This window comes from Myotis yumanensis, unplaced genomic scaffold, assembly GCF_028538775.1.
Source record: "Myotis yumanensis isolate MYYU_CA2020_CCGP unplaced genomic scaffold, mMyoYum1.0.hap1 SCAF_6, whole genome shotgun sequence".
NCBI classification, from domain to species: domain Eukaryota; kingdom Metazoa; phylum Chordata; class Mammalia; order Chiroptera; family Vespertilionidae; genus Myotis; species Myotis yumanensis.
In genome coordinates, this window is record NW_027223757.1 from 11232390 (window position 1) to 11376568 (window position 144179).

Consider the following 144179-nt stretch of genomic DNA (forward strand, 5'->3'; position numbering starts at 1 on the left):
TGGCTATTTAGCCTGAGCTACTAATTGGCTATGTGACGTGCCTGAAATCAAATTATGAGCTTAGTGTCATATCCACCACCCCCTCAAAAGTAAATCTAACAGACCTTCTATAATAATCTTTTCACTAAAAATAGATTTGGTTTCAGGCATTGAATTTTTATTTCTCAATCTCCAGACAATTGAAGCTGGCATTTATTTATTAGAAAACAACTGTGCTTTTATGGCATCCAGTTCACATTGATCACATTCACTTGATAGTGTACTTTCGCCCTCACTAGTAGCAATAGAGCTACAAGTTGATGGGAACACTCTTACTCTTCTCATCTGTAAATTTCAATAAACTCCATTAGGATAGTTAAATATATATTGTTATAAGAACATTAAGGTAACATAAAATCATTCCATATTCATATATCCTGAAAAAAAATTTCTGTTTCTCCATAGAATCTTTATGCACATTGATACAGAATTCTAATTAGAGTGCTCATAACATTTTATAATTTTTACTTTTTAGTTCATAAACCATATGTTGTGGCCTAATCTTATATTTATCTTTTTAAGTAGAATCTTAATATTTAGTCATAAAGATATATTATATTTTATTTTATTTCTCTGGTGGACACAGATTATTTATATTTATCTTTATGATTCATTGTCATTCTGTTTTAGAATAGTCTTTGTCTTTTTTTCTATTTTTAATTATATAAAACATGATTTTCATTGAGATAACACCAAATCAACAAATAGACTGGTTAAGAAATTATTTTTATTTAAATTTTATTCTGAAATAAAACTTGCATATTGTCATGAAAGTTCAAACAATTATGAAACATAGAAAGTGAATCTACTCAATTACTTACTCTTTTTTTTTGTTTTGTTTTGTTTTGTTGTGAATCCTCACCTGAGGATTTTTTTTTTTTTTTTTTTTTAGGGAGAGTGAAAAAGAGAGGGAAAGATAGAGAGAAACATTGATCTGAGAGAAACACATTGATTGGTTGCCTGATGCAGGAGCTTTGAACAGGGCCGGGCCTGAGGAGGAGCCTGCAAACGAGGTATGTGCCCTTGACTGGAATGGAACCTGGGACCCTTTGGTCCGCAGACTGACGCTCTATCCCCTGAGCCACACCGGCTAGGGCTCAGTCACATACTCTTGAGGGGGAACCAGTATCATCAGTTAGATAGTTCTTTACAGTCGATATATATATTATATTCTGCAACTGGTTTCTATCACTCACAATGAATGGAGGCTCTTTTAATATCTATTCATATAAACTGACCTCAGTTTTTCAAATGGTTGAACAGTTTCTTATTGATCATATATCCCATTGTATAGTGGATTCTTTATGGACATTTAAGGTGTTTGAGATTTTTAAAAAAATCTTAATTATTGTAAAGAGTGTTACAAAGAACATCCTGCAGAAAAAGATATCTCTGGGTAGTTGACATTTTATTTCTAAGGTCTAAATTCCTAGCATGGGAATTGGCTAAGTCAAAGACTGTTCCTTTAATTGTAATAGATATCAACAAATTGCCCCCCCCCCCCCCACCAAGTTGTTCTGAATTATGCTTTCATCTACAGTACATAATTCCTATTCCCCAACTGGTAAATTTAACAAATTTTGAAGGTCTGAAAATACAGTATCTGGTTCCCCCCCCCCCCGCCCCCTCCATATTTGGTTTTGATTGATTCACTGGAAAACAGGTTTATGATTCTCACCTGATAGTTTGGTTTGGATGCCTGTAAGATTATTAATAAATCTCTTTAAAAGTTTAAACATTTTAGGTCAAAGCATGAGAAGGTGTCCATATGCAACCCTGGCAAACTCTTCTCTTTCTGATTTTCAGTGTACATGAATTTATATGGTCTAGTAGTAAGTAAGGGTGTCTGAATTCATATCAACTCTGCCACCAGATAACTATATGACTTCAGGCATGACACATAATCTTACTGTCCCTTAGTTTCCTCCTGAGTAATAGTTACCTACCTCACAAGATTGTTGTGAAAACAAATAATAACAGTGATGAGGATAGTAATAATATTTTGAATGGTGATTTATAGCTTTCAAAGCACTTTAATGTGCATTATCTCTTTTGATCTTTATAAGAACCTTACATGGTAGACAGGGCAAGTATTTTTATCATCATTTTTTCACATAAGGAAACTGTGGCAGATTTAAGGCTTGGTAACAATAACAAGGACACACATAAGTGTTCCTGACAAGGAGCTTCAGGGGCGTACTGTGTGTGTACGGCATTTTTTCTTCCAACATTTCTAAGGATCCCTTTCTCTCTGCTTTCCCCACTCAAACTCCTGTATACAGTTACAGAGAAAATTTTATTACCAGAAGATAGAAATGTGTGTGTGATTTATCAACATATACACTACCTGAATACCGAGATTTATTAACCAGTCATTGCTTTTACGTACCAATTCACCCACCCACACCCAGTGAAAATAGGATAGTTCTCTTCTCCCCATCACCACTGAAAGCCTTGGAGGCACATGTAACTGGTAACTTCTGTTTTCTTAGCTTCACTAGAACTTCATTAAAAGCATGGATTTGGGCCTTGCTAAGCTCATTCTGGGTGAGTTGCACAGCAGGGGTAGGGTTAGCCTTAGCACAGCACACACGCTGTGTCTTAGAGAGCAGGAAAAGAACTCTCTTTCATGTGCTTAGTAAAGTGATTTGTTATTTTCTCCCTCAACTTTGAGGGTCAAGTAAGGTATATATATTTTTTGAGGTGGGGAGGAGTACTTAAAATGAAAGAAAGTAGACATCAACAGAAGAAGCATCAGCGAAAGTTCTAAAACTTGGTTTATACTTTAAAAAATATCTACTGATGCAATAAATTCCTTGACTTTTGTCTTGTTTCCCATGAACAGAAATCAAGAAATGTAAAATTTTAAAGTTTGTTATGAATAGAATGATTAATTTTTCTCTCTAGCTTGCACTATGTCAACAATAACTCTTTTGGAGTGTTATATTTTCCATAGAATCAGATTTACAGTACAATGTGTATTTCTCATTTGGTGATTAAACACATTCAGTAGTTTAACTACATTATCTAGCTTCCTTCCCAGAAAAGGTCCCTTTAAAAAATTTTTTTAAAAATTGATTTCAGAGAGGAAGGGAGAGGGAGAGAGAGATAGAAACATCAATGATGAGAGAGAATCATTGATCAGCTGCCTTCTGCACACCCCCGACTGGAAATCAAGACTGCAACCTGTGCCCTTGCCCGAAATTAAACCCAGGACCCTTCAGTCTGCAGGCTGACACTCTATCCACTGAGCCAAACCAGCTAGGGCAGAAAAGATTCCTTTTTTGTGTGTTCTTTTGGTTACTTTTATTTTCTTATTTCTTTAAAATATTTAGGTATAGCCTTTATAATGAAAAAGAGGAAACCCTTTATTCCAAAAAGAGTAAGAAGCTCATTTAACTTAGAGTTAATGGAATTTGGAACTTAATTTCTTGTGTTGACCAGCCTCAGTTCCTTTGGGAATAATTGTTGAAAGCTATGTAATTGTAGTAAAACTCACAACTCTTATGAAACAATATTTCCTTTATTGTTCTATTGGCACAACACTGCTGGGATTTCTGTGTTACGTGATCACACCCAAGAATCTGGAAGCTCTCCTACAGCTTTGCTCTAATGTCAATAGGAGAAACTGTTTTCATATCAACAGAGCAATGAGTCAGTGAAATCTCAGATTGCTCATTTTTTTAAGACACTCATGCACACCAGCATATTTTACACCTTAACAATTTTATGAGAGACTGTCACCATATTGTATGTGATTACGTTTAGGCTAAGTAGCAAACTAGGATTAACATCTTGTTTTGTTTTTTAACCTTCACTTCAAGCAAGACTGTGGAAGGTCTTGCTTAGCAAGGTAGGAGAATTTAACGTAAGTCTGAAGGCAATAGGAAGTTATTAAATTTTTCTGAATAGAAGAATGATAGTTTTGGAGCTAACTAGAGAAAGACTGGTCTGTGATTATATAGTCTTTGTATTGCAAGGGGAATCCTGGAGTCTGTAACTCATTTGGGATCTTTCCACAACAGAGGTATGAAGCCCTAAGAGCCTACATTAGTGATGATAATAATGGCAGCAGAGAGGAAAGAGCCTTTGAGAGAGCTGTTACTAAAGAAGAGTTAACTTTCACTGCACAAGGGTGAACACACTAGAATGTAAACTCATTGAGAGGAGAGAACTTGTCTGACTCTTATCATTTTCATATTTCCTACTCATAGAATTATGCCTGGTACATAGTAGACCCTTGATAAATATTAGTTGAGTGAATTAAAATAAAAACAAGTAAAGTGTAGTGGGTGCTGTGGCAGAGACAGAGAGGAAGGTTTGATTGTACCTGGTGGATTAGCTGGAGTGCTCCAGGAGCACGAGGGGTGGAGAGGACGTCAGAGCAGAGAGAAGAGGCAGGCTGTGAGATGTGAAACAGCGGGTATGGGTAGGGACAATCACCAGCACTTGGCCATTTCTCATGGGTAATGTACCAAGCAGGATGAGGTTGCTGGACTTGAAAGAGTCTAAACATCAGGATAAGGAGTTTGGACTTACTGCAGGTTTTAAAACAACTGGGTAACAAATAGAGGTTGTTATGTTATATAAAAACATCTAGTGGAAATGAGTGTAAGGTTTAGTGAGATCTCTATGTTTAGCATGAAACTTTGAGAGACTAGAGTCAAATTAGAAGGCTATTGCAACAACCTATGAAAGAGGTGATGCAGGACTAGACTAGAGAAGCAGTTAAAGGGATCGAGATCATGGGGAGGTTTTGAGAAAATGCAGGAGTTAAAAAATAAAAGTCAGATGATGAATGAAAAGTGTAGAAGGGTGAAGTAGGTAGTGGCATCAAGAATGGATAGGGCCCTAACCCAGCGGTTCTCAACCTGTGGGTCGCGATCCCTTTGGCGGTCGAATGACCCTTTCACAGGGGTTGCCTAAGACCATCCTGCATATCAGGTATTTACATTACGATTCATAACAGTTATGAAGCAGCAACGAAAATAATTTTATGGTTGGGTCACAACATGAGGAACTGTATTTAAGGGGCCAGAAGGTTGAGAACCACTGCGGGTTTGGCTCAGTGGATAGAGTGTCGGCCTGCAGACTGAAGGGTCCCAGGTTTGATTCTGGTCAAGGGCATGTACCTTGGTTGCGGGGACATCCCCAGTGGGGTGTGTGTAGGAGGCAGCTGATCGATGTTTCTCTCTAATCCATGTTTCTAACTCTCTATCCCTCTCCCTTCCTCTCTGTAAAAAATCAGTAAAATATATTTTAAAAAAAGAATGGATGGGATGAATCCCAGGGTTCCACCTAGTCCAAAGGTGGCACAACATGCTGAGAAATGAAAAAAAGGAGGAGGAATTGGGAGAAGAAAATAATGAATTAAGTATTAGACATGTTGACTTCAAAGTGTTAGAGGAACAAGCAGATGGGTTGGTTAGAGAGTAACCTGGACTATGTAGCTTTGGGAGGTGTTTGGGTCAAAGTTAAGACATGAAGTTGGCCCTGGTCATGGCTCAGTTGTTTGGACATCCTCTGGTGCACCAAAAGGTTGCTGTTTTGATTCCTGGTCAGGGCACATGCCTGGGTTGCAGGCTTGAGTCCCTGGTGGGGCATGCAGGAGGCAGCTGATCGATGTTTTGCTCTCACATTGATGTTTTCTCTCTGTGTCCCTCTCTGTCTTCTCTCTAAAAATCAAGAAAAATATTTTAATGATCTATCTTTAATAAATACATGATTTGGATAGTATTGTAGCCAGAGGTGTGTTGACACAAAAGAGATTTAGATTGAGACTGGAAGTCTGTGGAATACCTACATCTAAAAGTCAAGTAGAGGAAGACATACCAGCAACAAAGACCAAAACTAAATGGTGTGGGATGTCAGAGTAGGACCAAAAGAGCCTTTGCATCAGATTGAAGATTTTTACTATTTGAAAGCTTGAAAATATCATGGAAATGAAGACAAATTTTAAGAATGAGAAATTATACCACAAATGTTATTAAGATTCAAGGGCGGTGAATGCTTAAAAATGACCATTGAATTTGACAGGTAAAAAGTCACAGGTAACTTTTCTATGAACTATATCAGCAAAGTGATGTAACTAGGAGCCAGTTTTGAGTAGGTTCAGGACTAGCGGGTCACAACAAGGGCATTATCCTTTCAAACACTCAGTTGTGGAAAGGAGGGGGTAGCTAGAGAGAATATCAGCATTGAAGTCTTGTTATTTTGTGTTTAACTGTTTTATAAGAATGGGAGTGATGTGAACGTGACCTCCAAATCTTTATCACCAGCCCTGACCTATCCCCTGACCTCAGAGTCTTACATTCATATGAATGTTAGATACATTTTGAAATTATTCCAGTCACTACAAATTCAATATTTCATCTTCTACTCTTAACCAGTCTTCCGCCTGTATTCCATGTCACCCCTCAATAAACCAAACTAGAAGCCTATATGTTATCCTTCACCAACTACTTCAAGTGAACAGTCACCTCCTATACAGCTTGATTACATATACATATGTATTCTCCTTTCTATTCCTGGGATAGATCCTAAACCTCCCTCAGCTAGACTCCATTCTCTATCCTGCATCAGAGTGATCTTCCTGACATGGACCTTGGAACCTCTCATCTTTCTACCAGATACTTTTACGGCCACCTTCTACCCACATGGTGAAGACCTAAGCTCCTTATAGAAGAACTACAGTCTTTAGCATTCATTTGTGACCAAAATGACTGCATTTCCCTGAACATACCTTCTCAGCATCCTTTCTGCTGCTGCTCCCGCTTCCCCCCTTGACCTGGAACAGCTTTCTGTGCTTTTTGATTAGCAAACTCTTATTCATCTTTCAGGACTTCATCTATATGTTATATCCTTTATTTGGACTTCTTTGTAACCCTCCCATCATCTCCCAGGGTGGCTAAGTGCCATTTCACTAAACTGTTATAGGGCCCTACGCATATTACAATCACAGAATTCTCATACTGAATTGGAGATGTCTACATGTGACTGTCTTCTCCTGGATTTTGAGCTCTTTGGAGTCAGGAATGATGCCTTGATCTTCCTATTCCTTTGTATTTAGCATATCAGCTGGCACATGAAAACTGCTCAAATGCTTGTTCAACTGGACTGAGCAGGGGGGTGGGGTGAGGAGGTAAAGATGCTCAAGAGACAAGGAGAGAACCCTACAAAGAGGTTTGAAAGAACTGGTAGAGGATAGAATAAGGATGCTATATTACGGGCTAGTTTTGAACAGAAGAGATACCTTTAGCTATGTGCTTAAGGGGAAGGAGGTAAAGATGGAAGCAGATGGAAGTGGTAAGGAATAAAGTGAGTTGCAGGTTGAGGGATCTACTTTCTTTGTTAAACAGGTGGTTGGGAATGGGGATGGTGTTCAATCAAAACTTGGTGAAAATAGTGGCAGCGAAGAAATGCATAGAACACAGTTGCCCGGAAAGTAAAAGCGCATCTTAAATGCAAAGACCCTAGATACATTTTATTCTGGAACATGCAACCTCTAAGGATGCATTCATATGCTTGAAATTCGTTTTCGAGGCCGCGTTTTAGGTGCCCCTGTAACATTCTCGTTGCATATGTGCTCACATGCTTGCGTCTGGAGATCTTTGCTCTTGGGCCAGGCCGCAGGCTTGCCACCAGAGCTGGGGTTGGTGGCTGTGCTGTTGCTGTTGGTGGAGTCCAGTGAAACATGGCTCATGGCCAGGCTGCCTGCGCTGTGGGAAGAGTAACTATACACCGTCTGGAGAAAGGCAGATTTTGTGTTAGTCTCTTGCTTACAAAGAATAACATAGCATTTGGGGAAGAATGTGCAACACAGGATCCCATAGTTAGATATTAAAATAACGATAATCTCCACAGCTGGCAAATATTTGCCCGAGGTGGTGGCATACACGGGGATGAATGTGATCCACGCTATGAAGTAAATGAGCATGCCAAATGTGATGAATTTGGCTTCGTTGTAATTTTCAGGTAATTTCCTGCCTTTGAAGGCAAAGAGGAAGCAGATGAAGGCCAGGATGGCAATATAGCCCAGCATGGTGCCAAAGGCAAGGATGGACCCCTCCTCACATTCCAGGATAATGACTCTGGGCAAGGAGACGTTCCCTTCCACCGTAGGGGCTGCAAAGATTAGCCAGAGGGTGCAAATGGCCACCTGGATACCTGTGCACGTGAAGATGATGGGGATCGGTTTATAGAGGCACTTCAGGAAGTTCTGTAACTTGGGATCGAAGCTGAAGGCAAGCAGTATTTTCAGGGACTTGGTCAAAATGCAGGAGATGCAGAGAGCGAAGCTCACACCGAATAGCATCTGCCGTGTTTTACAGGTGAAGTCCTGTGGTTCTCCTACGAAAAAGCCGGTACTGGCAAAATTGAGGACATGACAGAGGAGGATCACGTAGCAGACCATTAATCCCCCAGATGATTTCACAACGGGGGTGTTCAGGTTTCTTGTAAATATTATGCCAACAGCCAGAACAAACACGATTCCCAGCAGGGAGAGTGCCAGGAGCAGGACAGCCAGGGCGTCATTCCAGCTGAGATACTCCACTTCCTTTTTGAAGCACGTGGTGCTCTTTACAGGGGCCCAGTGAGTTTCGTTATTGCATAAAAGGCAATGATCCATGTCTGAAAGACAGAGGAGGTTCGGTTACATTGCAAACATTCAAACGAGGTGATTGTCCAGCATTCTACAAATAGAATTCTTCTCAGCCATAGATTGGACTAGAAAATGGATATAGATAATGGTCACAATGGTTACTCATTAAAATAAAGCCTGCACCGAACCCAAAGAAAGTGAGAGAGGACAGATGAAGGCGAGGGAAAAGGAAGAAAGGAAGAAAAAAAAAAGGAAGAAAAAAAGCCAGCTAGGCTGTGGGGTTTTAGGAAATTATTATACTCAGGATAGATTTTAGTCTGTTGTGAACTTGCTATTATAGGTGCTGTTCAGGGGACTCTGTTGAGAATAAAAGATTTCGAATCAGACATATCCTCAAGTCCCTTTCTCTGTCACCTGTGAGTCCTGTAATATTGAACAAGCTCATTGAATTTTCCGAGCCTATTTGCAGTTCTCTTAAAAACTAAAAATCGACTGCGTCATTGGGGTGCTGCCTTCAGTGAGATTATAGATATGAGGTGCTTTGTGTGGAGCATATCAGGCTATAGACACTGTGGTGGGAGCTGCTATTGTCAAAGAGGCTGCAGTTCTTTCAGAAGCAGAGACAATATGGCTGGGTCACCCCAACGCCTCTGAAAGCGAGATAACACAAGATTGTAATCAATGACAGTTGATAAGAGTTAAAGTTTATTTTCCCTGGCGGGAAGGAAGGGGGTGTTAGTGGCATTGAGCCTCTCACTCGAAGTGATAAGGTTGGAAATGATTTATGCTGATTCTGACTGCAGGTGCAGCACTGATAGTTGATAGCATGGAGTTTCTGGGAGGGTGATTGCATTTGCTCCCCATTTCCACCCCCTAATGATGGGGTCCCGGCTACTTCTAAGAAGCCTTTCTATGAGCGTCCATCTGCTTCCACTCCACAGTGCCCACTCAGCGTTATACAGCACCTGTGCTCTCTTCCGCCTTCACCTCAAATAGAGACCTTGTGTTTCTATTTATAATCTACATTTTCAGCTTCCTCCTCTTACCAAATCCAATTTCCTTACAAATATCCTTTCTTCCCTGTCTTTCCTTTACCGTGGCTGCCAGTGTCTGCCATTTTATTCATTCAGCCAGCAGTTACCGGCCTTGCCTGTGTAAAGGGCTGCGCACTGGAGACGTCAAGAGGAACAGATGATATCCTTTCAGATTAGCCTACATCTTTGCTTTTCCTCCCAAGTTGTGCTCAGTCTTTTACACTTGTTCTTGGAAGCAACTTGCCCTGGTTAGCAAGAGACAACCCAGGTTGTATCCTGAAAGACTTTGTGCATCTTTATGAGAAATAAATGCTATGTACTCGCTTGGTGTTTTTATTTATCCCACTTGGCAAACAGTTGTAGATACTGTTTTGCCTGGAAACGCACTCCCCCCGCCCCCCCCCCCCCCCCCCCCGCCCCGCGTCCAATTACGTAATTATTTTTGTAAAACGATGACAGAACATGGATATTGGAATGTTTACATTGGGATGCTTCTCCTTGGAGCCAATAAGAAAAAGGAATAAGCATTCAGGGGCTATTCGGGCTCTGGGGTTCTCAGCTTTTATAGGACAAATAGGAATGCTGCTATAACAAGGGAATAGGATGCTTTTAAAGCAGGCTTGACTTATAATGTGCTTATAGCTCCTCTCAGGGTTCCGAAGGCTGCTGACCTCACTCCTGTTCTCTAATTTGTATATATTGCTCTGATGTTGTCAAATTGTTAACAGGTTTGGCAAATGATCAGTTAGTAGCATCTACTCTCTGTCAATAGTTCACCCCCTTGTCTCACAGAAGGTTCTTTTTCAGGCTTCACTGTTGCCTCGGGGTAAGAATAATGAGATCTTCCGGGTAAGCAAACCTCTGTATATACATCGATTTCTACCGTGCTTGGCTTAGTTAATTCAGCACTGGTAATTTATAGCTATTGTGCCCCAACTGCAAGTCGGCATGTCTGTGTGGGAGATACATGGATAAAAATGGACAGAGGACATGCACTGATTTAAAAATGCTGGAGAGGAAGCCAGTTGAGGGTTTGTCATCTTCCCTTGCATGTGAAGTTACTTTCACATCCTCACTAAGTATTAGTTGCATGTCTGCTGATATAATAGAGCAAATTCCATGATAAAATGAAATCTCACTGCTGTTTCATCTGGGAGAGAAGCATGAAATGCTTTTTTCCCCCCAAATGAAAGGATAATCCAAAATGGGTTTCATATAAACAAAATATCAGCCTAAGAGAAGTGGTCCAGGCATGTCACTGCCCAGGTTGCAGTGACTGGAATTACCCGTCTGGTTACTGTAGTGGTTTTCAGGGCAGTTCACACATTCATAGCAGCAGGTGTGCTGACTTCTGGTGGTTTTCTTCATTTGCCCAGGACTGCATTCCTTGGAGCATTTGGATTGAATTTGCTGCAAAATGAAAAGAAATCCCAAATAGGTTTTTAAAAAGATTTATTTTTACTAACTTGGACTTAATTTAAAGATACATTTACTAAATAGTATTTTGACACTTTTAAAAAATAGTGTCATCGGATTGTGTTGTCATTCACATTCTGGAGGAATGTGAATAAGTCTAAAAAAATAAGAAAATAGTGTAGATAGTAAAACTGACTTATGGGTCCTCCGGAGCAAACTTTTAATCTGAAGTCCCCACACTCCTGGAGGATGTTCGGCTACAACCACAGGACTCACCATGAGACAAGCCGGACATCATTCCCGGGATAACAGTGAAACCTTTCTTCCCAGCAGCATGGCCCTTTGTATCCCCGCACATAAGAGACAGCAGAGACATGATAGCTTGGGGATGTCAATAGATTTAGGGTTATCTGATGTCTTGGACTATGGGTTCTGCTGAGTTACCAGAAATGGTGATAGCCCAACTAGCCTGCATATTGACAAGAGGATCTTGAAATCTGACCTCACTGATCTCAGGTATTATTTGTTTTTGCTACCTCCATGAAATATTTATTTATGGGTGTTTCCATCAGAAAGGCAAACTGGTCTCTTTCTCTTTTATTTTTTATTAATCCTCACTGAAGGATATTTTTTCCATTGCTTATTTTAAGAGAGAGTGGAAGGAAAGGAGGGAGGGCAAGAACGAGAGAGAGGTGTGAGAGAAATACATCAATTGGTTGCCTCCTGGGGCCTAAGATAGAATCTGCAGCCCAGGTGCATGTCCTTGACTGGGAATTGACCCTTTGGTGCGTGGGCTGGTGCTCTAACCATTGAGCAGCTAGCTAGGGCAGATGGTTACATTTTAGGAAAGACAGAAAGAAAATAAGAAAGTGAACCACATTTTCTGAGAGAGAGAGAGAGAGAGAGAGAGAGAGAGAGAGAGAGAGGAATTGAGGGTGTGTACAAGGGACAAAAACAAAGTTGGCTATGGAATTTAAGGAAAGAAGTTGGGGACAATGAATAGGTTATAGGATCACTGGAGGCCCCGGTGGTGGGGTCAAGGACTTTTGCTGTCGAGGTACCAATTAATTTGAGTGCTACAAAGCAACCTACAACACAATTACCTTAAGATTCCTGAACTCATTTTTTGTTTCCTGGTCTGTGATGATAAAGACATCATTCTTCAAGTCATATTGTGCCATCTTGGTGATAGTCATGTGGCCATTGACTTCCTTCCAGAACACAACATCATATCCAGTATTCATATCCCCATGGGCATCAAAATGAAATGACTTTCCTTCATCCGTGAATGTCACATTTTTCAGTACATCTAGTAACTATAAAAAAGAAGAATAGAAACAAACATTAATAGAAATATTGTAAGTGTATCCATTATATCAATTTTAAAATTATAACACTGCCTTACAAGAAACATCATCTACAAATTATAAAAAAAGACATCTCGAATCAGTGAGTGTGGTAACTAGTTGCAAAGGTTCTTACCTATTAGACAGCAATTTGAGAACTCTAGCCTCATTTATACCAAAGTCTTGCTCTGTGAATTTGAGAAGCAAGTTAATGTTTATGGATGGTAACTTCTCTAGACCATAACATTGAAATCTGAACATATTCATTTTTTCACATTTCAGAATGGGTCCTCTGGGGCAGATGCCTGGACTCTAACTCTGGTTCTGTATCTAATTAGTGGTGTGATCTCAGCAATTACAATTTTTCCTAGGCCTCAGCTTCTCCATTTGTAAAATGAAGTAAATGAAACCTACCTTATAGGGTTTTTGGAAGGATTAAATATAATTATGAATGTAAAGAGTGCCCAATATCTGGCACAGATTAAGGGTTAATAAAGGCTACATTAATACCTATTATACCTGTCATTAATTAATGGGGACAATATGCAAACAAATAAAAATATTGAGTCTATCAACTAACAATGTCATCTGACATGCATATATTACTTGCTAATACTCAAATCTGTGATACCGTTTTACTTCATAACAACTTGGTGAAGCATGTTGAACAGGGATTATCTTCCTCTTTTCTTATACGAGGACCCCTAGCCAAGAGGCAATGGGACTTATCTGAGGACACACATCTTGACTTTCATTATATGGTCTTTCCATTGCACCTAATAATATATTAATTCAAAGTCTTCTCACTAGTTTTTTTCTCTCTGACTCGCAAGTAATCACTAATGTGCCATCTGTCACTATGAAAGGTAGCAAAAAGCATCTTTTCTTTCTGGAATCACAATTGGCCTGGGTCTTGGCCCAGTCTGAGTGGGTAATTCAAGCCAGTCGTCCTGCTCACCTCCCCAAAATGAAGGCTGAGGGGACCGAGCTACAAACCTGGGAGGTGGCCCAGTAACAGCAGCACCCTGCTCTTGGGCATGTGCTGAGTAGCATCCCTATCAGAGAAGTTTGGTTGATGGGTGCATGTAAGGGAACTGCTAATATCCACCCTAAGTCCATACTTTGTTAGTCACACGGGATATGTGAATCTTATTATCTCCAATGGTCTTCAACTCGGCTTCAGTGATTGAGTGCAGAGTACAGTGACTTCTAAATTCCATTTAATATATTAATATTAAATAATTTTTAACTTGAGGGGATAGAAATGCAATGAAAAATTACTTTTTTTTTTTAACCAGCTTCTACAGTGAATACCATGCAACTAGGACAGGAAATGTGTTACTGACAAATGAGGCAGCCTCATTGAGCTTGTGCTGCAGAGGAAGAACACTGGCATTGGGGGAGGAAAACAGGTTGCAGTTCTGGCTCCTCTGTTAACTTGATATATAATCACGGCTAAGTCAATAGCCTTTGTGAACATACCAGGCCTGCTCATGATCTAGGTCTATGATGCCCTGTGGCTTTTGTTAGGTGCAAAAGCTATGAAACGTGGCAAAAATTATTCTATTTGAATAGAATTATTCTTATTTTATTCCATCTCAGTTAATTGTTTATGAATGTTTCTTTCCTTCATTTTTTGGGTCAATCGAATATAAAAAAATCAAGTTGTATTTTAAGGTAAATATATTAGCTGTGACAGTCATTTCAATGACCAAATGTCACTTTAGTAAAATCTCTAAGTATATTGATTTTATTACACATCCCCACAGATTTGATAGTTCATGTAATGAATGTAAACTCATCAGTGTTACATTTAAATAGCAGGATATTCAATTTAACCTGGTGAAATTAACCAAAAAATCCTATTTTAGCAATTTTGTGGAAGAAAAAAATGGAGGGAACAAAAATAAAAGAATAAGTGAGGGCCTGCTGTCAAGATTCCCACCTCTGCCTGTATGTTGATTTTTTTTTTCAGTTCCTTCCTTAAGCAAAACACCTAAGCCCCAGTAACTCAGTTCTTTAGGGAGCATATCCTTTTCCACTCTTGTGTTTGAATGATAATTTCCACCTGTTTTTCCCTTGTATTTAATTAGGTTTTACAGGGTAAAGTTCTGACACATATACATTCTGTAAATAATGATAACATTGTACGATGTACATAAGTGCAATTCTGTGCTTGTTCTTACAGGAAACAGCATGGAGGCAAATAACACAGTGCTTTTCATTACTTGTTAAATATCACAGAACATTTGCCCTGCATTAAGGTACAGTTTGTACATTAACACTCCAATTATTAATCGATTAAATGCTTTTTTCCACCAATTATGTATTTATTTTTCATCTAGACTCTGAAATTCACTATAAATTGACACTACAAAATGTAGAGAATAGGATTTGCATATCCATTATTAGCTAATTCACCTCTGTATGCTAATCACCTGCCTTTGAGAACACAAGTCCAGGAGGCCACACCAGATAAGCTGGTGTAGTTGATGCTTTCCATTTCCCTAAGGGCCCTGATGTTTCACTCTATCTCCACAAGCAAGCTGTGCTTATGAAACAGGTATCTGTGTGAGTAAACTACAGAAGAGCAGAGGAAGCAGCCTAGTATCTCCAATACCCAACCTATGTTTTTTTCTTTTGTGAAGTTTTCTGTGGTGTAGCAAAAAGCCCACTGGACTAAAGTTGGGGCAGGTTCACTCCTACCTATGTGGGTAATCATGGGCCAGACCCTACTGCCGAGGTCCCCTCCATCTCTAAACTCTTGTGTCAGTCACCAGAAACGCTTCCTCTTGTCACTTCTTTCAGATGGAGTGGGAAGAATATGGGTCCTGTGGACCTACCCTAATATAAAAATTACAGATGATAAAATTTTAGTACAGTAGGCCCTAACATTTTATAGTTATTATTTTTGTTATCACTCCAAAATCACTCTTATTTGAACATGTCTCTTCAGATGTCTGGACTAATATCATACCGCCATTGCTACGTAGGATGTCTCATATAAGTTCTTCAAATTCAACATCTCCAAAATGCAATGCTAAATATGTCTTCCTCTGATCAGACCTCCACTCTTCTGTTTTTCCACCTCAACAAATGACACCAGTTGCTCAAATATTTGACTCATTTGTAGCAACTTCCATCTATCATCCTTTATATGCAGTTTCTCTCCAAATACTCTCTTCATTCTTCCCCTTAAATAACCATGTACAGGGTGGGACAAAAGTATGTTTATAGTTATGAGTATGCAAAACTAGAGTTGATGATTGTATTATTATTTATTAACTATTTTATTATTTCCATAACAACAACTGTAAACCTACTTTTGCCTCCCTGTACATGTTTCTCCATTCTCGGTGTCATACTGTAGCACAAGGCATCCCTATTTTAGCCTGGATGGCCACACTGGTCTTTTTCCCACCCCTAATGGCTTGATTGCATGCCTCACTAGAGAACTTTAGGGGGAAAATTGTCTTAGTTTCCATAGTATTTTTAGCACTAAGCACCATGTCTAGAACATTGAGATATCCAACCAATATTTGCTAAATAAATGTATTTATAAAAGTTTGATTATTAGACATTCCTCTCATTCCACATACATCACTTACCACCTTGTATATTATCAGATAAAGGAAAATAAAATGCTAAAAAGAAAGCCAAAATCATTGATTGTGCTGTCCCTGAATACTGTTCACAAATAATCACCAAATGTGGAGCCAAAGTAAGGATTATCCTCAAATATTGGGAGAAATGAAATTCTTTAAAGTTATTTGAAATCTAAAATCATTCAAAAACTATTATTTAAATGTTAGTGAATTTTGCCAGTGGAAAAATAATCTTTAGGAATGTAGCTTTGATTAGTGACCTTAAATGTTGCTGATTTTAAAAGTTTAATGTCTATGGAGATTGCCTCGTAAAAAGACAACATTATTTGCATTATTTGTCCTACTGAATATGGCACAGACATAGCTCACTCACATCATGATCAAAGGATCCTCTCTCCCTCTTTCCAATCTGTTTCTGTTTGTTTCTAGATAAACAGACTTCCTGCAACATAAAGGACAACCCTGGGCTTCTAGTGTTTAAATGAAACATTTTAGCAGATTTTGTTTAGATTATACTATTTCCAGGCTTTTCTTCAGAAGGTTTGAGATTTATTCCTGATGTAAAATACGTTCCCAGACCTTTAGAGGATGAATAGCTCTTGCTATTTGTATTTCTCTTTCCTTATGAGGCTTTTTATGTTGTGGTTTCATTATGGTGTCCACTTAATTTATAGTTTTTACCAATCCCTTATTAAACATTTTATACTAAAAAGAGTATGTTTTCAAACAGGCACCTTACAATTACTAGGCATATATACTTTAAAGAGAGTTCTAATTTTAAAAAGATCCTAATTTCTAATCTTACTTCTTCATTAGGTTTTGTGCCTTGCATTTCCAAGGTGAAAACTAGTTTTAAAATGAACAATTTAAAACACCCTATGACCATCACATGACCCACCAAATGTAAGCTGATCACCTCAGACTCTGGAGCTTGTGCTTGTGGATGTTTAAAATAAAAATTACAAAAGTAGAAATAGCCTGTCCTGGATTCCCACTTGTAAGAACAGAAGAATTGAGCTTTATTCACAAATTTAAAACAAATGTATTTTTGGAACATGATTCTGCTTCAAGGCAGATAAGTTTGGCTTTGAATACATAATACTGAGGAATTTGTTTTTGATGAGTTAAATTTATCACCAGAAAGCAGCAATTTGCTTTTAAATGACTTGTTCATGGGCATTTAAAAAACAGAATGGAAAAATTTTCACTAAATAGGGCCACATTAAGCTTGTGTTTCTACAAACTAATCAAAGAGAAAAAAGGGAAAGGCGTCTTTTACACACAATTAGTGATTCATTAATTGGAGATATCATAGGACCTGTTATGATGGACCTAAAACGTTCATTTGAAGAAGACTGCGGTTCTAGAGAGACTACCCTAAGTCAGAGTCATAACTGGAGGCTTTGAGACTATACGTCACCAGAGACATCATGAAAAGTAGAGGGTGTGGAGTCAGATGACCCAGACCAGAGTCATATTTCTGGTACTTCCTAGCTTAGTTTTCTCATCCATAATATTTAGTAATGATAAAAAGACTCATTAAGCATGCCTGGTCTATCTTGCGTTTGTTAAGAGCATGAAAAGAGGTAATTCTTATGAAGCCTTGGCAAACTCTAGATCAGATAGAAATCCATAAACTTCAGGAAAATAGCACTATCAACAAAATCTTCTTGGAAAATAAAAGAACACAACTTTTGTGGGTCAGAGTAGGAAGTAAAGGTAAAATAACAACTCTATTATCTTCAGTAACAAAAAGCAATGGGTAGAAATTCAGGTTATTCAAACACTGAAGGTGTCGACTAATAAGAGGAATACTAAGAGGATTTCTTCTAACTGCAAATTAAAGCAATGAAAGAAACGGAGGAAATTATGGTAGGGGAATTTTCGTGGGTATGTGAGTTAGTACCTCCCATGGTTGAAAGGCGTTGGGGTTCTTACAGTCTCGAGCTTGGCACAGATCCCGAAGGGCATAAGCAAGGGCAAACACAGCGAGCTGAATACTGTGAACAAGTCCTGGCTCAGTGTAATCCCACAGGAAGTCATTTCTCAGGGAGAAGTTCCTGTCTACATCCTTGTTAGCCTTGTAGGCCAAAGTCCCCTGAGAATGGTTGAAAATGCATTGACTCAAATCACTGTCTTTGACATAGGCACAGGCAGACAAGAGCATGGCATATTCATTTAAGGGTTTGTTGTGATCCCTGGGAAACATATGCAGATTTTGAAGAAAGGACTGGAAAGAGGACACATTCCCTTTTCTAAAGGCAAACCCTACAACTTTGCCAATCTTTTTAATGTTAGGAATGGTGGTAATCTTGATGGCTGTCGACCAATTATCACTAGCAATCCAGACCTTATTTATATTCCTTTCAATGGCTTTACTGAAGAGACTGATAACATGGAATTGCCTCAGAAATACCACAATGACATTAACGTGGGCTTCTGCTATGATTTTCTCCAGTGTCTGATTGATCCTGATTTCAATGGTGTTATCTGAGAGGAAGGCTGGGAGGACTTCTTTGAAGGCTATGCACACATTATTTGCCATGGTCTGAAGTACAAAAGTGCTGAGAGCCAGTCGTCCATAGTCATCATCTGTGGTTATGATGCCAATCCAGTTCCATCCAGATTTCTGGATCAGGTGGGCCATTGCTTTAGTTTGGTAGAAGTCACTGGGCACAGTTCGTAAAAATGAAGGAAAGCGAATTTTGTCACTTAGGATTTCTGCCGTTGATTCATAACTCACCTGGAAATTGACAGAATCTTTTAGTTATGGTGTTGAAGAACTCCAGACGGCTGTGCCTAGTAGGTGTTGCTTGACTCTGAGTAATGATGCAAGAACTTAGTGCAGGGCTCTCTAAAATCTCTTCTGGTTCTTCAGAGACCCCTTTCCTTACCTCCTGATTCTTGGTTTGCATTACAGAGAGAGCTGTAGTTCCACAGTCTGCTCAAAGCTTTCTCATCATACTCAGAACAAATGCAAATATGACCACAGTTTACAAGATGCTACATGACCTGGCCTTTGCCTCTCCCCGTAAATGCATTTCTTACCATGCTCCTTTCTGCTCACCTGATCTAGCCATTTTTATTCTTTGGACATGTTAACATTGTACATGATGATTTTTTTAGCCTAGATACTGTCCTTCCCTCCTCCATCTTCCCTTGGCTGCCCCTTCTCATTCAAACATTATCTCTTTGAGAAGTCCTTCTTGACCTCCATTCCCCCTTCCTTCTCACTCTCTCTTCTGTTTTCTTTATAGCACTTGACTGATATTATTTCAGAAACAAGGCAGTTGAGCTCCTCAAAGGTTTGTGTCTGGCCCAAATCATGCTGAAACTAGACAGACTGAGAAGTGGCTACTCCCTTTGTGCTTTGTCTGCTATCTGATCCACATAGAAAACATCCTTTCTTGGACTAGGAGAAAGGAAAGTTTAAAGTAAAAGCAACTTCCTAACTAGTTTCCCAAATTACCCTGACCTTTCATAATAGAGAGTGCAATCAAAACCAATGTAGGGAGGTAGAACAAATCCTACCTGTGGCATGAGCTGTAAACTCAATATCCTGGAGACAGCCATGCTTATTTCTGAGTAGCCAGCCCCTATGACAGCCTTAACCCTTGGCATGTAGCTGGAATAGTTACACTTAACCTCCACAATTTCTCTGGAGCAGTTGAACTTAGAAAGAAACCTCAGAGCAGCTGCCATTGCCACTGTCACTTCGGTACAAGTGTCATAGATCTCGTACCCCAGTTTGACTCCAGATAATAATGTTGAATTATTGATCATCTCGATGCTGTGTATCATAGCAAGAGTTTGAAGAAACATTGCTATTTCAAACCTGTTGAGAAAGAAGAATTTTTTGAAATCAGAAATTAACTTTTCTACAGACATGATGATATCTCATTTTATCCACATGTCAGCCTCGTAATAGACAGTTTCTGGATCAAGGGAACTTACCTTTTGAAGGGGCTAACCTTGATTTATTTAAAAATAATTTTTGATGGAAACCTTCCTAAAAAGGTACATAGAAACCCAGCCCAGCCAGCATGGCTCAATGGTTGAGCTTTGACCTATGAACCAGGAGGTCACCATTTGATTCCTGGTCAGGACGTATAAGGGCGGCATCTGATTGATGATTCTCTCTCATCATTGATGTTTCTATCTCTCTCTCCATCTCCCTTCCTCTTTGAAATCAATAAAAAAAATATTTTTAAAAAAGGATTCTCCCGGCCACACACACACACACACATATACACAAAAGATCCTACAGTTTCTCAAGTGGATTCTATGGAACAGGATTTAACCTTTTCTTAATGAATTTTGGGATAATTTTGAGCACTCAGTTTAGTATTCTGCAGTATGAAGATGTGTTTGATTTTTCCTTTTTGAATTTAATGTCAGCACTTTATTGCTGCCTGAGCACCTGTGTTTTAGATTCACAAGCCTATATTTCAATTTTCTGATTCTAATCTGTTGTGGCTGAAAATCAGATTAATAAGGCTCTTAAAAATAAGCTTACAAAGCAGTCTCTGAATAAAAGCCAAGTAGCCTTCTCCTGGGTAAAGTACACTCTTTTGGCTCCAAGGGATTAGCTATTTCTTATGTCAGAGGGCTTTTCCAATTGACTTCTAGGTCTGTGATTATTCCAGAGCACTGAGCTGTTTGATTACTTATTTACTATTATGCCAGTGGTTCTCAACCGTCTGGCCCTTTAAATACAGTTCCTCATGTTGTGACCCAACCATAAAATTATTTTAGTTGCTACTTCATAACTGTGATGTTGCTACTGTTATGAATCGTAATGTAAATATCTGATATGCAGGTTGGTCTTAGGCGACCCTTGTGAAACGGTCGTTTGACCGCCAAAGGGGTCACGACCCACAGGTTGAGAACCACTGTATTATGCTTATTTCATCCTTTGCCACGTACAAAAGGTTGCAAAAAGAACCTAAAACATACTACAGGTTCAATAATGTTTTTAAATGAATAAAGGGGGATATTATTGTTCATGGTTTTGCTCTTTTAAAGTTTCCTTTTAATTAATTGAGATATAACAAATTACATAAAATTATTTGAATAACATTTTTTGTCCTTGTGGATTACCTAAATGTGAAGCTTGACAAATTTACATTAAGTTTTTAATGTAAAAAAGACACAAAGAAGAAAGGTTAAAGCAATGAATTATCTGCCAATTAAAATGTATAATATTTTCAGAGTACCCACACGTTAGCTCCATAAGCATCAGGACCTCTTTGGTGTATTCACCCCAGTATACCCAGTGCCTAGAACTGGGCCTCGGTGACGTAGGCATTTAATAAATAGATGTTTAATGATGAATGAATATTTCTCTCAAGGAGTGACAATAAGGTGAAAGGATGTTTAATTTAGTGATTTTTTTTCTGGAATAAGTTTGCTTATTAGATCAAATAATTCTTTAGTGTTTTCCATTCTTAATGATTAGCCTACAATTGTGGGCCTCAAATCTGTAGTCCTTCTTTGGGTACCAATTTAGTGCTCTGAAAAAAATCTTCATTAATTATTTTGGAGTGTTCCCCGGTATTTTTGATAATCAGCAATTATGATAACAGTAGCTCAACATGACCAGCTTCTGAGTAGAATGCCAGGAAGGAATCTCAATGTGCTGTGGGATCACATTTTATCTGAAATCTTCTTAGAGGGGTTGGTAGATACCTTTTAAAAAATTTAAGTATAGTTGGTATATAATATTAAGTACTTTTTGATAAAGAAAGAAAAAGGGGTGGGGAAATGAGGAGATTAAATTTACACAAAAACATCAAGATAGAATTAGGACGTTAGGGTTAAAAGGAAGCATGGGGATCAGATTGCCATAGCTATAAAAGCTTATGCCACCTGCATCCTTAGCGGTTCTCCAGGCCCTTATTTTACAGATGAAAACATTGGAAACTGGAACTCAAAGAGTTTAAGCCAGTGGTTCTCAACCTTCTGGCCCTTTAAATACAGTTCCTCATGTTGTGACCCAACCATAAAATTATTTTTGTTGCTACTTCATAACTGTAATGTTGCTACTGTTATGAATCGTAATGTAAATATCTAATATGCAGGATGGTCTTAGGCGACCCCTGTGAAAGGGTCATTCGACCGCCAAAGGGGTCATGACCCACAGGTTGAGAACCGCTGGTTAAGCGATTGGCCTAAGTCTACAAAATTAGTTTGCCCCCAAACTGAAATTAGAATTCAAATATCCTGCTCTCTTTAAAGAAAATCTATTTGTAACATCCTCTACCCCCCTTTACTTTTCCATATTAAGCTGTGCCTGATGTCTTCTCTATAGTCGAGCTTTCACATGTAAGATGTTTAACGAGGAAGGAACAGTTTGGGTTGAGGAAGGGCCTTAATTTATCATAAAACAATTAGATAAAAAAACAATAACGAAATAAATGCAATGTTGACAAAAATGTTAATATACAGAAAAATTTTGAATGTAGTCTTAAACTAAAGATTAAATAATAGATCCATGTTTAAAACAAAAACCATATTGTGAATGATAGAAATGTAAACATGTTAAATATATTTGTGATGGACAGACTACAGTGTCTTCTTGGTTTTCTCAGCTGGCTTCTGGGATTTTTTCAGGCAAAATATATATAAACTTATTAATAAAAAACATTCATTGCTTCTGCACTTGAGGGCTAGTTATATACATAGCATTGATAACATCTCTCTTTTAAGGAAGCATAGCAAGACAATGACAACTTAAAAATATGAGAGTTTAGATTTTATTAAAACAAGTTAGATGTCAATACAAGTACACATTTACATACCTGGTCTCTCTGTGTAAGCTTGAAATTTAACTGTGTTCTTTAAGGCTTTACTCACCCAACACATTTCTGGATTTCTGGTCGTCTGGGATAACCTTCTGAGGACAGCATTTTTTCATGAATGGCGAACAAACCTCCAATCATGATATGTCCCGGAGAAGTGGCAGCCACAAAGTCATCAGGGGTCCGGCAAGGCTGGGAAGTAGCAAGAATAATCACAAAGCAGGTAATCAGTACAATCAGTAATGCCATGTTTCTAACTCATTTGCTCACTTCATGCAAGTTCTCAGGAAACATTAAGCTCACAGTGTGCCAACAACATGTAACTATTTTCCCTGTAAACACCGTGGGAGGCATAGGACAGTGTCAAGGGCCAGAAACACTCAGTATTCAGATACTTGCTGAAAGTCAAAACAGCTCTTCACCAATAAGAACCCATTAGACTTCCTCACACTCCTTTGTGGGAGATGTGTGACAGCAGGAATGCCTGGGAAAGTGGAGAGAAACACAGGGACAATTTTGCATTTTCAGGGGTGTCATATTCAAGGCCCAAAAGCGTCAATGCAGTTCATAAACTGTTTAAGTAGAATTCTGCTTTTATTTTCTTGAAAAAGCTCTATTTAAAAAATGAAATTCAGTTAAGTTTAGGTATTTATCACTTCCTGTTTACAAGTAAGAGGAATAAATCGTTTTTGTAGTGATGGACAAAACTAAAAACAAGGTGGAACTTGTCTGACATAGTGTTTTGCTTTGAACAAGAAAGTTCTGCCATGGGTCATTGACATGTCCACAGTGTGTGGATTTGATTTTTATAAATTTAAAACTGGTTTCAGGCTATATGCTCTTAAAGCTTAGGAATCTGACCTAACATGATTTTATGGATATAATTTAGAATTTATAGAGGATAGGTAAACCTCAGTAACTTCGGTACCATTATGAAAAAGTTTAAAATTCTAAACTTTACCCTTTAAAATCAATCTTTTTCAAATATTGGATTACTAAGGAATAGATCATGAGCAAGCAGTTCCAAATCCAATATATCCAGTTTTGTTTTGTGGGTAGTAGACACAATTAAAGGCATTTCAGAAAATAAAAGAGTACAGTGATTACTGTGCTATTTTTCATCATCCAAATTAGCCATCATTTCTTTGACATGTGGAGGAGAAGTTCTACTTCTTCACACAGTGTTGAATGTTTCCTACAGTCTTACCATTTTCACCAGTGGCAGGATTTCCTCTTAAATCCCAAACAGGTTAAGTATAGTTGTCCAGAAAGTTTAATAAACCTACATGAGTTTAAAGACTCTTCAAATATCTTGCATTTGCATTTTACCTGACTCACCTTGGCTCAGTATCCCTTTACTGTGCTTTCCCACAGTGAATTGCCATTTATCACTGCAACACTCCATCACCTACCATCTTCCCTGCTGTACTCCTGTCTATAATCGAAGTTTATCTCTTAGCATTTTAATGTAATATGTAGCTTTAATATTAGATAATTGTCTTTAATAGGCAACATAAGCAATATTATTCTACTTAGGGGACTTCATGGGAACCTGTGAATCCCTTAAAGTTGTATACAAATTTGAGTGAACATGGCCTCTGTGGATTTTTTGGGGGGAGTACATTCAGTGCTTTTATCAGATTATCAAAGGGGTGTGTTATGCCCAGAAAAGTTAAGAACTGTCTATTAGAACAGATTTGAGCCTTCTTCCTCAGGAAACACAGGATGTTTTCTGAGATTATAATGCTGCCTTTGTTGTTTCCCATTTCTAACTTGAGTCATCCTCACTCATCTTCCATTAATAACTTCATCATTTGCTTGATACACACCACCATTTTATTCCACCAACTCAAAGGATTATATTAGCAAAGCATTATCACCCACAAATCACTTCTCTTCCCCCTCAGAGTAGAGCTCAGATCACCACCCTAGAAAGACCAGACCTACTTATCACAAAATGAGGTGAAGGATGGTTGTTTCCTGGTGAGGTTAAGCAGAACCAGTCTCTATATAGGATTTTATTAGTCTAGAACAACCCAAGTGTTCATTTTTCATAGCTATTTTCATTATTCTTTTTTCACCAACCATACAGCAAATGCTAATTGTTATTAAAATAATATTTTTTTTCTGTAACTTGAAGGTATATGTATTCCTCCCTGCCCCCAACTCTCTCACTTATGGGAAGAACTTTAATATTAGAGGTTACCATTTACATCTGCCTTTCATAATCTCATATGGAATGGTAATGTAGCATTTCGTCATCTCCCTTAGCTTGGATATTACAGTTCCACTTAAAAGCACTTCTTTTACCCACTTTATCACTCATTATAAAATAGGCAAGGAAATAAAAATTCAGAAGTATCTACATCAATATCTAATCAGTTCCTTATTCTTCTTTTTATGTTAACTAAATTTCTCATACTGTAAACTATATTTTATTTTCATTGGAGTTATAGAAAAACGAAAAGGTTTTAGTCTTTTGTATAACAAGTTGTATATGCTTGAAAGCTATTTTTAATATCAAGCTAAATTGTAAATTCAATAGAAAAACAAATGTACCAAATCACCACTTTAGTGCTGTTGATATAATTAGTTGATTGAGTGAACTTATCACTTTTCAATCAGTTTTTTGAGATCTCTGGACATAGTTCAAGTCAACCACTTAGTTCTCTTTTCTCCATGGTATATAAATAGCGCATAATTTATAAAATATACTTTTCTCAGGAATTTACAAACTGCATGCCAATGTATGTCCTCACATTCCCTAATAAACATTCCGCACACAACAGATGTTTACACAGGTGGTAAACCTATTCCTTCTTATACAGGTTGCTGTGTTGGGCCAAAGTTGAAAAAGTATAAAGATCATCGTTTTTACTCTGCAGATGTCGATGCTAAAGTATTTTCAACTTTCTTGTATTTGATTTTTGCTTAAATGTCATTTCCTTGAGAACTTATTCATTTTCTCCACAGCATTTATTAGTATCTGTCACTGTTAGTGTTTTGTTTATTATCCATCTCCTCCATTTTATTTTAAAGCTCTATAAGGATAGAGATTATGTCCACATGTTTACTTGAATTTCCAGTACCTTACACAGTGCATAGCACATGGTAGACACTCAGTAACTAGTTGTTAGACAAATGAATGAATATATTGGAACAGTACGGAAGTGGTGATTACAGCTTTGGCTGCCCTTCTTAGCTGAGTGGATGTATCTTTAGGAACCTGCAGCACTTTGAAGAACTCTGAAAGCTCATTTGGTGAAGACTACTCACAAACCAAAAGCAGAAACTCCAAGATCACACTGCTTTTCTCCAGAATGAAGGTTTGTTTGGGGAATCAGTGATACCGGTTTCCCTGTTGATTCATTCTCTGCTCTCTGCTCCTAATGAGGTGGTATAGTAAGCACCTGGCTGATTGTAGACCCAACAGACTGTTCACTACCGACTTACTTGTTTTCAACATACTTCATCAGGTTCACAGTTCATGTGAGTGTCACATGTTTGTGTTTTAAAGAGAAATAACTTTTTATATGTGTTACACATGCAGCTCTTAGTAAATGATAAGTAACTGGACAACAAACCCAGAACTATGTCTTATGAGCAGGTTATCAGTAAAAAGATTGCAAGATTGCTCAGGAATGGGAATACTTGTACTAATAGGTTTCATATCAGTATAGGCAAAAGTAAGAGGTTGGCAATTTTGAGTAGGAATCAGGACATTGTGTAAGAGACAAGATCTGAGATTCCAGACAATCAACAGGTTTAATCCCTCAAACAAAGGCAGACAAATTTGGTTGGACCAGGTCAGTGAATTATTACAGATCTGGCTGCTTCAGTTGAACGTTTTTTTTTTTTTTTTTTCAGAGTTTACTTGTAGAAGATAATAGAGCTATTGAAAACATAGATAGAAGACAGTGTAACAGGTAACTAATTTAGAAAGATAACAATTCTATTTATGACTGCTCTATAGAATTCTAGTTAGATTCAGTGGATCAGTAGTTTCATTTAGCTCAGTGGTTCTCAACCTTCCTAATGCCGCGACCCTTTAGTACAGTTCCTCATGTTGTGGTGACCCCCAATTTCATTGTTACAAATTGAACATAATTAAAGCATAGTGATTAATCACAAAAACAATATGTAATTACATATGTGTTTTCTGATGGTCTTAGGCGACCCCTGTGAAAGGGTCGTTCGACCCCCAAAGGGGTCGCGACCCACAGGTTGAGAACCGCTGATTTAGCTCTTTGAATCTATCAATGTATCCTCAAATACTGTAGAAATAAGTGCATTTAATTCTTTATATCTGTAAAGTAGAAAATAAGAGTTGGAAGCAAATGAGCCATAAATATATTTGTGCTGAATAGACTAATATCAGATTTCTTAAGTTACTATCAAAGGTAAACTGATTGTGTAGCATTCAGTGCTTTGGAGAACTGTAGAGAGGACTTGGATCATTTATACTCACAATTCTATTCTAGGCTTGCTTTATCTAAATTAGCCTCAGGCAATTACCTGACAATCTATCAAAGTTATTTTTCATTTGCTTGTAGATACTTTACTGGGAAAGAAGTATATTAAGCCATGCCTATAGTATATTCATATTCAATAAATACCTATTCAGTGTCTCTACTCTGTGTCTGGCACTATTCTAGGTGCCGGAAAACAGAACTGAACAAAACAGGAAAGAAAACCCCATACCTAGAGAATTTGATATTGTAATGGGGGAGACAGATAATTATATAAAATATATGTTTTATAATATATTAGATATTAAGAGGTTTAAAGAATAATAAAGCAGTGAAGTGGTCAGGCAAGTGGTCGGATAAGGCCTTGCACAGAAAATGACATTTGAGCTAAGACTTGAGAAGGTGAGGGACAGAACTGGGTGGATGAAGGAGGGAAGAGTGATCCAGGTAGACGGGAGCGCAAAGGCCTGAAGAGGGAGCACCCAGAGCAGCGAGGGGGCCATGCGTTTTAGTAAAGGGGGAGAGTCGTAAGAGGTGGATTAGAGAAACAATAGGGGACCATGACAGAAGGGCCTTGCAAGTCATTGTAAGGACCTAGGTTTTTCCTCTGAAATGGGAAGTTATTGCAAGGTTTGGGATAGTCGAGTGATATATTCTGATTTACATGTTTAAAGGATCACTTCATTTCTGTACTGAGATGAGATTGGAGGCCTGTTGGTAGCTGTTGCTATAACCCAGGCAAGTTGATGCTGGCGCCGATGAGTCTGGTAGCAGTGAAGAAAGTCAAATTCTGGATATATTTAAAAAGTAGAGCCAGACAGAATTTACTGAGATAATTACTTAGGAAAATTGCCAGCTCTAAAATTCCTATTTTTTTTCCATTTCTCAGTTTTTATTTATAGATATATTAGGATGCTGTGGCAGATTCAGGAAGTCAAATTTCTTGGCTATAGAGCAGTGGTTCTCAACCTTCCTAATGCCGTGACCCTTTAATACAGTTCCTCATGTTGTGGTGACCCCCAACCATAAAATTATTTTCGTTGCTACTTCATAACTAATTTTGCTACTGTTATGAATCTCAATGTAAATATCTGATATGCAGGATGTATTTTCATTGTTACAAACTGAACATAGTGATTAATCACAAAAACAATATGTAATTGTATATTCAATATGTGTTTTCCGATGGTCTTAGGTGACCCTTGTGAAAGGGTCGTTCGGCCCCCAAAAGGGTCATGACCCACAGGTTGAGAACCACTGCTATAGAGGGTAAAATTTGAAGTAGATAAAAGTTCTAGAAAACTATATATTATTTCTCAATATTTTTGTCTTGTTATATTTATTCTAGGATATTCAGATAAAATGGGATAAAAGATAAAATGCAAACTGTTTGCCCTTTCTCTAAGTATGTAGTAAATATTACTTTTAATGAGGTGTGGCTGCGACATTTACTTTTAACTTCATGGTTCTGTCTTTGTGTTTACCTAACAGTAACAACATATATCCATCTTGGAAAATGCAAAAGATCAAAGGGTTTCTCCTCCATTTCTCTTCAAAGATAGAAAAGGGACAACAGGAAAAGAATGATAGTGGACATTTTCCCTTTTGAACTCTGTTACTATTTTTTAGTGTATTTTCACATTTCATTTTCGTGGTTAGTTTAAAACCTCTATAATTTGCTCTAGTAAACAAGGAATGATGAAAGCATTTTCTTGTGATTATGAAGTAAACAAAAAACTTAACTTCACTTAAGAAAAAAATTCCAGGATATACAAAAAAAACAAAACACGGATGAGCTATAATTTCAGTGAATGACAGCATGCTAGCTTGCAAAAGTAAGGTGTCTGGTGACTTGCTATTTGGGTGCCAGGAACCTCTGAGAATTTTATATAAGCTACTAGAGCAGCGGTTCTCAACCTGTGGGTCGCGACCCCTTTGGGGGTGGAACGACCCTTTCACAGGGGTCGCCTAAGACCATCCTGCATATCAGATATTTACATTACGATTCATAACAGTAGCAACATTACAGTTATGAAGTAGCAACAAAAATAATTTTATGGTTGGGTCACAACATGAGGGACTGTATTTAAAGGGTCAGAAGGTTGAGAACCACTGTACTAGAGGAAGAGAAAAGGTGTTTCCCAAACTTCCTGAAGATATGAATAGCTGCCCTTTGATAAAAGAATTTTTTATATAAATAAAATTGGAAACACTGGATTAATTTAAGTAGTCAGATTATTTATTACTCATTCCCAGGGCTCTCACATCTCAAACTTTATTCAGCCTAGAGAGATATAGCCATATGGAGATATCTTTATGAAGTGCATGTTCTAATTGTTTTGTCCATTTAAAAATTTAGCACATGAACTCACTCATTTACGGATAATAAAGAACATTATAACCTGATGAACAAAAAGATACAGAGGCAGAGAAGCATCGAACAGACTGCCAAAGTACAGCAGGAAGGCTGGGGAGTTTTGCCCGGGGGGGGGGGGGGGAGCGGTGGTTAAAAGATCAACTGAAGGACTTGTATGCATGCATATAAGCACAACCAATGGACACAGACACTGGGGGGTTGGGGTGAGAGCATGTGCCCGGGGGTAGGGGAGGCCGGGGGAAGGTCAATGGGGAAAAAAAGGAGACATATGTACTACTATTTGTAATACTTTAAACAATAAAATAAAATTTAAAAAAAGGCTGTCCACTCTTTTTGTTATTGCTTTGAAGTTCTTTATGAATTCTGCTAGACATACGAGTTAACAATTCTTTCTAACACTCTGTACCTTGTCTTCTCAAACCCCCTCCATTCTTATTCCCTAAAGTTTCAGAGAAAAAAAAATAGTGTCCCATTTAGGTCAGAATGACTATTGCAGGGAGAGAATTTAATGGATAAGGCAGGAAAACACTGTTTTGGTTTTTTTGTTGCTAAACTGTCAGGTTCCATAGATGCCGACAAAACCCTACAAGAGCCGGAAGTTGCACTTCAAAGGGGTGAGTTAAATGTCGTGTTGGCACTGGAGGAGATATAATTTGCTAGTTTCATTTAGGCGTTTAGTCAGGATTGACTCCAAACACAAGACATAGACAAGTCATCAATTAGATACTTAAACTGAGGTGGGACCAACAGTGCACATGTTTAAGTTAGTTTCTCTTAAAAAAAAAGCAGTAAATGAATTTTGATACCTTATCAGGTAAATGAGAAACAAAACATGAGAGTTAACTAGACCTGAATTAAAATTCTGCCTCTGGCCCTAGCCGGTTTGGCTCAGTGGATGGAGCGTTGGCCTGCGGACTGAAGGGTCCCAGGTTCGGTTCCGGCCAAGGGCACATACCTGGGTTGCAGGCTAGATCCCCAGTGGGGGGAGTGAAGGAGGCAGCCGATCAATGATTCTCTCTCATCATTGATGTTTCTATCTCTCTATCCCTCTCCCTTCCTCTCTAAAATGAATAAAAATATATTTAAAAAAAATAAATAAATAAAATTCTGCCTCTGCCACCTAATAGTTGAATGACTATTAACTAACCAAGTAACTTAATTTTTCAGTTCCCCTATTTATAAATTGGGCTAATAATACTGACCTCCTAAGACTGTTATGAAGGCTAAAGAATACCCAGTCTGGAAAGGACCCAGCTTAGCACCTGGAGGCAGTAGTTGCTTACTAGCCATTGTTAATAAAAGAAGGGTACATAGAGTCAGGCTCTACTCTAGTATGTTTAGCATGTGGGTCAGACACAGGCACTTGCTCATCATTTATATTTTGTAATCTACTCTTAAAGCACCGAGTCCAAAATGACAGGAGACATGGATTTGGAGTCTACCAGGCAGCTCAGAGGCAGGAGGCTGAAATGTTGAACCTGTGCAGTGACGGCCTTTCTCCAGCATCCTGAGTTCACATTCTAGGCTGAATCCAATCATTTTTATAGCTACTTTGAAGCCTTTAAAATTATTTATAATTTTTGAAAATATTTTCCATTACAAAAAGACTATGTAATATAATAGGGTGAATGTTTATTCACAGGCCACTTGGTTTTTTTTGTGTGTGTGTTTTTTTTCAAGTCAGAAACAGGTCTTGTGACAACCTAGAAAAATATTGTTCAACATCCCCACCTACTGGTGACTCTAAATAATATTATTGAATTAGTGAAAGATCTGAAAATTCCTAGTTTTAAAGATATAATGTACGACTAATAATGGTAATGATTAATGTGTACTGAGCACTGACTACATGTAGGAGTCCTTTTCAAGAGCTTTATCGATATGGTAAATCACAGGATAATAAACTATGCTTTGGATTGAGTGAATATAGCATAAGGAAGAAATAATTTTAAACATTATCACTGGGCGAGAGAACAAATCATTTACTCAATCTAAAGCATTGGGTCCACATTATCTTGTGTCTGGAGGATGGCAACAGCCTCCTAAGTGGCCTCTCTGCCTCCAGTTTCCCCCCAAGCCAGTCCATTCTGCACTGTGATAGGGAGGGAGCTGCGTTTTCTACAGGGCTTTCCACATAGCTACCCATACAAGGAGCACTTCATGCCTACTGCTCACTTAATGAAGCAATGAAACATCATATCCTTCCATTTCCTGGTACAAAGAATGTTCATAAAACATTGGAAGGTCATGAATTTGAATAAGATCACTTTACAATTTTAACTTTTGAATTATCTATGACATGTATTCATATTTCCACAAATTTTAATGAGTACCAATGTTTCTAGCTTAAAAATTTGGGTTCAGTCTCATCCAAGTGATGATGATATAATTGTAAGTCTAACATATACATATTGTTGGCACATGGGATTATTTTTTCCCTCTGTGGGCTTGTAATTATTAATACGCCGGAACAGGGTCAGAATAGAACTCATCTTTACCAAGACCCTGACTTTACTAAACTCTTTCTTTTTACCTTAATCACTTCCTGTCTCAACTTTTGCAATTTCCTTTTTTTTTTTAATGGTCTGTCTCAATCCTCTCATTTCTAACATTAAGTGAATGCTGGAGGCAGCTGGCAATCCATAGATTATTTAATGGAAACTGGTCATAGGAGAATTTTCCATTAGTTTAATTTTTCTTATATGGTTCACTAGCAAGTCATATAATGATCTTGATAATTGACCTTCTATCTCTGGAGAGACCAATTAACATTTATGTCTCTCACGTCTCCTTTCAAAATTAACTCATAGTTAGAAACAGATAATCAACTACCCTTTCAATGGGATTTAAGTTATAAATTAGCAGTTATAATAGCTATGCTGTAAGGATGAAGTGGTTATTTATTCAGTTCATAAAATTAAAAATTAGTTCACATTTACTGTAAGTTTGTGAATAAGCTTAATGTGCACTTTGGTTTTACATCTGATTTTATGTTGCCCTGATTGCCAATGAGTTGTTTCTGAAGACGTGAGCAAACAAAAATTACAAATCAATCAACCCAAAATGTAATCATGTGTAATTATTTGCTTTCCATGTTAGTGTAAATGTTACTATAGTTTACTTTTAGTACTGTGTGCCATTTAATTTTAAGTTGATATATTATTTTCCAAGTTATATATTCTGACTTATTTTAATGTGTCCAATTGGTATTGAAAGATATATTGCTAAAATTCAACATAGTTTGACCTATGTATATATGAAAACTCACATTTTTAGTACCAAAGAATTTAGAGAAATAATCAATAAGCATTTTTATTTGAAATAATAATTTGATGTTTTAAACTATTTTTGGTTTTATAAAAGTAACTATGAAAGCCACTTTTTGACTCCTCTATCCCTTATTGTTGCGTTCTCCCCACTTTATTTTTTTTAACCTAAAATGTATGATTGTTTTTAAAATATATTTTTATTGATTTCAGAGAGGAAGGGAGAGGGAGAGAGAGATAGAAACATCAATGGTGAGAATCATTGATTGGCTACCTCCGGCATTCCTCACACTGGGGATCAGATTGAGCCCACAATGCTGACTGGAATCAAACCTAACTGGGAATTGAACCATGACCTCCTGGTTCATATAGCAATGCTCAACCACTGAGCCACACCAGCTGGGCTGATGTTTTTTTTAGGATGGAACATGATCAACAAAACATTTTGATTTAAGGATAAAAATGGATTCTATTGCCTTTCTCTATATTTTTCATTTTCTTATTTTATATTTATATTATATTTTTTAATTTTCTGTGTAGTAATAAAAATTATCTTAAAATTTCACTTCACATCATCATAAATGGCTAACTGGAAATACAAGATATGTAAATTGTATATGCTTTCTAATGCAACAATTATTAAATTATTTATTTCCTTCAAATGTAAATAACATACAATAATCAAGAAAAATATCCTACATATAATGCCATATTCCCTTAATAGTATTTACTGGTGGTGTAAATGGAGAATATCCCATATGCTCCTTTACAAGGAGCAGGAGAATGACCCAGCAACTTACCGGTGGTAGCCTTCTTGTTATTCAAAGTAGAGGAACAAAACCAGTGAGTGCCCAGGCATTGCTAAGAGCACGTAGTGCTGAACACACGAACAGAGAAGTGATGGATATTCCTTGGAGCACTTCCTCAACAGGGTGACCCCAACTCGATTCCTTATCTCCTTTGGGTGTTCAGCATCTTTGGTAGGCTTCCCTCTTCCTGTGAGCAGGCTTATGTGTTTACCCCAGTGTGCTGGGGTAACATTATCCTTCATGACTTACATGTACCATGGCACAAAAAACCAAACCAGGAAAGCACTGTTGAGACTACTGAGAGCCTGTGATCACATTCTCTTTCTTTAAAAAAAAAAAAAAAAAAAATTTTATTGATTTTTTACAGAGAGGAAGGGAGAGGGATAGAGAGTTAGGAACATCGATGAGAGAGAAACATCGATCAGCTGCCTCCTGCACACCCCATGCTGGGGATGTGCCCGCAACCAAGGTATATACCCTTGACCAGAATCAAACCTGGGACCCTTCAGTCCTCAGGCGACGCTCTATCCACTGAGCCAAACCAGTTAGGGCCACATTCTCATTCTTCATCCTGCCCTCCACACTTGCCCCCTCCTCCTTCCTTTAACTCTCTCCTCCCCACTGCCTTTCTGATTGAGCCAATGCTACATCATGATCCACCTGAAAGCGTCCTTTATTGCATCCCTAAGATGTTAGACTATGGCTGGGACACATCTCCCCTCATGCCTCCTACAAGCCAATTTTTCTTGTCTTGATGTGAGACATATTATACATTTATGATGTAATATTGATAAAATTTATTTCAAGTGATTCTCTGGTTCTGAGGTGTGTATTGCATATATCACATGTATTTCGGGTAATTCTGTTGCAGATAGTACAACTTCAAGAACTACCATTTTAATCCTTGCATTAGATATAACCAACTACCTCTTCCCTTGACCTAATGTTTACTTACTTATTATACTACTAGAGGCTGGATGCACGAAATTCCTGCAAGGGGCTTGGCCCCCGCCGCCATGACGGCTGCCTATGCCTCTGTCCCCGGAAGGTCATCAGGAAGGACGTCCAGTCTAATTAGCATATTATGCTTTTATTATTATAGATTCTATGTTTTTTTTATCCTCTACTGGCACCTAGAAGCAATATGTTGTGGAAAAAGTAACATTTACTCAGCTCCTCCAATTGATAAACTGTTCTGTAGAGATGATATATTGTGCTCAAAGCTATCAAGCACAGTGAGAGATGAGAAATAAATGCACTGTACATACAGTCTTAGAACCACAGCCTGGAGTTAGGAGGCATAGTTATCCATTACACTCAGTCACAAGTCACATAACTAGTGATTTAAGCAAAACTAATCTTGTGTAGTTTGAGGAAATTACATGAGTTCTAAAAAGAGTTATTGATTTCAATATTGCATTTAAAAGGCAATGTATTCATCAAAATTACTAACGGTTATTAGTCAAATTAGTATATACCACAAAGTGATTACAATCAGTACACTCACAAGTCATTTTTATAAAATACAAAAAGTTGGAAGGCTGAGAAAAAGTAAATGCTAAAGTCTTTTAATTTTTAAGGAACAGGAATTGTAAGGAAAGGAACCATTTAGAGTTCATTTCACCACTGTACAATGATATACAGTTGTACACTGAGAAGAAAAACATGTTTGGAGCCAGCTGATTACAAAAAATAAGGGCAAACTTAGGATAAATCATGCATGCTGCTTTAAATTTTAAATGATCTAATTTATTCTATATCATTCCTGATAGTAGATAAAACATGACTAAAATTCATACTTACAATATGTCTCTTCATTTCAATTATTGCCTCATTATGATAGGAATGTTGGGACTAAAAAGCATTCTGTTGCTGTTTCTCCCAAATGAACACTGATATGACATGAAGCAGTTGTTTTGTCTTCATCTTGTAGACTACATATTATGCTTTGAAATTAAATGCTGGAAAAAAATAGCATATTTTGTTACATAATTTGTTTTCTGAAATAATAGACACCTCAGCTCAAGGCCACTAGGAAAATAGGTGGTGTATATAATACTGTAAGTAAAATGTTCAAAAATGAAGAAGAATGTAGCCCTTAAACATGTTTAATTTATTTGGAGGGATAAGGGTTTAGACTTGGAATACCTTACTCTGTTTATATCCATAGTGTGTGTCTCTGTGCAGATACTTCATTTCAAACAGCAGAATTCTCTGGGTTTGGGGGTGGAAGGAGAGATATACCTGGGAAAATTACATGCCACCTATAGGCAGAAACTCTCAGGTGCTGTTTTAGAGTGGACTGGGATACTCCCAGGTTTCTCCCCAAAATGGGATGTATATGTGTTTCTGCATGTGTAAATCTACCTGTGTGAATTCCTTAAGAAGTCAAATAGAAAATAAAGTACATATAATCTACTATCTACAGACTTATAAGGTAACAATTATTTTTCACCTGGTGTTTTTGTGTATACTATTGCATTTGATCTTTATATGAACCCTTTAAAGCAAGTTATATTATTCAAAATCTCACTCACCTTTGAGTTCTAGTCTTTTTCATCTAAAAACACAAAAACAAAATATCCCATCAAAAACTAAAAATCACCTTAGCCGGTTTTGCTCAGTAGATAGAGCTTTGGCCTGCAGACTGGAGGGTCCGGTATTCGATTCTGGTGAAAGGCACATGCCTAGGTTTTGGGCTCCATCCCAGTAGGGGGTGTGCAGGAAGCAACCAATCAATGATTCTCTCTCCTCATTGATGTTTCTATCTCTCTCTCCCTCTCCACTTCTCTCCGAAATCAATGAAAATATATTTTAAAAAATTAAAAATTGCTCCATACTCACTGTCCAAAAAACTGCTTTTCTCCCTTGCTACTGCTACTACAAAGTTCAACCAACTTTTTTGGATATGTAAGGCTGCCACCAATCCATTACTGCATCAGTTAGTTTTTGCTGTGTAACAAGCCATCCAAGATTCAAACAGCTTAAAACAACAATCATTTATTAGTGCACAGTTCTGTGGGGTCAGCAATTAGGGTTGAGCTCAGTTGGGCTGGCTTTCACCAGGACTCCCCATGAAGCTGCACTCAGCTAGCAAGTCAGCTTGAGTCTGTTTATTTTAAAGTGGCTTCATGCACATCAATCACCCATCTGGCAGTTGGTTCTAGCTTTTGATTAATTCTGGCTGGCAGCTGGAGTGATGGGTTTGGTGACTCTAGCAAATTAACCCAGGCTTGGCCACATGGTGGCGGTCTCAGGGTTTCTAGCATCAGCAAAAGAAGTGAAGCTCCAGTGTGTAAGTACTTTTCAAGCCTCTGCTTGCATGTTTGCTAATAACTAAATACAGAGTTAACATGGGAGGGGGTTACCCAAAGGCATGGGTGTAGGGTGCCGGAATCATTGGGGACCAATACTGCAACAGATCCATCACAATCACTATGTATGCATCCTCAATATGTCTTGAATCACTGCTTTCTTTTTGTCTTCATTGCAATTGCCCTAGTTCAAGCCTTCGTTTTATCAATCTACAATCCACTCATTCTTTATGATGTTTTTCTTTCTAAAACCCCTCAATGATTTATTGTTATTAGTTACTAGATGCCCGGTGCACAAAAGTTTGTGCACTCGGGGCGGGGGGGGGGGGGGGGGGGGGGGAGTGTCCCTCAGCCTGGCCTGTGCCCTCTCGCACTCTGGGACCCCTTGGGGGATGATCACCTGCTGGTTTAGGCCCGCTCCCTTGGGAATTGGGCCTAAGATGGCAGTCAGACATCACTCTGGCAGCCCGGGAGCCCTTGGGGATGTCCACTTGCCAGCGGGGAGCAGGCCTAAGCTGCAGTCGGACATCCTTAGTGCTGCTAAGGAGGTGGGAGAGGCTCCTACCACCACCGCTATGCTGGCAGCCGTCAGCCTGGCTTGTGGCTGAGCAGAGCTCCCTCTGTGGAAGCGCACTGACCACCAGGGGGCAGCTCCTGCATTGAGCGTCTGCCCCCTGGTGGTCAGTGTGTGTCATAGTGACCAGTAATTCCCAGTTGTTCTGCTGTTAGGGTCAATTTGCATATTACCCTTTTATTATATAGGATAGAGACCTGGTGCACGGGTGGGGGCTGGCTGGTTTGCCCTGAAGGGTGTCCCGGATCAGGGTGGGGGTCCCGCTGGGGTTCCTGCCAGCCTGGGTGAGAGGCTGATGGCTGTGTGCAGGCTGGTCACACCCCCTTCAGGGTGGGGGTCCCCACTGGGGTGCCTGGCCAGCCTGGGTGAGGGGCTGAGGGCTGTTTTCAGGCTGGCCAAGCCCCACTGGTGACGGAAGCTCCCAGCCTCTCCTTTTTTTCTTTTTTCTTTTTATTCTGGGATTTATTTACCTTCTATAATTGAAACTTTGTTGCCTTCAGTGGAGCTCAGAGCCAGCTCCTGCTCGCTCCAGCTCCGTAGCCATGGCAGGCTGAAAGCAGGTATCTGGGGTTTGTTTATCTTCTATAATTGAAACTTTGTTGCTTTGAGTGGAGCTCAGAGCCGGCCGGGAAGCTTAGCTTTCTCCATCACTGGAGCAACCAAGCCTCCTGCTTGCTTCAGCTCCGTGGCTGCAGGCCGCCATGGGTTAATTTGCATACAGTTGCTCTAATTGGATGGTGGGCGTGGCTTAAGGTGTAGCAAAGGTACAGTCGGTTTGCATGTTTGTCTTTTATTAGATTAGATAATAAAGTATACATTTCTTAGCTTGAACAAGCCCCTCAAGATCTGATCTTAACTCATGTTCCAACATGTCCCATGATGGTGCTTATCATTCAGTCTCACCTAACTACTGACTTTTCCAACCGGTCATGTTCTTTCTTGCCTTTGTTCTGTACATTCTGTTCCTTCTGTCTTCCACTTGTTGAATTCACACCAGTCCTTCAAGACTAGTTCAAATGTCGCATTCTCTGTGAAGCCTCTGCCTGCCCTCCTTGGACCCAGGCTGCCCTTGAATCCCCAGGTCATGATAATTTACTTTTGGTTACATGGAGGAGAGGAGGGAGGGCTGCCACCACTTTCCATTCATTTTTGTAACAAATATTTACTAGGGATTTACTATTTACCAGCTGCTGTTTAACGTTTATATTTAATATTTAATTTGATTTCAAGTTATAGTTTTGCTATTTACTACATGTATTTATTATAACTTTATATAAGCAGTTCTCAAATACACATAAAACAATACATTATTTGCTTTTGTATGTGGACTAACCTAATCTATTTTCTTTCTTCACTATTGCAAACATACAAGTAGTTTTATATTAATCTAAAAAAGACCATTAGCCCTAGCTGGTTTGGCTCAGTGGATAGAGCATTGGCTTGCAGACTGAAGGGTCCCACGTTCTATTCTGGTCCAGGGAACATGCCTGAGTTGTAGGCTCAATCCCCAGTAGGGGGCGTGCAGGAGGCAGCCTATAAGTGATTCTCTCTCATCATTGATGTTTCTATCTCCCACTCCCTTCCTCTCTGAAATCAATAAAAATATATTTTAAAAAAGACCATTAAAACATCTTTTATTGGAAATGGAGAGAGAGGTCAGTGGTTACTTACATGTGAAGGACAAAGGTTACTGGAGACAGTGGATGTCAAGGTTGAACAAAGTAACTTTCAATAAAAAGTAGAGTGAATAACTAGAGAAGTGAATATTAAAATATTTTAAATGTACTCTCTTCATTTTTACCAGTAATAACATTGTAATTAAGACACACATATATTTCCCTAGCTTTAAGATATCTTATGTGTACATTTGTATCCCTAGAATTATGTAAATATTTTGTATTTACAAACAATTATATGGCAAATTTTATTAAAGATAAAAAACTTAGTCTGCTTTCAAAATTTTACTTTGAAACAATTTTAATCTAGAGAAAAGTAAAGGGAGTAATATAACAAGCACCTATGTGCTACCGAACAACAAATAAACATGTTATTAGCATCAGCCATTCATTGGGGTTTATAGTATGGAAAGTTACAAGGCAAGATGATATCTCATCACAGCCCTAAAAAAAATCCAGTGGACTCCAGCGGTTCTCAACCTGTGGGTCGCGACCCCTTTGGAGGTCGAACAACCCTTTCACAGGGGTCGCCTAAGACCATCCTGCATATCAGATATTTACATGATATTCATAACAGTAGCAACATTACAGTTATGAAGTAGCAAAGAAAATAATTTTATGGTTGGGTCACAACATGAGGAACTGTATTTAAAGGGCCAGAAGGTTGAGAACTACTGGTCTAGACACTTGAATGGGTTTAACAGCACTTTCTCAACAGAGACGCTTCTGGTCTAGGGCTGAGTTATTAGATCTGGACCCCAATTCAAGCTGAAGTCCCTTTTCGAAGCTTAAGACATACGCCTATCTTTGTAATGATTGTGATAAAAAATGTTATTCATGAAACTGGTAACTGGCAACAACTATAGTGAATTCTGGCCCAGTCAGAGCTACTAGTTGAGCAGTTATTTTATTTTACTTTTTATTATATTTTTACTGATTTCAGAAAGGACGGGAGAGGGAGAAAGAGATGGAAACATCAATGATGAGAGTGAATCATTGATTGGCTGCCTCCTGCCTACCCCACACTGGGGATTGAGCCTGCAACCCTGGCTCCTGCCCTGACCAGGAATTGAACCATGACCTCCTGGTTCATAGGTCGAAGCTCAACCACTGAGTCAGGCTGGTCGGGTCGGGTTTGAGCAGTTATTTTATTTTATTTTATTATTATTATTATTATTTTAATTGTTTTTTATTTTTTAAAATATATTTTATTGATTTTTTACAGAGAGGAAGGGAGAGAGACAGAGAGTTAGAAACATCGATGAGAGAGAAACATCGATCAGCTGCCTCCTGCACATCTCCCACTGGGGATGTGCCCGCAACCCAGGTACATGCCCTTGACCGGAATCGAACCTGGGACCCTTCAGTCCGCAGGCCGACGCTCTATCCACTGAGCCAAACCGGCTTCGGCATATTTTATTATTTTTTTAAAATATATTTTATTGATTTTTTACAGAGAGGAAGGGAGAGAGATAGAGAGTTAGAAACATCAATGAGAGAGAAACATCGATCAGCTGCCTCCTGCACATCTCCCACTGGGGATGTGCCCGCAACCCAGGTACATGCCCTTGACCGGAATCGAACCCGGGACCCTTGAGTCCGCAGGCCGACGCTCTATCCATTGAGCCAAACCGGTTTCGGCGAGCAGTTATTTTAGATAGAAAGCGCTGCTTCTGTTCCTGGATAGTCCCTAAAGGCCACACTCTGGGAAATAACGTTTCCATTTCATTCGTCACAGGTGATGCCGATTCTCCCTTTAAGCAACATTAGTACTTGGCATTCTCTGAACCCAGCTGCTGGAAGGACCAGGTAAGGAGAAAGCCTTTGGCAGAGAGGTAATGCCTTTCTCAACGAGTAGTAGGGTTCAGGCCATACCACCCTGAACACATCCCATCTGGTCGTCAGCAAGTGGTGCTAAAAAATGGGAACGGTTTAAATACACCCATCATCTTGGCTGTTTAGGCAAGATAATGCTCCTCAGTGGCAATCAGGCAGCACCCACCCCAAATCTCTACTGATTTCTCCGCCTTCAAGAGAGCACCCGTTATCATTTTCAACACACACGACTCTCTTGCCACTTTGGATTGGAAATGAAATACGTATTGCGATTTCATTTCCACTTTAACAAATGTCCATTGTACCACACAGAGGCATAAGATACGAGGAATCCGCAGCGGCCCGGTTAATGGTTACATAACAAAGTACGGTAAATGGGAGCGAGTGAACCTCCAGGAAAGCGAGGCCTGGGATTCTGAGCCCTTGAGCACCCAGCAGGTCGGTCTGGACTCCTGTGATGCAATGGAGTCTGTCCCCAAGTCACGGAGAAGGGCCCTCACCAACCCATTGGATTGCCCCGGAGTAAGTAAGCCCTGCCCCAGGTTGTGCATCACTGAACGGTGCGCTGGGGTCCCCCTCTCCCAGGCCTGGGCTCACAGCGTCCAGGCGGCCAGGCCGGCGCATCGCTCATGTCTCCTGAGAGTAGGGGTGGGGACAGCGGCTCTTTCCCCAGACAACACAGGGGAGCGTTCTCTGGCCTTTCTGGGTTGGTTGTGAAGAGTGTCCTCGGGGTCCAGCGCCAGCTGAGAGAAAGGGAGGGGAGGGGGGAGATGTAGGGAACGGGACTCCATTGCCCCGGCGAGCGGGCGCAGGTGAGGAAGCGAGCTCGGAGTGGAGCATCCGTCTGGACCGCAGACGGTGCGGAAAGGCGGTCCCTCGGCCACCCGGCTCCCAGGGCGATCTGCGCTGTACCGGTGCAAAGCCTTCCTCCTCCACGACGCCGGTGTGTGTGTGTGGGGGGGGGGGGGGGATCCCGAGCCTGCGGCCCCCGCCCCTGAAGCCCGGGTCCCAGCCCCGCCCCGCCCCGCCCCGCCCCGGGCAGGAGGTGCCGCGGGAGCCGGCAGAGTGGCGGTGCCCAGGTCTCCCCGGCCCGGAGGATGGCCAAGATCCCGGAGCTGGAGGACGCCTTCCCGCAGGCACGGCCGTCGCCCCCACTTCCCGCTGAGGCCCGGGGCGAGTGCTGTGTGCAGCTCCTGAGCAAGGGCCGGCTCGGCTACCCCGAGGAGGGGGTGTACCTGGCGGCCGAGGCGCAGCCGGGAGGCGCGCTGGGCGGCGGGGAGAAGGAAGGCGACTCGGAGCTGCGGACCGGAGTTAAGTCAGGTGCGTGCCCGCTCCCTCGGGGGATGCAATCGGGACCGGGATGAGGATGCAGTCTATGAAAGGCATCCGGTAACAGAAATAAACACACCGCAAACGCACAGATACGTGGCATGTTCTGTTCGGATCTTTGTATTTCCCTCCAGGAAAATCTTTGTTAACTAGACATGAAGGGACTTCCCGTAGGTCTTCTCCCGCCCCCCCGCCCCCCCAAAGCCACTCCGTTTGACGCACAGGCACCTTATGAGACTTGATAATTTTATATTCTGATTTTCTGTATCATCTTTCCAACTCGCAATCAGAAATGCATTTAAGCAACGGCAACTTTTCCTCTGAAGAGGAGGATTCGGACAGTCACGACAGCAAAGCCAAAGCAGCGGACCCACACCTGTCGCAGAAGAAAACCATCACGCAGATGATGAAGGATAAAAAGAAGCAGACACAGCTCACCCTGCAGTGGTAAGACTCGCCCATAGGGCTACCTACGCACCTGTTGCGTTTTCAAAGTCAGTATCTTCAGAATCTTTGCTTTTCTCATTCTGCCTCTCCCTCACACTTTTTGTGGGAAGTTTAAAAGACAAATTAGAAACGTACCCATTTCCCCCCCCCCCCCCCCACTGAGTGGCATAGAGACATATTTTGATACCCATGAAAAATGCTCTGCAATACAAATAAAAACCACAGTCACTTTGTTCATTACTGGCTAAAACTAGAATTTATTCAAATGTAAGCAGTAATGAATGCTTTTATGACTTATTTGCTTAACATGAAATCAGTTTGCTCCTTATGTGTCTGTGATTTGGGAGCTTTGTGTTTATAAAACACGACTCTTAAAAACAATTTGAAAGGATGAGGGATCTTAACATTGCCTTTATCCGTAAGAGGGCAAATTAAAAAAAGAAGGCAAATGAAAAACTATCTATGGACCATAAGATGAAATGCATTTGAACTAGAACACATGGAAAAATCAGTTAAGATATTGTGCTATAACTTAAATAAATGTTCAACTATTATTATAGCACTTGTCATATGTGATTTATTATAGTGAAATATCACAAATTGGATTTTGTGGAAAATCTTTTAAAACCAACAATTTATCAGTAGGCTTTCTCTATAAAGAACATTTTGTAATATTGATCTAAAAGAAAGATGATTTAAAGTAAAATATAATATTAAACTTCCTCTCACAGTGTGAAGAAATAGGAGTATAAATTTTCTCCCAAATTCCAAGTAATAAGCAAGTAAGTAGAAAAGTCTATTCACTGATTAGTGACATATTCTGTTTATATGTAAAGTATTATCTAAATCTTAGAAACATACAAAAAACCCAGTATAAAAAACTAGTAAAATTTTATTTTTACTTATTATAACACTGAATTACAGTCTTATATACTAAATTTTTATAATTGTTTATTTGAACCCCTTGAAATATTTGAAATATAAGCCAATAATCTTCTAAAGTTATGGCTTAACTATTGAAGCTGATGTCACACTTACTGGTTAAGACCAGAGCAGTAAATAATTGAGCTGATAATCTGAAATATTTAGGACACAGCTATTTTCATTAGGAGAATTGGGGCAAAAATGTTTTGATTTCAGATATATTATGGAGGTCTTTTGAATGATCACTTCCACGTTTTTTTCAGTTTAAATTGAGTGAATAGAAACAAACTTGGGTTTTTATTTTATAAATATGAATGCATTATGATTTTTAAAAAGTTATACTCCAAATTGTATTCATGTCTAGGATTACTCCGTAATTTGAAGACAAAAGCAATGCCTACAACAATATCAAAACAGCCAGGGGAAAAGTAGGCATCCTATGCATGTTATTAATATACAATTTTTAAATAATTGAGTGTTTTCAGTGATATTCATGTTTTTTGAAACTATAAAATCCTGTCATTTTATTTAAATTTTCCACACCCTTTCGCCAAAAATGTGTCATATATATATATATATATATATATATGAGTTATTTGTATTTTGAGAATTTTAGTTTATAGATTATATTGGGGGTGGTAAAAATTAGAACTGAAAGTGAAAGTGAAAAATCTGGCTGATTAACTCAGATTTTCATTGTCAACCAGGTGTTTGATTTTATGTATGCAAATCTTACTTTGTTTTCAGTTCTTATTTTCCTTCTTTATAGCAAAATAGATGTCTGATGCTTTATCTGCTTGAGGAATATATCCTTTACCTTTTATCTCATGTACCTTGGGAATATGTAAATCAGAGATATTGAAAAGTTCCACCTAATTTTAATCTGAATGTATGCTCTATATTGCATTGTTCCCATATAGTAATAATTATGACTTTACTATACATAAAATGGGTTAGTTTTAGCCAAAATCACCTACTGAATTGTTAGAAAAACTAGAAATAGAATCTACAAGTTCTGATTTCTTGATTGTTGTTCAGATATTTGTAACCTTTAAATATATATCATTACATTTATATAAATTATATTTAATTGCAATTATAGATGTCCAAATTAAATAGAATTATCTCTATATTTTCAAAGTTTATATTATCATATTTATAATATAGAGATGAATTTGTCATATTTGTATGTATCTATAGAGAATTGCATAATGTTTCAAGTGTGCAGAATGTTTTAAGTAATTATAGTACTGCTCACAGCTAAAAGATGTGGGATAGAAATAGATCAGTACCATTTCAGAGTTGAGTGAAATGAGTTTATTCTTACGTATTTTCCAAATAAATGCATCACCATGCTTCCCTAACTATGCGGGGTTCAGAACTAATTTTTGAATGAAAGTATGGCATTTGCCGTCCTAAAGGCTGGCAGCCCTTTAGCATTGATAACGTTCTTTTAAAAAACCATCATCTTCAACTTCACCATCAATATTTGTATATCACAGAGCAAACCCTGTTGAACAGTGAGGATTAATATAGAAGGAAGACCTACTCTTTGAGGCGTGGATCATGCAGGAGTGGTTTTATGTTAGCCCTTACGCTATAACTGCACTAGCAGATGTTCATTGGGATTCTTGCTCCTCTGACATTAATCCTGTGATCTGATTTTGAATAATATCCTGAATAAAGGCAGTCTGCTTATGTCTACTCATGAACTCGTTTGCATAAAATCTCTATTCAAAATGGGCATCAAATCAATATGAAAGGGGAATGGAAAGGAGCAGTAAACAAAATGTTTGATCTTACTTTTTACCTTTTCCCTTAGGCTTGAAGAGAATTACATTGTATGTGAAGGAGTTTGCTTACCACGGTGCATCCTTTATGCACACTATTTAGATTTCTGCAGGAAAGAGAAATTGGAGCCAGCCTGTGCAGCCACCTTTGGAAAGGTAAGTGACACATATTGGCTATACTACCTTACAATTAAAGTTATGTCAGGCAGACAGCGTGGGAACAAATTCATCTGAACTAGTTTTCATACAGAATATTAAGAAATTTGTTTCTCATGCATAAACAAAGTATCTTAAGAGCTGAATCTGGAACTACTATATATTTTACTTTGACTTTACATACTGTATGTTTTATCTTGAACTATATGTTTTACCTTGCACTACTATATATTTGAGTATTAGAACCCTGGCTATCAGAAGACTTAACTCGATCTTAAAGGAAACTCCAGGTGAGCAGGGACATTTCCCTTCTATGAGGGATATATTAAAGAGTGTGGTCTGGCTTGTATGGAGAAGCAAAATTAAGTAGAAGTGACAAGTATCTTGTAATGCAATTGGTGATTATGTTTATTATTTAGCTATTCTGAGTATATGAGTTTTCAATATATTTTTATTCTATTACATAAATAGTTCTCTTAATTCTCCATTTCACTCTGAGTATGTTTACACCTCAAACTCCAAGGTGTGATGGAACGGGTTAAATTTCTCTCATTCATAAACATTTCTTTCGACCCAAACTATATGATGAGAAAGAGACTTTATAGAACTGACATTACTATATTTCTACATGTTGATCTCATTTTGAGAATAAGGAAACTCTGTCAATATCTTGGGAAAGTCTTGTTCTTTGAAATTCTTCTCATGCTCTATTGTCAAAGAACCTAGGAAATCCCAGAAAAAACTGTAGGAAGCTTAGCTAAGGCTCAAACATTGCATCTTATATAAACTGAAATCCAAATTCTATCCTGTAGAGGGACTCGTTGTCCAGAAAATAATGAATACTATGGTCAAGCTTCTCCATTTGAAAAAATAAAATGGTTTATTACCTTATTTTAAAAATCTGTTTATGAGGGATAGTATGATATGGTGCATGTGATCCAGTGATTTAGGTTTTAGCCTAGACTGTGAATAATTTGTTGTGAGACCTTCTGAAAAGTAATTAACTTTTTAAAAATTCAGTTCCCTCTTTCTATAACATAAGGAGGATGGATAAGACAAATTTTAATGTCCATTTTAGCATTATTATTTCATGAGTCCACCTTATGGCAGTAGTTTTTAGTTTGGGGAGTCATGAAACACCTTGAGAATCTGGTTAAAAACTACAAAACCATTTCCCAAGAAATTAACACAGACATAAACTTTGCCATGGAGTCCTTAGGAAATCAAGTATGGATCTCCTATAATCCAGATTAAATCTCCTGCTTTATGTAGAAGAGACTTTTGTTCTTTAATCAGATGCTAATTTTTAAATCGAATTTAGAGACAGAAACACAGGTAAATAGTTAAAACACTGCTGTGGAGATCCAGTCACGCAGAAAAGGTTTCATGTATTTTTTCAGGGTTGGAGATGGATATTTAATTATTGGTAAACCTCTGGGTAGAATTATTATGAGAAACCTAAATCTTTCCCCTAAGTAGATAAAATAATAATTGCCTTGGTAGTAGCATCAAGTAAAAGCACATATTGGTATGATCTGCCATGGAAATTGAGATGATTTCCAAATAGGACAATCTCATAAAGAAGTCCCTTCCTGCCTCTGCTTATGTATTATTGCTTATCAATATGTGTATGGTATTCCTTTTCTAGACTAAATATTTACTTGAAGTTCAAGATTTACTTTTTAGAATTAGTTATGGGTGACTTGCAATTAGAACCACACACTTTCTGAAAACTAAGGTAATTGACTTTCTTTTTAGACAATTCGCCAGAAATTTCCCCTCTTAACGACAAGACGGCTTGGAACAAGAGGCCATTCAAAGTAAGACACATCAATAAACACATATCACACCTGTACATATGATACCTTGTGCATGATGATTGATGCAATGTAAAATACTGTAAGTATAGTCTTTATTGGTGAATAGAACCAGGTATTTTCTTCTTGATGAGACAGACTTTTAACAACTGTAAGAACTAAAAAGAAAAATAAATGGGTTTTTAGGATGTTTGCTTAAAAAGCAAAACTTACACAGAGAAATCATAATATTCTTTCTGATGGAAAAATTTAAATGAATAATTTTCATAATTTTAAAGCCACTCCTGAAAGCACCAGTGTCAGCAAAGGAAAATGTTTGTAGCTCAATAAGTGACCAAATGGAACTCATGCTTCTAAAGAGCAAAGCCGAAGCCAGGGTTAAAGTATGGTTCAGGTTCTTTCTCTGGTTTTCTTTCAGATAATAATTTCTTAGAATCCCTTCTTTCCTCTTGAAGACAAATAGCATGCCCAAATGACCTCGTTGGTCATCTCTTAGTATAAATAGGCACATAAAATAAGGTGTCATATAGTCCCTCTCTTGGTAACTTTAGCTATTTTTTCTCTTGTGGCAATTTTTGTAGAACCCACCGTTATAGGTTCTTGTCTATCAGTTACTTACTCTTTTCAATTTTTAGTTTTTCCTTTCCTTCTGCCTAAAAACATATCCAGATCTCTTTTATGTTGATAAAAATAAAATAATCGCAAACCTATTATACCACTCTTCCTAATTACTGTTATTCTTTTTATCTTTGCTAGTTACTTTTAAAAAAAAATATTTTAAATTCTCACCTGAGGATATGTTCTTATTGACTTTTTTTGAGAGAGAGGAAGGAAGAGGGAAAGAGACAGAAACACTGATTATGTGTCTGGACGGGGAATAGAACCCACGACCCTTTGGTGCAGCGGACTACACCCCAACCAACTGAGCCACACCAACTGAACCACACTGGCCAGGACTCTGCTATTTCTCGAAAGAGTAGCTATCTGCTCACTTCACCTAGTGTGAATCACTTCTCTGTTCTAGTCCATTTCTTTACTAGCATTTGGGCATTGAACCCAATGGCTTACTTTTTACCATTACTCCTTGTCCTTGGCACCTGGAAACACATACATAAATACATACATAAACTTCCTCGGTGGCTCTGTCCCAGCCCTGCCAGGTCCTCTTCCTCCCCTACCTCATTTTCTGGCACACTGGCATCTCTTTCTGCCCTGACATCTAATTCAGCACTGCCCAATGAAATATAATGCAGCTGAATAGCTTTAAAAAATTGTAGCAGCCACATTAAAAAAGAACAAATAGAATGGATTTTAATGTTTTAATCTAACATGCCCAGAACATTTGATTACCATGTGATCAAAATAAAAATCATTACGGACATATTTTATGTTCTTTTTCTCTATTACGTTTTTGAGATCTAGTGTGTATTTGACATTTACAGCACATCTCAACTCAGACTAATCGCATTGCAAGTGGTCAATACCCCTATGTGACTGGTGGCAACCCTATTGTCTTAGTCCCTTGCCAAAAAAAGAGGTCCTATTTTTGGACTTCTCTTGAATCTCTCTTAGTTCTCACTTTAATAACCTGGTCTTGACTCAGTTCTTCCGGTCTGTTCAATACATTTTTTTTTCTAAATTGGCCTTCTAACGTTCAGATTCAATCATGCCTCTCTCGTGCTCAGAAACGTTCAACAGCTCATCATTTCTACTATGAAAGACAAATTTTTCTCACTTTGACATTAAAGGTCCATTATGAATTAGTCCCAATCCATTGCTTCACCCTCCACTGTCTCTTCTTTATTTAGCCTGTCTTCCTCCATTGAAATGACCTTTTCCCTATGGGCATATTGAAATATTAGCCATTTAAAGGCATGTCCCATGAACTTCCTCTTCTTCAGGATCTTTTCTTAGCCTCTTGATCTGTTGTAGGTTCTTTCTTTGTATCTTATAGCAATCTGTTGGGACCTATCTTAATGTGAAATTAACTTATTTCTTCTCCTCAACAGATAGTATTTTGAGGATAGAGACTTTGTCTCATTTATACTCATATTTTACCTGTTGTCTAATACATAATAGATTATTAATTAGTATTCATCTAATTGATTCCAATTAATGTTAACAGTATCGTGGCCTGAGAAGGAGAAATAAATGTCGGATTGAAAGATATGTTAGCTTTTTCCTTCTGACCAAATCAGCTTTTATTCAAAGTTGACTCAATTTGTCTGGCTGATTTCTATTGAATTTGATTTCTACTGAATTGTGTGTGAAGGAAAGATCAGTTTGTGTTTGAAGTAGATAGATAATAAAAAAGAGGCAAAGTGATGCTGAGAAATCCTCTTCCTAGGGCCTACAGAGGGCAGGCAGGCAGGCTGCAGAGAGTCAATTAATCCTGGAAGGAGCCTTTAGGATTAGGGATGAATCATTAACCCTGTCCTTTGTGACACACGGAGACTCCAGTGTTTAGGTTTATGTAACGATACATGGTGACTTCAGGCAATTTGTTTGATATCTAAGAGCAGACATGCCCAAGAACAAAGCATTAACAATTTGAATTTTCTTCTACCTTCCTGGTATGCCATTTGCTTGTTATAACTTGCTATTATATGTTTGGTATTTTGATATCATGGGAAAATGAAATTTTCCATGTAAACTAAGGATGTTAAAAGATATGGCAAAATGTAGAGTTTGTGTATCTTGTAATTGGTAATGTTTCGATGTAATTATGCTTAGCCAGGTAGTGTTCTTGTTTTTATATATTTCTAAGAATATATAAAATATTCTATTTTAATTTTAGGAGATGGTACATATCAAAAGGCAGCATTTCTTAGTGGTTAGGAGCATGAGGTTTAAAGTTGGACAAATCTAAGCTTTAATTTCATACTTTCATTTAAAGCTGTATAACTTTAGATGAATTGTTCAGCTTTTCATCAGTAAAGTAAGTATAAAATATCTACCTCATAGGTTTCTTTTGAAAATTAAATAAAGTATAAGAATGAAGAAATGAATATGTTTCCAACCTTTTTATTCTTAATGATATGAAATTAATAACTCAGTGTATCAAAATATCAGCAATGCAGTTAAAGTTATTATTTATTGAGTAACACACACACACACACACACACACACACACACACACACTAATCCTTACAATGACCAATACAAGATTGGAATTCCTGTGTTTTACAAATCAGGAAACTGCAGTTAAGATTATTGACTTGCTCAAGCCCACACAGATACTATAAAATAACAATATTGGCATGTAAGTCAAGGTTTATTTGATTCTACAGCTTGAGCTTTGTCAACTAGTAAAGCCTACCTCTTTCTGATATCAGTCATATCAAGAAAACAATTGTTTAATTGAACTTTTGTTTTTTTGAAGTTTTTTTCCTGATCTAAGTTTTAAAATTTTATTTTTTTATTGGACTTTTATTATTTTTATTGGATTCTTTCTCAAAGAGCTAACATTTTCTCAAGCTTCAATCATAAGGCATTTTTAACTATTTTATGTTTATTGAAATATATTTATATTTTATGTAAAAGCAAATTTATAGTACAAACACAATTTTGCTTTCTGCCTTTAATTTTGTGCTAAACATTCCTATATGTTGGTATAGTATCTTTACAATCATCATTTCTACTGGTTGTTTAATATTTCAAAAATTTACATTTTATGAAAGATATTTTTATGTCTCTAGAAATATGAATAAATGATGAACCAGAAATATAAATGAAAATGGAAACATATTTTGGAAAAACAAAAATTTATAATTTCTCCCAATTTTACTAGTAATTTTGTAAAATTTATTTTATTGTAGTATTTAGCATAATGCCCTAAATGTATTATTACTGAATATTTATTTATATTATTTCAAAATATAAGTAAGTTGGGTATTAATTTATTTGAACCTTTGTGGATTACATACTAGAATATATTAATGATGGTCATTTAAAAATATAAGTTCTCAATTTTTTACAAATTCTTATAGAATATGCTATAGTATGTCCAATTATTTCATTTGGGTCTGTCAGACATAATTTATTTTAGATGATGATTAACCTAAAAGATTCTTCTGTATTGTGGGCACAAGATGAACCACTTCTAAAACTGTTCTTACGTGCTTTTAGGGTCCATGGTATAATGTCACTTTCCAGATTTTACTGGTCCATGTATGAAATCCAAAAGTCTGGGAAACACTGATATATGGTGACAAAGTGATGGTTAATAGAGTTGAAAAAATAGGAATGAATACGGTGTTTATTTTCAAGTTCTGTTTTTCTAAGTTCTGACATAACTGTGTTATAAAATGGTTAATCCTGCCCTATCTGGTTTGGCTCAGTGGATAGAGCATTGGCCTGTGGACGGAAGGGTCCAGGGTCCAATCCCAGTCAAGGGCAGGTACCTCGGTTGCAGGCTCCTCCCCTGCCCTGGTCAGGGCACGTGCAAGCAACCAATGGATGTGTTTCTCTCACACCGATATTTCTCTCTGTCTTTCCTTCTCTCTTCAACTCTAACAACAACAACAACAAAAATCAATGGAAAAATATCCTCGGGTGAGGATTAAAATAATAAAAAAAGGTTAGTCCTCACAACTCATCTCTTTCCCTCATCAAAAGTTAAAAGATATGAATAGTTTAACTAAATAAATGAGTCAAAAATTATCCAACCAAAATAAAGAGAGGAAATATTTTTTTAAAAAAAAACAGATGCGTTATTTTTTATAAAAAAACAACAAAATATTTTTTTTAAAAAAACAACAAAAACAAATGGACAGAATCACTATGTAGAGCCCACTGTCAAAATTAGGAACAATTGAAATTGATTCCAGTGCCAATGTTCCTCATAAGAAGCCATTGCTGCCAAAGGTTATGAAAAAGGGTCTCTAACGATTAGCACTTGGGGTCAGAAAGCCTCACCCTGGCCTAGTGCATCTAACCTAAGTGTGTTTTTAGGACAAAGCCAGTCTAGTTGCAGGCAACATTAGCGTCTCAGCTCTCCATCCCTTCCTTCACTCTCACCATCACCCTTCCTGCCAAGAAACCAATATCCCCAATAGATTCTTCCCATTCTTAACACTCAGATAAAAACTGACTTTGCTTTTGGGCTTTTTCTTCTTTTCTCTTTGATTTGCAACGGATACCAAAAATATATACTGATTATTTTTCTTTGAAATCTTTCTAAATTTAGATTTCGAATAAATAAAACAACATTCTATAGGTACAAAAGAGTAATGAAAAGTATTGCTTATTTTATGTATAAGTGTGTTATATCAAGAATGAGCAATCATTCTTATTTATATTGATATATAAAGCATGGTGTTAAAAAAGAGTTTTTGAGATTCAAAGAATAGTAAGATAGAATACATGGTGTCAAAAAACATCCACTATTAATATTTATTTACATAATAAGCATTTAACTGAGTGTCCTGAAGCTGACTAAACCCTAGGGATACAGTTGTGAGTAAAAAGAGCCCATATCCCACCCTTGCTCAGAATAACTCAGAGGAGTAAGGGAGAACACAGTTGAGTAGATTTCATGCAAATGTAGACTGTTTGATTTGAAGTTACATTTTAATTTCTTATAGACTTTGATCAGTTGAATCTTGGTTTTCAGACATGATGGACAAAAGCTATTATCTTATTTATTAGTGGTGATTTACTGGGTTAATAAAACTGATATGGCAGCTGCTCTTATCATAGTAAGTTATTGCAAGTCCCTGAACAGCTTAATCCCATCATTTCCTTATCAGTTATCATTTGTGTAGTGTAAACGAACATCAGGGCTACTTGCTCAGTGGGAACATATGTTTCAGGAATTCTATATAATGACTGAAATGGAAAAGAAGAAATATAGGTGTAGGTATAAGTAGATCAGCAAATGAAGAAAAGTATTAGATGCAATGTAAATATTTTAGTAGTAAAAAAGAGAAGCAATAATTGCATTTGTCCTATTAAAATATTGTATATTTTATAACATTAACTTTAAAATGTAGACATAAAAACTAATGAATAATTGTTTATTTCTAATATAAGTCTAAGGACAGTTGATGCTAATGAATGAGTACAATTTTGTTAGTTCACAAAGCCTACTTGGGTTATGAAAACATTTTCTTAAAGGAATTAGCTAATCATACCCAGGATTTTAGAGCATTTATTATTTATCTTCTTTATTAAAAATTGATAAAAAAAAGATTTAGAGAAAGAACTATGGAATGTTTGGGAATCTTTATTCAGCGTAACCTATAGAATAGGCATCAGGTAGTGGTATATAAATTAAAACAGTGAAAACTTCACCTTTTTATTTAACGTGCACCAGCATATGTTTTTGTTATGCTAGAATATTTCTGGCACATATTTCCTAGCAAGTTTATTTTAGGGAAAAGTATTAACAACAAAATAGTGCTAAAAAATGTTGCAAGTGAGAGGAAAAATCCATGTAAACGCTGCATGAAATGGCTCTTCCCACTTTTATGAGGTTTGCTTTTAGCTGCTAGGAGGACAGAAAGCTGCTCATTTGTTATCTCTTTTCTGTTCTCAAAGACACTGACTCATCACTCGGATCATAACATGTACCTAGTTAGACTAAAAGGAAGCTTGAAGGAGGAAAGTTATATTATCAGCTCCAGAAAAAAACTGGATATGAAATGTGCTGAAGTTTTATAATGGTCATTGCAAAAGAGATATTTATTTTCCTAATGACATTCTTCCCACCTAAATACACTGATTCCATGCCCTTTATACACATTGTTAGGTATACAACATTTGTTCAACCCCAGTATTTTACTGGTGAACTGGAAATACACAGTGCTAGGAGGAGGTTGTTGAAAACTATTGGCTGTAAGATAATTTGTGTTTTATCAGTTTCTAAATTTTTAGCAAGGTACATTGATTCATCAATAAATGAGTTTTTTTCCTTTACAGTAATGTCTAATGGGAACACAATGAAAGGAAAGATACAATTCTCTTCCTCCAAAACTTATAATTTAGTAGGGGAGGTAAGCCATGTATACACATACCAATGGTATGAAGTATAAAGCTACAAGAGATAAAGATGACCATAAGAGGAGTTCAAAGGAAAGAGAAATTAGTTTACTAGAGATCAGGCAAAGCTTCATGCATTAATGCCATGCCTTGAGGCATGGGTAAGAAATGAGGCACGAAGGAAGAATATTGCCAGTGGAGAGAGAGCTCAGCAAAGTAAAGGCCCAAGGTAGGAAAGCTCAAGATATCTATGGAGAACAAGTGATTCTGATAGTAATACATAGGGTTATACTGTCTCAGTCATAGGATTAAAGGCATTATTAGATTTACTTACATTATTTTAGAAAAGAAATTCTTCCATCTCTACCAAATTTTAAATTGTGCTCAGATTTTAAGTATATGATGCTATATGCATGCCTTTTATTGACAAATTTCTTTATTGCCGAGGTCAGAAAAGGGGCCCTGGAACTTAGAACCTTCCTTGTCCACTTCCAACTCAGATGTTGATGCTAAGAAATGAAATTAAGTATGGTTACACTGGAACCCCCTTATTCTCTTTTTTTAAGAATATATTTTATTGACTTTTTACAGAGAGGAAGGGAGAGAGATAGAGAGTTAGAAACATCGATCAGCTGCCTCCTGCACATCTCCCACCGTGGATGTGCTCGCAACCAAGGTACATGCCCTTAACCGGAATCGAACCCGGGACCTTTCAGTCCGCAGGCCGACGCTCTATCCACTGAGCCAAACCGGTTTCAGCGACCCCTTATTCTCCTTTATCTTGTCCCTTCCCTGGTCTTGGATGAATGCAAATGGAAATGGTAGGTAACCAATTAGGTAGTGGTGCTGCATGGACGAGAGAGGGAGAGTGAAAGCAGAGGTTATCAGGCTGTGGCCGCCCTCACTGAATATCCACGATTCGACTAGCTTCTGTATGACATTTGTAGTCTTTGTACTTGGGTGTGTAATATGCCAGGAGTCTGTAGTTTAGGAGAACATGCTACAACTTGAGACTAGGTAAGATCCTATACTTACCTGTGGCTCAGGATTCATGGACACATTTACAACAAATTCTTCGTAAAACATTCTGTGACTCATATTTCCATTGATTCATGACATAGTAACCCCCGCCCCCATTATTGCACAAAAGTCTGAAGTGAAAATGATAGTGAATTGGGCTTCTCATTCCACACGAGAAACAACTTTTAAAGGGTCACATGCTTTATACATATTCCTATGCATGATATCAATGTCTTCCTCACATGTAATGTCATACTGTTTTCTTCATCTAACAGATACATTACAAAGGAAACCTACCACTTTTTATTCAATTGATTAAATTCAAACTGAACAGAACCATTTGCAAATAGATACATTCTATATACTTAGAGCCAATGCATACATTTACAAATTTAAGTGCCTACAATTACTTTGTTTTTTTTTTTTTGCTTTGAAACCCAACTTTTTAAAGATTTGAAGGAATTGGCGGTAGGTGATTTTTCTGTCTTTATCAAGTCAAGAGCCAAAAGTACATTTTAAATAGATTTAAAACAAGTAGGATTAGTTACCATCAAAGAGGGATTTAGCATATTAAGATGTTGCTTGAAAAAAAAAACGGGAAAGGAAGGTGCTCAATGGGTTTCAGTTCTTACTTGAGCTTTATTTCAGTTTTACTTCAGTATCCTTTTTCTTTTCCTGTCCTTGTTCTAGGTATCATTATTATGGGATTGGCATCAAAGAAAGCAGTGCATATTACCACTCTGTTTACTCTGGAAAGGGCCTGACAAGGTAGAGTTCTAATATCTTCAAATGAATTCTCTGCCTTTCTTTAAATATGCATGATATCTATTGAATAGAATGACTTACTAACTTTACTTATAAAAATGTTTTATTTTAAGCATCAGACCTTAATTACAACTTTGTATGGACATTTCTGTGATATGGTCTAGATTACTGAACAATTTTTATAAATCACATCATTAATGACAAATTAATGGTGAAACAGGTGTTTCAGAGAGATGAACAAAAAAATCAGGGAAGCGGAATTGCTTTTAAATTAGTATTTACTCATAAGGCTGAATCTGTTTTCAGGCTGGATTCAGTAAAAATAAAGGCAGAAAAAAAACATTGTGTGTTTTTCTTTTGCTAAGAGACAACCTGTTTAAATATCGATGTGCTTGACCAGTACCTTACACAGATGAAAAGTTTATTACAATTGTCTCTAATCACATATGTCCTGACTACCCGCTTACCTTACTAAGATAAAACTACTGACCTTTTTGAGTCTCTGTGAAAGGAAAAACACAAATGAATGAATGTAAAGAACACATTTGCTCTGATCTGCCATTAACTCTCAGGAGGAGGTAATTCACAAGTGAAGTGACATTCAGTGAAACCCATGATGTATACAATTATTATTTTTAAAATTCTAGTGCTCAGAATAATTAAATGTACATCTGAGATTGCCTTGGTGACTTATCAGTAATTGCTCTTAGCTCTCAAAGAATGAATTATTTTAAAAGTGAAGTGTCCTGTGGAAAAAAATAAAAGTGGTCACCTGAGTCTTGCTAAGATGAACTCAGATATTACCAAGGACATAATGGAGGCTTACTAGCCACTACCTACCCATTTTAAAGTGCAATTATAGCCAGAAAGCACACAAATATTTAATATCAATTTTTTTGCTTGCCTCACATCTTACCAGACCTCCCTACATATTCTTAATTTTACTTTTTCTTAGTAGAATTATTTTTTATTAAGTTGAAAAATATGTTTGGATCTCTTTGAACATCAAATAAATTTCTCCAGATTTATTTCACTAATCATAATATGCTATTTTGTAGGTTTTCTGTATTTTCTTGATAACTATAACTGTATATGTATATTTTTAACTAATGGAAAATATACTGATTTTTAAGGTTTTCTAGAAGCAAGCTTAAGAATGAGGTAAGATTACTTTCATTTCTTCTGTTTTACATCTGCTATACTATATTGCAAACTGATCAGTAAATGTTAATCACCCTTGTTGGCAAATATAGAAATAAATGTTATTTATTAGGAGCTTCTTGAATGACAGGTCGTCAGATAGAGCTAAGTTATACTTGGGGCAGCTAATGGTTCTTTGCATGGACCTACTGAACAACTTCCAATTAACCTAGGAGAGGTGATTTTTCAATTATCCATACCTAACATCAGATGTTTAAGCTATTGTAAAAAGAGACCATTGCTGATCAAAGAAATTTCCACTTAAAGAGTAAACAGAAAGCCCAATGCTAAGTTTATGGAAAGAATTGCTATTTGGAATATACCTGTTTAGACAAAACCTTTAATAGTTATCAAGAAGCCCAAATGTTATGCTGTAGTTTGTTTCAATATTATGGTTTGTTTTAACCACTTGTGTGTGTGTGTGTGTGTGTGTGTGTGTGTGTGTGTGTATCCAGCGGTTCTCAACCTGTGGGTCGCGAACAATGAAAATACATCCTGCATATCAGATATTTACATTACGATTCATAACAGTAGCAAAATTACACTTATGAAGTAGCAACTAAAATAATTTTATGGGTGGGGGTCACCACAAAATGAGGAACTGTATTAAAGGGTCGCGGCATTAGGAAGGTTGAGAACCACTGTTACTCACTCTGCTGACCACTTCTTCAATGAAGGGGCTGGGGATGGTGGAGGTGGGAGCTAGGGAGAAAGGGCACATTATACCATCCCCCCTCACTTTATCCCTAGACTCCCCTCCTCCTACCAGCCCCCAACCAAACCACAGATCAGCAAACTGACTTTATCTAAATGAGTTAGACTGCCATTAGGGATCGCATGGCTAATTAAGCACATGATAAGGCCTTCATTATCACGTTAACTAAAAAAGAGGCGCGGCTGAACTAGGGCACATGACACTGAGTTGGGTGGTAAATCTGGACTTGAGGTCAATTGTAGCTCCATTAGTTTGGTGAAATGATGCAAACATATTATCTTAAGAAAAAAATATAAAGCCCCAATCTTCTGAAATGACCAATTTCTTCCCACCAGTGTTTTTAATGCAGTTAATGGCTAGTTATATAATAAAATTCTTGAGGTTGCTCTCTTTATCAATGAAATAATAGCTCTTTATTAGATGAACAATTGTGAAAGTGCAAGCATATCGACTTAGAAATATACTTCAGTTGACTGAAGTTTATGTCAACAGGGAATTTAAGTAACTTCTCTCAGGTGTTTTTTCTACCCCTTTGGTAGAGCTGGTGTACGAGCCAACTGTCAGCTGACGTAGCATGTGTATGGCAGGCCTTGCTTTATAGAATAATAGAAAAATGTATCTCAAGTCTTCTGTTTTATCCTCAGAAGAGTACATGACACATGCAGGTGTAGATTTTGTCGATAAAGTGAAAATAAGTGATTTTGGTTAGGCTATATAGCCTATTTTTCTAAAGATACCTGAAGCAATAATAGAGTGCCATTATGATAATGATTATAGAAATGAACACCATTAAGGATTTTCTAAAGTCTCATAACTACTCTAGATACTTTAAAAAATAATAAAGTATTTGTTTAACAAAATTGAAATTAAAAAAATATTTTATACTTAAGGTGACCATCATAGTTTGCTCAGGACCCAAACTTTCAATGTAAGTCATTTGAACATTTATACTTATTAATGTTCATATTTCTGGTCATTTGAACATGAATAACTGTGAGGTAGGGAAAATAGATGTTAACATTACTAGTTTACAACTGAGGAAATTGAGGCTAAGAGATACTCCTGCTTTCTAAAATATTCTCAGTAAAGTTCTTTTTTTAAAAACCCATGGTCAAGATATTAATAGATATATGGAGTTACAGGTGCTAGGGGACAAAATAGTGAGTGGATAGATTTGACTCTTTACATTATAGCAGGAAAATATATCTTAAATGATTATAAAGGGTGTCATGGTAGTTAACCTAGTTGAAGTGGTTAAGGACATTTCCCACAGGAAGTGACATTTAAGGAAATAACTGAGAAGAAGTGAGTGTGAATTTGGAGGAGGAGTGCAGTAGGGGAAGAGAGTGGAAAAGTGGTCCAGACAGCTGGAACAGCACAGATTAGGGTTTCTCAGACTTGTTATTATTTACATTTGGGGCCAAATAATTCTGTGTTGTGGGGGATGTCCTGTGCTCTGTAGGATGTTTAGCAGCATCACAGTGTTAGGATAAGAAAGAGGACTTAGATATTTAGTTTAATAGTGACGGAAGCCATGGTAATGGATAGAAATGTCTAGAAATAAATAAATGAGAGGAGAAGAGGTTACAAGAAGAGTTGTGAAAAGTGAGGTAGAAGAAAAAGTCAGCAAGATAACTGAAGAAAATTTAGAGAGCTAAGAGGAGGAGAATATTGTGGCAGAGAGCTGAGAGAAAAAAATTGCTTCCAATAAAAGGGAATGGTTACTACTATGAAATGGCGCTAAAAGGTCATCAAGATACAGACTGGAAAATATCAATGGGACTAGTTAAGTGGAGATAATTAATAACTTCAGGGAGAGCATTTTCAGTGGAGAGCTGGGTTTGATTTGTTTATAAAATGAGAGGGAAGCCTGACCAGCATGGCTCAGTGGTTCAGCATTGACCTATGAACCAGGAGAACATGGTTCTATTCTCAGTTAGGGCACATGCCCAGGTTTCGGGCTCAGTCTCCCATGGGGGACATGCAGGAGGCAGCCAATCAATGATTTTCTCTCATCATTGATGTTTCTATCTCTCTCTCTCCCTTCATTTCTGAAATCAATAAAAATATACTTTTAAAAATGAGTGGGAAGTGGTATGTTGAAAGTAGAAAATTTAGTCATGTTGAGGGTGATACTTGGGGAAGGACTTGAAATTTAGTTTTGAAGAACGATTAGACAATCATTCTAATGTTGGTAAAACACTTCTGGTAAGAGTAGAGACCGTAGATATGAAAGACAGGGAGGGGAAAGTTGAGAGCACAAGGTCACTGAAGGTGGGCATGGACGAGCTTCAGAGTGGAGGAAGTGGCCCCGGAGAAGGAACACCTCTTTCATTAAAACTGGAAGGTGGAAAGGGTAAGTTCCGATGCAAGTAGATTTGCAGATTTTGTGGCAGAAATTGAGGTAGTTTGGTGGCTTCAGACTTCTCTTTGAGGAATTAGTCAGTGGTCAGTTAGGTCATCTGCAGTGAGTGAAAATAATAGGAAAAAAGAGTTTGAAGAGTTTAAAGAAAGTCCCAGCTCTTCCCAATTAGGATGCCCAGAGGGAATGTAGCCCTAAGGCATTCATTGTATGTAAGGAATGAACTCTTTCAAGCTTATGGAAAGGCACTAGCTAAGTGCAGATTAATGAAGAGCATCACAGAAAGTTGTGTAGCACAGTACTGTTTTGGAATATGTAAAGTATTCAACTCAAAAATAATAAGACAACTCAATATAAATATAGTAAAGTATATGAACAGGCAGGTCCCACAAGGTAAAAAGAATGACTAATGCATAATATGTTGTTCATAGTGCCCATTCTGACTGATCAGGTTCCATAACATATGGTCCATAATATTTTGGATACCATTTCTGCCAATAAACATATGAAAAGTGCTCAATTTAAACTTTTAATTAGAGAAATGCAAATTAAAACTGTGAGTAATTATTTAACTATTATTGGAATAATAGTAATTAAAAAGTCTAAAAATACAGTTTTGAGAATGTGGAAGAAAGGAACTCTCGTAAACAGTATTAGGGACAATAACTAGTAAAAGTGAAGGTGCTCACGCCTTATAATTACATTGCTAGAGAAACTTTCACATTGCACAAGGAGGCATGTCTGAGGATGTTCATAAAAGTATTGTTTACAATCGCAGAATATTAAAAATAAGTGGCCATCATGATATAATGGGAAACATGTTTTTTACATATTTAAATGAGAGAGTGCTATACTTCTTTGGAAATGAGTGAACTATAGCTGTAAGAGCCAAATTAGATTAATTTTAAAAACCTAAAATTGAGTGAAAAATCTTATTGAACTTAGAAGGATACATACTTTATTGTACCATTTTTAACGTAATAGTACTTATTGCTTAAGAATATTTACATATGAAGTAAATAGAGGTTTAAATAGAAATGATAATAACTAAATCCAGAACAATAATTATTTCTTTGAGGAAGGAAGGGAAAGAGATTAGAGAGAGCTACAGAAGCTGCTTTAACATTTCAAACGTCTAATGTCTTAATAAAGGTAGTGAGTACATGGGTATTTATTAATTTTTATCTATACTTTAAAAAAGTTTTAAATAGTTCTTAGTATAAAAGTAAACAAAATCAACAAAAACAAAACAAAAAGGAAAGAGGATGGTAAGAGTAATTATCAGTCAGTCGTATGAATTTTGATAGTCTTAAGTTTTTATTCATAAATATAGTGCTTCAAATTTTATTGTGTTTTAACTAGCTAAAGTACTGATTTGCCATTATTTCTTAAGGAAAAAGTGCCTTGATTTCATACATTTCAACCAGGAAGTTTCCCTGATAGCTTGAGTTTCCTTCTCCTTAACATCAACTATTCATGGCCAGTTCAACAACTTTGTACCAAGATAAATAACAAATCCTCCCTTCTTGGTATATGCTTTTCAAATATTTGTTGAGTGTTATCATGCTCTCTTTTAGTCATCACTTAGCCAAACTGTGCAGCTGAATTCCTTTAATCTTTCCTCATAAATCAGACCCTCTTGCCTTCTAATCATATGGTTTCTTTTCTGTAGGTTCCTTCTTATTTTCTTTTGGAAATAAGATTTTAAAAATAGTTTACTCAAGAGTACTGAAGTCATCAGTTGACAAAAAGAAATTCAGATCTCTGTAGCTGGCTTGTGATCTGGCACCTTCTAGTACTGTTAAAATAGCAAACACATTCCTGGAATCAAAATTATTATATTTTACTTTTTATTCCAATTTATCAATCCCTCTTTTTTCTGTTCCATGTTCTGGACAGATATTATTTGATTTTATAACAACTTTGACACAATTGTTAACAGATTCATACAAATTAAGTTTTAAAACCTTTCCCTTGAGCAGTCTTTTTTTTTTTTTAAACTTTACTATTGGGCATATTACATATGTCCCCCCCACCATTGCACTCTTGATATTACACACAATCAATAGCTTCTAGTACACAAAACTATTATTTATCAACATGAGGGCTTTAAATAAATATTAAAATAAAACATATATTTTTGTTCCTTAATATGTGTTTCTTTAACACTCTAAAATTTTTATTGGGAAATGTAATATTATTTGTAACACACATGCACACACACACACAATTTTAAAGATTAAAAACTGAAGATGTACCTCATAGCTTAAAAGAGAGAAGTCCTCTGTGTGTCCCACCCCAATCATTTCCCTCCCACTGCCACCAAAAGTTTCTGCTCTCCAGAATTTGGTCTTAATCACTCCTTTGTTTTTCCTTAAAGTTTACCACTATGAATGAATACCTAAACATATGGTGATAATTGCACAACAATCTGAATGTACTTAATACTATTGAATTGTATACTTAAAAATGATTGAGATAGTACATTTTATGTATTCTTTATTATTGCCCAGCTTATTATCACCAATGTATTGTTTATTATTTTCCCTACATAGAAATGGATTCATTTTTTTCTGTGGCTTTCTGGTTTCATTCAACATTAGGTTTTGTGATTCATCAATGTTAATACATGTAGTTCTAGTACCTTTATTTGTACTGCTGTATAGTATTACATTGTATAAAAATATCATATCACAATGCATTTATTCCATTGTTGGTGGAAATTTTTGCTTGAAAAACAATATTTCTATGAATATTTTTCAAGTGCACATGTGCAGGAGTGAAATTCTGTGTTGTAAATAACTTCTCCCTGTTGGTGACATAACTCAGCATTCTATAGTATCTTGATGAAGGTAATTTAAAAATTCTATGCTTAGTAGGGTTTTTTATATATTGTGTGTTAAAATCTGTGTATATTCCAGATCATAAATATATTTTTCTACATATTATTCTAAAAGTTACTCTTAACATTTAATTATTTCATCTGTAATTGTTGCACAATGTTTACCATTATTCGTTTCCATAACTAAAGGTTAACAAGGCTAAAATTCAAAATCGGATAGAGATGTGTTTTCCCCAAGAGACTCTAAAGAACAAATATCTGAACTTAGGGTTGGGGGAAGGTTGAGGTGAGAAAGTCCAGAATACTGGTTTGGGTGTTAGAACACTTAGACTCTAATCAAAATTCTACTGCTAATTATCTCTGAGACTGAATAATTAAACTAACTTATCTCATTTATTTAATTCATAAATGAGGAAGCTGGGTTTGGCAATTCTTTATTCTCTCAGGGTTATAATAATTTCAATAGTTCTAAAAGTAGACCTTTCAAAATTTATGCTCTTAAACAAATGTGAACTAAAATCTCTAAAAGTTGTGAAAACTAGAAAATGTTCAAAGCTAAAATCCAAAGTAATAGGAAATTTATCCTGACTATAAAACTATTTACAGTTTGGAAACAATAATTCCGCTTACATGTCTTGTTTATTCAGTTACATAATTTAAAGAGTTTACCTAAATCTTGAATTTCCCATGGGTTTTAGGATAAAGAATGAAATTTTATGGGTTCCTATTTTATTATAACTGTGTTTTTAATAATGACTTTATTTCTTTTCATTTTTCTAAATTATAGGGTGGCTTCACTCGTAAATATTCACTTAGCTCAAAAACTGGAACCCTTCTTCCGGAATTCCCCAGTGCTCAACACCTTGTGTACCAAGGATGCATTTCTAAAGAAAAGGTATCAATGAAAGCTACTTCTCTATTGATTTTCTGATAGGTTGGTTCCATATCTCACTTTGCTAGGAATCTCATGCCACTTGCAGGAAGCAGTCAGAAATCTGCATACTCAAACATAATGGACTGATTTATAGAAGGGACAAGTGTTTACTAACATCGATCAAACACTTTCCAATTAATTATTTACCATCTCCATGATAGTACATAATCAGAAGTTGGTAAAATAAACATTACAAGACTGAAGATTGTTTTTTATTTAAAGCTCAGGATGAAGGAAGAAAATACCAGAATGCATCTATCACATGCAGGTTTTAAATCATAAGCTTTATGTTTGGGATGAACTCCATTTAATTTCTGTAAAGAGTTATCAAGCATTTCTCCAGAACAGAATCTGTTCCTAGCACTGAGGGGAGGTACCTAGATGAATGCAAGGCCATGCACTAGATGGTTCCAAAGTTTCTTTTCAATTCTAAAATTCTTGGTTCTCTGGCATTTGCATGTTATTTTGAAAGTTAAGGAAGAAAAACTTTTCATAGGATTCAGTTTGTAAATGATCTTCAACATGTAATAAAATGTGTGGCTAAATCCTCCTCTATTTCTGAATTTCTGAAGTCATTTTTATATACCTACTAGCTGACTAATAGCAGAATCTATTTTTAAATCAGGGCATAATTTCTACATTGTTTTTAAAACTGGAGTTCATTTTTCATTAGCATTTGAGGAAAACACCTTTGGTCATATTTTAAGGTGCAAAGATAGAGGAATATGATGAACGAATGCCCAATTGTATTACTGTAGAAACTAGAAATGAAAATAACACATTAATAAGAAAACTACTGGTAGATAGGTAGACATGCCCAGTAACTTCTGATGACACATACTCTGCCAGTTAAGAATAGGTGAAGTATTGAAGGTTATTCTCAAATGCCGATTCCAAGCAAATCTCCTGAAGTGTGTCCACTTCCTACTATTCTCCGCTCCCATCATTTTTACCTCATAGATGTAATGTGTCATATTATGGCTTCAGATCTAAGAGAGCTCCAGTAAATGTGAACATGTGGCAGTTTGTAAATGGGGGAACCTGTGGAAATCAGTGGGACCTCAGGGAACACAGTTTTTGGGGGAGGGTATAGCTGAGCACCTTTGTGGAGAGGATTCCTACATATTGTAAAGACCTTGCTGTGTAAATACACCTGATGAGAGAGAAAGGTGGGGCGAGAGCAACAAAGAAAAAAGAGAAGTGATGAACGTATTCCAATAGTTTATTTCAGTTTCTCTGCTGGCCCCCAAGGAATTCCCTACTGTCAACTTGAAAAACTGGTCTGTAGATCATTATCTCATTCAGGGATCAAGGTGCTTACATAACCCCTGGTTTCTAAGTCATTCCCATTGGTCCCCATCATGAGAACAGGGACTAGCACTCATTTTGTCCCTTGAGGGCCCTGAGCCCCGCCTTTCACCTTCTTCACCAGTAGCCAAGTTCCTCAGATAACTTCACAGTTCCTAGAAAGAGGGGTGGGTGGGAGCTCAGCACCTGCTTTCTTGAGACAGAAAGGATGGGACTGCCCAGTGAGAAGTTTACACCACTGTTAGCTGAAGCTGAGGGATCTGATTTCTGACTCATCATACTGTCACTCAAGTCAATTGCTACCCCCCATCACATTCTCACTGACTTTACTGGAGATAAAACTTGCCTTTGTTCCTGCATCTATTCTCAGAAAATCAAGAAAAATTATGTTTATAAAGAATGCAATGTATAATACAATGAAAATTTGTTGTCCTAAGACTATCTATAATAATAAAATCGTAATATGCTAATTAGATCGGACAGCCGAACGACCTTCTAGATGTCATTCCGGACGTCCTTCAGGACAAAGCTGTGGCAGCAGGGGCCGAGGCAGAGGCGGTTAGGGGCAAGCAGTTAGGGGCGATCAGGCAGGCAGGCAGGCAGATGGTTAGGGGCGATCAGGCAGGCAGGCAAGTGGTTAGGGGCAATGAGGCAGGCAGGCAGAGTGGTTAGGGGCGATTAGGCAGGCAGGCAGGTGAGTGGTTAGAAGCCAGCAGTCCCAAATTGCAAGAGGGATGTCCAACTGTCGGTTTAGGCCCGATCTCACAGGGATTCCTGTGTGATCCGGCCTAAACCGGCAGTTGAACATCCCCCGAGGGGTACCAGATTGCAAGAGGGTGCAGGCCAGGCTGAGGGACCACCTTACCCCCCGTGCCCGATAGTCAGCATACCTCCTTGGAGGGAGATTGGTAATTTGCATGTCATCTTTATACAGTTTGAGCTAATCCTCCAAAAATGTGTGCTGTACTGGGCTGCAGGGATCAAGGTTGTAGAGCAAAGGATTAGATAGGAAATCCCCATCACTGTCACCACCCTAGATACTATGGGATAAAAATAGCTAATAGCGCTCAATTTCTTAACATTTATTATGGATTATTCCAACCACTTACCATGTGTTAATTCATCTAGTCCTCATGACGATCCTATTTTATTTTTATTGTTATCATTATATCCACTTTACAGATGAGGAAATAAAAACACACACATGTTAAGTATCTTGCCTAATGTCACATAGTAAGTGGCAGATTGGAACTGACATTCAAATCTAGGTAGTCTGTGGGCAAAGTTCACACCTTTAACCTCTAAGCCATGCTCCTGTTCACATAAACTACACAACTGGTAACAGTAGGGACATTTCTAGCTTATCAAATGGTTTTGAATTTGAATATTTGTAAGTTGCTAGAATATTATCTAGTTCTAACTCATTCCAAATTTTAGATTATGTTTAAAACTTTATGCAATATAAATATCTGTGGTAACATGGAAATAGAGACTTTTCATGATAGACACTCAATACCCAGACTTTTTTTGGGTGAAGGAGTCATTTGATATTATTACTGATTTTAGGTAATATTTAGTAAAGTGTTACTATGTACCAAGCACTGTTCTATGTGCATCATATCTTACTTCATCCTCTTCACACCGTATAAGTGATATGTTATTACGACTCTACATAAAGACAAAAGCCTGAGGTTCAGAGGCTGAGGAACATGTGCAGAGTCACACCTGGTAAGAAGTGCAGTGGCACTGGGCACTCAGGTTTAACTGACTCAAGAACCGAACCTGGAAACCACTCCACCACAATGCCCAAGCACCCACTTAATAAAACTTAAAGGTGAAGAGTTGGTATGTTTTACCATTTCACACTTATTTCTCCAATCAGAGGTAATTTTCTTATTGAGCAGAAAGTCACCATGGTGCCTTGGCCTGTATGTCTCTGCAATCACCTTTATCGTTGTTTTATGGTACTGTTCTATGATTATATAGTACTTGCCTTTCTCCCTTCACAAGGCAGTAAGCTCCCTGAAATAAGAATTTTTCCTTTATTTTTTGATTCCTCAGCATTGAGCACAATGCCTGGTATATGCCAGGAGCTTAATAAATGTGTGTTGAATGAATGAACAAGTGAAGGTAGCGTTGAAAGGATGCTGTGGTTAAGCTTTTTCTTCCTTGAAATAGGTTGATACCCTCATAATGATGTACAAAACTCACTGCCAATGCATCCTGGACAATGCAATTAATGGGAACTTTGAAGAGGTAAGGGTGACAAAAATGCTTTGCTGACCATACTATAAATATTTTCTTGTTCTGTTCTTTATATGAGTTGAAGCAAAAATCGTAATGTACATACTCTTTGCTCTGCAACTAGATCCAGCATTTCTTATTACACTTCTGGCAAGGGATGCCTGATCATCTCCTCCCCCTGCTTGAAAACCCTGTTATCATTGACATTTTCTGTGTTTGCGACTCAATTCTTTATAAGGTAAGCTCTTTGGGCTCTTTTAAACACAAACTATATGTTTCTTTTAAGAGCATTCTATCTACATTTCTGCAATATATTTTTGATAAATTTGTTATTTCTGGCCGGAGAAACACCATTAATTTTTTTTCTGATGAGAAAGCAAGCAGTTTAATAGTCTATGTTTAATAGTATATGTATTTTAATGTAAGTTTACATGAAAACAAAATCAATTTTTATTTATAACTAAGGATAATTCTAAATGCGACATACTAATACATGGACACTTAGTTAATTTTTATTAACTGTTCAAGGTGTTTTCAGATTAAATAACAATGTGGTTGTGTTTTTTTTCATAATCTCAGTGTTTTGGGAAAGAGCAGAATTAAGCACTCTCACAGGACTAATAACTTGAAAAATCTTTAAACTCTCTAGCTTTAATGCATTAATGTCATTTTTGTTCTTAAACCAAATAAGAGTTCCCAAGCGTCTACAGAAGGATCACAAAGGCATCCTGAACGAAGACAAGAGGAGCCAGTTGGCCGTCTAGCCAAACACTTAGCCAGGAAGGGAGTGAAGCTAGCTCCCCACAGTCTGTTCTCTAGTTAGAGAGCAGCAAGGTGCAAGCCGAGGGAGAAAACTGTACTGAAATCTGGGACCTTAAAGTACATTTCCTACATTTACCTATTAAATTGTCATTTAAAAAGAATTGGAGTTAGCAAGAAAACCCAAGCCAGCGCCTTGTTAAGCATTAAGGAAACGAAATCCTCCTAAGTTAGTTGCAGAGAAATGAAGCAGAAGCTAAATAGATTCGTCCAGAAGCACCTTTGCAGACCAAGAACTGGCAGGTGGGCTTGAGGCTGAATGGGGTGCCCACAGTTTCATCCTTTGTCCAGCTCTCTCTCATCACAGGATGAGAGAATGGAGGAGTTAGTGCAGGATATCTCTGCCTTTAGTTCAAGTTACGGAAGGACAGAGTAGAGTGAGGATTGTCTTATTTTGGGAGATTGAATAAGAATATTACTATTTTGAAGGAAAAGACTTAATTTGCACTGACTAATTGCAATATTTAAGGCTTGAGAATGTAACCAGGAAGGGGAGGGAAGGTGGTTCCAAGAGCGGGACTAAGAAAAGACCCGGAGCTCAGGCGCACGTTGACCAGTAGGATAAAGCTGTTTGGATGTCATTCAGCACCTCCAAGAGTATCTTTTAAGTATCTTCCCCCACCTCAAACGGTCTCTTTCTTTGAGTCCAACACAAAGATCCTGAGTTTCTCCTGAAATGAACCAAGTTTCTCTTCTTCACAGAGAACTCAGGGAGGCACAGTGAACACTGTACATGGAGCAGTGTAAGGTCCACATCCCCCTTTAGAGAGTGGTCCCAGCTTCTAGTCACTGAAACAGTCTGGCAAGACAATCCATTAATAACTAACATACTGAGCATAGACAATGCTGTGTCTTGTTTTACTGTCTCCTCCTCAGGGAATGCGTGTTTTGCTGGTAGGCTACACAGGCCTTTGTAGATTAGTGTCTACCCACATTTTGAACGTTCTTCTCCTGTGGACCTCTTGGTCCTCTCCTCCAGGCTGGCCCACTAAGTTTATTAGTCAGCCTAGTGGATCTGCACTGCTCCTGTCCTATCTGGCTTAACAACCTCCCTTTTTCATCATAGTTTATCCTGAGCTGGAATCAGCACTAATTTCTCCTTCTATGACTTTTCATCTCATACATCTTTAGGGCTCAGTCTAGCCCTTTTTGGTACTCTTTCTGTTCTTATAATTAGCTCCCTGTACTCACTGTGTTAGTGTCACCTGCTTAACCTAGTAATTGCAATGTTTTTAGATCTTCCCCTCCCCCTGCCTTTTAAACAGACACTCACACACACACACACACACACCTCATACATGCATTGCTTCCAGAGATAAAAGTATAAGTTTCCGCCCTAACCGGTTTGGCTCAGTGGATAGAGCGTCGGCCTGCGGACTCAAGGGTCCCAGGTTCGATTTCGGTCAAGGGCATGTACCTTGGTTGCGGGCACATCCCCAATGGGGGGTGTGCAGGAGGCAGCTAATCGATGTCTCTCTCTCATCGATGTTTCTAACTCTCTATCCCTCTCCCTTCCTCTCTGTAAAAAATCAATAAAAATATATTTTAAAAAAGTATAAGTTTCAGAAATGAATTAACATGTTATTCTCTTGAAAGCTAGGGTTAAAAGTAATTGACAAATAATGTCTTTCTATGGAAATACTGAGTAAGAATTTATAACTCTCTTTTGCTGTGATTAAGGTTCTTACCGATGTACTCATTCCTGCAACAATGCAAGAAATGCCTGAAAGGTAGGTTCAGTCAATAATACTCACAATAAGACTGAAAGAAATGATCTATATATTTATCCCTAAGTTTGCAAGTAATTAATGTTCATTGTGGAGAATGAAAAACATGTGTAATTACATTTAAAAAAATTACTCATAATCTCACCATCTTCTTAATGTCTTAATTATTATCTCACAGACTGTTTTCTAGAAATAACTATAAATATGTGCATTTAAAAACCTAAAACCATAGTATACATACTGTGGCAGTATATGGTGAAAAGTTTTCATATCAACTATATTTATTTAATTTATTTGCTTGTTATTTATTTAATCAGCCTATATTTTAATTGAAGTCTGTTTAACCCCAAACTGTCCACTCTTTTTCTTGTACCATGTCTCAGTCCTCAACTTAAGCACCACCCCAAATATATTTAAACCTATTTTATTTACATATAATCAGATTATTAAATGATTTTTAAAGTTTTTATATGTTTTCATAGTATAAACACAACCAACATTTGCAATTTTGAAATAGGGTCCTCTAATGAGCTCATTTTTGATAATTTATCTGAGTTATATTTGGATTATAATAATATGCTACTAGAAACTAAATTACATATCTGAAATGATGTCACCTCCAATATGATGGGCTCTGAAGAAGCTAAAATATGAGAAATCAAGTGCACACTTACATTTCCCAGAAATATTTTATAGAAAATGATTGAATCATGAATTAATATCCTATATAATAAAAGGCTAATATGCAAATCTACCGAATGGCGTATGACCAATCGCTATGACGTGCACTGACTACCAGGGGGCAGACACTCAATGCAGGAACTGCCCCCTGATGGTCAGTGCGCTCCCACAGGGGGAGCACCGCTCAGCCCGAAGTTGGGCTCACAGCTGGCGAGCGCAGCGGCGGTGGCGGGAACCTCTTGCGCCTCCACAGCAGAGCTAAGGATGTCCGTGGTGAGCAGGCCTAAGCCATCAGTCGGACATCCCCTAAGGGCTCCCAGACTGTGAGAGAGTGCAGTCCGGGCTAAGGGACCTCCCCTCCCCTGAGTGCACGAATTTCGTGCACCGGACTTCTAGTTGATAATAATTATTTATTAAACACTGTGCATGACAAGCTTTAATCTAAGCACTTTCCATAATTATTTCACATGATTCTCATAATAATCTTGTGACATGAATACTATTGTTATTTGCACTCAACAGATGAGGAAACTGCAACTTGAGGAGACTGAGTATATTGAGCAAGATGATAAATGCCAGCCATAGGCTGACTTCAAAAGTCATGTTCTTGGAATCATACAATAATTGTACACCTCCATTAAACTGCATTTATTTAATGTATTTGAACAACTTAGCATTTAACACATTGGTGTGGTTTCTTTCTTTTTTCTTTTTTGTAGCTTATTAGCAGACATAAGAAATTTTGCTAAAAATTGGGAACAGTGGGTTGTTTCATCCTTGGAAAACTTGCCAGAAGCTCTGACTGACAAGAAAATACCTATTGTGCGAAGATTTGTATCCTCTCTGAAGCGACAAACATCTTTCTTGCATCTTGCTCAGGTATGTTAGCAAGCCGAGGGTACTGAGTCATCAACTCAAACATGAATCTTCTAATAGTAGAGACTGAGGGACTTCCAGAGTGTGGAGACTGAGTAGACAGGAGTAAATGCATTGTGAGATTCTACAACAGAGAAAGGACATTAGTGGAAAAACTGATAAAATTAGAATTATTTCTATAGAGTAGTCAATAGTTCCATACCAAGGTTAATGTCCTGATTTGGGTAATATACAATGGTTAGGTAAGGTGTAATATTAGGAGAAGCTAGATAGACAGCATATGGAAATACAGTTGGCCCTTTGTATCCATGGGTTCAACAACAGTAGATACTGAGGACAGTTGTACTCTGCACTGACTTTGAAAGTTTGTTATAAGTTTATAATTACTTCAAAATAAAAGTAAAAATGTAATTTGAATGCAATGTAAAATGTAAAACTCTTATTTGCCACATGAACCTAAGTAACAAAAATTAAGTTTGAAAGAAATGAGCCCATTTGATATTTAATGTTGTAAAACCCACAAAACCAACACGTTTTAAAACTTCCTTCTAATTTGGCTTTCTTAAATAGAGGAGAAAACAACAATTTTAAAATTAGACTACATGTCTGTATATTTTTTATGTGTTTTTTTAAAATATATATATTTTTATTGATTTCAGAGAGGAAGGAGAGGGAGAGAGCGATAGAAACATCAATGATGAGAGAGAATCATTGATCATCTGTCTCCTGCACACCCCCCCTACTGGGCCCACAACCCGCGCATGTGCCCTTAACTAGAATTGAACCCGGGACCCTTCAATCCACAGGCCGATGCTCTATCCATTGAGCCAAACCAGCTAGGGCATGTTTGTATATTGTTAAAGAATACTTTTCCTCTTCTCAAATGATCATTTGCTTTAAGAAGGTTTCTAGCTCCCTAAATTTTAAAAGACTAGTTGGGGGGTGGGGGTGAAGGTGAAAGTGGGCATAGAGGAGATGAAAGGTGATGGAAAAAATAAAATAAGAAAAAATAATAATAAAAAGAGACTAGCTTGGACTAATTCCAGATAAGAAACATAATATCATAAAATCCTTATTTTATAACTATGAATTAAAAAATTCATTTTCAAAGTCCAGAATAGTTTTCAAACTCTTAACAGAGATGATCATGAGTCTCAGTTATTGCTTTTTAGTTTTAAAGTAAGAAAACACGATAATTTTTCCTGAAGGAAATGTTTCCTTAGAAACTAAAACTTTCCTTTAGATAGACTATCACTAAGGTAGTTTAGTGATTTTTTAAAAAGAAAAAAAACACAAACCTTTTGTATGCAGATTGCCAGACCGGCTCTCTTTGACCAGCATGTTGTGAATTCTATGGTATCGGATATAGAAAAGGTTGACTTGAATAGTATTGGATCTCAAGCCCTTCTCACCATTTCGGGCAGCACAGACACTGAATCTGATATCTACACTGAACGTAAGTCTTCTCTCTCTGCTGAGCAGGGTTTCCCTATTGACATCTTAAACTGCATAACTCTTTGTTGGGGGCTGTCCTGTGCATTGTGGGATATTTAGCAGCATCCCTGGCTTCTACCCACTACACTTGATTCCAGTAGCAGCTTTCGCCCAGTTGTGATAACAGAGATGTCTCAGACATTGCCAGATATCCTCCCCTTGGACTACAAAAATCCTATCTGCTTGAGAATCCTGTTTTTTAAAAAACATTTTAAATTAGAAAAGTTTTCTCTATTTAAAAATAGTTGTACTGACTCATTGTGGAGAACCTGGGAAATTTAGAAAATATGAAGAGGAAAATAAAAGTTATCCATAATCTTATTGCCTAGATATTACCAAAATAGAAATAACCTGGGAATGATCAAAATGGTCTTGAGTTTTGTGAATTTTCTTCCAGTTTTACATTACAAGCATCCACATTTCCATGTATTGAACACTTTTAGCATCTATGGCATAAGATGCATATAAAAGTGCTATCTCTGCACAAAACTGTTTTTCAAAGCAGAGAATCCCTGATCAGGTTTGGTCCACCTGACCGAGCTTACCAAGCCACTATGTTTGTCTAGACAACCAAGCTTGGTTTCCAAGGGGTAACAGCCTTCTATTTTTTCCCTTCATTTTTTCTGAAAAGATTTTAAAAAATGCAGCCTTATATAGGCTATACACCAATAATAGATTGCTCTCTGGGGATGGTCTAATCCAGTGATGGTGAACCTATGACACGTGTGTCAGAGGTGACATGCGAACTCATTTTTTTGGTTGATTTTTCTTTGTTAAATGGCATTTAAATATAGAAAATAAATATCAAAAATATATCTTTGTTTTACAATGGTTGCAAATATCAAAAAATTTCTATATGTGACACAGCACCAGAGTTAAGTTAGGGTTTTTCAAAATGCTGACATGCCGAGCTCAAAAGGTTTGCCATCACTAGTCTATCTCAACCCTGCTTTCTGTTTCATAATATAAAATTATATTACCCTTTGAGATTCAGTAAACCTCAAACTCTTTAATAAATGATAGTCTCAAAGTGGCCCTTTAAATTTTACATGATAAAAGATTATTCATGTAAGTGGCTCAAATCTTCAGTGCAGAATTTAAATTTTGCTAAAGATAAAGAATATTGCATAAGCAAGAAATCTATAAGGCTAGTTCATCCTTTAGCTTTCAACTAAGCCATTGCATTTAATGACAGCATCGGATTCAAAATGAGTAATCAACTATGTTGACAACTTACTCTTCCCTAGTATAAACATCTACACTAATAAAAGAGAAACATGGTAATTAGAGTACGACCACTACCCTTCCCATTGGCTAATCAGCATATCCTTATGCAAATTAACTGTCAGCCAAGATGGCGGCCGGCAGCCATGCACTGAAGTGAACAGGAGGCTTGCTTGCTCCAGTGACTGCAGACTCCAACGTTCCCCGCCTGACTTGCCGGCCTCTGAGCTGCAACTCTAAGAAACATTGTAACAAATATAGAAGCTAAACAAAACCCCAGAAACCAGCTTTCAGCCAGCCGGGATCTCAGAGCTGGAGTTATACATTGTTTCGATTATAGAACGCAATCAGCAGCAGAAGCCTCAGAGCTAGAGCCAGAGCTAAAGCTGGCCCAGAATAAAAAAGAAAAAAAAGAAAAAAAGGAGCAGTTGGGAGCTTCAGTCAACAACCACCAGCCTGAAAGCATCCCTCAGCCCCTCACCCAGACTGGCCAGGCACCCCAGTGGGGACCCCCACCCTGAAGGGTGTGTGACCAGCTGCAAACAGCCATCATCCCCTCATCCAGGCTGGCCAGGCACCCCAGTGGGGACCCCCACCCTGATCCAGGACACCCTTCAGGGCAAACCAGCCGACCCCCAGGCCTCTATCCTATATAGTAAAAGGGTAATATGCCTCCCAGCACCTGGATCAGCAGAGCCGCGAGGCCTCCTGGCACCGGATCAGCATGACAGGGGGCAGCGCCCAAACCCCCCATCCCCCACGGGCCCTGCTTTGTGTGTGACGGGGTAGAGCCATAACCTCCCCATCGGCCCTGCCCTGAGTGTGACAGTGGCGGTGCCCCAACCCCCTGATTGGCCCTGCTCTGTGGGTGATAGAGGGCGGCGCCCCAACCCCCTGATCTGCCCTGCTCTGTGTGTGACAGGGGGCGGTGCCCCAACTCCCCTATCGGCCCTGCTCTGTGCATGACAGGGGGGAGCTCCCCAACCCCCTGATGGGCCCTGCTCTGTGCATGACAGGGGGCAGCGCCCCAACCCCCTGATTGGCCCTGCTCTGTGCGTGACAGGGGTGGCGCCGCAACCTCCCCATCGACCCTGCCTTGAGTGTGACAGGGGGCGGTGCCCCAACCCCCCAATCGGCCCTACCCTGAGCGTGACTGAGGGTGGCATCACAACCTCCCAATCTGCCCTGCTCTGTGCATGACAGGGGGTGGCGCCCCAACTCCCCAGTCAGCCCTGCTCTGAGCCCGACCAAGGGCTGCACTTAGGGATTGGGCGTGCCCTCTGCCACCCAGGAGCAGGCCTAAGCCAGCAGGACGTTATCTCCTGAGGGGTCCCAGACTGCGAGAGGGCACAGGCTGGGCTGAGGGACCCCCCCCCCCCCCCCGAGTGCACAAATTTTTGTGCACCGGGCCTCTAGTACTTATATAATACCTAAACCTATATTTCAATACATACCAAGATTACTTATTAAAATTTTGAAGAGTAAAGTACCAAGGAATTTTGTTATTGTTCTCAAGATATGAAATGAATTCCTTTAACACATGTAACTTAATCTCCCTATCGTTCCCTTTTATTATATAATATTATTAATGATACCTAGTTTTAGGTTTTCTCATGGGTTCAATGTAGAGTGTAATATTCTGCTTTTCCCCCCTTATATACATGATAGATGATTCTATCACGGTGTTCCAAGAACTGAAAGATCTCCTTAAGAAGAATGCCACCGTGGAGGCGTTTATTGAATGGTTGGATACTGTGGTAGAGCAGAGAGTAATTAAGGTACTTTTCAACACTAAATGCTAAGCTGGCTGTAATTTCTTACTGCTGGGGCTGGGGTGACAGTCTGGGTGCAAAAATGCTTTGAAGAGTTTTGAAGCCCTACAAATAAGGCAACCCGAATAGCTAAATTAGGAATATGCCAGATTTGAGAGCACTGGGCATGGATTTGATTCTATTGATCCTTTTTTGACTAAGGACTACAAGACAGACATGATAGTAGTCTCTCTTTAACTGCAATTTTGCTTGTTGTGGCTTCAGTTACCTCAGGTCAACAGTGGTCTGAAAATATTAAATGGAAAATCCCGGAAATAAACCATTCACAAGTTTTAATTCTTCATTGAGTAGCATGATGAAATCTCTCCCCATCCCACTCCATCCTGACAGGATGTGACTCTTCCTTTTCTTCAGCTACCCACGCTGTACATGCTCCTTGCTTGTGAGTCACTTAGCTGGCTGGGTTAGCAGACCTACCCCAGATTTTCTTAGTAATAGCCCCAAAGTTCAAGAGTAGTGATACTGGCAATTTGGATATGCCAAAGAGAAGTGTGAAATTTTTCCTTTAATTGAAAACTTGAGTAGAATACAATAAGATATTTTGAAAGAGAGGGAGAGAAGGAAAGAGAGAGAGAGAGACCACATTTATATGACTTCGTATAATTTATTGTTATAATTGTGCATTTTATTATTGTTGTTAATTTCTAACTGCACTTAATTTATAGATTAAACTTTCTTATAGGTATGTATTATAGGAAAATCTTAGTGTATATGTAGGGTTTGGTACTACCCGCAGTTTCAAGCATCCACTGTGGGTCTTGGAATGTATCTCCTTTGAGTAAGTGGGGGCTACATTAGGCCTTCCCTATCAGTCAGTAGAGTTACAGCTGAATAACATCAGTAGTGAAAGATAAACTTAGAAACTGGAAAGATTCTGGCCCTTTTCTAAAAAGCAAGTTTCCATAAATGCTGGCAGAAAATATGGTTTTAAGTATTTACATTTTTTTTAAATTCAAAGAGCTCAGTATTTTGTGTTTTCCATGTGGTTTCTTCAACTCTTTCTGTTAACCTTCAAGTCATCCATCATGAAAACAAGACAATGAGAACAAATATATCCATCACTGACCGGTGTTAGCCATTCCATATCAAGGAAACTAGTTATAGTGTAGGGACTTTTTTATCCTAGAAGGAAAACAGATTATCAAGCAGGACCAGAGAAGTCAGAGTTAATCATTCACAGAAATATACCACCCTTCCTTCACAGTTCACCTTCTGTTCTGTCAAAATAAAATAAGAGATAAAATATTTTGTAAATTATTTCATTTTGCTGTCCAATTCTATTAGGTAACAAACCCCTGCAGAATAAACATCTGTTAACCTTAAAAACTGAAGAAAAGACAATGAGAATCCCTGGATAGATCATTTTATTGGATGAAACAAATGGTGTGCATGCCATCTGTCCATTTGTCAGACAGGTTATCTACCTCTTGGGTCTTACGTAGGGTCCATGTACTGATGAGATGACAGATTTTATAGTTCCATTTTATTCCTTTACTTTCTAGACCAGCAAACAAAATGGAAGGTCATTAAAGAAGAGGGCTCAAGACTTCCTGCTGAAGTGGAGCTTTTTTGGTGCTCGAGTAATGCACAATCTCACCTTGAACAATGCATCCAGTTTTGGTATCCTATGTGCTCTATTCAACTCTTCTTAAATGAATCACACCATTTGTTCCCAGTCACATTTGCATCAATTTTTCAACATGTGGCACCGTCGCTTCTCAAACCATATCTGAATATTAAGCCCGTAGAGACTAGTAGTTGTGAACCTGGGTTTTAGAGTCAGATCACATATGGAGTTCAATCTTAACACTTCTCTCTGGCTTGGGCTTTACTCAAGCTCTCTGCTCATCATAGAAGGAGAATATTCCTTTAATTGAGGTATATAGGGATTTGAGTGATATATATGATATATATATGTATATATGTATACATATATATATCATATATATCATACCATCATTACATTCCATAAGGCTTCGATAAATGCTTTTTATTAAACAAGCAAATAAATGGTAATCCATGCATTATTTTCCAAAGACACTACTATTGTGATATGGCAAATTTTTACATATTTTTCAGGAACCCACATAGTTGCACTTCAGGAATTAGAGAGCAGCTTAGAAGACATGCTCACATGTCTCTGAACCATCTTTCCTGCTGTGTGACATGTGAAGCAAATTGAGTCAAGCTAGCTTTTTAAAAAAGGAAACACCTTCTTTCTCCTAAAAATATTATCTTAGTTTATTGTGATAAAGCTAACTACAGTACTTCTGCATTTGGTAGTTGCATTTTGAGAAATATTTACATTATAAAATAGCTTATAAAAAACTAAGTTGTTTTTATTTAATTTTCAATGTAATTAAATAAAATCAGTGAACTTGTATTGAGGGATCAATAAAATGTATTGAGTTTATTATTTTAACTATACTGCTTACATTTAAGGTTTATTAAAATATGCAACATTGAATCCTGAATTTTTTATGAAAAAAAAAAGACTCTTTTTGGGAAATCTGTTGAATAGTGGAAAAAAGTTTAAGATTTTCCAGAACAGCTTCTACATGCAAATTACTCTTTTCCTTTTTCCAAATCAAAGAGTATTTTGTTTCAGGTTTTAAGGACATCTTCTTGATACTTTTTCCAGACTATGTTGGCCATTGTCTAATTATTTAGTACAAAGTAAACAGAAATAGAGCAGAATAGAGCTTATTCTCCCCAGGTTAAAGCTTATCACACTCCAATGTGTGCCCTCTTAAAGCATAAAGCATGTCTCACTTTCATCCGTATTTTCCTTTGATGTAATTAGTGGCCAAAGAGCTGCCAGGACAGTACACACAGTGAGCTGGGCAGGCGGGACACAGAAAGATTAGAGACCCAGGTTAAGCATGTTGGTCTTAGCAGGTCATTTAAAGTCCAACAAGTATTTGTTTATTTCAGTTGCTCCTTGTAAAGTATTGCGAGATGGTCACCAAGATAACTTGACTTCTCCCTCATTCTCTTTCCTTCTCTTTCTCCCCCTTATTTCATCTCACAATGCCCTCTACCCATTCCCCGTCCATAAACAAGGTTCCTTCCATTTGATCCGCATGCTTCTTGATGAATACATCCTCCTGGCCATGGAGACCCAGTTTAATAATGACAAAGAGCAGGAGTTACAGAATTTATTGGACAAGTATATGAAAAATTCAGGTAACTTAAAATGTACACCTTGTTTTGCATATTTGTTTGTTTAAACCTAATTTCAAGCATTTGTAAGCACACATGTTAAATGGGTTTACTAGTATACCAGTCTCAGAGTTTACCCCAAACACGTCACTGCTAACACGGTATACTGATATTAATGGAGTCCTGTTTCTTCTAGGGACTGCTCTTTTCCATAGGGTATTCAAAGTACTTTCCTGAAACTCTGAAGGAAACAAAGTCAATGTTCTTAACTTTTGAAACTTTAGATAAGATTGGAGAGATGACTATAATAAAAAACCAAAACACTGTAATTCAAGACAACACATGTAGTATACCACCTTATAAATGGCATAGAAATAAGTTCTCTAGTAGTTTAGAGAAGGAAGAGAACACATCTACTTGGGGTGTGATGAATTGCATTTTGAAAACTGTTCATGCCAGAGTGGATTTTTTAATTTTTAAAAAATATATTTATTTTTATTGATTTCAGAGAGAGAGAGAGAGAGAAACATTAATGATGAGAGAGAATCATTGATCAGCTGCCTGCTGCACGCCCCAAACTAGGGATGGAGCCCAAAACCCAGGCATGTACCCTGACTAGGAATCAAACCATGACCTCCTGGTTCATAGGTTTACACTTAAGCACTGAGCCATACCGGTTATGCCAGAGTAGATTATTTTTATTGCTGTTCAGAACCCAACTATCCCACAAGCATACAGTTAACTGAAACAAGCACCCAGCCAAGAGCCAGCTTTGTTCCCCATTTCTCATGAGCTTGCAGGTTTCTGATACAACCCTGAAATATTTTCAGTTTCTTTTACTTGGGCTCCTCTACTGGGAATATGGGAATGATGTTAACTTTCCCATTTTTAAAAACCATTCCAGATGCAAGTAAAGCCGCCTTCACTGCTTCTCCAAGCTCATGCTTTCTGGCAAACCGTAATAAGACGAGTGCGGTTGCCAGCGACACTGTGAAGAATGAAAGCCACATGGAAACAACCTTTCTTCCTCTGTTATCCAGTCAACCTGGAGGCTTAACCTCTGCTCTGCACCCATTCCCTGCGGGGAATGCAGACAGCATGCCGCTCACAGGTACCCTGGGGAACAGCTGAGAAAACCACCTAGGCTTCAGTATTCATCACAGGGGGCTCTGCCTTTGTTTTCTTGAAATTGGTAACCTCCAGGCATCCCAAGAATAAAAAAAGCTTACCTTCACTGACTTTTAATAATGGTTTATAAAATTCCTATGGTTTTCAGCATTTGTTACTCACATTTTTAGCAATACTATCGTTAACACAGGCATCCCACTTTGACACACTGTCTTACTTATACCAGAAGTATAAATAATTAGTTATCTTCATTTGGTGGAAGGAAAAATTAGATTAGGTGTGCATAAAATCCTTAAGATGCTTTGAGAGTCAAAAAAAAGGCTGCTATTTATTTTTGGCTTTTAAGGAGACTTTAGTTCTCCTCCATTAAAAAGTGGATTTAGCCATTTTAGCATAACCATTGTAATTTTCCTCTTTGGTCTGGGGTAACTTTTGTGTCAATCTGAGTGTGTAGGGCTTGAATTAGCTACTAGATAATTTCTTAAGTCTTCGTATTGCTTTACATCTTTTTTGAAATCCTTTTACATACATTACTTCATTAAACACACAGAATTTTAAACCCAGAAGAGCCTTATAGTTCAAGGGCTTAATTCCACCAATGGGAAATTGGAGGCCTAGGGAGTCGATGGCATTTATAACTCATTGTTCATCAGCATGATGTTTTGAATTGGCTGCTTTAAAGCCATGTCATTTAGACTTTATTGCCCTTTTCTTTTACCCTAAAAACCAAACCACTGAACATTCAGCTTGTCTTTTAATTATAGAAAAGTCAGAACAGCAGACCCCTTTGCCCTTCCCAAGCTTGAGCTCTAACCACCTTTATACCCGTGGAAGCATGAAGCCTCTGACTTTCTTCCATAGTCACTAACTCCAAAAGTCTCCACTGCTGTGAAATATGCCCGTATTGTGATGGTGTTTTTAAAACCTAAATTTTTGGCGTTCTCCACTTTTGTTGTTTTGAGAGAGTAGGAATGAACCAAGTTGGAAAAGGGTATAGTAATAAATCTTTTGCATATTTTTAAAAGAAGTGGCCCATCTATTTTAATCTGCCATTAGTGAATACTTTGGTAACTTTTTTTCAGGTCAAATGGAGCTTTCTCAGAGTTCTGGTCATCTGATGACACCACCCACCTCTCCAGCCATGGCCAGTCGAGGAAGTGTCATTAACCAAGGCCCAATGGCAGGGCGACCCCCAAGTGTGGGTCCCGTACTGTCAGCCCCGCCACACTGCTCAACATACCCAGAGCCCATTTATCCTACTCTTCCTCAAGCCAACCACGACTTTTACGGGACCAACTCTAACTATCAGACTGTGTTTAGGGCGCAGCCTCACCCCCCATCTGGACTCTATCCTCATCGCCCGGAGCATGGTCGGTGCATGGCCTGGAGTGACCAGCAGCTCTCCAGAGATTTCTTCAGCGGCAGCTGTGCTGGGTCTCCCTTTAATTCTCGGCCGGCTTCCAGCTATGGACCATCCCCACACAGCCAGGATCCACACAGCATGCAGTTCTTAAATACAGGAAGCTTCAATTTCCTGAGCAATGCAGGGGCTGCCAGCTGTCCAGGAGCAACACTGCCTCCGAATTCACCTAACGGTATTAACATTTTTAAAGCTTTCTTGGCTTTTGAGAGGGCAATAAGACAAACCAGACATTGAGTTCCACCTCTGTTGAGTCATCCCATGTAAACCTTCTGAAGATCATGGAATCTTAGGCATTTGGAGCTAATTTCTGCTGCATATAAACATATCCTTAGTTCTTGTGGTTTTCTTAAAGTTTTACATGCCACCTGTGATGAAAAAAGTATTATGTCAAACCATATGTTTGAGACCAACCTTAATAGCCCCAGAGAAGAATGCTTTTTTCTTTGAAAAAATTTTTAATGAATTATTTTTTTCCCCAGAGAACTAGCAACAGATCTTAAAGATTAGGACCAAAACTATGCCCCTGTTCGGCTGATAAAACACTTTAAGGAGCTAGAAAGATCTGTGGACTTCTTCAACCACCAAACTAAGCTCTAGGTATAGACAGTTCTGGTGCTTCTCTCCTAACCATAGGCCAGTTCTTCTTTCAGAAACAGGAATCTATCAATGAAATCGGTATTTGATAAGTAGTGTAATTTTTGTGAGAAGCTAATAGTGCTTTTTTTCATTCATAGGAATCTTGGTAATTTAGATAAGGGAAATATTAGAGAGATGTAATTAGATCTCTAAATTAATAATAAAATAACATGAATTTTTAAAATAAAAAGAGTATTGTGAACCATCCCATATATAAGCAGAAACCCAACTCTATGGTAAGTGTAGATGTGAATATAATATTTACAGTATGATATCTTTAGGCTCTATCCTATCATCTTGTCCCCCTTTGCCTTCCTGAAATATTTTTTGTAATAAGTTAACTGTCTGTTCTTGACATTTTCTGTTATAGGCTACTATGGAAGCAATGTGAACTACCCAGAGTCTCATAGACTTGGATCGATGGTGAATCAGCACGTTTCTGTCATCAGCAGTGTTCGCTCACTGCCTCCCTACAGTGACATCCATGACCCACTTAACATTTTAGATGATAGTAGTAGAAAGCAGACCAGCTCATTTTATGCAGACACATCGCCTTCAGTGGCATGTCGAACTCCAGTAGTAGGTAAATTATTTGATTAGTTCTTGAAAATAGTTTCAAAAGTTGTTAACCTTGTGTGTGCAGTATTACTTTGGAGGGTGACTGTTGAGGTGAACCGGGCACTCACTCATGTTCCTACAGTTGATTTGTCACTTTGGACCTGATGACATAGATAGATAGATAGATAGATAGATCTATACATATAGATATAGATAAGATATAGAGATAGAAATAAAGATAGAGCTAGAGATATATTAATCCTCACCTGGATATTTTTTCCTTTGATTTTTTTAGAGAGAGTGGGAGGGAAGAAGGGAAAGAGAGAGAAACATCAATGTGAGAGAGTCATAACAATTGGTTGCCTTCCTCAGGGCGACACTTTAACCCCTGAGCAACACCAGTCAGGGCTGACATTATATTTTTGTATCTGCAAGTAACAGTTTACCATTTCTCAATATGTATGGCACTACTGCTGAAACCTACTGCTAGATCTGTTATTCTTTTCAAATAACATACATGAGAGCTGGCATCTAGTATGTATGCAAAAATGAATATAACCTGTGAAAGGCAGTCTAAAAGTCTATAGGTTTTATAAGAGCAATAATTATATCTTTTTCTCACTCTCTTGTTCATGGCTGGACCCAGAGGCAATGCTGATAGGTATCTCCATCAGTACCTTAAAACTATTCCAAGTTTAAAAAACTGGTAACTTGTGGTGGAGGTTACTATCATGTTCTCAATTGTATGTAAAATGTGATTAGACAACTCTGTAGAAAATGTTTCTATGTTTATTGTTCTATAGCATAAAGTTTAAGTAAAAATGAGTAAAACAGTGTGTTTTCCATGAAGTCCCATAGCATCTTCTTCAGCCCAGGTTGCTGTACCTTAAAAAAATCCTGAAATTTGAATTAGATGCATTACCAGCACCCAGCAAAGTGTCTGCCACATAGTAGGAACTCAAGAAATCAGAGTTGAAAACATACACATTTTGTTTCTAAAATTACTAATAAGGTATCACAGGACAAGTATATATTCATGTGAGTATCAGGGCAGAGTGTTAATGCGTACATGAGATGGTTGCAACCTTCCAATGGAATGGATTTCAGACTAGCATAAGTAAAGGGCATTAACACCCAACTGGAGCATAAGGGAAAATGAGATAAATTCTATCTCTCCCCACTCCGTGTGCTTTTCTAATAATTCAATAGGAAGTGCTTCTTCCCTTCCTGTGACCATCACAGCTGTTCCCTGAGCAGAGTCTAGTAGCTCATCTCATGTTATCTGCAGATGGTCATTGCTTCTACGTTACTCTAATGAAGCAGAAAATTCCACTTCAGGAAGTTTCCTCACTGTGAGACTGAAATGTACCGTGTTGCTATTGTTACTATTAGTTCTGTTTACTTGTAGAGATAGTGGTAGCTTTGATGGAACATAGCTTAGGTGTCAGATGGATTCTAAGCTCTAGTTGTCAGGGCTGGCTTACAAGTAAACTGCCTACAGGGCTTCAGGGTGAAAAGAGGGAACAGAATAAGTAAGGCATGCAAGTGGAGTTAGCACCCACCTTATAGCAACTGAGTTTTAAATCTTGGTTTTTGGTGGCCGAGAAGATGGTAGGTAGAACTATTTAAAAAATAGCAATAAGCCCTGGCCAGTTTGGCTCAGTGGATAGAGTGTCAGCCCACGGACTGAAGGGTCCTGGGTTCAATTCTAGTCAAGGGCACATACCACGGTTGTAGGCTTAATCCCCAGCCCTAGTCAGGGTGCATGTGGGAGGCAACCAATTGATGTGTCTGTCTCACATCAATGTTTCTCTCTCTCTCTGTCTCTCCCCATCCCTTCTATTTTCTCTAAAAATCAATGGAAAAATATCCTTGGGTGAGGATTAACAACAACAAAAAAGCAACAAGAATGCAGGAACCACAAATGCAAGAAATGCAGTGTTCATGAGCCAGTTATCCTGATTTTTTTAAAGAACCTAGTATGTGCCAAACTTCATTCTAGGTGTGAGGATATGGTAGTAATCAGGCCAGAATTCCTGCCTGTAAGAAGCTTACATCTTATTAAGCTCAGGGAAGATAAAGCAATGCATATATAAACAAATATATTGAAAAATAATTTCAATTCTTCTGAAGTCAATTAAATAGGGTAAAATGACAAATAGTGATGGAGGAGCTATTCCTAGATAAGGTGGTTGTAAAAGGAAACCGGAGGCAGAAAGTTTGGCGTTGAAAGCTGAGTGATAAGCAGGCAATGACATGAAGGTCTGAGGAAGCTCTAGGCAGAAGAAACAGCAAGTGCATAGTCTTTGAAATGGGAACAATATTGGGAAGTTCAAGGTGCAGAAAGAAGGCATGTGTTTCGAACGTGGTGAATGAAGAAGAGAATGGAGTAGAATATATCAGAAGGCAGACAAATCCCCACAGGGTTTATGAACCAGGGTGAGCAACCTGGGTTTTGTTCTAAGAGTAATGGGAAGTCATTGTAACATTTGAGAAGAGTGAACAAGCTGATGTATTGTTCAGCAAGATTATCCTGGCTCTCTCTGCAAGGTAAGAGGATGGGGCAAAGGTGAGGGTCACAAGATTAATTAGGAGGTTGCTGTGTTGGTCCAGGTAAGAGAAGATGGTGGCTTGAACTCCAATTGTGAAGGTGCAGATGGAAAGAGGAGGGTATTGGTTATATCTTTTGGAGGTAGAATTATGTGAATTTAAGTTTGGTATTGAGTTTTCATTGTGAACTGTAAAATAAATTCTGGAAGAATAGCAAGGGGGGGAAATGGAAGAAAATAAGGGATGGCTTTGAGAAACCACCATATGCACTCAAACTTAGTATAGAGATGTGTGCTGAATGCAACAATAAACAAAGAGGTGTAAAGTGAGCGGCTCTTGCAGAGAAAATAAATGTCAATTTTCAATTGCTGATTATATTTTCCTTTACAGCATCTAGCTTGCAAACCCCAATTCCTTCCTCTTCATCCCAGTGTATGTATGGAACCTCCAATCAGTATCCAGCTCAAGAAACCCTGGACTCCCACGGAGCCAACGGGAGAGAAATGGTGTCCTCTTTGCCACCCATCAACACTGTGTTCATGGGAACAGCAGCTGGAGGCACTTAAACCAACAATGTTGGGTGGGGGTTAAACTCTAAAAATCCCTACTGCTCAATATTATTCTCTCAGACTCTCATCAGAGTAAAGACAATGGGATATGCGGTGTCAGGACATTGTTTTTCAAGTCACTAGGACAAAACCGCGGACAATTCCATAGTAAATGGAGATTCTTGCGGAGTTTGTTTTGCACACAAATTGTTTGAAATGTGATCTCATTATTAATCAAAGTTTCAAATGTTATCAAATGGAACCAGTGGAGCTTTGAAGATGCAAACATTTCAACTATGAAGATTTAATGTCTCACTCCCTAATTTATTGAAAATCTGTGTGCTGTTCACATTTTTTGGTTTCTAAAAAAGAGAAAAGTTTATTTAATGCCTTTAAAAATACCTTTAATATATTAGGATCTCAGATTCATTGTTTACTATCGCTTATTTGACAGAAAGTCAAATGTGTATGTTCTACCTCCTATGGAAATGTTTACAAAGTTAAGACTTAATTCAATCCAGCCTGGACCAAAGTTGCTTGACTTTCAACTCCTGTGCATTAGTGCGATTATCTCTGTTACATAGCAGTATTCCAATTCTATGTAACTGGAGATTATAAATGCTTTCCCTCTTTATTTAAAAAGATGAGAAATAAAGTATGGAAAAACTTTTAAAGGTGTGGTTGATCTCAGGGCTGGGACTGTGATATGTCCAAACACCCTGGAAAGAATATTTCAGTCACTCAGATTTCTATATAATAAGGAGTAAATTAATTGTTTTACAAGTCTCATGATAATGGCTATGAGGTCTTATAAGGACTGGGGTAGGAAACGGTTCATACTGTATTTTCAAGACAGTTTTACAATCCTAGGTTAGTTATAGAAATTTAAACAAAAACCTTCCAGAAAGGTAAACAATAGTGGATATGGCATACAGGATGTTTTGTGCTTTGGGAAGATAAGAAATGATGAATTTATATAAAGGTTATTGTACTATCTCACTCAATTATTAAAATCTAAATTAAATCCTCAAGTTTGTAAATGGCAGAGAACACAACCTGTCTGTTCCAAAGGCACACTGATAAAATGAAAAGAAAATAAATTTCAGTCACCCCTTGATTATAGGCATTAGCAATGGCTAGAAAAGACTGAAGTGAGTAATCTGTTCACTAATTTTGAGATACTTGATTATCTAAATAAAGTATTCTGGTTGGAAAAAAGGTTTTCAATTAATTTTCTAATATCAAAATCTTATAAGTAGTGCTTAATTTCTATTGATCTTGGTTGCATAATACTATGGTAAAAACATTTTTCCATTATAAAAATAGTCTATTTCCAGAATGAGCAAAAATGTATTTAGTGTTGGTTTTTTTTTGTTGTTTTGTAGAATCTAATCCTGTTGGAGAGATCTCTGATTTTCCCCCAAATTTCTCTTCTAATATTCATTCAATGTTTATGAGGATAAAATTCACGACTCCTTAGTTTGATCCTTTTACTTGTCATATTAGAAGTTTCTAGTAAAAGCCTCTCTGTCCATTCAATAGCATGGGAAGCTTTGGACATAGATATAAATGTACTTCTAGATTCCTTTTCCTATTAAAAAATTTATCTCAATAATTAATTTTTATTTATTGAGTATTCTTAATGAAATGTCTTGGTTGTGTTCTTAGATTTGGTTAGGTTTTGTTAAGGAGTTAATATGTTGAAGGTTTCAAGAGATAACTCTCTTTTATCCCACATTTTAACGAATTTGTCAGCTCACGCTGGTGATAACGCCAGCAGATAAGGTCCCTCCTCTCATGGAGCTTACAGTTTATGAGGTAGGGCAGACATTAAGCTAAACATTAACACAATTGGCAGCAATAAAGAAATGGTTAATTGAAGTTGTGAAAAGAAGGGAAGGCTGCTCAGAGAAATTATATAATAGAAGTGGAGCTTATGGTGATGCCTACAGGACAAGGGATCAGGAGAGCTGGTCTGGAAGAAGCGACTAGCTGAGAGAGAAAGAATGAGTGGGGAGTAGGAGATGTTGGGGAAGGGAGTTGTGGGGAGAGAGGTAGGCAGGCAGGACAAGTGTTCAGGATAGGAATCCAGCAGGTAAGGAATCTGTGACTCAAAGTTAAAAAGATGTGTCAGAGCTTGGGGAGCTTGGAAGTGTGGTCAGAATGAGTCTAGCAAAATATTCCTGAGGCTTTTAAACATGAATGATGATCATAGGGGTTTGTTGATAAACATGAGAAAGTCATATGATTGTGAAGATCTATAAAGTATTAGAAGACATTGATAAGAATGTCAAGCTGAGATTTTTATAAATCCTGATTTTGCTGAAATATTTTCATAATGATATCAGCATTGTTTTTCTAGAATCCACTATTAAAAATCTTTAAGCTCCTTTTATGTGTTTAATGATGACACCTTAAGAAAATTAATTTTATGGTTTTATTTTTGTTGAGATATTAGTTTTAGGAGTTATTTTCCTTAATGAGGGTCAGAATTTGGATCTCTTTTAAAAATGATGATTTTAGCCAATAATTTAAGTTTTAATAGAATTTTCACTTCTTTTTTTAGAAATTCAATCCCCAACTCCCTCCCTGGGAAAATGCACTTAAATAACAGGGAAAGGAAAAATACCTTAATGCTGTTAGGTGGCATTTTTCTGTATTGCTGATGTGGTTCATTTTAACACTTTAGTTGAGGGGAACTAAAGGTGAAGAGAAGGTCAAAACCAAGATTTCTCAGTGTGATGTGGTGGCTTCACCTCTTTTCTTAAAATAGATGTCTTAGAGTCTCCAAGAAAGAATTGGGTGAGAAGCACATTTACAAAAGTGAAAAATTAACTACTCAATATGATACCTGCTCTAAAGTAAAGAGAAACCATTGTTTTTATTAGTTAAAAACAAGGGTGGTGTTTTTACCAATCAATAGTCAGAATGAGGGTCAAAGATTTACAGCCTTCAAGCATCTTTAAACAACCTGAGGCCAATATAAGCTTCGTGGGCAGTTTATCTAGATTTATCATTTAACTCTGTGTACTTTAGCTTATTAATGCTGTACACATGGCCTCTAAGGAAAATAAAGCAGTTTTCAATATTTTATTTTATAAAGTAGCAAGATTTCTTGAATTTTAGGTGGTAATATATTTCTTCTATTTGCCTCCTCCTCAACACATATACCAGTTTTAACTCTATACTCACTGTCCAGATTCCTCTGTAATTCATACTATTAATTTGAATTCTCTGGTACCAGAAGAAACTTCAACTAGAAAATGTGCTGGAAGATGGGATCTGCTTCACAGAATACTGAGTATTCAGTTGCCTAGGCGGTTAGAGGCACTTGGACATCAGACTAGCAGAGGAAGCCCTCTAAGAGCACATTGATCCTTCAATGGAAGATAACCCCATGGCATGTCCGTGGTTCTCTTACATCCTGATGTTCCCCAGGAAGTATCAGGGGAAAATTGGCCAAGAACTGACTCGTGAATCATGGAACCTGAAAAGAACAGCTTGTCTGTGACACATGCTTCAGTGCTATGTGGCTTGCTCAAGAGAGACCCCAGTATCATTTTTCCTGGGCTCCCTGCATTGAAGAACATGAGCCCATCAAAGATTCAGATCGGGTACAGCAGGGACAACGAAATACCAGGGTGACAGGGGCTAATCTTGAGTTCTCCTAGGAAAGGCCTCCAACCAGCACTGACATGGTTGTTCAACTTTTTGTTAAAATATAAAAACAGGATCAACATAAGATATGATTTTGAAGTAGAAACAAAATATGTGACAATTTAAAAACGATTATGACAGTCAGACAAATCTGTGTTTGAAGCTGCATTAACTGTGAGACAAGTTAAATAACTTCTCTGAGACTCATTTTTCTCATCTATGAAATGGACTTAATAATATCACAAAAGGTTTTTGTGACGGTGAATTGAGGTGATGCTCATAAAATATCTAGCATGATGGTTTCTGACATTGCACAGGCTCAGTAAATGTAGCTGCTATTCGTATTCATTGTTATTCAAATCCCGTAGAATCAGTAATACTACTGAAAGCAGTGCAAGCTGTTCTGATGTGCCTTTATGTGTAAGTAGACAGCTCTATCGCTTGAGTTTTCTAGCAAGATAACTAGGCTGGTATAATTAAATAAAAATTTATAATGTAAAAGTAAAGGAAAAAAGCAAAAGGTAGTCAATCATTAACTACTCCAATATGGTTTCATGGAAGTGACACAGATACAATATGGTCTGATTGTTAGATATAAAAACATGAGTACAAACAATATTTAAAAATAAATTTGTTTATACATACTTACTGGCTTCATACAATGATACAAGTTATTTCTCTATTAATAATTCTGGGATGTAACTGACAATGTTTACTTCAGTCTCATTGCCTTTGTTTTCACAGACCTGTAATAAATAGCCATAAAAAAGATGAGATTTTTTGATGAATAACATTTAAAAAAGTATTTTCATTAATTAATTTTATTCCCCCTTTAAAGTCAGTTAAGTTAATATTTAAAAATATAAATGGTTAAATTTATAATTTGAAATTATTGTGTTGGACATTTCAAATGCCTTTATAACTGCAAGGTTAAGGACAACGTGCTTTCTGTTTTCTTACTGTTGTAAAGAAAACTTTTACCCAAGCCTAAAGTACTCTGAAGCTCCTAAGCTGAACGTACAACTATTGCTTATTAATTATTGAACATCTTCTCTAAGATGTACTGCAGGCACCTGAAGCTCAGCATGTACAGACCTGGAGCCATGAGCTCTCTACTCAGGTGTGTTCTGACCATGTTTTCCCTTTTATCATTACAGTCCTATGGGAGCAAAAAACCTGGAAGTCATCCGAAACTCTCCCTTACTGCCCCCTCTCCCAGCCACTCGAAAGCTATTCCTTCTCTTATTTTTGTGAGCTCCCTTCTCATTTTCCTCATCCTCACGTACAATGCCTCACTGCATGCTCATCTCTTGTCAGGACTATGGGATTAGCTTTGACTCATTCAGCTTCTCCATCTCTCACAGAGGGATCCTCCTTAAGCACAAACTACATCTCTGCTCAGGATTCTTCTCTGGCTCCTCTGTGACTTCAGAACAAGGTCCAAACGCATTGGCATGGGTCTAAGGCTTTTTAATTTTTCCTGTTTGGACCTAATATCAATCAATATAATGTATATGCTCTTTAAAATTTGCATGCAATTGGAAGGTTCATAGGATTTTTAGGTGTCAAAAGTAATCACTTTCTAGGTACTGGGATTTCTTTTATGTTTTATGGTAAGAGTAGAAAGTGTAGGAATATGAATGATAAATGGCCAATAGAGATGAAGTGCTTATAAAAATCAATAGCTTTAATGGCTCTAAAATATTTCAAGACATTAGCATTTGACATAAACAACATTGAAGAAAGCCTTATTTAATGGAAATTTTTGGCTCAATTCTCAGGCTTTCTAATGTGTGATATTGAAAGACTGAGGAAATAGATCTTGATAGACCTCAATGACAGACAGGTAGATAGAGACTTAACTGAGGCTAAGATTGAGATTTTTTAAAAAGTCAGTACACTGGACTTCAATAAATGTAGTAAACTCTCTTCCTCTTCATTCTGTCTCTTCTGTCTTTGCCTGATTTTTACTCACCTTCCTATATAGATGTTGCATCCCCTAAGAAGTCTCTCCTGAAACCTCAAAGTCCAGGTTAGCATCCCTCCTATATGCTTTCTTTAGGTCTTATACGTCTCCAAATGTGACATTATCATGTTATTTTTCTCTCTCCTGAACTAGACTATAAGCTCTTGGATGACTGAGGATATTGTTAGGCTGATGTATCTCCACAATAAATAAAGGTTTACTAAAATTGCATGTAACGAACACCATGAAACTCAGAATGAATAACCACTTTTGGGTCCATTGCTCAAGATGCTGTGTAACAAATAACAATGAAGATCAAATCCCCTATCAATGTCAATGTCACAGTTCATTCTTTCAAGTTCAGTTAATATTGATGAGGTTATAAACACATGGTTTCCTCCCTTGAAATTATTTCTCCATGCAAACACACCTCTCAATAGCCTAGCAACTCATCTGCCTTCTGCTGTTAAGGCTAGATGCATCCCACATTCCCTTAAACGAAAGGAATGATTCAGACTCACCTTCCACATATCCCTGTGAAGGAATAAAATACAATTTTCTATCTAAGGTCAGTATAAACAACAATAGGTCAGTGTATCCAACAGTAAAGAACTTTTGCTAAGTTATGTTAAGGAGACCAACTCCTGCTTGGACTGGTTTTTCTGAGGCAGGTGTATGTGTGTGTGCTTGTGCTTCTGCTGGACTACAGGTAACTCATGGAGAGAAGCCCCAAGTGCCATAGAAAATCTGCCTGGAATTCCTTGCATTACTACACTCTGTATAAACAGTGAGGAAGATGCTGCAGTATGCCAGGTAAAAGGTGGCTATGGCCTCGATTCATCATGGATTCAATAGGTTAAAAATGAGTAAAGGCAAGACTTGAATAATGGGATGTGGGGAATGGAGGTGATGGTGAGAACAATGGGAGAAAAAAGGGGTGATCTAGAGACTTGGTATGTGATGATGCCAATGACTGATTAAGTAATATAGGAGCAAGTGCAGTGTTTCTGTCAGGGATATATGTGTGAAGAGTGACAAGAAACATAACCATTTTATGCAACTTAATTTTGGGGTATGCATGGATTGGCCTATCTCTGGTCTAAAACTCAGGGGAACCACAAATGTTGGAAATATGCACCTGATGGTCATTAAGATAAGGTGTTAGTTAAAACTATAGGTGTCAAAGTTATTGCTTAGGAAGACTTCCTAGACTGAACAGAGCAGAAGGCCAAAAGAAAATCCATGAGAAAATCCTATGTTTAAATGCAAGATATGGAGAAGGAATCCATGAAGGAATTGGTCAGAGCTAGGAGCAGAAAATAGAGAAAACTTGACTTAACATAAAGGAAGGAGATATTTCAAGAATAGGTGATGTCAATAGTGGCGAACATAGTGTAGATTCCCCATAAGAAAAGGTTTGGAAACCACTGGGTTTGGCAATATGGAGATTGGTGGGCTTTGTGAGGGCAGTTTGAGTGGAGTGTTCTTAGCAAAAGGCAGCTTGTATGTGTTTGGACTGAGTTGTAAACGGGAAATGAGGAAAGGAAGACAATGATTAGAGAACATTTATTAAAAACCTTTTCTGGACTCCCGCATTTGAGAACATAGTGCTACAGGGTTAAAAGAGAGCTTTCGTTTTTCATTTTCTCTTTTGACTGGGAAAAATTTAAGCATGCTTATGGACTACAGAGAACTGTTGGCAGAGAGGAAGACATTGAAGGTTTGGGAGAGAGGGCGATTAAGAATGGGGTAACATCCCGGAAGAGGTGTCTTTATCCGGGCTAGATTGCATCAATGGAATGCACTGATTCTTATTGCTTTTCTTCTCACTACCCCACCATGACTTTCTCTGTTCACATGCTATTAATTATCTATTCACACCCTTTGGCAGGATCTGCAACACGGCCCATCCATTTATGAGCCTTGTTCTTCCAAGTTCTCCTACAAAATTCTGGCAAAGGAAAATGGGATGGACCTGGTGATTGGTGAGTGAAAGATTTCTATTTGGTTATATACTTCTTTCTTAATTGCTACATTAACAATAAAATGACCTTATGATTCAGTTTTCTTCATCTAAAAGACAAGCTCAGTTTCAAAGTAAAGCAGCCATAAAATCTTCATGATAAGGTAAAAGGTTCTACAAGACCCAAGTTAATGGGCACAAATTCCCTGACTGCCTGAATTGAATTTAAACTGCTGCATTACACACACTGCTACAGAGAATACACAAAGTTCTGCTAACCTCAAGTGAAGCAGGAAGTTCTGGTAACAATAACAAACCATAGACACATGTAGGCTAGTCTAAAGGCAGATATCAAACGTTCAGCTTTTTAATTACCTGGTGAGCCCTTACTCTATTCCTGACCCTAGACCACTCCTCAGACTCACTCCTCCATCCCCATGTGTGACCTGCAGGACAGAGTAAGGGTTAGAAATGTGGCAAAGGTGTCCTGCTCTGCTTATTATGTGGTAGTTCTTACAAGCTGAGAATGTAATGCTTTGTCTTTTTAATTTCGTGAGTGTATATACAATTTAAAAGTCATAATGTAAAAATAGCAACATCAAAACAGCTCAGTCAGAATGACATGACTTCCTTAGATTCCTTTGTCCTATTGTCTCTTCATTCCTAATATCTCATGTTCTATCTGACCATCTCCTGCTTCTCTTTTCCCATCTTTTCCTTTGGAAGTTCATGGATGACATGACAATTCTTTATCCACTGCCCTCACCCCACAGCCAACAATACTAACTTCCAACAGCAGTCTAGAAGCCTTTTCTGAAGTAATCAGTCAATACATCAACCAAGAAGTACTGTGAAGCACCAGGACTATTATCCTGAGAGGTGGGAAGAGGGTCTGCGGAGCTAGCAGCCATTGGCAGTATACCTCATTTTATTTTTTGGTGCTTGTCTGTACCGAGAGCACTACTAATTATTAAAATCTGAGTCCTAAGCCCCAGAAACAGTATAAAGAACTAGACAGAGGCAAGAAAGGTACTTGTAGCATCAGAATGACCTGGAAGCCCAGTGGTGTTTGATAAGTTGTTACATCAGAGACTTGGGAAATTTGGTGTATTATCATCATTTGAATGACTTACATAAGAAATAGTCAGGATTCATAGAAATTCCAAGATTCTGTATACATTTCCCTCAAATGCTGGAAGAAACATATTAGTTAAGCAAATACCTAGGGAGACCTGGAATAAACGCACCCCCCCCCGCCCCGCCCCCCACACACACCTAGTGTTCTTCACAAATGAAGGCCACTTGTCTGGAAACTGTGAAATAGGAAACATACATATATTACAGAGTATATATGCATGTTTGATATTTGGGCATTTCTTGGTATAATCCTGAGAATTTTGATCTCTGCTTAACATCTAAAAAAAGATAAATGCAAAGCTGAAACCGGTTTGGCTCAGTGGATAGAGCGTCGGCCTGCGGATTGAGGGGTCCCGGGTTTGATTCCGGTCAAGGGCATGTACCTGGGTTGCGGGCACCTCCCCAGTGGGAGATGTGCAGGAGGCAGCTGGTCGATGTTTCTCTCTCATCGATGTTTCTAACTCTCTATCTCTCTCCCTTCCTCTCTGTAAAAAATCAATAAAATATATTTTAAAAATAAAAAAAAATAAAAAAGATAAATGCAAAGACAAAAATGATGAGGCAGGAGAAAAAAATTAAAATAAGCAAGCAAAGATCAAAGGTACCCAATCTATGACTATTTCGAATTCACAGAAATTAGTAAATGAGACACATTTCCATTCAGAGAGTGGCAGTCCCTACCTATGCATATTCAAATCACCATTAATTATTCAGTTCCTATTGGATTCAGCCCCTTTATTTCTGTAGATTTTTCCTGCTTAATGGTGGCACAGATGGACTCACAATTGGAGAGCACGTCAAAAAGATTATATTTTGCAGGTGAAGGAGGAAAGCTGACTGACCTTCCTCTGAGCTTGGTTGATCATTACCCTTGATCAAACAAAGGGCCACATGTTCCAGCTGCCCTTATGCCCCGGTTACCACAGTGAGAGAAAGAAAGGAAAGAAAGACAGAGATAGAAAGAAGACTTAAGACAAGATAGATCATTTATATACATTGACAGATCATTTGAATACAGGCATGTTCCATGCACTCAAATACTTCATTTTTTTAAAAAAAGGGACATCTAATGGGATGAAAATGACTCACAATAAATCATTTACTCTCTCTGTCACGTACATAATAGCTTCCCACAACAAATTCAAACTTTTAAAATTAGAAATATTATGCAGTGCGAACACAGAAGCAAATCTGAATGCCTGACTAGGAGTGAAGATGAAAGGGGTGAGGGGCGAAACGAAGAAATATCACGCAAGAGGACGCAGACATGCAGGGATCCATGTGACCCCCTCTGCCGTCTGGCCATTTGTACCACGGTGAGGGATTCATGGTTTCCCCATCTTCTTTGAGCTTTCCACTTGAGCTTATGGCATTGGTTAGGTATTTGGATTTACCTCAGATATTTCTGCAAGTAAACACTACAAAGTGAATTTTGTCCCCAAATGAGTTTTAAAACCTAGTGCTTTTCTGAAACACATGGGAACATCTGGATACTTTAGGGTGTGGGGAAGAAAATTACAAATTATTATACACAACATGACCTTTTTCTTGAAAACATGTTTTGGGTATAGATATAAACAAAAAAAGTATTGGGGAAGGGAGTAGGCCTCGAATTGCTTATGGTGTTTTTCCAGGGTATGGAAAATTACAGAGGACTTTCTGTTTAATGATTTCCTATAATAATTAAAAATTGTTGATTACTGTTGCAATTCGAAAAATTATAAAACTTTTTACATTATAATCTAAACATTGTTAAGGTTGAGGTGTTACTGATTACAGTGTTGAATATTTTCTAGTGACCAAGGACTAATGCGTGATTTCTTGAGAACCCTGCTACTGAGCAGACCCTGTTTGAACCTGTTGAACCAGATTCATTGACAGAAAAACCCTGAATACTTGCCTTAAGTTTAAGGAACTTCCTTGCAGTACCCCATTTCATTGGTCCCAAATCAAGGGGAAATGACAGATATTCGATTTGCCTACCATATTGTTGCAATTGCCCAAGGCAAGAGGAAAACCCAGTCTAGCAGACCATTTGCACCTCTGCAATGAAAACAATAGCTGTTTTATTTAGACAGAAAAAGTGTTTTGGAGAAGTGACTGGTGGAGGTGAATAAATAAACTTAGCATGCGAGAAGCTCCCAAACTGAATGGCAACAGGAGCGACTACATTGAAGAGGAGGGGTGAGAAGCATCAAACCAGCCCTAGAGTGACATCACTCTGAATATGAGATCATGTGTCTTAAAGACCTCAATTTTAAAGGGGAAGTGAAGCTGAGAAAGTACTTTAGTTTTATTCATTAACTTTAAAAGATTAAAGACAAAGATTTTCGAGTGTAACACAAAGAAAATGTGATTGGAACACAATGCCATTTTATTTGACATTTCTAGGGCTGCTGAGTCAGGGAGGACTTGACCACTGTGCAATGCACAGAGCTAAACATGAGGATACAATTCACAGTCCATTCTCCTGGCAGCAACAAAGTCATTTGCTCAGTTTTGATGGTATAATTTCAAACTACAAAGAGAAGGGTTTTGCACTTTTTGGCAACTTGAAGCCACATATATCTTGTAGTAAAGATTGCTTTGAACTAATTGTCAAAATGGCATTTTGCCTTCCATAGTTATTGGCCAAAATGAAATCAGGATCTCCTTCCTAAGTCATAGAGGTAGCTGAGGCCAACATGGGTGTTAAGATTTGTATCACATGTCAGCGGGTTAACTTTCAATCATCTGATCCTATTTTTGTTGCTCACTTCCAACAGCTGCAGATGGACGTGTTCTGGGATAAAGTAGCTGCCTGAGGGCATCATCAGTCTTTGCAGCTACTGAATCTATATGATTTTTTTTGGCATATACTAGTACAATTGCTACTTTGTTGTTGCTGCTAAACTTGGTCTTTCTCAGGGAGATGTTATAACTCTGATAAGGAGATGCCTTCCATTCCACAGTTGCCTCTTTCTGGGACTCCTCGGAACAGCATACCCCAGGTGAAAGAGATAGCGTTCAGTGTCTCCATGGCAAGATAGCATTTCTTCAGCATGGTATCGTCTGTAATCTGCTGTCTCTATGAAGGGCATCTGCAACCGGCTTTGTCAAACAGAGTCAGATTGAGATCAAAGCTAAGGCCTTTGTGACTGGTTGGCTGGCAAGACAAGCAGAGCCACAGAAGAACAATTGGGTGGCTGATGTACAGCTGATGGGTTCCCGTGCTTTCTCTCACGTCTGGTTTACCTCATTTTATCTACACTGATAAGCACAAGGAAAGTATGTGAACTGGACAGAGACTAATGATGACAGCATTAATATATTCACATAAAAATCTAAAGGAATACTTATAACTCTCAAGCAGTATCAGGTTGATCTTTGAGCTGTAATTTGTATTGGTCACAGTGTCCATCCATGGGGATTTTAAAGCTTTCCATCCTCTCTCTCCACCTGCCATCCTCAAGGAGAAGGAGTGTGTCCATGGATCCAGGAGGCACTGATCTGTTGCTAAGCCATGGAAGGTGGCTGAACACTGGTTCATAAAAGCACCCAGTTCTCAACCAAGAGGAATTTCCTACCCCATGGAGATTGTAAACCAGATTGTTTTTAAAGAAGATAGAAATTTCCCTAAAATATCCAGGGTTCTAGAGAGTATTGTTTTCTGAACTGATTATTGAATGTGGAATAGGATATTTTTCATTCTGCGGAATTGTCCAAGCAGTTAGAAATCCCTGTAGTTGTCAAAAATAGTTCCATTTCTTTGACATTCTTTTCCTCATGTTAGCTTCAGTTCCTTTTCAAGCTATATGCTTTCACATGTTTTCAGACATTTTCTATTAATTTTCTAGAACAGTCATAGATCCTAATGTGCCACTGGATTGAGTTTACACAATACTTTTCAAAGGTACCAGAACTTTTTTGAAATTATTATTGTAAACTCATCACAACAAATTAAAAATAAAATTACACATAGCTTGTTTCTAAATATAAATAGGACAAAATTTTATAAAGTGTTGTTTGTCTTTTCTTATAATTTTTAATCAGAACCATCATGTAAACATTCTCTAACCTCCATGGTTTGAAGGGCCAATAACTCACTGATACAACTCAACCAAATGCACGCTCCTTAAGTAAGTTTTCTGTGCCTAGCAGAGAGTGCTGCTAACAGTAAATTTATCTTCTATTTCAGGGCAAAAAGGTTCATACACATCATTAGTTAGCTGGCATAAGCATGGTTTTAAAACAAGCTCCTGTTATATATGGTCACAATAACATCAAAACAGAAAAATAACCCTTCAATCTGGCAAAGGATGAGTTAAATTTATAAGAAAAAGTGAATGCTCTTAACTATTTCTGAATATTCATGATGTTAGTGGCAACTCTCTTATTTTGAACTGCAATGTTTAATAGGCAGTCGTCACATAATTATGGTGCTCTGGTAATAAAACAAAATAAAAATCTACGGGGTGTCCTCTTTGTGCCAGGACTGTGCTAAGTGGGTTATATGCATTTCCTTAGTAAGTCAGCCATATGAGATAGGCACAATTATTGACTTATTTTTCAGACCAATAAACTGTGCACTGAAGATGTTAGGTGGGTTCCCCACACTAACACATGGACTAAGCAGCAGTGTTAAGAGTAAAAGCGAGGCACCATAAGGTTAAAGCTTGCGTTTTGAGATATTTCAATTCTGTCTAGGAGTGACTCTGTGCCCTGTCCCATCCACCCTCCTTCTCTTCACCCCACTACATCCCTGTCGCATGTTATAGTCAGGTAGTCTTGGCCTGTCATGAGCTGTTTAGGAGGAGTCTCTGAATTGGGCCTCAAGTCTCCAAATTATTTGCAAAAAACTTTCAATTAATAATCAATTTTATGACAGTTGGCAACAATTTCCTTGTTTTGTTTCTTTCCCCAAATTATCATATAATATAGATGAAGCCAAAGAGAACTATGGAATTACTTTTTTATTTTTTATAGAGTACAATTTTTAAAATATATTTTATTGATTTTTTGCAGAGAGGAAGGAAGAAGGATAGGGAGTTAGAAACATCGATGAGAGAGAAACATTGATCAGCTGCCTCCTGCGCACCCCCTACTGGGGATGTGCCCGCAACCAAGGTACATGCCCTTGACCAGAATCGAACCTGGGACCCTTGAGTCCGCAGGCCGACGCTCTATCCACTGAGCCAAACCAGTCAGGGTTGGAATTACTTTAAAAGTACACTATGAAACCTTATATCCAGTTATTTTTATTGATGAATTACAATAAAAGTTAAAGGTGAAATGCCTTAAGAATTTGGTTTCAAGTAGATCAATTGATTGAGATAGAGATGTTTCTTTATGCTTCCTACATGCCAGGCACTGTACCAGGTACTTCACCACATTATCTTATAAGACCTCACAATAAGCTGTGACAAAGTGCCTTCATTTTCCCGATTTTACGGGTGAGGGGACCTCTGCTTAGGGAGGTTAAACAACTTCTCCAAGCCCATGAGCTTAAAGTGACAGGGCCATAACTTTGTATTTTAAAACTCTTTTTTTGTTACATCTCCCAAATGCAAAAGGTGTGATTTATGGCAGCTCAGACTTGACTTATGTCTACCATGTGGAAATCCGGCCATTCTTCGGCTTCTTTCTGGGAACACAAAGGCAGGGCTACAGATTCTATATCAATACAAAGTAATACGTTTCATAAGCTACTTATTTAAAAATTATTTTTCCCTTCCCTGAACATGGGCCCTTTTGACTCACAGTAATAAACACCAAACCACCCAAGACAAGTGTATACACTTAGAGTCCTAAAAAATCATGGCAAGCTAACAAGAAAAATGTCCAATACTATGAAACAACAAAACCTGTCTTTAGTATCACCCTGGTCAACCTTGAATATATTAGTTATAACTCTGCCGGAACAAGAGGAAACACTACACCTCAGTGCGTGGCATGTAGGAAGCATAAAGAAAAAAGAGCAGTACTTTCACCTGCATTTATTTTGAATTCTGTGACAGGCTTCCTTTTCATCACTCGGAGAGAATTTCCTTCTTTTTTTCTACTGATTTGTTAGCAAATCAAGGCCCTGAAATCAGGACTGTGAAAGTTAAAAAAAAAAAAAAAAAAGCACTGTAGATTTTTTTCCTCTACCTTGAAAGGAAAAAGAGTTTACCCTCTCAGCACAACAGATGGTTTTAAATGCAGTGATTACAAAATTCTGAGGGTAAAATGGTTTAATTACAAAGTCAATACTGCCTCCAACCTGGGCTGAGTCTTGAGCGTAAAAACAACAGACGGAGTAGTGCAAACCCTGGGACAATGTTTAACCAGAACTTTGCATAGCTCCTGCCGCAGGCTTTTCCATGGGGCTTCGGTAAACGACCGAGCACCTACCTGACTCGGTTCCTATTCATTGAATGTTCCCGGAGGACGATGAGTTATGGACGTGTATTCATCTCGCTGTGCAATATTTATACATTCACACAGGGAAGCCTGATGAGGTCTACTGGAACCCAATATTCTGAGATAGGGTTCAATGTCAGCAAAGATGAGCAGTTAGGGAAAGGCAAGGATACACAAAAAGGAAGTTTGCCACGGGAATGAGTTTGCAGTTCATTAAAAAAGACAACATTATGAAATGATACGTTAGTAAATCTTATTTCCAAACATTAAATGGTCACTTTTGGCTTAACCTGAAAGGAAAAGCAATGACATGGTAAGAAGTGATTCCATTGCTAGATATCTGTAAAGTTGCGTTTGTTGTTTTAATCACATAAGAAGGCAAGTTGACTTTCTTTGTAAAATTTATCTTCTTCTTTCTAAAACAAGAAGGGCTGGAGGATACAACAAAATTTATTCATGGATTAAATTCTGATTAAAGTTATAATACTAAAATATAAAATTAGAGGGCCTGGTGAAGGCTTTCTTATAAGCCTAGCAATAAACTCATCAACAAATGACTCTGAAATTCTTTTCATTTTATCCATTAAATGGAATTAGAACCATCCATGAAACTGGATGTACTAGAAAACCACATGCATTTTCCTTATGCTCGTGTATTTCTGCCTCATGTTCCCTAAATATCAAATATAGGCAATTACAAAATAGGGTCACTGAGCAAGTGTGGGAGGGTCTAAATAGTCCAGTAAAGTAAACATCTCTGATGGTCTTATCTCTGCACCTTCTGATTTTAATAAATGTCACCAGGATAACCTAAAACAACTCCTCTTGCCACTCTCTCTAGGGAATTAAAATCAGAAGCATTTCTAATCTGTTTAGGTTTCTCTGGAAGGAAAATTGTCTCTTTCCAGCAGGAAGTGCCTGGGATTACATTCAACAACAGTTGGAAAGGTTGATGTTGAGGTTAAAATGAAGAAAAAGGAAAAGTAAAGGGAAATAAATACTATGTTCTAAAAATAATAATGACTAAACAAGGTGCTTTCAAAACATTACATTTCAAGGCAGACTAAGTACCCTCTGAATCATAATTACCACACATTAATTTCACTTTTGAAGAAGTTATTAGAATTTAATTACCCAAATTCATAGTAATAAGACATATCTAGTGGCTTACCTAATTTCTTTCTCTGCTACAGGTTTTGTGAAGAGCCCTAAAGCAAACGGAAACATTTTACTCTTCTAAAACTCATAATAAAATTATGATGTTCTCTAGTGGTAAGTTCTTGAAAATGATACATTTGAAACTCATTCATTCACTCTCTTTCACTTCCTTTTTGACAGGCAACAATTCTAATGTACAGGGTGTCCCAAAGAATGTATACACACTTTAACAACTAATAGCTCAATTTTGAAAATGAAACGTATTGTAATAAACACTGCCTTTATAATTATTCAAAGTGTACGTAGACATTTTGGGACACCCTATATTTAACATAGAGCTTTAAGAAAATGCTTTGTACTGCAATACCAGAAATACAGACAGTTCTACCTATCTTAAGTGTGCAACTTGGTGCAACCAGTCCCAGATCAAGATGCAGACACTGCTAACCCCCTACAAGCCTTCTTTTACCCTTTTCTTGTCACTGTCAGCTCAGGGGAACCACTCTCCTGGCTTTCAACAGAGGAGATTAATTTTGCTGATTTTGTACAGAATCAGAACCACACCGTTGGCACCTGTATGTGTCTGACCTCTTTAATTCAACATTGTGTTTTTTAAGATTTGGCTATGTTTTTGTGTACAATTGATTGTTCATTCTTACTGCTGTGACTTGACCACTGTTCTTTTTCACTCTATTGTTGATGCACATTTGGGTAGGTCCCAGTTTTGTTCTTGCTAATAAGGTTGCTGAGAACCTTCTAGGTCATTTTTTGGTGAACACATGTGGAACTGTAAGTCACAATGTACATATATGTTCACTTTTAGTTAATCAGGTCCCAGCTATATCCCAAAGTGAGTGCTTCTATGTTCTTGCACAGTGTAAATTGTGGCTTTGTATGCACATGTTTCTGTTCATTATAAATGGTTTTGTTATATATCTCATTTTATTTTCTACTTTTCCCCCACTCAGGATTATGGATTTAAGATCCTTGCATGCCCCTATGATCAGGCCTGTTTCCTCTAACTGCTCATTACTGCACAATGGATAACAACATTTTATAACAACAGGGGCAAAGTTTCATCCGGACAACAACATACTATAGGCCCACTTAAAACCAAGTCTATTTGATTCTGTGGGCAATATTAATAAAATTCAATACATTGAGAAAATAAAACTTTATAAAGTATAATCCAAATTTTATATTTAAATATATATATCTGAAAGGAAGTATGCCTGATATAATGTTTACTTGGCAGAAGATTTAGGGTGCTTTTTTTTGTTTCTTTGCATTTTTTCTGTATTTTTCCCAAGGATATTACAACCAGGAAAGGGTAAGTAAAAACAGAAAACATATAACCTATGAGTATTGTCTTTGCCTGAAGTGTTAGAAAATATTCTTACTTTTTTATATCTTGACTAGTTGTTTTCACATTGTTGTTTTCATAATTATAATTTGCAGTTTGTGCAAATCATTATTGCCATCACCTTGAATATTACCTTGTTTCAGTATTTTTGTCTTTCCTCTCCACTAGTTTCTTCTATTCTGCACCATTTTTCATTAGGAAGTCCAACTAGAGGTCAGGACCTCCCTCTTCTCCAGGGGGCAGCCCTTGATAAAGGAGATGAAATGGGGAAACCAGGGCACAAAATATGCCAAGAACAATCTTTCCATGTAACTGGCAAGGCAGAGGCTCCTCTCCTGGCCTGGCAGACATTTCTTCACCCCTCTCTGCCACATGCCCTTGGAATCGCTCCAGGGAGCCTCTAGGCCACAACCACCACGCTCCTAAACTATCCTCCTATTGACCTTTCTCTGTCACAGAGCCTTTTCCGTCCTGCAGCCCATCCCCTCAGGCCCCTGTTGTGTGCACCTAGCAACCTGGAAGCTGGATAATTACATAAATAAATCTCCCAACTGAAGGTGCTGTACCAAGTAGGAGTCACCTCTTCCTTATTTTTGCCACTGTAATAAAAGACACGCCCTTGGTTGACTTGTGACTCTCTAGAATTATCTAATTCACCTTGGTTGTCCGACTTGCTGGACCAACTAGAATTGAAAACTGGACAGAAAGCAGGGGCTCTCCCTGGCAGACCAGCGCCCTTCTCACAACGGTGAGGCAGCTGGCCAGCCTCACCTACACCCAAAGCTGTATATCGCTGGATAGCACTTCTATATTTTTGATCCATTGAAAAATACCTTTAAGGCAGTAGGGAACCCAAGGATAAATAAAGGAGAAAACATGTATTTTTAAGGCTTCTCTTGGTTAACAACATTTACTAATGATGGCAACAAAATTATTGGAGCCCGCAGTAAGCCATCCACTGGTCAAATAGGTCACCTATGACCAGTATTAAGATTTAAATATCCTTTAAAATTAAACACTTTGGGGTTATTAATGTTTCCTCTCCTCTCAAAATTTTTGTGTTGAGAGGAGGCCTGGGAGGAAATGTATTAGCAACAGTAGGATGTGGAGAATAACTCTAAGTACATTGAACATCTGTTGATGGAGCTATTAGCACAATTTGTAGATACCGCCACCTGGCCTTTATTCCATTTTGCTCGAACTTTAGTACCTGAAAATATACTGTAGCAATCGCGTTGCACTTCTATTAAATCTTTTACTACTGCATTAGGTGGGACGTAAGCCCCAATCAGTTCTCATTAAGAGAGAAAAGACCTACTTATGGCAAAAATCAAATGCCAATAAGAAAATGCCAAGGGTTAAACATCACTTAGCTCTCAAACTGGCTGCGTTACTGTCTGTGCGAGAGGAAGTCCTTAAAACTGCAAATGGAGGTGAAGGCAGCCACCGTTTTATAATCATGTTAATCAGGTGAGAGAATTTTAGCTCCTTCCTCTATCACAGCGGTTCTCAACGTGTGGGTCGCGACCCCTTCGGCGGTCGAACGACCCTTTCACTGGGTCGCCTAAGATCATCCTGCATCTCAGATATTTACATGACGATTCATAACAGTAGCAACATTACAGTCATGAAGTAGCAACGAAAATAATTTTATGGTTGGGTCACAACATGAGGAACTGTATTTAAAGGGCCAGAAGGTTGAGAACCACTGCTCTATCACTTCTATAAGGTTATTATTTTTCAAGTGCAATATCAGATTTATCATGGACAGGGAGTTAAATAAAATAGGATTTCAGAAAAAGTTTCCACTCTAACTTCCCTCAATGTTAACCCTAAACTGATTGTTCTTTTCTGGAAAAGGCATGTGAACAGTGTTTATGCTGGGCTTATCATATTTACAGAGTCCAAATAGAGGCATAAAGGTTCTCTAGAGAAACGGCAATGGACTTTCCTGATTTAAGACCACTCATCCCTGTTTATGTATATGATTATCCAGCCTCCAGGTTGCTAGATACAGAGAACAGGGGCCCGAGGGGAGGAACTGCAAGGCAGAACAAGTTACCACAAATGCAGCAAGTTAAAACAGCATTCACTTACTATCTCACGGTTCTGTAGATCTGAAGTCCTCCTGGGCTCAACTGTTCACAGCTTAGGGTTTAACAGGCCAAAGTCAAGGTGTCAGCAGGACACTGTCCCTTTATTAAAAAATATTTTTTTTTATTGATTTCAGAGAGGCAGGGAGAGGGAGAGAGAGATAGAAACATCAATGATGAGAGAGAATCATTGATTGGCTGCCTCCTGCCTGCCTGACACCAGGGATCCAGCATGCAGCCCGGGCACGTGCCTTATCGGGAATCAAACCACTGAGCCATGCCAGCTGGGCCACTGTTCCTTTCTCGAGACTCTGGGGATACGTTGCACTGAAGCTTATTCAGATGATTAGCCACATTTCATTTTGTGCAGTTGTAGGCCTAAGTCCACATTTTCTTGCAGCTGTCGGCCAGGGGCTGGTTGTTGTTCCTGGGAACTACTTACATTTTTCCTCAAGCTTTCCATGTAGCCCGCCTCCAGTAATGGTGGGTCAAGTCTCTCCCACACTTCCAGTCACTGCAACTTCTTTGGCTATGTCTGTCTTCTGCCTCCAACCAGAGAAAGTTCTCTTTTCTTAAGAGAACTTGTGATGACAGTGGGCCCACCTGGATAATCCAGGAAAACTTCCCTAACTGCAGGTGTTAAGTAACATACCACTTTTAGCAAATAACATATTTACAGGTTCCAGGGAGCAGGGTATGGACATTATTATGCCTACCAGAGAGCGGATACTTAATCTAAGTATTTCAGGTTAATTAGCAGTTCTCTAGGCAAGAAAAGTCAGAAGGGCATCTCAGGTGATGAAGAAACATTAGAGAATTATGAACTCGTCTCCAGTTAGTCCCTATGGCAGGAACACTGGGATGTCAGGAAGTGTGGGAAGGGTGTAGAACAAGGCATAAGGCTAGGGAGATGGGCAGAAGCTAGATGTTAAAGGCCATGTGTATGTACCACATGGAGAAGTTTGGACTTTAGCACGAGGCCCATCAAGAGCCACCAACGGCTTCTGATTTGGGAGTTTATGGTGGGATTTGCAAAGAATGGCAATCCACTTATATGTGGAATCTAGTGAACAAAATAAACTGACAAACAAAATAGGTCCAGAGGCATGGATGCATGGAACAGACTGACAGATCTCAGAAGGGGGGTGGGGGGGAGTGAGAAAGGATGAGAAGAGATTAACCAAAGAATTTATGTGCACATATGCATAACCCATGGATAGACAATAGTGTAGGGAAGGCCTGGGGTAGGGTGGATGGTGGGTGGAGGGTGATAAAAGGGGGGACTTCTGTAATACTGTCAACAATAATAACAAAAAAAGAATAGCAATCCAGATAAGTCTGGGTTGGCTGCAAGAGCAATGGAACTTATATACAAAACCACGTGAACATTTCTGTGACTAACAAGTGAGGAAGAAGTGGCTATTTGTGCAGAAAACTGTGTGAAATGTTCCAGGTAGCCTGGGAAGACTCAAGTGCTATGATTTCCTACCTCTTGGTAAAGACCATGAAAGGATCCTCAATCCTAAATTGTCTCCCCCACCTGTCTAGAGAGCTTCAAAATTACTCCAGATAGAGATTAACACTTATTAAAACACATTCTTCTTTGGTAAACATGTTCTCCCTTCTACCAAGGTTCAATTTATTAAATTGGAGATTATAAAAAATACATCAATAACCTACTCTGTCAAGCACTAATTTAGGCAGCATGGAGAGTCCATTCACACCTGTAAATTAGTATTACCACATGACCCTCTTAATATAATCTTTGACTTAGATTTAAAAAAAAATCACCAGAATTGAAACAGTAAAGCACATTTCAGAAAGCAGCTGGGAAGATTGTCCCCAGATTGAAAGAAGCTGGGGGATCAATGAGGTGTTTAGATTGGGGACTAGAGAGTGATTGAACTGCTCAGAAGGCGGGGTCCCAGTACAGTCACAGAAGTCACCTTACAGAACCAGGATTTGTCAAGGTGAACAATGACCAATTTTTTCCAGATTTTTTTGGTGCTTACTTAAAAACATCTAGATCTGGAGCTAAAGAATTTGCAATTTCCATCAATCTTTAGGGTGATTTTTTAGAAGAACCTCTGGTCTGGGTCTGTCCTCCTTCTCATTTGACAGATGAGAAATGGGGCCCAGAACGGTCTCCTTGTCAGGGTCACTGGGTTGGCAGAAAATCAGAATTGTCCTTGGAGTATAAGCCAGAGATGACATTGATAGAAGTAAATAAATAGCCTCAGTGAGAGTGAAAGGCCGTATTCCAGGCCTAGCAGCTAGCAAACTGCGGCTCTCAAGCCACATGTGGCTCTTTGGCCCCTTGAGTGTGGCTCTTCCGAAGCCTTAGGAGTACCCTAATTAAGTTAATAACAATGTACCTACCTATATAGTTTAAGTTTAAAAAATTTGGCTCTCAAAAGAAATTTCAATCGTTATACTGTTGATATTTAGCTCTGTTGACTAATGAGTTTGCCGACCACTGGCTAGCACAACATCTTGCATTTAGTATGTACTCAAAAATATTTATTGGATACATGTATGTAGCCACTGGCGGGAAGATTAGGGTGAGTGTTGAAGGTAACCAATAATAAACTGTAAGTTTTCAGGAAAGCGATTCGTCTGTCTGTTTTCACAAGAAAATTAAAACACCTCCTCAGCAAATGGATTACAGAAAAACTGTCCCAAATCTGATATTGCAGAATAAGAATTTCCCTTTCTAAGGGAGATTACAAGTAAAAGGAATTACTCAGAGTGTGAAAAAAAATAAAATTAAATGCTTTAGTAAAACACTAGAGAAAAAACTGGTTTCCTCTGAAATAAAGATTCGCCAGTTGGTAAACTCCTCCGGAGGACACAATGATCTCCCCCAGCTGAGCCAAGCACAGAGGAACTCCCCCAGGAGTGAATGACCGCTCCTAACCAGCTGCTTTGCATAAGGTCACGTGCAGATGTTACAGACAAAGCATGTGCAATAAAAAAAAAAAAACAACCTGTGTGGAGAGCAAGCAATGGGTGAGGCAGAGAAGCAGTGAGGGAGTCTGGTAGGGGGTCAGTGGAGGGTGAAGGATCTCAGTTATTGTAGCAAGAAGTGGCCGAGGGGGTCAGGCTGGGAATTGGTAGTCAGCTATCTGACTTGGACAAGCTACTTATTCTCTCTCAGCTTCAGGTTTTCTTCTTTAATGTGAAAACTAAGGACTCTGCTGTTTGCATTAGAGTTGATATGTATATAGTTGCTAGCATGCAGCATGCATTCAATGATTGTGTTTTAAAGTGATAACAATGGTGACTATTACCACCATCATTGTCATCATCTTGATCATCATCCCAGCATCAGGGATCTGTGAATGTACAAAAGAAAGAAACAGTAGCACTATTTCACTTTTGCATTCTACCTGGCTCTCGGGTGATGCCAATGGGCTGGTCCATGGACCACACTTTGAGAAAACAAGTTGGATCCTTTCAGAATCTCTGCCCTTTGTCTACCCCCCATCCCCACTCCTCACTCCAGTTCCTTGTCTCACCCCACTTCCTGTCAATACCAGGTTTTACACCTTTCCCCTGAGTCTAATATCATTGGGACATGAAGGGGAAATATGTGTTTGCTTTATTTATGAATTTTCTGGGCCTCTGCTGGAACAGTAGTTCAATAAGCTCTCCACGTGGTTCCTGTGTACACTCAGGTCTGAGAAGCACTAATCTAGAGTACAGATTTTCTGATGCAAAGGAGCGTTCTTTTTACGAGACTGCGAGGACTAATTTACATTGCTCTAAAAACAACGGAACTATTTTAATGGGGCACATAGTCTCTAGGTATCTCCTCCCTGGGTTCCCTGGGAGGAATGGTTGATGGAGGAGGCAGCCAGTGAGGCCAAATGGATCTGCTATTACTATGGTCCCTTTAAGCCCTTTTTCTGTGGTTTGGTTCATTTTCAAAGTCAGTGAGTAGAAAAAGCACCTCCTGCCACTGGAGCTCACTGCCCCTCAGCTTTGCACAAGCAGCCCCACTGTGGCCTTGTCTCTGCTGAGAGTAAGTGAGGGGCTACTGCCCCGCTCATCCGGAAGGGCTTATACCTCCAATCTGTCATGGGCATGTAGGGGGCGCCTGGGTGGAAAGAGCAGAGAGGCTGCTCTGCCTTTATTATGGATAATTTCAAACCCACACAAATTATCAACACGGACAATGGCTCCTACCTCACTGTTGGCCAGACTTGGAGGAAATGGAGATAGAGGAGAGGAAAATGGCATGGGGAAGCTGAATAAGGGGAGAGAATTAACCGGAAGTCACTAGCTCTGAAGAAGAATTAAAATCATTAAAAGGAGGATCTTGGATTCATATCCCCTGGCTCCACATTATCACAAGAATCTTTGTAGGACTGTGAGGTAAAAACAAGATGTGCTAGAGATGGATGCTCATTTATCCATCCATACAGCTCCAGGGTCTGTAAAATAGAGGAAGCAGGAAACAGGCTCTTAAAGGAACGTGTGTCTGAATGCAATCTACCTGGTTGAAGTAGCCTCATTCAGGTCTGCAAATCCATGCTCACTGCTCCCTCTACTGGACCTTCCAGAGGAGGTTACCACATTTATAAAGTCTAAATTCATTTAACCTGTTCTCTGTGGACCACGCACCTGCTCTGAAGGAGAACATTATTTGGATGGAATGTAGAGAACAAAGCCAACTTACATTCTCCTGACAGTTTGTGATACTGGATAAAAAAAAACACCACAACAGCATAACTTACTTTCCACAAGAAAAAAAACATATAAGGAAAGGGCCCACTTTCTAAACATAGATGATGTAAAAATATTTCTAGAAGGAATGACCCTTCTCCATGGGCTAGAGAAGCAACACTTAGGCAGCTTCCTCTCCTCTCTTTCTTTCCTTCAAATCCCACATCAAGAGCAATAAGTGCTCCCCTCTTCCTCATTACCAATGGGAATGCTCTTGGCCGGCTGGATTCAAAGGCAATATTGCATTACTTAAAAGGCCTCTCAGAGAAAAACAGCAAGAACGAACAATGGGTGCAACATTATCTGTTAAAAACATGTCCCTCTTTCTATATTCTTTCTTCCTTTGTTCACTATTTTTTAAAATATATTTTATTGATTTTTACAGAGAGGAAGGACAGGGATAGAGAGTTAGAAACATCGATGAGAGAGAAACATCCATCACCCTTGACGGGAATCGAACCTGGGACCCTTCAGTCCGCAGGCCGACACTCCATTCACAGAGCCAAACCAGTTAGGGCCCTTTGTTCTCTATTTTAAAAACTGCTTATAATGAACATTCCTCCCCAATCTCTCCCATATTATCAAGGAAGCATTTTTTAATGAGGTACTTTTAGAAGCCTTTATTATGGATAATTTCAAGCCCACACAAAAGTAAAAACAAAACACAAAACCCAATAAAAACCAATACTCTCCTGTTTATACTCACCATGCAGCTTCAAAAATTATCAACAGAGGTTCATTCAAAGTGCCTACACCCCCATTTACTTCCCTCTATTGTATTATTTTCAAGTAAATTTCACTTATGCTATTTTACCCATAAACATTTCAGTACATATTCTAAAAGATTAAAACTATATCGAATATAACTATTATTATTATACCTAAAGGTTAACAATAAACCCTTACTATCAATATCCAGTAAGTGTTCAAATTCCAGGTGACCACAACTGTCCTTAATTTTTGTATCTTTTGTTTGAATTAAGTCCAAATGAGGTGCACACATTATGCTTGCCCAATATGTCTTTAAGATTTTAATCTGTTGATTTCTCCTCCAACTCACCTTTTTCTTGCAATTTATTTTTGATGAAACCAGGTTGCCCTATAGAATTTCCTTCATTCTGGATTTTGCTGATGGCATATAGTTTAATAAGTTTTGTCTTCTGTATTTCTGTATATTGGAATTTTGCTTGGAGGCTTGCCAGATTTAGGTTCATTATTATTTTTAGCAAGCCTGCTTCATAGGTGGTAGTCAGTTCTTCCACCCAGAGGCAGCTAATGTCTGATTATCACTTCTCTTGTTAGCAGCTGTTGATCCAAAAGTACTAACCACTAATTCACTTTGGGTTGAAAAATAATAATATTCTAGTAGTATAATTTCTTAATCATTGTCATCTAGACTAGTTCTATAGAAGTATATTCTGTTACCCAATAGTGTGGCTTGGAAAGGCAAGATGAATGATTATGTCCAGTTATAAAAATGAGTTGGTTCTCTTGAATCCTCCAAAGGTGACCAATTGTTTAAAAGGACTTTTAGAGAAAAACAGCTTTGTTTCTAGTCATGTGTTCTTAACCTCTGAGGCCAGTCTTGGAGTAGTTTGGGTTCTGATATAATTCACATTTCCAACAACTAATTATGTCTATATTTACCTTTTTCATTATTCTCATTCTATAATATTTTAACAATGATATACATTCTTCAGTCTTTCAGCTGGATGGGTCTTGTTTTACCTTGCACAGCCTTAAACATTTATTTATAATCAGATTCTCTCACCCAGTTTCACAGGTAAGTGTACTCATTCATGCATTAATTCATTTGCTCATCTGTTAAATACACGTCTGAGTGCCAGCTGTGTACCAAGCATTGTCCCCAACCAGATAAAAATCCCTTTCTTCTTGGAATTACACGTCAGTGGAAAAGATAGGAAACACACAGGGGTACTACTGTGAATACTTTGTTTCTGTGCCTTCCCAGCACTTCTTAACATGATGCAGATTTAAATCTCTAGGGAAGCTTATAAAAACGCCCGATGCCAGGCCATGGGTGAATAAATCAGAATGTTTATCAAGGGCTGGGAATGAGGATTGTTTTAAAAGCTTCCAGGTTATTCTAATGTGCAACCAGGGTTGAGAACATCAGCCTAAAGTAACAGGCTCTGGGTTAGGTAATGAGAGTAATTATCAAATAAACCAAGTTCTCCAATCCTAGCAGTAGGTGGCAGCACTGCCCCAATAATTAAATAATTTTTTAAATATCTTTCTTCTATTAATAATTAAATAATTCAAACCTGTCATTGATGTCTCATTGTACTAGCTTGATGGATAATTTTCAGAATTTTAAAATAAATATTTTACTTTCATAAAACTTTGATTTTGTTTCCAGAGCCATGTATGCATTACTCTATTTTAAAACTCTAAAAAAATTAAATTAATTACAAATTTACACTTCTAATATAGATTCTGAACATAATCCAGCAATTTAACAATCCTAAGAAGTCATTTGAAACTACATTATTTTAAAACATTATTATTTTAAACTACAGATGAACAACTCAAAAATATAATAATATTTATGTTTTGATGGAAGTTAGGAAAACATTTCTGGATTTGGTAAATTATATAAAAATTTTTAAATAATATGAGTTGTCAGCATGATTGACTTTCAGTCCTAGAGGCTCAAAGTACAAAATCTGGCAAGAAGATCTGAAAAGAATTCCTATGAATGTATTTCAGAAAGCTGCATGTAGTGTCTTAGAGTGATTAATAAATATGTTTCTATTATTTGGATTCAGCAGATGGGAGACTTCTTGAGCCAATTACCCAGTCCTATTTTATTCAAAGATTACTGTAACATTTATTTAAAGCACATGAAAATACACGATATTTAAAAAATGCCTTTACCTCCACATTGTACTTAATATGAGTGGGGCCCAATAATAATATGGCACAGAGTGTAGTCAATCTGATAAAGATTAGGTTGAAAGTGACTGTTCCTTCAACCTTCTTCGGGAGAGGCACGTGGGCATCACGTGTGTGTGTGGGGGGGGCTGTGTGAGAAGTAGTCTTCAGCTCAGATATACAGGTTTCATGGCACCAAATGGGTCTTCCTTCCTTCTTACCTTCACTCATTGTGAACATGTAATAATTTAAAAAACAGGATCACTTCTAATAGCTAAAAAGACCCTTGGCAGAAATCTAAAACTAAAAGGCCTCCTTTTATAATGGAACCTGTTACCTACCTCACTGCTCTGTACTTGGTCACACTTAGGTACAGGTGAGTACTGAGTAAATCCAGTTGTCTGCAGAGTTAATGTAGCTTAACCCAGCATAATTAACTTTCTCATATTCACATATGCACATAGATAGTCATTTACATGTAGGAACCATCCTCATACATACACACCCCATGCACCCTTTACCCATGGACATTGGATTTCAATAAAATGGTATTTCTATTAAAATTTCAATTCCATCCATAGACCCTATTGTAAAACCCACATTATGTAAAAATTATCTTTCAACAACATGGACTCAAAATTCACATACATTGCAGTTTTTACTCCAAAGTTCCTGACAAATGCAAGCAAAACTTAAGATGTTTGCTACATCCTTGCTGCAGTTGACCCACACAGATAGAAGATTGTAAACTAGTCATACCCACATTTACTCGGTGGAAATGATTTAAAGCACAATAATAAAGGTAACCATCAAAGAGAGCTCCCTCTTATAAACAGTGTTTCTCTCTTTTTGCGCAACATAACTTTCTTCCTGATCCCGAATGCATATTGCCTGCCTGTGTACTTGAGGCGCTCATGTTTTACCTCATATACATGAAAACAAGATAAAGCACAGTGCGAACTGCCAGCAAAGGGCACTTCCACACATGGGTACAAAGACAATAAGCAGGTGCAAGGCCACATTCAGGACGCTATACTGATCCCAATGTGGCTGGTCTCTTTCCCTATAGTCATGGAAGCTCTTTGGTCATTTTGCTTTAGGGACAAGAGTCAACTGACTCCCCACTCCCTTTGCCACAAGCCCACAAGCTTAGGGTGGAAAACAATTTCGACATTCGCCACTTGGACTTTCGCCCTTAGTGAGCACATTTGTTCATCCATGGCCTTTTGGCTGCCTCCCCTCCCAGACATCTGTTAAGAAGGGCATTGTGCCTGCTCAGATGGCACGGTGCCACTCTTTCCGAGGGACTCACAAAACATGTGTGCCTTAACTGTTTTAACTTCACAACTTTCAAAGCGCACTTACCGACTGAAATTGCATTTTAAAACTCGGCATAGCTGAGGAGCTAAGGACTGAATTCTGTAACCGGGTGATTTGTGAAATTCCCAAAAGAATTAATCCAGACTTACTTTCAATGAGTGGACAATGAAATTGCATGCCACATGTTCCATGATGAAATACAGGATATAAATACAGCTGTACACATCATTGCTTTCTCCTTTCATGTGATCAGCTCTGAGAAAACAGAGGCTACTAGCATATACCTGTTATCCTCACATTCTCAGGGCCACACAAGTCTCATCGATTCACAAAGATTATTTGTACACTGGGAATATTGCATTTGCGAATAATTGGTTATGGTTCCTGTTGTCATTAACAAGGCAATAGTAGGGATAATAATAAATTTCCTCTATGAAATCCTCGAAGACAGGATTGCTTTCCGAAGAAGGTTGGGCTGAGCCTTTTGAGCTTTTTAGCTAGTACATTGTCAAGTTCACCATTTCCCCTCAAGGTTTAAATGTGCTCCTTACCAGATTCTTGTCCTGGGTGGAGTTTGAGCCTGTCTCCAGTTCTCTGTCGAGTTTCATCTTTCCACTGGGTAGGTCATCATGTTCACAGTTCATCTGTGTATCCTTCTGCATTTGGCTGATGATCATTTCGCATATCTACATGGATCAGAAAGTAATGTTAATTTGGAAAGCAAGTCTAATAAGGTTAGCCGAATACCCCCTGAATGAGCTCTAGCGCTGAATCATACAATAAATATTTTGTTGTGTATGAATAACACCAGACTTCATCATTTCTAAGCCCTTTTCTTCCAAAATTCCAGTTAGAAAAGTAATTATTTAACTAAAAGCTGCTATTAAAAGAATTATCTAAAATCATGCTGTTGTTTTTTTTTAAAAAAGGATTACCAAATTTATAGTATCATGCCACTGCTCAGGACTAAATGAATGTTAGTAATTTGATTTTATGTAGAGAATAGAATTTATAACTCCCCCCCCCCCCCCCAAGGATGTGGTAAGTGATGAAGAAAATGATCTCCCTTGATCCAGAAGGATTTGGGGCAGCCGATGGGCAGCTTTGAGTGAAGTGGTGACTGTGTATGAGGAGCATTCTGCACCGAGAGCGGTAACTGTACGGGGGAGGAAATGAAGACCTAGAGGAGGGCTAACTCGACGAAAAGGGCAAAGAGCAGAAGGAAGTTCTCGTGAGCCGAACAGGGTAACGCGATAGGGGAACACAGTGAAATGAGTTCACCGAATCAGTCAGGGGAGTGTGTCACAGGGCCCTTGTAACTGAGGATGAGGAATCTGACACTAAAGCCCAGTGTGATGTGGGGATCCAGGCCAAGGCCAAGGATGAATGCAGCCTAAAGAATTAGTCACAGTGGGACAAGGGACAGGGCCTAGGGAGGCCGATTGCAAACTTGAGGTGTCCTAGCTAGAGAGGGGTAAGTATTGCCTTTGACTCTGAGCTCTGTGAGGGGAAGCTCCACATATGCCCTACATCATTGTATTTCCTTCCAGGGCTGAACATAGTATGTAGTATACTGTATAGTAGTTGCTCAGTAAATAAAGTTGATCATATGAGGGCTTAAGAGAAAAGAGTTTTGTGTGATGATTTGAAGAGAAGTGCGCTAACATTAGGCAAAGGGATGGTTTTTATATCTGAATGACCGTTATGATGACAAAGCTTTCTGAGTTGGGGCTAGGGGTCGGTGGATTTACATCAAACTACGTAAGCTTAAATTTCAGGGTCTTTCATTTGCACAGGTCCCCTTCCAAGAACCTGGGAGTGACCCTAGCAATGTGAGTGTGTGTCATCTGGTTTTGTAAAATTTTCAAAAGAAAGGTATTTTAATCACAATAGATAGACCACTAACCTTTTCCACTCTGGCTTTGCCCTCAGTCACTCTTATTTTCATGTTGGTGGTGGTATTGCAGAGCAGTGAGAGTCTTTTTGGAATCTGGCTACCAGGAAGTTGAATTCAATATAGTTAATATTGGAATAGTGAGATACAGTTTTGTGGGTTGCAGTAATTTTTGACTGTAAATAAGTCCAAGGAACACTCCTTCCACCTGTGTGGTAGCTCACCAAGTGTTGCGAGACCAAGGCCAGGGACAGAGGAAATACCAACAAAATAGCCTGCTACCAGAGACAACCCTCTGTGTCCTAATACCGGAATCTGGAGAATGTGTAGTAAAGAAGAAACAAGGTTTGAATTGTTTGGAGGTAGAAGCTAATTTATGGAAAACTTCCTCTTATCTGATATGAAAAATTGTAAGCTGAGTTTTCCATTTTCATTAATACCTAATCAAAGAGAGAGAGAGAATCATTGATTGGCTGCCTCTTGCACGGCCCCCACTGGGAATTGAGCCTGCAACCCAGGCATGTGCCCTTGACCAGAATTGAACCTGGGACCCTTCAGTATGCAGGCCAATGCTCTACCCACTGGGCAAAACTGGATAGGGCTATTTTTTTTTTATTTTAGTAAGTATTCTCACTCTCCATCCTGATATACAGTTAAGTTGCTTGGGAATAATTTGATCATTTCATGGATTGCCTTTAAACTTTGTTAGGCAAATTTAGAGCAGCCTTTAGAATCAAGCACTGCTGAGGCAGTATCTTCCAGATTAGTCTACCCAACGTCACATAGAGTACAAGGCTTTATACTTTGGTTGTTTGAACACACACTGCTCTGAGTGAGAGCTCCTAGGATTACTCTACCTGCTTCTTTAGGATGTATCTCTCCCAAGCTTCACATAGTTTCCTTACATGCATGTGCTCAAGTATAGATAGGTGAGGAGAAGGGAGGACTCTCTGCAGATCTCCCAAATTCTCTCTCTGTGCAGCCCTCTCCTCTCCAGTATTTTGTCCTGCAACTCTAACCATCTTGGTATCCCTGAACTCCCGATTCAATCTCTTCAACTATGAGAAACAATCAGGGTCTGCCTGGCCTCATTTGTAAGGATTAAATAGGAGGTGAGGATTCTAGATTTAAATCTAGAATTTTATTTAATTATTATGCTCATGCACATGTTGTGCTTAGGAATTAAAATTCTAGACTTTAAGTAATTAAGGCCAACACGAATCATATAGACAATCTTAGTCAATTTAGTCAGATACCTACTGGGATACTTAAATTATAACTTGAAGTAATTATAGAACTGGTATGTGATTGGTTTTGCTACCCAGCAAACATTATCAATAATTTTTCATTTGACTTCTTTCCTAGACTGTTTCTTTTCTTTCCACCTTCTCATTTTTGTCCACTTTAAAACAGAGACCTGCGCCTCGGGCAGAACCACAGTCATGTCTGTCAAATTATGGTCTTAACTCTCACAGAGGCATTGAATTCCGCATGTACGTGCCTCTTAACCTGTAATGAGCAGCAGGTTACTGTATTCTGTGTGTGAATTTCTGGGATAAACATTACAGGCGTGTCTCTCATTCGTGATAAATATCTAGGAAATCTCACTGCAATCTTGGCATAGTAAATCTTAAATCTGCGTATGAAATGGAGCCAAAGTATGATGTACTACACAGGTGTTACAAACAAATTAGACAAACAGTTTTGTTTGCACCTGCCAATGTTACGAAGTTATCTTATGTTATCAACATATTCTTTAGAGAATTGACTAGTCCTGTAACATTCTGCCCAATCTTTATTATTAAAGTGGCTAGTGGCTAGTCTCTGTTGAGTTTCATCTTTCCACTGGTTAGGTCATCATGTTCACAGTTAGTCTGTGTATCCTTCTGCATTCAGCTGATGATCATTTCACATATCTACATGGATCAGAAAGTAATGTTAATTTGCAAAGCATAGTATAATATGGCAGTGGGGGTAATTCTGGTCTAGAAATCTTTAAGCTCACAGGAGATACTCATTTTTTAAAAATATTTTTTATTGATTTCAGAGAGGAAGGGAGAGGAAGAAGGAGAGAGAGATAGAAATATCAATGATGAGAGAGAATCATTGATTGGCTGCCTCCTGCATACCCTCAACTGGGGATTGAGCCTGCAACCTGGGCATGTGCCCTTGACCAGAATCGAACCTGGGACCCTTCAGTCTGCAGCCAGACGCTCTATCCACTGAGCCAAACCAGCTAGGGCGGAAGATACTCATTTGTTTAGACACATACCAATATTAAAGAAGAAAAATTATATGACTTACAAGATCTATTTCTTTTCCCAACTGAAATAAAAAGATAAACATCTGCCCAAATGAATATTAATCTAAGTATGATGCACGCTGATGAAACTATGAGACTTAACTGACCATTTCATTCTGTTGTGTCCCTCATATTAGTCAACATAGCATGACTCTTTGGCTTTGATTTTTGGCACTAATGGTGATCTTTTGAAAAACCCCATAAATTCATATGAATGAGTGTCCATGGCACAGATCAAGTTTTTACAGGTAGAGCCAAGTCACGCTCTTTCCCTGTGCTTTTTCTTGGCTCCCTCTCTGATGTTCCTGTCGCTCTTCTCACAAAGGACAGTGACTTGCTTGGCTTCCAACCCACATGGAACAAGAGGCTATAAAAGTCTAGATACAGGTTTGTTTTTAGCAAAACAAATGCCCCAAAGTGAGAATTTATTCCATCGGTCTCTTTGGTGACAGGAAAACAATAGGCCTGGGTTATTTGTTTGTAAATTAACATATGTTTAATATCCTGAGTAAAATACATGTTGTGGTTTGATAAAGAGAATATAAGTGTAGGAATCAGAAAATCTGATTCTACTCCTTATAAATATGCCTTAACCTCCCTGATTCTCAGGTTCTTTATCTATAAAATCGGTATAATCATGCCCATGCCCATGCCAGAGTGCTTTGATGACAAGAAAAATGTGGTGACATATGTAACTGGCTTAAGTTTTAAAGAAAGACAACTTAAAATAGTATGAAAGAGCAGAAGAGACTAAGAGAAGTATCCCAGTTAGGGAACTATAGAAATACACAGGTAAGACATGATAAACATGTAATAATAGCAGTGGTGAGAGATTTAAAAAGCTCACAATGGCCCTAGCCAGTTTGGCTCAGTGGATAGAGTGTCAGCCTGGGGACTGACAGGACCTGGGTTTGATTCTGGTCAGAGACACATGCCCGGGTTGCGGACTCCATCCCCAGTGTGGGGTGTGTGGAGACAGCCGAACAATGATTCTCTCTCATTGTTGATGTTTCTATCTCTCTCCCCCTCTCTCTTCCTTTCTGAAGTCAATAAAAATATATTTTAAAAATAATAATAAAACAAAAATAAAATGAAAAGCCCACAATGTTTCTGAGATCTACTTCAGTTGAAATGATAGGCTGGTTGGGAGAAAATGGAGCAATGAATAGGATTATGGGAGAAGTAAAATGGAAGAGGACCAAGAAGATGTTAATTTCGAACATATTAAGATGCTCCTTGGATATCCAAGTAGAGTTCAGGGAAGAGATACAGGCTGGAAATACAATCATGGGAGTCATTAAGAGACAGATGATATTTAAAGTCATGAGGTCACCAAAGAAGTATGTGCAGAAGAGAAGAGCAGGGAACAAGGGCTGAGCCTTCGAAGCAGCCTTGGGAGCAACACCCTTTAGAGGTCAGACTAACGAGGATGTACCAGAGTAGAAGACAACCTAAGACTAACTCCTTTTCTGAATCCATTTATATTTTTTAATGTCTTTGAACATCATCATGGTAGTGCAGAGTAAACAGGAATTGCTATTACAGTCTTCTAGAAAAATCTAGAAAATAAATAGCCATTATAAAGTATAGTGTTATAAATTAGAGGAATAAAGAATAATTGAGTGTTTTCATAGTATTCCAATTCCTGTTTTCTTTTGTGACAAAGGGTTTAAAGGTACTGAAGTATAAAGGACAAAGAATAAATTGTCAACATGTGTTTTCATATCTCAGTTTCTGTATCTTTTATTCACAGCAAAAGGTGCATGAAGGCAAATAGTTCACCTCAGAGTGTGTCCTCCATGGTAGCTTAGAAATACAAAGGTTCTAACTTGTGTTCTGAAAGACATGGTCTATTTCAACAATTTCCATTTTTCTAAGGACAGTCATTCAATAAAATAATCATGTGGCACACAAGGAGACCCTATGAAAGACAGTATTCTGCAGCAGGGTGTTCAGCTTCTCTCATTTCATTCCCTTATTGGCAGCTATTCATAACGCAAATGCTTTTGTCCTTTTCTCCCTCTCCCTGCCACAATAGGCCAAGTAATTAACCAAGTGAAGAGGCTGTCAATTAAACACTGATACTAATCTAGGCATAAAAGCTTCTTTAGGGAACATTGGTTTTGAACATGTCTTCAGCATTATCAGCATTGATTTTATTCAATCCAATTCTCATACAATCGAGTGCTCCAAATGTTTACATGCCATCCAGGCAACACGTGCAGCGCGGATGACCCACACTGTAGAAACAGCGTTCACAAAGAATGCACGGAGCGTAAGCTCGCTATTGTGCTTCCAAGGCCTGTTTTTCCAGGAATAGGTGTTCCATCATTAATTAATGTCCCACATCTTCAATGATAAGATTGTCGAGAACAATTAAGGACATGATTACAAGTGTCCTTGGCAACTGGAATGCCCCACTGATCTTAGCTTACTTTCACTAAGTGTGGCTACAGGTCATTTCTTTGAAGTGTAAAGGTTTAAGCATGCCCTGCTTTGGTGTCATTATGTGCAAATGTGGCACAAAAATAAAGTCATCTTTTTAGCTTGTTTTCTTCAGCAGGAATAAGAAGATATTTAAAAATAGTTGAATTTTAAGCTATTGCTTCAAATATTAACTAATTAATATCTAATAGTAAATGATCTTCAGGAATTTGCTGGGGTTTATTTTTATTACCTGTTTTGTTAACCTGTTTGATTCATTCATACACTGTACAATTAGTTTTCTTTAAACAAATCAATTTCAGGTTACCACTACTTTCCATATTTTCTTCTTTTTTCTTCCTTTCACTTCAGTCTGTTGATGTATTGACTCCAAGACATATCCTTGTCCAAGCCTATAAACCTTTGAGGCTTTAAGAAAAGCCCCTTCTTTCAAACCATTGTCAAAATAGCAGATGAGTCTGCTATTTTAGCCTCTTTTTAAGGTAATGCTAGAGTTTCATGAGTGCTAACAGAGCCGTGAGTCCTAGGTAGAGCTCAAGACCTGCATTCCTCATGGCGCAGCAGGCTGCAGGAGCATCTTATCTGTCATGGGTTTCCTTCTCTTCCGAGTCCCACGAGGTGGCATAAGTGACTCAGGTAGACGCTGCACTTAGAGTAATTTGAATTGCAGACTAATAGCCTCAAGTTTATAGAGAATTTAAATTCTTTATAATGGGCAGTAAGCAAACCCATGTGACTTTTTCTCCAAAGGGATAAAGTTCTTTAACAAACTGGATAAGAAGCAAACCTGGCCTCTGCTCTGGAGAGAGACACTCTCTCCATCATCCAAGGCTGTTGCTACCCAAACATCCCTGTACAGATAAAGGTAATCAGGAGGACATGCAGAAACATGAGAGACCCATGGAGAATTACTCAGAAAGTAATTCTTTGAGAATGTCTGGCAGAGAAGTATTAACCATAATCACCATTCGCACAGGACTTCAAACTACACATGGTCCATTCCCCAAACATTCTTATCACCCTTTCCACTCTCACTTCTAGCCCCCTCCCAAGCATGACATTTCCTTCCTATGACACTTTCAATGATTTTTCTGTGCTAGTCAGAGACATATGATGTCCAGTCTTACAGTCAGTACAGACTGTGGCTGTCTGAGCCATGATATAGACCAACACTGTCTATATATAATGAGAGCCACAAATGCAGCCACATATGTGATTTTTAATTTTCTAGTAGTCATATTTGAAATGTGCTCACTAGTTGCATGCGGCTGGTAGCTACGGTATTGGACAATGCAGGTCCCAGTAGTCAGGGAGTGTTATTCATACCCATGTTCATCTGCAGTTGATTCTTTTTAGTGGGTGAAGAATGGGTGAGCTTCAAATTATTTTTCCGAATTCTATGCCTTCCCCCTGAGGAGGAAGTAGACTTCTAATTATCTAATGGAAATAACTGGTTGATTATCAATCTTAATTTTTAGTGCTGACATGCTTTTTAAAAATCTTTCTCTGTATGTTCATAAGTATTTTATTGAAAAAATAAGATTGCCACCCAGATATCATTTTAAAGTCTAGATCAGAAAAATTAATTTTAAGCTTTATTTTCTTTCCCATTAGTGCATTGAACAAGTTCTAAAACAGCTGAGAGAGAAGAAAACTATCCTTTAAAATAAATTCCAAGTCTATGGATGATAATAATTCAGAGCAGCAGGAGACCTTTCCATAATTTTGTGTTTCTAACAAGTATGTGTATTTGGACAGATTAGATTGTTGCTTTCATTTGTGTTTCCTCTTCGGAGAGACGATGTGCAGTCATGCACCTACAGGTTGTGTAGGAAGCTGGGAAAGGTTCTCATTCTCTCCATCTGTTTACCAAACATGCTGCTTCACAGAAAACTAAACAATCCTGATGTTTCTGTTTCAAAAAGTGGCTATTTTACAAGAATGTGAATAGCTCAGAAAGAAGATCCTGTCCTTTTAAATGTTCAAGACTAAATACCCCTCCTCTACGTTAAGTGGACAAAATTCATTTTTGAAATTACCATTTTATTAAAAGGTGCTGTCTTCTTTTCTAATGGACAACCTCAATCATTTTTTATTCTGTTACAAGAATTTTTTATAACAGAAGAAAATATAATACATAATAACAAGAAACTAAAAATGCAGATAACTCAAGAAAAAAGTAAAATAGAAATGTCAAAACTCTAGATGCTTGCAATGTAAAAATCTCTTAATTCCTAATAATGTAATTAGTGTGAAGAATCTAAACTACAGAATTACAATAATTTAAATAATAGTCTTACTATAAATTAAATAAAAATTATTAACAACAACCAAATGTTGGTAGCTCATGTATAAATTGACATAAAATCTTACACATATGAAATACTAACAGTGATTTTTAAATGAAAATATCTTCAGTGCTTTAAAAATATAACAATAACCTATACTTGCTTCATCCGTGATCTAAGACCGAAAGGATCTTAAATACTTTGGAAAGGAGACCATTTTAGAAAAGCCTATTTATTTTTCAATAACATCACTCTAAATCTTCAGATGGAACAAAGATACGGAATCCAGTCAGTCTTCCATTAATTCAGAGATGCTTGACTTTAATTTTGTGGGCAAACTAGGCATTTAGATAAAAATATATTTGTTTGAATTTAAAATCTAGTACTAGCCAGCATGTATTGAGCATGTGCCAGCTACAGGGAAGTGTCCTAATGGTTTACATGTATTAATTTATCAACAACGCCATTCCAGGCATGGCTATTATTCCCATTTTATGGAGGAGAAAACTGAGGCATAGAATTTATATAATAAAAGAACATTAAATAAAAATATCTTCCCTGCTAATCAGAAAATAATTGTTGTAAATGATCATTAGTTAGGAATAAAGGCAAAAGAACTTATAATCTCACAGAGTTAGATGTGTTTATACTTAGATGGAAAGGGAGAATTAAGCAATTACTTCTGAGGGCAATCAGCAATGCCATACCAGGGGAATCTTATGAAAATCCTATTAAGAGGTTTAAGGGAAGCAGGCGAGAATTTTTTTTTAACCCAGGAAAGTCAAAAGTCAGTGGTGGGAAACATCCAGAACCAAAAACAACAACCTAATTCTGTGGGGGCACGGGGCTTAATTTTTCATGTAGGAATTTCTATTGTGGATAGAGGCAGCTCAGGGGGAACCTGAGCTCTTGGAAGGCACAAGAACCCCTGTCGTGAAGAAACGGTTCATGGCTCTCTTTCATTCCCTTCCCCTTATGCACACCCTACTCAAGGAACTGGAGAAATAAACTTGTTGTAGTTATTGATGCACTTGTTATAGTGATTAATAAACTTGTTCCTAGGTCACTATATTAAAAATTGTTCTTACTTAGTTTATGCGTAGAGCCCTTTTGAATGAATGAGTAAATTAACTGAAGGACTTATTAAAGTAACATGAAAGAACAACCCTTATTTTCATCTTTTAAAATGATTTAAGGATGAGAAGCATGAGAAGAAATTAACACCTTTGATAAGTATTCCTTCAACACTTGATGTTCAGAATGTGAGTGCGTCTATAATATTGTTTGTTTTAAGTTGCTTCAATTGGTGTATTCTGTTTACTTTGAACTTCTTGGAATTCCAAATCTGTAAATTGCATTCCAACCAAACAGCAATATACCATTCACAGAGTTAAATGCCTCCGTGAGATTAGCTCATTTTAGTGAAAGATAAGTTCATTAGGATACTTTGAAGGTTGGTGGAATGTCTGGACTTAGAGTTCTTTTCAAGTACCTTGAGTCCAACAATTTAATTTAAATTAATTTACCTTAAGACAAACTTATTGAGCAAGGCATTGTGGGGATCCATACAGGTATAAGTTACTGCCATTCAGAAAATCATGATCCTAAAGCATAAACACGTTCACTGTTAAATATAACAAAAGGAAGACTGTAGTTAGTGCTCTGAACACAGAGGAGGGATAAGCCAAACTGGGCCCAGGAGACTGGGAAGAATTCGTGCTTGGTGCTGCAGCAGCCCTTTTGCGACTATGAGGGAGATATTACTGACACACTGAGAATGGCAGGGCAGAAAGATAGCAAGGGTGTGTGTATCCTTGGTGATGTCATTGATCTGCTAAGCCATCCAGCAATTTCCTACCTCTGAACTTCTTTCTTGATTAGGGAGATAAAAATGTATTAAGATAATGCCACTTTCAGTCCATCATTCGTTCTTGCAGTGGAAATTACTCTACTTTGATTAGGGCCCAGAAATCTGGCTTAGTGGTAACAAGGGTTGAACAAAACTTCAGGGTTGCGATGAGAATAGAAAGATGGGAACAAATGCAAAAATATAGGATAAAGAGGAATCTGTATTTCTGAATCTGGAGGGTTGGAGGGAAGGAGGATCCAAAAAGTCTGAGTTTTAGATCAGACGATTGTATGCATAACTACTCTCAACCTCAGTAGCGTAGTATAGAAGGAATACGTTTGAGAGCAGAAGGCACTGAGCATAATTTTGGTGCTGAATTAAAAGATGTAGAAAGAACTCTAACATTAATTTTTCTAAATACATTTGGACCAAATTATAATATCATTTATAAAGATATCAGCATGGCAGTAACCCTAATAGGTTAAGGAAGCCTTGTTTACACTGAAATGATGATATTTATAAAAGTTGAGTGGGATATTGCAAAGAAATCACTGGTCTGCTTCTTCTTGGTTGAGAAAAAACAGATTAAATAAACATATCAATCTCTCTCTCCTTCGGAAACCTCACCAAATTGAGATTAAAACGATAAAAATCTGTTTAAACTTACAAGGGCCAAGAAATGGGCACCCTTTCACGGGAGGTTACTGGAGCTTGTTAGTCAGCAAAATGAGGAAGTGATTCCAGAGGACGAGGTGGGTCCTGGGGTCAGGGCATCCAGCACAGGAAAGAAGTGAAGGAGATTCCTCAGTGGATGATGAGGAAGCCCTAGGAGGACATCAACAAGCCTGAGGAACAGCAGCCATACCACCTGGAACAAGAGGGTGGAAAGCAGGATTGTGTTGGAGGGGAAAAAAACCTTTTTCTTAAAGTAAATGTATCTGTTATGTCATTTTCTGCTCACACGAGTAGATCTTTCCTGGTTCTAATGTAACCCTGGAGGAGACGGGAGTCTTCCCATATGCCCAGGAGGAAGCGAAGAACTAGTGTGGTTAGCACCAGTAAAGTTGAATATTAAAGCTGTAGCCATAAAAAGCTTAGATGGGAATACAGAGGCAGATGGCAGGAGAATAATGGGCCTGGGGAGGTGGAGTTAGTGGTGGGAACAAGGGGCACCAGGAAATGCTGTGCAATGTATGGCAAGGAGCCTTCCAGAGCAATTTGACCCTTGGAAGTCATCGTATAAACAGCTTTGGTGAAAATGAAAATTTAAAAGAAAGCGAGAAGGTAAAGAGCCCATCCAGAGAAATGGCTCAGATAAAAAGATAAGTTACCCCCACTGAATCCTTATTCAATAAACTCTGTTCCTCTACTCTGCCACTGGCCGGCCTAGCGACTTAGTGACAACCCTGATCTCCCCTCCCTCCAAGTGTAGCTAAAGCCGACTCATCAATGGCAAGCACCCCATGGGATACAGGAAGGATTTGCTCCCCGAAAACAGCTCAGCCACGGTCTCTCATGATGTGGCAACAAAAACACACTTTCAACCTCTACTCAAAAACTATCATTTACATTTATTTTTTTAAACAGGACGTTGAAAAAAGAGATAGAGGAAGACATAAAGAGATGGAAGAACATACCATGTTCTTGGATTGGTAGAATCAACATCATTAAAATGTCCATACTACCCAAAGCAATCTATAAATTCAACGCACTTCCCATTAAAATACCAATGGCCTACTTCAAAGATCTAGAACGAACTCTCCAAAAATTCATCTGGAATAAAAAAAGACCCCGAATAGCTGCAGCGATCCTGAGAAAGAACAAAGTAGGTGGGATCTCAATGCCAGATATAAAGCTGTATTACAAAGCCACTGTTCTCAAAACTGCCTGGTACTGGCACAAGAACAGACATATAGATCAATGGAATAGAATAGAGAGTCCAGAAATTAGCCCGAACCAATATGCTCAATTAATATTTGACAAAGGAGGCAAGAACATACAATGGAGCCAAGATAGTCTCTTCAATAAATGGTGTTGGGAAAATTGGACAGATATATGCAAGAAAATGAAACTAGACCACCAACTTACACCATACACAAGAATAAACTCAAAATGGATAAAGGACTTAAATGTACGACAGGAAACCATAAAAATTCTAGAAGAATCCAAAGGCAACAAAATCTCAGACATATGCCAAAGCAATTTCTTCACTGATACAGCTCCTAGGGCAGTTGAAACTAAAGAGAAAATGAACAAATGGGACTACATCAAAATAAAAAGCTTCTGCACAGCAAAAGAAACCATCAACAAAACAACAAGAAAACCCACTGTGTGGGAAAACATATTTGCCAACGTCATATCTGATAAGGGCCTAATCTCCAAAATTTATAGGGAACTCATACAACTTAACAAAAGGAAGATAAACAATCCAATCAAAAAATGGGCAAAGGACCTAAATAGACACCTTTCAAAAGAAGACATTCAGAAAGCCAAGAGACATATGAAAACATGCTCAAAGTCACTAATCATCCGAGAGATGCAAATCAAAACAACAATGGGGTACCATCTCACACCTGTCAGAATGGCGATCATCAACAAATCAACAAACGACAAGTGCTGGAGAGGATGTGGAGAAAAAGGAACACTTGTGCACTGCTGGTGGGAATGCAGACTGGTGCAGCCACTATGGAAGACAGTATGGAGTTTCCTCAAAAAGCTGGAAATGGAACTCCCATTTGACCCTGTGATCCCACTTCTAGGAATATACCCCAAGAAACCAGAAACACCAATCAGAAAGGATATGTGCACCCATGTTCATAGCAGCACAATTCACCATAGCTAAGATCTGGAAACAGCCTAAGTGCCCATCAGTAGATGAATGGATTAGAACACTGTGGTACATCTACATGATGGAATACTATGCTGCTGTAAAAAAGAATGAACTCTTACCATTTGCAACAGCATGGATGGAACTGGAGAGCATTATACTAGGTGAAATAAGCCAGTCAATGAAGGAAAAATACCACATGATCTCACTCATTCATGGATAATAAAGATCATTACAAACTTTTGAACAATAATAGATACAGAGGCAGAGCTGCCTTAAACTGATTGCCAAACTGCAGTGGGAAGGCCAGAGAGGGTTGGGGGACAGAAGGGAGGGGAGTAAGAGATCAACCGAAGGACTTGTATGCATGCATATAAGCATAACTAGTGGACATAAGACACTGGGAGGTAAGGGAGGGCAGGGGATTATCAAGAGCCGGGGGGGGGGGGGGGAAGGACACATATGTAATACCCTTTGTAATACTTATTATAATATTTTTTTTAAAGAATAAAAAAATAAAATAAAAACATATTTTTTTTCAATATATTTTATTGATTTTTTACAGAGAGGAAGGGAGAGGGACAGACAGCCAGAAACATTGATGAGAGAGAAACATCCATCAGCTGCCTCCTGCACACTCCCCACTGGGGATGCGCCCGCAACCAAGGCACATGCCCCTGACCAGAACCGAACCCGGGACCCCTGAGTCCACAGGCCGACGCTCCATCCACTGAGCCAAATCAGCCAGGTCTAAACATATTTTTTATTGTTGATAGTATTACAGATATCTCCCATCCCCCCTCCACTCCACCTCCTTATTTGTATTTTCGATCCAACTGTTCTGGGCATCATAAATATTTCTGGAAATCAAATCAGGGCGAGTTTGGCTTTGCTAAAGCCACTGCTAAGTTTTGGGGGTGACATAAAAGCCATGTTGGGCACAATTAAGATATTAAATTACACATGAACAGAATCTTTTTGAGTCTTTAAAACAATAAAATAACACATGGAAAATTATCTTCTTCATGAAGGGATGTCAAATGGCTGCCAATAACAAAAAGAGAGGATTTTGAATACTGATAGTATTTTGCCACGTAAAAATCCAAAATTTTAGAAAGGAAACGTACTTTAAAAGTCAGCCACTCCCCACACCCTTGATTTACAGCTATAGTAGCAGAGGTCCAGGGAGGCACAGGGGCTTCTTGGGACAAACAACTGTTTACAGAGAGGGAAGAGATAGAACCAGGACTTTGCGACTGCCCATCTACTGTCAATCCATGCGAAGTGCTGGCTTTAATTGCCTCACCCACGTGCTGCCCGGCTGGAGAAGGGGGCTCCTGGCACAAAGGGCTCACAAAAGGCTGACATTTCAGCCAGGCAGCAGGTGAACTGCAGACAAGCGCTGCGTTAATGCACGGCACACAATGAGACTCAGATGTATGTGTTAGGAGGAAACTTCGCAGGGTTTTCAAAAGACAGGAAAGTGCTTGGGTGCTTGCTTTGGGATCAGAACACTCCTCCCTCTTTGTTCCTTTCATGTGTGCAGTTAAAGAGCAAATGTGTTCTATTTCCACTGGTAGGTTTCTGAGTGTGAGACCAAGAAAGCTACTGATGCACAACTACTCTCTAGTGACATAGCGCTACAACAAGGCAGCCCTGGCCCAAGCCGGATGGTGGCCATTTGAGCCTTCTTTTAGGCATCTGACATCCGCTTCAAGACAGCCTCTCTCCCAATGTGAGTTTCAAATGTTGCCAATAGACACGCTCCAATGAGTGAAATCAGCAGTTGCCATCTGTGTACATCCTCCACACTCCTTTTCCGAGGTACCCTCTTCAACCATAACTCTAGATCCTGTCTTTCCCCTGCTTCTGTGTCCCAAAGCACAGGAAAAAAGTTATTCCTTTTTGTTATGTATACCGGTGCTGGCTCCTTGCCCCTCATCTACCAATCTCCCTTTCATTCAACAAGTGCAGTAAATATGTGTTCTGATCCGTGCTTTAACTGCTCTGGTCTTAGGAATGTTTTGTTGTTAAGGGTTTTCCTTTACCTCTAAGGTAAATGAGCTTACCATAGTCCATTAAAATTGTCATTCTGTGTGAGGACCACGGACAAACTGCGGTCCGGTAGTGTTTCACTGTTATCTCTCCGTTGATCAGATAGGAAGTCTGGCTAGTCCTCTTTAGCTCGAAGCTGATGGTTGGCCTCACAATCGCACAAAAGGAGATGCAGTTCTTTCCACAGGTGCAGTTTGTGTGGGACTTACAAGCCCTGCTGCCTCTTTTCCTAATCTGTCTGTTTGCATTTGCAGGCGTTGAGAATGCACAGCGCCGGGTGGATGCTTTCACAGGTTCTGGTTGGGCAATAACACGACTGGTGACAAAGGAGAGAAAAAGCTCTTCCCAAATCTGGGTGTCATCGGCTGATACATGCTTGAGGATATCCTTGGGGAGACCCCCTGAAATAGCCGGAACTGCCATTTACACAGACATGAACGAAAGGGATAAAATTTAGGATTTTTATAGACAACTTCAAACAACTTTATATAACATGCTATTTCATCCTTTAATCACATTCCTATTTAAAAATATTGAGCTGTGTACAGGAATCTTATCAAAGCGTTTATACTGAAGTTAGTTGATTGCTCACTCCAGTCATCAAAGTTTTCCAGGTCAAGGTCAACTGTTCTTTGTTTTCTGGTATATAAATTTGGAATTTCAATAGAATACTGGCTGAAACATTTGAGGAGATACCTAAACAATATTCTTTAGAAAATTTTTTGATCCATTCTGCAATTGCTTCTGTGACAAAGATATGAATCAAACTAGTTTATTTTCACAACAAAATTTCAGCTTTTTCTCTTATTCGTCTGGAATATAAAAGCTGTAGGACTCAGCGGTTCTCAACCAGTGGGTCGCGACCCCTGAAAATACATCCTGCATATCAAATATTTACATTACGATTCATAACAGTAGCAAAATTACAGTTATGAAGTAGCACTGAAAATAATTTTATGGTTGGGGGTCACCACAACATGAGGAACTGTATTAAAGGGTCACGGCATTAGGAAGGTTGAGAACCACTGTGTGTAGGTATATCTGTTCAGTGAATAGCAGAACACCTTTCTTGCAAGCACTGAAACATCTCACACTGCCAATGGCATGCAGACACTATTGATGGATGCAAGGAGCTAAGCATCACAAAGGACTCATCTGCTGAGATTCTGATTAAGGATCCCACAATGTTTTATATATTTAACTACTTATCCAAAACAAGGGTTTGTAAAATAATAAAATCTTAGTGCTAAAGAGGACTCAAGTCAACTCTAATGCATCTCAGATTTCAAGCAGAACCACAACTAAGGTATCATGCAGAGGTAAAACGCTTTCCATTTTACAAATCCTATTTAAAAGCCATTAACCAATTTCTCTTTAAAGGGAATCTTATTCTCTATCACTCAGTTTAAGACTAGCCCTTTATATTTATATACTGTACAGTACATGTTTTCAAATGAGGACAGAACATTTGAAATGAGAAGATGAAAAATCTTGAAGAGTAGAAAAAAATTACCCATCTTCTCCCCCATCCCAAAGAAAAGAAAACCATTAACAACTTTTTTGCCTAAAGCAATAAAAGTCAGAACAAAAGGAATAATATCTCAATTTGTTGTACAAAAAAAACCTGCCAGCTAGAAGGAGTCAATGGGGGGAAAAGGGAGACATATGTAATACTTTCAACAATAAAGTTTTTTTTAATAAATAAATAAAACAAAAAACCTGCAATCATTAAGCAAAATTGTCTTTTAAAAAGAAAAGTGAAATAAAAACATTTCAGATGAACAAAAACTGAGAGAATTTATCACCAATAGATTCTCTCCAAAAGAATACTAAAAAGAGCTGTTCAAATAAAGGTAAATGATCTCTAAGAGATTTAAAATGCAGAAAAGAATGAAGTTTGCAGGTAGGCCAAATTTGATGTTCTCTGAGCAGCTAAAATTCTGAGAGAAAATCCATAGTCTTTCTAGGTTTAGAGAATCACAGGACAAAGATATTCAGCCCCTGGAAAATGAGATGGAAATCCCTTAAAGGAGAGGTCCATGGAGGGGAAGCCCCAAATTCTGTCTATAAACGCTGCCCAAGCCTCTAGCTGACACATGAATCATACATGCACGGACAGACTCCAGATAAAAAGAAAAACCGATCTGAAATTTGAGCTGTCATTCAAAAGACAGAATGTGATGTTTGAGTCCAATCAAATTAATTGTTTTATAAAACACTCTTGAAGGTTAAATACAACAGAATTCAGAGTCTCCACAAGATAACATTCACATTGCTCTATGTACAATACAATATACTCTCAAACTATGAAGAATTCTTGGATTTGGGCTAGTCTGCCTTCTATAAAATAGCAGTTTATTTATATTAAGACTCCTTTCTCCAATAATGAATGCCACCTGGTTTGAATGAAATGATTCTAATAAATTATTGGTAATCTATTTTTCAGAATACTTCCTATCCAGTGCTTAGGATATAATTTCTTAAACTATGAAAATGGAAATTACATAAACATAGACCCCCAGGGACAATATGAAAATATATTAGGAAAGAACTACAAGGCCATTTCCAGCGGTTAGTGCTTTTGAATAGAGAAATAGAAGCTCCCTTCACAAAGAACTGAGGGGATCTATTTGTGGTTTCATGTCCACATTTTGAAAGCCCCCAATTGTGGTTTCAGTATCAAAATAATGAAGTGTCAATGGCATTTCTCCTCACAGTAAAGACTTAATTAAACAACCCCTATAATGATCTGGCTTCTAATAGTGCTATTTCTGACAGGAGACCTTTTTACCTTGGTTCTGAATTACTCGAATCCTTGTGAATGCTTTAGTTACAAATACTTGTCTTGCTTCCTCACGTGAGATATGAATTTCTATGATCATAGATCACAATTATCTCCTTACTCCTTTCAGAGAATTTGAATAGCCCCTTTGATAAGAGAAACTCAAAGTGTTTTGCAAACACACTATTTACCCGAGCCAATATGAATCACTGCCCTCATTTATAAGGATGAACAGTATTTATAAGGATAGCAATATTATCTTTCAGATAAATTGTCAGGCAAAAGAAGGTCTTAAATCACACCTAGTGACTAGCCACAAACACAGGAGGGCTAAATTCTGGAAATCAAGTAATTTTCCCATTAGCAAATATGCCTTTCTTTATGAGATATATTAATTTCCTTAAAGATGCCTGTAAATGAGTTGTTTTCAAGTCAGATCAACCTTTAATGCATTCTGAAAATATTCCATAGCCATGAGGCCTGTTGACAGCCATTAAGTTTGTAAAAGGGAAGGTAAAATGTGTACTATATATTTCAGAGAAAAAAAATTCACTTTGAATATGACAGGGAAAATCTAAATTTGCATTCTGTTCTGAAACATTGTACAAGAATCACAAAATCCAATGGTTATGGGGCCAGGCAGCAAAGACAACCAAATAGAATGAGGCTAGGTTTAGGGTAACGAAGTGGGGTGGGGGTATGGACACGGATGCACACATGTAAGGTCATGTCCATCTATAGGGGCAACTGCTGCTCAAATCTCAAATAGCATGAGTATAGTATTTAAGAACATCAGCTCATTTTGTATATCTTTTTAGTTTCCAGGCACAATGGAAACCCATAAGTTTATGTAAAATTTCTTGGTAACTGAATTCAAAATCTTTTAAAATCACTGGACAGAACAAACAGACAATGCATGCTGACTAGATTAGAATTATAGGGTGCTACACTGTGACCAACATATACTGACACATTCTGAAATGAATGCAACCACTTTTCTTCCTTGAAAATCAAACTTCTATGCACACTGGTCACATCCATCCTATTGTCATAGCAATGGCCCCAAAATGTGCATACTTTTTGAATTTCATGTTGCCCCTCAAAGTCCCCATGAGTAGGTGTGTTTGTTTCCTAGGGATGCCATATCAAAGTACTAAAAACCAGGCAGCTTAGAATAACAGAAAGTTATCCTCTTAGAGCCACAGGGGTTAGAAATAAAAAATCAAGGCATCAGCAGAACCATGTTCCCTCTGAAAACTAAAGGAATCCTTCCTTCTCTGCCCTCTTCTAGCCTTGGGTGGCTTGCCACCAGTCATTGGTATTCCTTGGCTTTAGCTATATAACTCCAATCTCTGCCTTCACTGTCACATCACTCTGTCTTCACTTACAAGAACACTAGAGGCCCAGTGCACGAATTCATGCACAGGTGGCTTCCGGCCAGCCCAGACCCAACAGGGGTGGATCAGGACCTGGACTGTCGGGGGAGGGGGGGAGGAGGAGGTGGGAGGTTGGGCTGGGGGGAGAGGCTGTGGGCGGTGGGCCAGCCACCCTGCCCCCGAATGGGATGAGGAGGGCTGATCAGGGGCCAGCAGCCTGGGGGAGGGGCCATGGTGGTTGGCCAGCCCTGCCCTGATCAGGGTGGAGGGGGCCCATCAGGGGCAGGGTTGGCCAGAGGGAGGGGCTGCGGGAGGTTGGCCAGCCAGCGCCACCCCGGATCAGGCTGATTCCACTAGCTGCAGTGGGCATCATAGCAACCAGATGTTCTGGTTGTTTCCGCGTTCCAGTCGCTGGCTTTTTATATATATAGATATTTGATTGGGGGTCCACCTTACTCCAATATGATTTCATTCTAATTACACGCACAATGAATCTACTTCTAATTTTGATCACATTCTGAAGGACTAGGAGTGAAGACCTCAAGATATATTTTCCAGTGACGGGGGAGGACACAATTCAGCCCATAACTAGGGAAAATTGGTGGAGAAGATTTCATTGAATCTTACTCTAAAGTGTACCTCCCATCTGCCCCACACCCCCAGAAATTTCAAAATAAAGGCATCTTAATTTATTTGGTTTACATATTGGGGTTTTCCCCCAAGCTTTCTTTTTTTTCTTTTCTTTTTTTTTGAGGTTTGCCAAATCAATCCCACTTTATTAGACCAATCAGTATTTTAATGCTACAAACTAACTTGAAGAACACAAGATGTAAGATAGACACAGCTAAGAAGCCAGGTCAGGAACATTCAAGAATGCCCGCATCCAAGAGGCAGAAACAAAACCTCAACACATCCAAAGCAGTGGCTAGAATCTTATGAAGGTCTTACCTCTGGGTTTGCTGGTCTTAAGGCAGGCACGGTGTTGGAGGTCTGTGGAGGAATCCCACCTGCTGAGTATCCGCTGGGGCTCCTGACTCTCCAGCCACCAGGAAGGTGCACGGGGAGGGCGGCCAGGTGATGCTTATCAGTGCAGGAAAGACAGTCTGCAAGTGGGGGTTCCAGCTGATCCGAGTCAGAGTTCTCTGCTAGAGTTGCTGATGGTCCACCCGTGGGCCTGCAGGCCTTCGGACCATCACTGCTCTAGGGAGACCCTTCCGGTACTTGGAGGGCAGGCAGAGAAGGAATAGGCGTCTGGGGGATGCCTGTGCGGGTTACCAGGGTTTGTGGCACGGGCTCGGTCACGTCGGGGTATCGCCCACCTTTGGGCGCTGCTGTTGGGGCTGTGGAGCTGGGTGCAGCCTGTCTGGAGAGTCCTGGGCTGTTGCAAGGCTCTGGAGGTGACAGCGAGGCTGAGAGGCCCGCCAGGTGTGCGCCTGCGCAAAGGTAAAGCACAAGGAACGGGCTGGGGAGGGGGTCGCGTTGATCACCAGGAAACTTCACAAAGCGTCCCCAAAGGGCGCGGCACCCGCCGAGCTGGAGACAGGTTTTGGGTCCGAGGCAAATCTATGGGTGATCGGTTTATTTGAAGACAGAGACCCTGAAAATAAATCACTAGACTAGACTTCCTGGTTCACCAATAAAACCTCTGGTTTAATAACTCAGAAACCAGGGTCATCTAACCTAGGTTTGAATCCCAACTTAAACAATTATTGTTTTGTCATCCTGGGAAAATTAACTTCTCTAAAACGAACTTTGCTATTTCTCAAGTGGGATAATTAGTACCTACATCGGAGGGTTGCTGCAAAATAAAATAATCCAAGTCAAGTACTGAGCACTATTCCAGCACACAAAAAGTGTCTGTTAGTGTTAGCGCTTATGAATATTTTACCTGCAAATATTGAAATGCCTGCTCAATAGAATAGACTCCAAGGATTCTAACATGGATGTGTTAGGTGGCAGCAAAGAGTCAAGTAAATTTCTATGTGGCTAATTAAAAAAAAAAAAGAAAGAAAGAAAGAAAAGGAATCATAGTAACAAAATAAGAGTCCCTGGTGGGGAAGGAATCCAGAAGTTTTGTAAACTACACTCTGCAGATATTGTCTCATTTTACTCCTGCAGCCAAAATACCCAGCAAATGTTGAAAAGCACTGGAAACATTGGAAACAGGGGAAATCCTTCTTTGTCCTGGGTAAGTCCCCTGCCTCTATGGGAGTGAGGAGACACTCAAAGCTGGAACTGGGGTGAGGGGTGTAGAGTGCAAAGTTGAAGGCGGTGCTGAGTCTCTGGGTCTGCAGTGTCAACCTGGCCAGTGTCCAGCTCTGAGAGTGGGTCTCCTTAGTGTGGGGACCATGAAGTTTTCTTTAAGATGAATGTAAAAGTGTGGGATTAAGTATTAAAGGAGAGAGAATATGTGTGAAAAGAGAGAGAAACCAAGTCAAGCTGGAGCTATGCCCTTTATTTCAATAATGAGGAGCATGAGGCCAGGGGAGCTCACAGCTGGCGGTGGCCAGAGCCAGGATCGGAACTCGTTCTCCTCCATGGCAGAGTTCCTTCCACTGTAACATGCAGACGGCGTGAACCATCAAGAGAAGGCGCCAAGAATCTCAAGTATTTTAGATGTGGAAATAAAATGCATTTGTAAAAAGAGTTGAAAGTTGTGAATGTTGATGGTAGGTAAATAGCAGTAGGAAAAAAATCTTTGAAAAGAATGAGGTCCCAGATGGACTAAGATACTATGGATGGGATACACTCTTCTTTTTCTTTTACCCAGTCACTTTAGCCTGTGTCAGCTAGAACAGCCTGGACCTGGCTTTGGCCTTCATTGTGACAGTTACTAGATATTGAGAACATGCTGCATATGGAAGTACATGGACTCTCTTTGGTTTCTCATTACAGATCTGTTACTAACAAGGAAGTGGCAAGAAAGCAATAGTCAATAACTTGAAAGAACAAATAAATAAGTGTCAGGATTTGAATCCACATCTCCCTGACTCCAAACCCTGTGCTCTTACCAAGATGCCTTTCTGCCTTTCTAACATCTCCCTTCTCCTCTTCTTCTCCATGTAGGTCTGTGCAAAGGCCTTTTAAAATATGCTCAGCCTCACGTCCACCATTGTATGACCCCCAATGCTACTGTGTTTTCCACTCCTCTCATTGGGCCATGCGATCTTTCTAGCAGCCAATCTCTTTCCTGTTCCTATTCTTGACTCTTCATTCTACCCCTTCTGGCTATTGCTTAGTGCCCCACTGGAAAGCTCTATGGCAGTGGTTCTCAACCTTCCTGATGCCCCGACCCTTTAATACAGTTCCTCATGTTGTGGTGACCCCCAACCATAAAATTATTTTCGTTGCTACTTCATAACTGTAATTTTGCTACTGTTATGAGTCATAATGTAAATATCTGATATGCAGGATGTATTTTCATTGTTACAAATTGAACATAATTAAAGCATAGTGATTAATCACAAAAACAATATGTAATTTTATATGTGTTTTCTAATGGTCTTAGGCGACCCCTGTGAAAGGGTCGTTCGACCCCCAAAGGGGTCGCAACCCACAGGTTGGCAACCCACAGGTTGAGAACCGCTGCTCTATGGGTTTCCTCTGATCTTGTTTTTGTTTTGTTTGTGAATTCTTAAGAGCGCACCTTAGGGTTTGTACCTGGATACCCTCACTTTCCCTGGTTATATAGAGCCGCCTCACTTGTCTACCTTCTCCTACTTAGGAGTAAGAGACTTTCCTTACTCAGGAACAAATCACCTTGTTTTCAGTACTTTTCCAGCATTTTAATGCAAAATTTTGTAGTCATGTTTGGCTACGGGGGCAGAAATTGAGCCAATTCCTGAAGACCACAGTGAACCCATAAGAGCCACCAAAAGAAAATCGATGTTTGGATGACAAATGAGAGATATATGAAATGAGTGCTATGAGTTCTTAATAGGAGAGATGGTCAGGGAAGGCTTCATGGAGGAGGGAGAATTCACATAGACATTAGAGAAACGGTTCTCAAACTGTGGCAGTCGAATGACCCCTTTGGCAGTCGAATGACCCTTTCACAGGGGTCGCCTAAGACCATGCTGCATATCAGATATTTACTTTACGATTCATAATAGCAGCAACATTACAGTTATGAAGTAGCAACGAAAATAATTTTATGGTTGGGTCACAACATGAGGAACTGTATTTAAAGGGCCAGAAGGTTGAGAACCACCTTAGAGGAAAGAAATGACGTCTAGGAGGAATAATGACACAAGTTGATTAGCTGGTTCAGGGGACAACAAGCAACTCAGTATGTTTTAAGCAAAAGATGCGCACAAGGGAACTGTAAAAGATAAGTCTTAAAAAGCAAGTTGGGCCGTAACCGGTTTGGCTCAGTGGATAGAGCATCGGCCTGCGGACTGAAAGGTCCCAGGTTCGATTCCGGTCAAGGGCATGTACCTTGGTTGCAGGCGCATCCCCAGTGGGAGGTGTGCAGGAGGCAGCTGATCGATGTTTCTCTCTCATCTATGTTTCTAGCTCTCTATCCCTCTCCCTTCCTCTCTGTAAAAAATCAATAAAATATATTTTTTAAATTTAAAAAAAGCAAGTTGGGCATGAGGCAGAGTGCCCTTGAATGCCAGACTTTATTACTCCAAGTTAAAAAATCTGACTTGACACCTATTTTTGTAAATAAAGTTTTATTGGGACATTGTACCCGTTCATCTATGGCTGTTTTCTCATTATGACAGCAGATGCAAGTAATGGTGACAGAGATGAGTATGGCCACAAAACGTGAACTACTTACCACCTAAACTTTTACAATAAAAGTTTCCTGACCCTGGCGCTAAGTAATTAAAAGATGCCAATATATTTCTTACCTGCAGGGTGATACACAATAATGACAGAAATTGTGCTTATTTAAAATTTTATGAGTTGCAAATTTTATTGATAAAATGAATATCAAAGGCAAAGAAAATACATACTAAGACTTTTTTATTTAGAAGAGCCAGCTTTTCTTTATATGTGTTAACAATTTCTAAGCAATTATTGACAACAGAAATTTGTTTTGCAGAGATCTGCTCTCTGTGTGTGATCTAGAGTATTTGTCAGAGCAGGGGGAAGGATACGTTTTACCTGAAAAATAAAGGCAGTGCATAGAACACCAGTTATTGAAAAATGGAATGACCCTAAGATATGGTGCAGTTCCTTTGTTTTGTACTAAAAGCACCGGAATCTTAAGAACATGTTACCTAACTTGGCAACTTAATCCTTTCTCTGCTGCTTCTTAAAAGTCATTGTTCTTTTGTTACGTGAATTAGGCCTTGGTAACAAAAACAAAGGCTTTTCCTTGAGGATCTCTAGGAAAAGCAGGGCTGAGTTATGTGACGAGGCTCACAGGTAATTCTGTTTTGTCTGCCAAGGTTTTCTCCTGACACCAACAACTGGGTGCAATTGACTCAAAGGAGAGATTCAGTTGAAAACGATGGCATTTTTTTTTTCTAAACATAGAATTTACTGATTTAAAAAATGAAAAACACTTCCTAAGTTAGTGTGAGATTTGTTTTCTTTAATTTTTCAGCTCAGAATTGGAAACAAACAAATGACAACAACAAAACCAAGAGAACATAATCAGAAGAAAAACTGCTAAAGGTAATCACAGTGAAATTTATATTTTCTCTAGTTTCCAGGTGTTACAAAGATAAACCCATGATTTCCTAAGCAGTCCTGATAATTACAACAAGTTAATATGCTTTAAAGTCAGATTATGAAAGGATAAAACATAAGACCTCTGTTTCTCATAAGAAATTAAATATAAATGAGTACTAGAGGATAATAGAGATAACAGTGAAAGTTGTTTTAAAAAATAAATTGAGTGGATTTTTCTTCTTTTTACAAAATGTTATACATTCATTGTGAAAATTTAATGCTTACACAAACAAAAAGAAGAAAAGAAACTTTTACCTTTTAAGTCCACAACTCATAGATAACCACTCTTGCCATTGTGTCAATCAACCTCCCGTTGAATGGTAGGGAATGAATGATTAAATCAGTGGTTCTCAACCTTCTGGCCCTTTAAATACAGTTCCTCATGTTGTGACCAACCATAAAATTATTTTCGTTGTTACTTCATAACTGTAATGTTGCTACTGTTATGAATCGTAATCTAAATATCTGATATGCAGGATGGTCTTAGGCGACCCCTGTGAAAGGGTTGTTCGACTGCCAAAGGGGTCGCGACCCACAGGTTGAGAACTGCTGGATTAAATCAACATGACATTTTTGTAGTATGAAAAATTATAACAACATTAAATTCATTAAAAAAAACATTTAATGACATTGACTAACTTAGCTGATAGAAAAATAAATGTTAAAAGCCTGATATAAAATTGCATGCATAGTGTTATGGGTTGAAATTTGTCCACCTGAAATTTACATGTTGAAGTCCTAAATTCTGGTACCTCTGAATGTGACCTCATTTGGAAAAAGGGTTGCTGTAGATGGAATCAAGATGAGTTCATACAGGAGAAGGGTGGGCCCCTGGTACAATATGACTGGTGTCTTATAAAAAAGAGAAAATTTGGGGACAGACATGCACACAGGGGGAATGTCATGGAGAATAAAGGCTGTAGGATGGTGCTTCTACAGGCCCAGGGGACCAAACTGCCAGTGAGAGGAGAGGCAAAGAACAGACTGTCCCTCACAGCCCTCAGAAGGAACCAACCCTGCTGACACTGGTTGTAAACTTCTAGTCTCTCGAACTGGGAGACAATAAATTTCGGTATTTTAACCCATTCAGCTTGTGGGAGTTTATTTAGGAGATTAATCTATATAGTATCAAATGAATTTTGCCAAGTCGTGTGTGTGTGTGAGTGTGTGTGTGTGTGAGTGTGTGTGTGTGTGTGTGTGTGTGAGTGTGAGTGTGAGTGTGTGTGTGTGTGTGTGTGTGTGTGTATCTTTCCCAGAGACCCATCCCTGGGGAAAAGTCACTTCTTCCCTAGTGACTCTACCTAAAACTGCAAATCTCACCCCATATATTTTCTTGCTTTATTTTATTACCTGCATGATCAATTTCTAACATACTATATATTTTGCTAATTCATCTTTTCCATGGTCTGTTTTTCCCATCACACTATAATCTCCATGAAAGGAAGGGTTTTTGTCTTTTTTTTTTCTGCTGTCTTCCAGTACTTAGAACACTGCCTAGCACATGATAGACACTCAATAAATATCAAATAAGCAAATCAATGAATGGGACATATTCTAAATGGCAAAAAGAAATATATCATAATGTAAACACTAGTTTTCTCTGGGTAATGATAATTAAATTTGTTGGTTCATGTGTTTTCTAAATGATCTACATAGATTATCTTTAAAAACCATCAGTTTCATTATACTTTATTGTGCATAGCCGTGAATACACAGTTTCTTAATTATTTTGTTATGAAATAGTTTTGTCAGTTGTACTATAATTTACATTCAAACAATGCATTTATTTCTTGTTACCATATTCTAGAAGTACAGATGTACACATTTTTGTATAGAAGCTGTGAAGAATAGTTCTTCCGATAAATTAAATTGACTTCTGGAATTAAAGCCATTCTGCTGCACATGCTCACTCCCTTCGTATCGTTCCCTCGGTTGGCATGAAGCCACTGAGCAGCAAGGCACTGAACGGTACTCAGTATATGCTGAGAGATGCATACTCCGCCTCTAGGACAACTTGGAATAGACTGGAGTCATTACACTGATACTCACCAAACAGAGCTGTGTGTGTGTCAAATGCCTGAGCGACACAAACAGAACTTTTTGTTAGACAGAGGGAGCCATCAGGGAGGTCAGACTATACTCTACGCTATTCTCCTGCACAGAATACTCCAGAGCCTTTCACAACCTTCCACACACCAGTGTGGCATTCAAAGAAGTCTGCTCTGGGATCCCATCCAGCCTTTCCATCATTATCTTCTCTAAGTACAGTGGTCCCTCCTTCTGTGGTTAACCACGGTCTGAAAATATTAAATAGAAATACCCAGAAATAAACAATTCCTAAGTTCTAAATTGCACGCCTTTCTGATTAGTGTACTGAAATCTTGCACTGTCCCATTCCTGGGTGTGACATCATCCCTTTGCCCAACGTCTCTGCACTGTATAGGCTGCCTGCCCGTTAGTCACATAGTACACATCTTGGTTATCACGGAGAGGGAGACCGCATTCACATAACTTTTATTGAAGTATATTGTTATAGTTGTTTTACTTTATTACTAGTTACTGTTGTTCATCTCCTACTGTGCCTAAATTATAAACTGAACTCTATCATGGATATGTATAGGAAAACATACCAGTACACATAGGGTTGGATACTGTCTGTGGCTTCAGGCATCCATTGAGGGTCTTGGAACATACCTCCCGTGGATAACAGGAGACCACTGTACATTCTCTGCTGTTCCAGACCCAATGTCCATCTTGCTTCCATCTTCATTTTTTTCATACCTCCTCTAACTGCCACTCCTGAATTTTCTCTGCTGATTCCAATTTTATTTATTTTGTCCTGTTTTCCTCAGAAGTAGAATTGTGCTTGTCAGGTCATGCACTTAAGGGTCCAGAAATGAACTGCGGTGCTGATGGCCTTCCTGTCAGGGGCTGGCCCTTCAGCTTCAAAGCTAAAGGCTGCAGAAAGGCCCGGGAAAGCTGGGTAATATGATCTCCCATTAGGGCTGTCACCCAGGAAGGTGATCGCCCGGAGGAGCTGAGGCATCAGATCATGCACTGAGCCTGAAGTGGATGGGGGTTGGCACGTTGAGGACAGGCAGTTTGGAGCAAGCAGAGATGCAGAGAGGGGCAGGCAGACCCAGGCTTAGGAAGACTCTGTGCTCCGCCTGCGGTTGCATTTCCCTCAGGTGTGGTTGGTTTATTCCCGCTGATTGCAGTGGGGTCTTGGGACCACAGGAGCCTTCCTAAAAAGCCCCTTCATGAGAGGACCCATTCAAGGCTCAGGCCAGACAGAACTTTCTACTGAATGAAGCTTCTCCAGCCACACTAGTCAGAGGGACTCCCCTGGGCTCCTCTTAG

The 144179-nt window shown here is 38.4% G+C and overlaps 2 protein-coding genes across 4 annotated transcripts; one reads left to right on the forward strand and one right to left on the reverse strand.

Moving 5' to 3' along the window:
- Positions 1 to 7555: 7555 nt before the first annotated feature.
- GPRC6A (G protein-coupled receptor class C group 6 member A) lies at positions 7556 to 23091 on the reverse strand. Of its 3 annotated transcripts, none has more exons than XM_070419210.1 (6): positions 22898 to 23091; positions 19574 to 19877; positions 18474 to 18785; positions 12195 to 12407; positions 10962 to 11085; positions 7556 to 8670 (listed from the first exon to the last, which is right to left on the reverse strand). In XM_070419210.1, exons 1-6 carry the CDS (start codon positions 23089 to 23091, stop codon positions 7556 to 7558), a joined length of 2262 nt encoding a protein of 753 aa, XP_070275311.1. The 3 variants fall into 3 exon arrangements, with proteins under 3 accessions (XP_070275311.1, XP_070275309.1, XP_070275310.1); XM_070419208.1 differs by having other exon boundaries at positions 17949 to 18785; XM_070419209.1 differs by lacking the exon at positions 12195 to 12407 and having other exon boundaries at positions 17949 to 18785.
- Positions 23092 to 42260: 19169 nt separating this feature from the next.
- On the forward strand, positions 42261 to 86673 carry RFX6 (regulatory factor X6). The gene is made up of 19 exons (XM_070419211.1): positions 42261 to 42483; positions 42783 to 42939; positions 45686 to 45809; positions 47568 to 47629; positions 56318 to 56395; positions 57526 to 57553; positions 64299 to 64406; positions 67932 to 68009; positions 68122 to 68235; positions 70497 to 70546; positions 71944 to 72103; positions 73412 to 73556; positions 76487 to 76596; positions 78153 to 78270; positions 79714 to 79836; positions 80717 to 80923; positions 82023 to 82535; positions 83370 to 83582; positions 86498 to 86673. The coding sequence occupies exons 1-19, from the start codon at positions 42261 to 42263 to the stop codon at positions 86671 to 86673; spliced, it is 2787 nt and encodes a 928-aa protein (XP_070275312.1).
- Positions 86674 to 144179: the final 57506 nt, after the last annotated feature.

Bases quoted from the DNA above. Each gene is read 5' to 3' on its own strand.
- GPRC6A (XM_070419208.1), bottom strand. From the start codon at position 23,091: ATGGCATTACTGATTGTACTGATTACCTGCTTTGTGATTATTCTTGCT. The intron at 19,878-22,897 runs GTGAGTAAAGCC...CTTTCTCAACAG, and splicing joins GAAATCCAGAAATGTGTTGG to GTTTGAAATAGCAATGTTTC. The intron at 8,671-10,961 runs GTAATTCCAGTC...TCTGTCTTTCAG, and splicing joins CCACTACAGTAACCAGACGG to ACATGGATCATTGCCTTTTA.
- RFX6 (XM_070419211.1), top strand. From the start codon at position 42,261: ATGGCCAAGATCCCGGAGCTGGAGGACGCCTTCCCGCAGGCACGGCCG. The intron at 57,554-64,298 runs GTAAGATTACTT...TCTAAATTATAG, and splicing joins GAAGCAAGCTTAAGAATGAG to GGTGGCTTCACTCGTAAATA. The intron at 70,547-71,943 runs GTAGGTTCAGTC...TCTTTTTTGTAG, and splicing joins ATGCAAGAAATGCCTGAAAG to CTTATTAGCAGACATAAGAA.